General features: G+C 51.7%; 40 protein-coding genes across 40 annotated transcripts; 13 read left to right on the plus strand and 27 right to left on the minus strand.

The window, feature by feature from the left end:
- Nucleotides 1–1,638: 1,638 nt before the first annotated feature.
- On the minus strand, nucleotides 1,639–2,016 carry BGZ61DRAFT_467907 (uncharacterized protein). Its single transcript, XM_046247828.1, has one exon. It carries the CDS (start codon nucleotides 1,989–1,991, stop codon nucleotides 1,788–1,790), a length of 204 nt encoding a protein of 67 aa, XP_046094150.1. The 5' UTR covers nucleotides 1,992–2,016; the 3' UTR covers nucleotides 1,639–1,787.
- Nucleotides 2,017–3,262: 1,246 nt separating this feature from the next.
- On the plus strand, nucleotides 3,263–3,697 carry BGZ61DRAFT_302818 (uncharacterized protein; the record flags this gene model as incomplete). Its single annotated transcript, XM_046238702.1, has 1 exon — nucleotides 3,263–3,697. A coding segment is annotated over one exon (435 nt), but the record flags the coding sequence as incomplete, so codon positions are not given.
- Nucleotides 3,698–6,979: 3,282 nt separating this feature from the next.
- BGZ61DRAFT_204945 (uncharacterized protein) lies at nucleotides 6,980–7,934 on the minus strand. Its single transcript, XM_046237954.1, has one exon. It carries the CDS (start codon nucleotides 7,784–7,786, stop codon nucleotides 7,157–7,159), a length of 630 nt encoding a protein of 209 aa, XP_046094152.1. The 5' UTR covers nucleotides 7,787–7,934; the 3' UTR covers nucleotides 6,980–7,156.
- A 9,013-nt stretch (nucleotides 7,935–16,947) lies between these two features.
- Nucleotides 16,948–18,385, minus strand: BGZ61DRAFT_205015 (uncharacterized protein). Its single transcript, XM_046237955.1, has 2 exons — nucleotides 17,397–18,385; nucleotides 16,948–17,307 (listed from the first exon to the last, which is right to left on the minus strand). The coding sequence occupies exons 1-2, from the start codon at nucleotides 18,223–18,225 to the stop codon at nucleotides 17,231–17,233; spliced, it is 906 nt and encodes a 301-aa protein (XP_046094153.1). The 5' UTR covers nucleotides 18,226–18,385; the 3' UTR covers nucleotides 16,948–17,230.
- A 295-nt stretch (nucleotides 18,386–18,680) lies between these two features.
- BGZ61DRAFT_541543 (uncharacterized protein) lies at nucleotides 18,681–19,202 on the plus strand (the record flags this gene model as incomplete). The annotated part of the gene is made up of 1 exon (XM_046255060.1): nucleotides 18,681–19,202. One exon carries the CDS (start codon nucleotides 18,681–18,683, stop codon nucleotides 19,200–19,202), a length of 522 nt encoding a protein of 173 aa, XP_046094154.1.
- Nucleotides 19,203–19,376: 174 nt separating this feature from the next.
- Nucleotides 19,377–19,712, plus strand: BGZ61DRAFT_373924 (uncharacterized protein; the record flags this gene model as incomplete). Its single annotated transcript, XM_046242291.1, has 1 exon — nucleotides 19,377–19,712. A coding segment is annotated over one exon (336 nt), but the record flags the coding sequence as incomplete, so codon positions are not given.
- Nucleotides 19,713–25,447: 5,735 nt separating this feature from the next.
- On the minus strand, nucleotides 25,448–26,894 carry BGZ61DRAFT_500636 (uncharacterized protein; the record flags this gene model as incomplete). Its single annotated transcript, XM_046251585.1, has 2 exons — nucleotides 25,448–25,549; nucleotides 25,863–26,894. 2 exons carry the CDS (start codon nucleotides 26,892–26,894, stop codon nucleotides 25,448–25,450), a joined length of 1,134 nt encoding a protein of 377 aa, XP_046094156.1.
- Nucleotides 26,895–27,540: 646 nt separating this feature from the next.
- Nucleotides 27,541–30,583, minus strand: BGZ61DRAFT_500637 (uncharacterized protein; the record flags this gene model as incomplete). Its single annotated transcript, XM_046251586.1, has 6 exons — nucleotides 27,541–27,564; nucleotides 27,834–28,088; nucleotides 28,140–28,202; nucleotides 28,302–29,458; nucleotides 30,130–30,334; nucleotides 30,548–30,583. 6 exons carry the CDS (start codon nucleotides 30,581–30,583, stop codon nucleotides 27,541–27,543), a joined length of 1,740 nt encoding a protein of 579 aa, XP_046094157.1.
- A 290-nt stretch (nucleotides 30,584–30,873) lies between these two features.
- Nucleotides 30,874–31,539, minus strand: BGZ61DRAFT_524296 (uncharacterized protein; the record flags this gene model as incomplete). Its single annotated transcript, XM_046252637.1, has 3 exons — nucleotides 30,874–31,054; nucleotides 31,104–31,213; nucleotides 31,276–31,539. 3 exons carry the CDS (start codon nucleotides 31,537–31,539, stop codon nucleotides 30,874–30,876), a joined length of 555 nt encoding a protein of 184 aa, XP_046094158.1.
- Nucleotides 31,540–33,487: 1,948 nt separating this feature from the next.
- Nucleotides 33,488–34,034, plus strand: BGZ61DRAFT_467930 (uncharacterized protein). Its single transcript, XM_046247829.1, has one exon. The coding sequence runs from the start codon at nucleotides 33,641–33,643 to the stop codon at nucleotides 33,809–33,811; it is 171 nt and encodes a 56-aa protein (XP_046094159.1). The 5' UTR covers nucleotides 33,488–33,640; the 3' UTR covers nucleotides 33,812–34,034.
- Nucleotides 34,035–34,427: 393 nt separating this feature from the next.
- Nucleotides 34,428–34,936, minus strand: BGZ61DRAFT_487162 (uncharacterized protein; the record flags this gene model as incomplete). Its single annotated transcript, XM_046249938.1, has 3 exons — nucleotides 34,428–34,573; nucleotides 34,669–34,857; nucleotides 34,891–34,936. The coding sequence occupies 3 exons, from the start codon at nucleotides 34,934–34,936 to the stop codon at nucleotides 34,428–34,430; spliced, it is 381 nt and encodes a 126-aa protein (XP_046094160.1).
- Nucleotides 34,937–37,123: 2,187 nt separating this feature from the next.
- Nucleotides 37,124–39,695, minus strand: BGZ61DRAFT_573289 (uncharacterized protein; the record flags this gene model as incomplete). Its single annotated transcript, XM_046256123.1, has 3 exons — nucleotides 37,124–38,127; nucleotides 38,159–39,292; nucleotides 39,338–39,695. 3 exons carry the CDS (start codon nucleotides 39,693–39,695, stop codon nucleotides 37,124–37,126), a joined length of 2,496 nt encoding a protein of 831 aa, XP_046094161.1.
- Nucleotides 39,696–40,642: 947 nt separating this feature from the next.
- Nucleotides 40,643–41,778, minus strand: BGZ61DRAFT_467933 (uncharacterized protein). The gene is made up of 3 exons (XM_046247830.1): nucleotides 41,507–41,778; nucleotides 41,257–41,444; nucleotides 40,643–41,203 (listed from the first exon to the last, which is right to left on the minus strand). The coding sequence occupies exons 2-3, from the start codon at nucleotides 41,409–41,411 to the stop codon at nucleotides 40,870–40,872; spliced, it is 489 nt and encodes a 162-aa protein (XP_046094162.1). The 5' UTR covers nucleotides 41,412–41,444; nucleotides 41,507–41,778; the 3' UTR covers nucleotides 40,643–40,869.
- A 567-nt stretch (nucleotides 41,779–42,345) lies between these two features.
- Nucleotides 42,346–42,884, minus strand: BGZ61DRAFT_322715 (uncharacterized protein; the record flags this gene model as incomplete). The annotated part of the gene is made up of 2 exons (XM_046238958.1): nucleotides 42,346–42,678; nucleotides 42,732–42,884. Coding segments are annotated over 2 exons (486 nt in total), but the record flags the coding sequence as incomplete, so codon positions are not given.
- A 4,438-nt stretch (nucleotides 42,885–47,322) lies between these two features.
- On the plus strand, nucleotides 47,323–48,539 carry BGZ61DRAFT_373899 (S-adenosyl-L-methionine-dependent methyltransferase; the record flags this gene model as incomplete). Its single annotated transcript, XM_046242287.1, has 4 exons — nucleotides 47,323–47,653; nucleotides 47,709–47,910; nucleotides 47,988–48,233; nucleotides 48,329–48,539. 4 exons carry the CDS (start codon nucleotides 47,323–47,325, stop codon nucleotides 48,537–48,539), a joined length of 990 nt encoding a protein of 329 aa, XP_046094164.1.
- Nucleotides 48,540–50,085: 1,546 nt separating this feature from the next.
- On the minus strand, nucleotides 50,086–50,844 carry BGZ61DRAFT_373917 (uncharacterized protein; the record flags this gene model as incomplete). Its single annotated transcript, XM_046242289.1, has 1 exon — nucleotides 50,086–50,844. The coding sequence occupies one exon, from the start codon at nucleotides 50,842–50,844 to the stop codon at nucleotides 50,086–50,088; it is 759 nt and encodes a 252-aa protein (XP_046094165.1).
- Nucleotides 50,845–53,330: 2,486 nt separating this feature from the next.
- On the plus strand, nucleotides 53,331–54,247 carry BGZ61DRAFT_467944 (uncharacterized protein). The gene has a single exon (XM_046247831.1). It carries the CDS (start codon nucleotides 53,402–53,404, stop codon nucleotides 54,149–54,151), a length of 750 nt encoding a protein of 249 aa, XP_046094166.1. The 5' UTR covers nucleotides 53,331–53,401; the 3' UTR covers nucleotides 54,152–54,247.
- Nucleotides 54,248–55,796: 1,549 nt separating this feature from the next.
- On the minus strand, nucleotides 55,797–56,870 carry BGZ61DRAFT_500641 (maleylacetate reductase; the record flags this gene model as incomplete). Its single annotated transcript, XM_046251587.1, has 2 exons — nucleotides 55,797–56,175; nucleotides 56,212–56,870. 2 exons carry the CDS (start codon nucleotides 56,868–56,870, stop codon nucleotides 55,797–55,799), a joined length of 1,038 nt encoding a protein of 345 aa, XP_046094167.1.
- Nucleotides 56,871–58,362: 1,492 nt separating this feature from the next.
- On the minus strand, nucleotides 58,363–61,523 carry BGZ61DRAFT_373898 (uncharacterized protein; the record flags this gene model as incomplete). Its single annotated transcript, XM_046242286.1, has 6 exons — nucleotides 58,363–60,120; nucleotides 60,178–60,271; nucleotides 60,322–60,603; nucleotides 60,668–60,771; nucleotides 60,829–60,911; nucleotides 60,944–61,523. 6 exons carry the CDS (start codon nucleotides 61,521–61,523, stop codon nucleotides 58,363–58,365), a joined length of 2,901 nt encoding a protein of 966 aa, XP_046094168.1.
- Nucleotides 61,524–64,877: 3,354 nt separating this feature from the next.
- On the plus strand, nucleotides 64,878–65,147 carry BGZ61DRAFT_316501 (uncharacterized protein; the record flags this gene model as incomplete). Its single annotated transcript, XM_046238873.1, has 1 exon — nucleotides 64,878–65,147. A coding segment is annotated over one exon (270 nt), but the record flags the coding sequence as incomplete, so codon positions are not given.
- Nucleotides 65,148–65,372: 225 nt separating this feature from the next.
- BGZ61DRAFT_500643 (pectin lyase fold/virulence factor) lies at nucleotides 65,373–66,670 on the plus strand (the record flags this gene model as incomplete). The annotated part of the gene is made up of 3 exons (XM_046251588.1): nucleotides 65,373–65,390; nucleotides 65,606–66,133; nucleotides 66,164–66,670. 3 exons carry the CDS (start codon nucleotides 65,373–65,375, stop codon nucleotides 66,668–66,670), a joined length of 1,053 nt encoding a protein of 350 aa, XP_046094170.1.
- A 561-nt stretch (nucleotides 66,671–67,231) lies between these two features.
- On the minus strand, nucleotides 67,232–69,267 carry BGZ61DRAFT_511031 (uncharacterized protein; the record flags this gene model as incomplete). Its single annotated transcript, XM_046252094.1, has 5 exons — nucleotides 67,232–68,235; nucleotides 68,295–68,378; nucleotides 68,430–68,555; nucleotides 68,605–68,729; nucleotides 68,782–69,267. The coding sequence occupies 5 exons, from the start codon at nucleotides 69,265–69,267 to the stop codon at nucleotides 67,344–67,346; spliced, it is 1,713 nt and encodes a 570-aa protein (XP_046094171.1). The 3' UTR covers nucleotides 67,232–67,343.
- Nucleotides 69,268–73,896: 4,629 nt separating this feature from the next.
- Nucleotides 73,897–75,129, minus strand: BGZ61DRAFT_467950 (uncharacterized protein). Its single transcript, XM_046247832.1, has 2 exons — nucleotides 74,829–75,129; nucleotides 73,897–74,767 (listed from the first exon to the last, which is right to left on the minus strand). The coding sequence occupies exons 1-2, from the start codon at nucleotides 74,890–74,892 to the stop codon at nucleotides 73,923–73,925; spliced, it is 909 nt and encodes a 302-aa protein (XP_046094172.1). The 5' UTR covers nucleotides 74,893–75,129; the 3' UTR covers nucleotides 73,897–73,922.
- Nucleotides 75,130–75,376: 247 nt separating this feature from the next.
- BGZ61DRAFT_205155 (uncharacterized protein) lies at nucleotides 75,377–76,388 on the minus strand. The gene has a single exon (XM_046237956.1). It carries the CDS (start codon nucleotides 76,101–76,103, stop codon nucleotides 75,477–75,479), a length of 627 nt encoding a protein of 208 aa, XP_046094173.1. The 5' UTR covers nucleotides 76,104–76,388; the 3' UTR covers nucleotides 75,377–75,476.
- A 1,185-nt stretch (nucleotides 76,389–77,573) lies between these two features.
- On the minus strand, nucleotides 77,574–78,143 carry BGZ61DRAFT_303270 (uncharacterized protein; the record flags this gene model as incomplete). The annotated part of the gene is made up of 1 exon (XM_046238708.1): nucleotides 77,574–78,143. A coding segment is annotated over one exon (570 nt), but the record flags the coding sequence as incomplete, so codon positions are not given.
- A 2,270-nt stretch (nucleotides 78,144–80,413) lies between these two features.
- BGZ61DRAFT_541560 (uncharacterized protein) lies at nucleotides 80,414–81,649 on the plus strand (the record flags this gene model as incomplete). The annotated part of the gene is made up of 1 exon (XM_046255061.1): nucleotides 80,414–81,649. One exon carries the CDS (start codon nucleotides 80,414–80,416, stop codon nucleotides 81,647–81,649), a length of 1,236 nt encoding a protein of 411 aa, XP_046094175.1.
- A 32-nt stretch (nucleotides 81,650–81,681) lies between these two features.
- On the minus strand, nucleotides 81,682–84,769 carry BGZ61DRAFT_541561 (uncharacterized protein; the record flags this gene model as incomplete). The annotated part of the gene is made up of 8 exons (XM_046255062.1): nucleotides 81,682–81,837; nucleotides 81,899–82,279; nucleotides 82,339–83,307; nucleotides 83,645–83,725; nucleotides 83,800–83,972; nucleotides 84,047–84,296; nucleotides 84,360–84,415; nucleotides 84,475–84,769. The coding sequence occupies 8 exons, from the start codon at nucleotides 84,767–84,769 to the stop codon at nucleotides 81,682–81,684; spliced, it is 2,361 nt and encodes a 786-aa protein (XP_046094176.1).
- A 1,671-nt stretch (nucleotides 84,770–86,440) lies between these two features.
- Nucleotides 86,441–86,758, plus strand: BGZ61DRAFT_524306 (uncharacterized protein; the record flags this gene model as incomplete). Its single annotated transcript, XM_046252638.1, has 1 exon — nucleotides 86,441–86,758. One exon carries the CDS (start codon nucleotides 86,441–86,443, stop codon nucleotides 86,756–86,758), a length of 318 nt encoding a protein of 105 aa, XP_046094177.1.
- A 600-nt stretch (nucleotides 86,759–87,358) lies between these two features.
- Nucleotides 87,359–87,921, plus strand: BGZ61DRAFT_487177 (uncharacterized protein; the record flags this gene model as incomplete). The annotated part of the gene is made up of 3 exons (XM_046249939.1): nucleotides 87,359–87,491; nucleotides 87,550–87,824; nucleotides 87,913–87,921. The coding sequence occupies 3 exons, from the start codon at nucleotides 87,359–87,361 to the stop codon at nucleotides 87,919–87,921; spliced, it is 417 nt and encodes a 138-aa protein (XP_046094178.1).
- Nucleotides 87,922–89,019: 1,098 nt separating this feature from the next.
- BGZ61DRAFT_467967 (uncharacterized protein) lies at nucleotides 89,020–89,547 on the plus strand. Its single transcript, XM_046247833.1, has one exon. The coding sequence runs from the start codon at nucleotides 89,047–89,049 to the stop codon at nucleotides 89,320–89,322; it is 276 nt and encodes a 91-aa protein (XP_046094179.1). The 5' UTR covers nucleotides 89,020–89,046; the 3' UTR covers nucleotides 89,323–89,547.
- A 983-nt stretch (nucleotides 89,548–90,530) lies between these two features.
- BGZ61DRAFT_573342 (uncharacterized protein) lies at nucleotides 90,531–91,193 on the minus strand (the record flags this gene model as incomplete). The annotated part of the gene is made up of 2 exons (XM_046256124.1): nucleotides 90,531–90,945; nucleotides 90,980–91,193. The coding sequence occupies 2 exons, from the start codon at nucleotides 91,191–91,193 to the stop codon at nucleotides 90,653–90,655; spliced, it is 507 nt and encodes a 168-aa protein (XP_046094180.1). The 3' UTR covers nucleotides 90,531–90,652.
- A 771-nt stretch (nucleotides 91,194–91,964) lies between these two features.
- Nucleotides 91,965–92,421, plus strand: BGZ61DRAFT_296902 (uncharacterized protein; the record flags this gene model as incomplete). Its single annotated transcript, XM_046238639.1, has 2 exons — nucleotides 91,965–92,320; nucleotides 92,379–92,421. Coding segments are annotated over 2 exons (399 nt in total), but the record flags the coding sequence as incomplete, so codon positions are not given.
- Nucleotides 92,422–96,944: 4,523 nt separating this feature from the next.
- BGZ61DRAFT_305561 (uncharacterized protein) lies at nucleotides 96,945–97,715 on the minus strand (the record flags this gene model as incomplete). Its single annotated transcript, XM_046238731.1, has 1 exon — nucleotides 96,945–97,715. A coding segment is annotated over one exon (771 nt), but the record flags the coding sequence as incomplete, so codon positions are not given.
- Nucleotides 97,716–98,487: 772 nt separating this feature from the next.
- BGZ61DRAFT_524309 (uncharacterized protein) lies at nucleotides 98,488–98,975 on the minus strand (the record flags this gene model as incomplete). Its single annotated transcript, XM_046252639.1, has 2 exons — nucleotides 98,488–98,776; nucleotides 98,888–98,975. The coding sequence occupies 2 exons, from the start codon at nucleotides 98,973–98,975 to the stop codon at nucleotides 98,574–98,576; spliced, it is 291 nt and encodes a 96-aa protein (XP_046094183.1). The 3' UTR covers nucleotides 98,488–98,573.
- A 1,538-nt stretch (nucleotides 98,976–100,513) lies between these two features.
- BGZ61DRAFT_541565 (uncharacterized protein) lies at nucleotides 100,514–101,092 on the minus strand (the record flags this gene model as incomplete). Its single annotated transcript, XM_046255063.1, has 1 exon — nucleotides 100,514–101,092. One exon carries the CDS (start codon nucleotides 101,090–101,092, stop codon nucleotides 100,514–100,516), a length of 579 nt encoding a protein of 192 aa, XP_046094184.1.
- A 2,067-nt stretch (nucleotides 101,093–103,159) lies between these two features.
- BGZ61DRAFT_373922 (uncharacterized protein) lies at nucleotides 103,160–103,747 on the minus strand (the record flags this gene model as incomplete). The annotated part of the gene is made up of 1 exon (XM_046242290.1): nucleotides 103,160–103,747. A coding segment is annotated over one exon (588 nt), but the record flags the coding sequence as incomplete, so codon positions are not given.
- A 253-nt stretch (nucleotides 103,748–104,000) lies between these two features.
- On the minus strand, nucleotides 104,001–105,785 carry BGZ61DRAFT_373910 (putative myo-inositol transporter 2; the record flags this gene model as incomplete). Its single annotated transcript, XM_046242288.1, has 3 exons — nucleotides 104,001–104,194; nucleotides 104,249–104,343; nucleotides 104,395–105,785. 3 exons carry the CDS (start codon nucleotides 105,783–105,785, stop codon nucleotides 104,001–104,003), a joined length of 1,680 nt encoding a protein of 559 aa, XP_046094186.1.
- A 1,219-nt stretch (nucleotides 105,786–107,004) lies between these two features.
- Nucleotides 107,005–107,871, minus strand: BGZ61DRAFT_467978 (glyoxalase/bleomycin resistance protein/dioxygenase). Its single transcript, XM_046247834.1, has 2 exons — nucleotides 107,777–107,871; nucleotides 107,005–107,679 (listed from the first exon to the last, which is right to left on the minus strand). The coding sequence occupies exons 1-2, from the start codon at nucleotides 107,783–107,785 to the stop codon at nucleotides 107,194–107,196; spliced, it is 495 nt and encodes a 164-aa protein (XP_046094187.1). The 5' UTR covers nucleotides 107,786–107,871; the 3' UTR covers nucleotides 107,005–107,193.
- Nucleotides 107,872–108,369: 498 nt separating this feature from the next.
- BGZ61DRAFT_467979 (uncharacterized protein) lies at nucleotides 108,370–109,934 on the minus strand. The gene is made up of 3 exons (XM_046247835.1): nucleotides 109,540–109,934; nucleotides 109,126–109,491; nucleotides 108,370–109,073 (listed from the first exon to the last, which is right to left on the minus strand). The coding sequence occupies exons 1-3, from the start codon at nucleotides 109,668–109,670 to the stop codon at nucleotides 108,404–108,406; spliced, it is 1,167 nt and encodes a 388-aa protein (XP_046094188.1). The 5' UTR covers nucleotides 109,671–109,934; the 3' UTR covers nucleotides 108,370–108,403.
- An 8,952-nt stretch (nucleotides 109,935–118,886) lies between these two features.
- On the minus strand, nucleotides 118,887–121,607 carry BGZ61DRAFT_467988 (kinase-like domain-containing protein). Its single transcript, XM_046247836.1, has 7 exons — nucleotides 120,660–121,607; nucleotides 120,527–120,608; nucleotides 120,133–120,405; nucleotides 120,025–120,081; nucleotides 119,626–119,962; nucleotides 119,458–119,545; nucleotides 118,887–119,401 (listed from the first exon to the last, which is right to left on the minus strand). The coding sequence occupies exons 1-7, from the start codon at nucleotides 121,521–121,523 to the stop codon at nucleotides 119,186–119,188; spliced, it is 1,917 nt and encodes a 638-aa protein (XP_046094189.1). The 5' UTR covers nucleotides 121,524–121,607; the 3' UTR covers nucleotides 118,887–119,185.
- Between the last annotated feature and the right edge of the window lie 293 nt (nucleotides 121,608–121,900).

The raw sequence follows: 121,900 nt of genomic DNA on the forward strand, positions 1-121,900 counted from the left end.
CACGATAGCTCGAACTTGCGCGTGAGTTGGTGCGTGGCCGAGCTTTTCCTGTCGCAGAATCCAGCGCTCAAGATCATCTTCTTGATCGGCGGTAAGGCGTAGTTGTTCTTGACGAGCGATCTGACGACTTTGCGCGCCAGTGAGGCGAGCTCGGAGGGTGTTGGGTGGTACACCGGGGTTCCAAAAGTCCTGCAACAGCCCCACTTACACCACCACCCTGACGGGAACGCGTAGAATAAAGACACCAATTCCACAGGCTACAGACTAGCTACAGTAAGAGTAACTACATTTTTGGATTCCTCAGAGGCGTGGCTTTAATATTTTGTATACCAACCCCTAGCCTTGCGGCAGGCCTCGATCCTCCGCGGCATTGACTCTAGCAGGCCCCGAATGAAGTCCTGAGGGATAGCTTCCCACGCCGCTTCCAAGCACGCTTTAAATTTTGCGATATCAGCTGCGTTTTTCTTCAATTTGGAGACCCAAGGGAACATTCTATAGAGATCTCTCTTTAGTCTGGCCCAAACATGCTCAATGGGGTTCAAATCGGGGCTGTGAGGAGGCCAGTCAATAAGAGAGATTCCGTGCTCAAGCAGGAAGCTCATTGAGACCTTTGATGTATGGATTCCGGCATTATCCTGCTGGAAATGCCGGGTGCCATTATAATCAGGAATAAGCCCAGAAGTCAGAGCTTCAATGTAGCTATTAGATGAGTAGCCACCGCGCTTAGAGGCTGTGTCTCGGGTCATAATAACGAGCTTGCTTCGGCTCTCCTTGCAAATTGCACCCCACACCATTATCGTCACATCTCCCTTGCCATGAGCCATTTTATTGACGAATTTTGGGTCATAGATCTCATGAGTGAACCTCCAGACCCAGGTGCCCGGATTGGCGCTGCCATTTGAGCAGAGCACTCATCAGAGAAGATAACCTAGAGTGTGTGAGTAACGCGTACAGTGGCAGACGAGGGCATCTCAAACACTTAGTCATACTTCACCCAATTCTTCTTCTCTTTTCGCCCAGTCGCGCGTAAATTGAAGCCGCTGAGCTGCATCTTCCTTTCGTAAAAAGATCCTCTTTCTAGCTTGCCATTTGCGCAAGTTAACCTCATTTAAAGTCCGGCGGACAGTCGTGGCGCTCAACCCAAGACTCAGGTCATCCACCAAGTCTTTCCTTGAGACGCTTTCATCCTGTCGTACAGCGTGAATAATAGCCCTTTTCGCCCGAGGCGTCAGACCTGGGGGACGCCCGGACCGAGGGCTAGGATCGATTGATGCCGTTGTCTCAAGCCGTTGAAGCAGACGGCTGATTGTGGCCGTCGTAACCCCAAAACGCGTCGCGACCACACTCCTTTTCTCTCCAGCTTGTACGGCCGCAATAATAGCCGCACGAAGCTCAGGGCTGGTTTGTTGTCTTCCTTGGCGATTTCCAGATATTATGGTCCCAAAAGACCGTAAATTGGACGTCATAATAAAAAGTTGTGGATGATTGAAGATGAAGGTGGCAGGAAACGCGGATCCGATCGTCGACGCGAGTCGCGTGTGTGAACGGCCTCTAGTAGCTGGATTCCAGCTATCTAGTCCAGGATGCTATTTACATCAAATGTGAACGGCCTCTAGTAGCTGGATTCCAGCTATCTAGTCCAGGATGCTATTTACATCAAAGATGAAGAAGAAAGAAAGAAGTTCCCAAATGCCCCTGAGCTGTGGAACGATTTCCCGTCCCTGGCGCGCACGAGCCTCTTACGTCTTGCGGCACAGCCGCAAGGATATGGGCCCTGGCCCGTGACATCAAAGATGAAGAAGAAAGAAAGAAGTTCCTAAGTGCCCCTGAGCTGTGGAACGATTTCTCGTCCCTGGCCCGTGACAGCGTGGCGTTGCAGGACTTTTGGAACCCCACTGTACTCCGTTCTTCTTCGCGGCGGCCTTCAAACAGACCCCATTCTTGACGTCTGCAATAGCGTTTTCTAGGTCTTCTGCAGAGGATACCGGCATTATAGCAGTAAAAGAAGAAGATGAAGAAAGAAAAAAGTGAATTGAAGAAGAACTCGATTTATCGTAGATTTAAATACTGGCGTGGACGCGTCTTCGCGCTCCCCTGGACGCGTTTGTGGTGGGGGTCGGTTACCAGGGGGGGTCGGTTACATGGGTGGTTGACTTACCTCAGAAATTTGGGCCGAACTCCGGCCCAAACTCCGCCAGCAGGACATATTGACCTTGTTGTAGAGCTCAGTCCACTCAAAGCTTACCAAAAGAAAGTGGAGCCGAGTGCGTCGTTGGGCTTGTCTATTGCCCGCCGTTCTCATCCCCGAAACTCCGCGGGGATAGTAGAGGCGGGCCCGCGGGTTTCCCGATGCTTCTTGAGCGGGCACTCGGGCCTATTTCCGTTCCCGAGGCTCCGCACTGGGCGTGTTCAGTGACAACGTGAGCTACCTTCTAGTAATATTAGACACAATCTGTGGTGTTGGATCGGGGATCGATAATATTTCAATTGAGACGAAATAAGGGATATAAGACATCCAAAGGCTACCAATGTCAACTAAGTGGCCCTCTGATCATGAGATGATTTGGCGCACACTCCTGGGTCCTTCATGCTGAGGTAGACGAACCACTCAACGGACTTTTTGGACTAAAGATGAGTCATAGCGCTGCGGGGTAGCCTAAAACAGGGGAGGCAACCCATCGGGGGTTGCGCAAAAAGCCTTGAGGAACGAAAGTTTGAGGTTGGGGTGAGATATCGTGGGTGTTGGATAGTTTGGAAGATCAATTGAGGGGGGTTTGTTACTTAAGAGTTTCATGGTGGGTGCAGTTGAGCGGCAGTTTCTACGCGTTGTGTCGCAGGGTAGGCATGATCTTCACGACCTCAGGATACAACCATATTAGTAATCTAGCTGCGGTGCTATAAATAAATCTGCGGGATGGAGACCCCGCACCTTAGACAATCAATCAACACACCCCTTTGAAGAATAGGCTTCAAGATGGCTCGTTAATAATACTAAATCACGGGAATCCGCATAGAGACGGAGAGAAAACTGGTAAGGAAGCATAAGCAACAAGCGGACATGGTATGGGCTGAAGGAGACAAGGGCACAATTTGGGCAATGTATGGGTATATTTGTAATTGGTGCCCTTTTGGTTTAAGCCGCCGGGCGTAATATAAATTGACTGACTGACTGGTGCTGCTCATCATTTCACTTTTGACCCTTCAAGCACGTTCAGTGCGACACGTTGTTACACAGAGCATCTATAGCTCCGGAAACTAAATTATGGCAACCTCCACTGTTGAAGTCGAGTTCATTTGCCAATTTGGCGCCAGGCAATTCACACACAACCACAGCATCGCCCGAAGTCTTGTCATCGAGGCGAATCGTGCCGGACGAGATGCCGAATACAACGAACGGTTCGCGCAGGCCATGATGCCTCTTATGAAGGAGCATGAATCAGCATGTCGCAGTGCCTCGGGGGCTTTCTGTGAATGCTGCGGGCGGTTTGCGACAGACATCCTACAGAGTCCAATATCTATGTTGCACGGGGATAAACCTCGCATTGTGGTTTGGGTCACCTCCTTGTGTGGAAGCGGGCAGTGTGAGATCCAGAAGAGACAGGAAATGCAATTAATGATGCAGGAAATGCGGCAAGAGGACGAGATGCTTGGTGAGGTTTTGGGACGCACTGATTGCATGGAGGTTAAGCTGTGCAAGGTATGCGGCACGACTGTGAGAGTGAAGCGGTGCGATAGTTGTCGTGCAGTGGCATATTGCGGCAAAGACCACCAAAAGGCGGACTGGAAGGTTCATAAGAAGGCGTGTGTGCCTAGAGGATGTCAGCAGACAAGGAGAGTCTGGAAGGAGACGGGGACAACATCAGAGATTGTGGATGGAGTGAGGCAACAGACAAGTTGGGTTCACATTGTGGCTGATGAATAGGACAAGCTGTATTGTTGTGTACTTTCCTGATGAGAATATTGCAGCAGACTACCATTTATGTAGTTATTCCTTTCCCAGTATTTTTTTGGGTGGGTTGACGGCTTCGATGTGGCCGGTTTGGCCAATCTGATGGTCAAGCGACAATTGAATCAAGGGCAGGCGTCGAAAGGTTTACGAGGCAGGACTTTGCCTAGTATTGTTTGACTCGCTAGAGGAAGACGCTGAGGCTGAGGCAGGGAAAGATTGAGTGACAGTGCTACCGGACTGTTCCGTGTTGAGACGGTGAGTGACGTAATGTCTCCCGAGCTACCTGATCTTGACAGCAGCTATGTGATGCGCGAAAAGGCAACGATGTGGCCGTCCTCCTCAAAATCACGGCAGTTGTAACGGCTCCATGGAGGGACGGGGAGGAGAGCGCAGAGTTGGAATAGCGACGAATTGTATGCGTGGACTGGCCGAGACTGTGACAATGGACGCATACAGGCAGGGTTGTACGTGGTTAAGAGGACTATTAGCGGATCACTTGGATACTGCAGGAACCAATGTGACATGTCGTATTAAGGAGCATAATCGTCACCCAGAAGCGAAATCGTGCAACTAAAGAGATTCCGCCGCGGAAGCCTTGTGATCTACCGGCCGCCTGGAGTCATCGATGTCGAGAAGGCAGCAGCAGGATGGATAGTCCAGCGGCGAAGCCACATGAGGCGGTTGCTCCCTTAGGAGGCTGGTCGTTGTCAGCTGGGAACGGACAAGAGGGTAAGATTGCAAGTTTGTGGGAGAGAGAGCCAGGAGATGAGACGACCGGAGGCGGCGTAGATGTGGTAGCAGCTGCCGAAAAGGAGCCCAGCGCACGGGGGAAGAGGCTGGGACGTTTGTCAACATACGATTCACCGGCGAATGCAGCATCGACGTTCCGACAGATTCAGCCTAAGCAGTCTGCGGTTGAAGATACTGCATGGAGGCAGCATGCGGAAGCAATTGTAAGGTCGTTGCCCAAAAGACCTCTGCGAGGCGGTTTGCGGTCGAAAAGAGCACGGAAGTCTCATGATACGGCCAATAGTGGAGGTTCCGCGCAACATCAGCCACCGGGTCAGCCCAGGCGACAGGCAAAGAGAAACTGCAATAACAGCCGAGATGAGCCTCCGAGGAAACAAATTCGAGCTAGAATCCGAAGGCAAAGGAGACGGGAACTGCAGGCCGAAGACTTGGCGAGCGTGTTGCGCTTCTTGGAGGACGAATTTGCCGTGAAGGAGAGTCTGTCCAACGAGCAGACATGGTGTACGCCAGTACCGCACGAGAGAAAGGTGTCGACCGTGCGAGATTTTTACCAGGCGTTCCACGATGCGAGCACTTTGCCGATACGGACCTGCATGCTGTGCTACCGTAAGCGCACGAAAAAAGAGTTGAGCGAGGTGACGTGGGACCGATGGATGTCGAGCTGCGTCGAAAAGGGCGACCGCTCGCCATTTTCATGTCGAAGTTGCTTTCCCGTGGGAGAATCTATCTTAGGCTGTGCGGAGTGTATGCGTTGCCTGAGGCGGGGTGGCCTGTCGCCAGCGGCCCAACTTCACGGCCGCCTTGGCTGTGAGCACATGTTTCCCGACGAGCTCAAGGGCCTCACACTGGTCGAGGAGAAGCTCATCGCGCTGAATTCGTGTTATGGATTTGTCACAAGGTACAGCATTCCGGGTGGTCAGAGGCAGAGTCTGAGGTATCCGAGGCATGTCAAAGGCCACATCACGGTGTTCCCAAACAACGTGCAGGAGCTGGCTACGAAAGTGCTCCCCCATCCGCTTTTGCAAGTCATGGACGAGATCCACGTCTCGTGGCAGGGCGCGGAGAAGCCGGGACCGAGTGATCTTTCAAGCCTCCTATCGGTGAGGCGGCGAGTCGTTGAGAGGGCCCTTGTCTGGCTGAAGAAGAACAATCCACACTATGCTGAGATCGAGATCGACGCGACGGAGATGGAGAGTTGGGGAGCCCCGCCGCATGGGGTGCCGTTGTTGGTGTACGATCGCATGGAGCGGAACGAGCCGTCGGCGTGGGAAAAGACACGAACAGCGCAAGTCGTGCCGCCCATGGAGCGCGCCATGGACGATGAGGATTCGGTGGAGATCGAGGAAATCCTCGATCTGCTCAATCAGGGAGAAGGCGCGCCAACATGCCAGACTGGAGGACCAGTGACGAACGAGGGAAACGAGCCTCGCTGTGAAGCTGGAGCTGAGGCTGACCAGGCCGCGAAACCGATCAATGAGGTCACCTCTTCTGGAATGTTTCCGCTGGACGGGCCGCCGGATGTAGCGGACGTCGAGAAATTGCGGTTTGCTTGCGACGCTGTCGGTGAAGGTGCTGGGACCGGTCATATGGGCCCGAGAACACGGGTTGGATCCTCGGCTAAAAGGCGGCCGAGGCCTGCTGATGACGACTCTGAGCCGTACATTCATGTTTCTCGTGGGGACGAGTTCGCCGACTCGTTTGATGCCTCGTTCTTTGCGAAGACGTTTCCCACGCTATTACCGTTCGGCGTCGGGGGGCCACGGTTAGTCGAAGAAGCCGCCTTAGAGGCGGGAAGAGGTGCCAACATGAGTGGAGCAGATATGGCGGCGCGAGACCTCTTGTCGTCTCGGAACATGAGCCTTCGGACCTGGGCTGACATTGTGCTGCGGCGTCACGGCGGCCGATTTGCGACGCACCACATTTTCGCATTTCTCGTGTTCAACATGGGCGTGCGGTCGAGGAACCGGCGTGTCAGCATGCTGAGCGTGACGAGGAAGAATTTCCGCAAGGTGGAGCGCATCGTGCAGTCGCTGACTGCAGACAGGTTAGCGGCAGCTAGGGCAGAGTTGGAAAGCTCAGGTAAGACTACCGATGATGGCGTGAAAGAGCTTCTCAAGAGCCTTTCACTGTATGGCTACCGCCAGCCTATGTCTAGAGAGTCCCGTCTCAGCATGCGGCACAAGATTCAGGCGCTCATCGTTCGCTATGGCGTGCCTGCCATTTGGTTCACGATCAACCCAAACGACATTACGAACCCGGTGAAGCTCCGACTGGCAGCGTATCGCTCACGCGATCCTGAGGCAGCTGAGGCTTTCCTGCGAAGCCTTGACATGTCGTTTAAACGTGTGCGGTTGTCCATCTCAGACCCCATGAGTTCGGCAATATTCTTCCACCGGGAGATGACGTTGTTTTTCGAGCATTACGTGAAAGTAGGAGAAGAGTCAGTTTTCGGGCGCATCAGCCAGTACTATGGTGCTGTGGAAACCAATGAACGAGGGGCGCTTCACGTTCACGGGCTGCTCTGGTTGCATGGAAACGCGCATCTGAGTTCTGTGCTTGCCGACATCCACGAGGAGGACCGGGCGGCGTATCGTGAGCGCATCGTCCAATACGTCGATAGTGTTTTCTCAGAGGTAATGTAATGCTCAATGCGTGCTGTTGGCCATCCAGGACTTCTGGTGGGCAAACGGGTCTGGGCTGACATACTAGGCAGGATCTTGACCAGGACGGGTTCTGCGTCGTGCAAGCGGAGCGGTCGGTGACGTCCGATATTTCCTCCCTGCTGGACAACACCGAGCAGTTCTCGGCTGCATTTGACGAGGAAGCCAACTTCTGTGCCGGCGCGACACAGATCCATACCCACAGTCCGACCTGCGTCAAGTACTCCCTGGGCAAGAAGAGAGGGAAGGGCGACCTCTGTCGGTTCAAGGCGCCATGGAGATTGGTCGACAAAACTGCATTCACGCCAGACGGCGTGCTGCAGATTCGCAGGACGCACAACATGGTTAATCGGTGGAACAAGGCCATTGCCGTGGGGCTTCGCCACAACCACGACATCTCCTTCATAGCGACGCAGCGGAAGACCATGGCCCTCGTGTATTATGTGACGAATTACGCGACCAAAGTAGAGGACCCGACGTGGAAGCGCGTCGCTGCGGCCGCAGAACTGTTGCCTGTCCTCTCAGCAGGTGGATTGCCGACCGATGGGGCGGATGTTGGCGGCGACGATGGTACCAAAAACAGGACGCGACAGTTTCTGATGAGAGTGGCGAATCGTGTATTCACCGAGCGGCCTCTATCGCAAGTCGAGGTCGTCGCCCATCTTCTAGGATACCCGAGCGAGTTCACGAACAGCAGCGCTTGGGCGTACCTGAATGTATCTCTGCTTTACTGGCACGTCTTCCGACGGTGGCGACATCTCCGGCAAGAGAGCGGCATCGCGGTCGCGGACGGTTTGGTGGACGACTCGATCGTCGTGGAAGAAGCAGGCCAGAGAATTAGCTTCGCTGAGGCGTATCGCCATCGTGGAGATGTCCTGCGAGGTCTGTGCCTATATGACTATGTTTCGCTTGTCGGGCTCAAACGCGTTGGCAAGGACGAAAGCTCAGGTGCCTGGGGAGAGGTACCCTTCGAGAGCGATTGGACGCCTGGAAGACAATGGGTGCAGGAGCTGAGACGGCCGGGAAAGCATGCCGTCGTCTGCTTTGACGGCTACCTTAGCAAAGATTTTGACCAAGACGACGAAGGGTCGTGCCATCGTAGGTATGTCCGGGGACGACTCGGCCGAAAGGGGTTGAAAGAGACTAACTCTCATACTGAAGAGCAGCCGTGCAGCACCTTGCCCTGTTTGTGCCGTGGGAGTCCTTCTTGGGTGAAGAACGAGACGACATCAACGACATATGGGCGCGGGCACGAGAGGCGCTGCATCCTAGAATCTCATGCCTCGTCGATAACGTGCAACTGCTTCGGCGGTCCGCCGAAGACGCAAAACGGGACGCTAAGCAATGGGCATCCTCATCCGGCGATGGCGACCCCACGGGCGCTCATGTTGAGGAGGCGGGAGCAGGCCAGGCGGATGAAGAGGCCGCATCGGCGTACCAGTCCGATAACGTTGGAAACGCAACGCGTCTTATCGACGTCGTCCGAAGCGCGGTCGGTGCGAACCAGATCACGGCGGGATCGCAGGAGCTCACAGCAATGATGCAGCAGCTCTGCCGCTTCCAGCAATCAGCGCTATCCTCGACGGCCGAACTCCAGGCCACCATAACACCCGAACGGGGTGAAAGACGGATAACCACGCCAGGGCGGGTGTTTTCCGGGGCCGCAGTACCGCCACAGGATCAGGTCAAGGCCATAAAGTCACAGCAGATATGTGCCTCCAAAGAGAGGGTGAAAATGATCCAGGGCATACAAAACATGGCCGTGGCCCATGGAACTGATCGCGGTGCAGCGGCGCGGAGCGTGCTCACCGGTTTCGGGGACGGGGACATTCAAATGACGGCGGCAGACTTGGAAGAGGCTGTAGACGATGCAGATCCGAGGGTAGAAGTCCGGTTCGGCCCATCAACCTCTTTCCTCGAGGCTGGCAAGGTTTTGGTGGCACGATTGACATTGAACAAGAGACAGGCGATCGCTTTCCTGATAATATGTCGCCAGCTCGACCTGATAAACCGTGGGGAGAACGGCGACATCGGTCAGCTCTGCCAATTCGTCGGCGGCGAAGGAGGGACTGGCAAGTCGCGAGTCATCGAGGCAGTCGTCGAGCTTTTCGCTAAGAAGGGCCTTTCGAATCGTCTGCTGATCACGGCGACGTCAGGGACGGCCGCAGCACGCATCAATGGCATCACGATCCACTCTGCATGCGGGTTCTCGAAGGACCAAGGGACAGGTGCGGACATCACGAAAGACTTAGACGGCGTCCGGCTGCCGAAACGGGCGGAAAGATTCGTCCACGGCCAGTCGCGAATGGACTGGCAGGACAAGGACCTGCTAGTCATTGATGAGGTGAGCATGCTCGGAGCGCGGACGCTGCACGCGGTGAACGAGCAGCTCTGCCTGCTCCGCGGATCGCAGCAAGATTTCGGGGGGATCCCCATCATTCTCTTTTGCGGAGACTTCCGCCAGTTCCGCCCGGTCCAAGAGAGGTCGATCCTGCTCCCCAGCGTGGCCGTGTCGTGGGACGAAGACAACTCATTCAGGGCCGAGCAACGGCACCAGCATGACAAGGCGCACGCGCTGTGGAAGAAATTCACGACGGTCGTCATGCTGGACGAACAAATGCGCGCCGCCGGGGATTCGGTACTGCAGAGGCTGTTGAAGCGAATCCGATTAGGCGTGCAGGACCGGACGGATCTAGACCTCCTCAACTCGAGGTGCTACCGGGAGGACAGGCGGATCCCGTGGGAGACGGGCATCACCGTGGTGACGCCGTTGAACAGGAATCGGTGGAACCTCAACATGGAGGCGACTTTGTCGTTCCAGATTCAGCAGCGGTCGATGATGCGAGTCTTCATATCCGAGCACAAATGGAAGCACGGTCTGCCGACAGAGGAAGAGGCCATCATGATGCTGAACCAGGGCGACGATAGCGCGATACCGGTGCCGGCCGTCTTCATGTTCGTGCCGGGAATGCCGGTCGTCGTGAACCATAATACCCACCAGGGGCTAAAACTGGTCAACGGCGCCCCTTACACGGGGCTGGAGGTCATCCTCGACAAGGCGTACCCGGGCCATCGAATCTCGGCCGACATAACGGTCCACTTCGGGCCGCCGGCGGGGATAATTCTGGAGTCGGAAACGACACAAGACTTCCACTTCGTTGGGATGCCGCAGGGCACGATCCTGTTGGCGCCCATGAGCGTTAAGATACAATGCCAGCGGAAACGGCCGTGGCAGCAGAATGACGTTACCCGAAAGGGCTTGCCCTGTGCGGCGACTTTTTCGTGTACAGACTACAAGGTGCAGAGCAGGACGTTCGAGCGCATAGCACTGGAGCTGCGAGGGACGAGGACGACAAATGTCGACGGACGCGTCGTCCCCTCGCAGTGCGACCCTTACAGCTTGTACGTGCAGCTGTCGCGGTGCCGGACGCTGGACGGCATCATGCTCGTGTCCAAGGTGCGGGAGAGAGACCTGGTGGGAAACAGGGTCCCCGAGGAAATGACCGCAGCGCAGGCGAGACTGGAGGAACTGAGCGACAGGACCGTCCAGGAGGCGTTGCGCTGGTTTGACGAAGAAGGGGATGAGGAAGCGGTGGGGCGGCGGGGGCGGGCGGCTGGGAAGGCGCTTACTTGGACAACACACACAAAGGCACAGACCAGGCGGGCAAGAAGGGCATAATCCTTTCGTTCCTCAAGGCATTTCCTCAAGGCACAAGAATGGCAGGCAAGAAGGAGAAAAAGGCAGCGACGACCAATCACGACGGACTTTGTGGTTTTGGGGGTGAGGGGCGGGGCGGGGCATAATCCTTTCGTTCCTCAAGGCACCTTTCGTTCCTCAAGGCATTTCGTTCCTCAAGGCATTTGGGGGTGAGGGGCGGGGCGGGGCATAATCCTTTCGTTCCTCAAGGCATTTCGTTCCTCAAGGCATAATCCTTTCGTTCCTCAAGGCATTTCGTTCCTCAAGGCATGTTAGTAACTATAACTTGTAACGATGAGTTCTGCTTATCTCACCATCCCCTCATTTTCTCACCCTTTCAAACTATCGTTAGACTTTATTTTGATGTCGCAGTGCATAGCGTGCCATGCGCCACCAGGATACCCTAGATACATTCACCAAATTCGGCAATATCTAAGCTGCTAAAGACAGTCACACGCAAGCTTTTAAATAACACTTTTGGAAATCTTATTACCAAGCTCTTGGCCATTAATGCTGTGCTGTAAACGGACCCTGAAAACTGCCATAGCCATCTTCGTTCCTCAAGGCTGTTTTGCGCAAACCGCGACCGGTTTGCCTCTCCTGTTCAATCTCTCTACCGTATGCGCTTATTGGGCAAAATCGCGCACACCGTGATAGGATTGTGACCCTGTATTACGAAACCTCTGATAGATCGATATCCTGACCTTAGTCAGAGGGGGCGTGAGATTACATAAAACCCCTCTCGAGAAAAGAGGGGGCCGGAGGCATCCTAGATCAAGACAATCATCTTTGGTCTCCACACCCGATTGAACACTTATCCCTTGATCGAATGTGCCGTACGCTGTCCAACACAACGCGATAAGATACGAAACCCGCCGGGGTACGAAGCTATTCCCTTCTTGAATATTTCTGAGCCAAGACTTTTCGAGCGGGTCCGCACTATTCCACTTTCGATTTTTTCTGAGCCAAGACTTTACTGGTAACGCCCGCTGACGCAGGCAGATGCCCCGGAACTCTGGAATGATTGAACGATGAACGAGGCTGGGAACAAAGTGGAAGGCGGGAATAGCGGGCTCTGACTGGTGTGGGACGCTAAAATCAGAGGCCACTATTAAGGTACATAGTGTCAAGGATATGGCCTTGGGCGTCAGGCGCGAGGGTCACCCTGGATTATCACAGTTAGCTTCATAGCTCCGCCAGGTGCCTTTCTCTAGCACCTCGCGCGTCAACACCTGTGAGGGTACGGCATTGGCCTATGTGTAGTAGGTAGCATGTCAGTTCCTGAGCTGTCATTGTGGCTCCTTTGGTTGACCGATCTACCGTGTTACCTTGCCCAGAAGAGTCCCTGATTGGGTGGTGAAAGCTACCACTCCGTCCTCTTACATCACCTTTTCTTCCCCGCCTGGTTTCTTCTCCCTTGCCCGTGCCTGACAGGTAGTGTATCTATAATCTATCTATAGGCTTCTAATGTACCGATATTATATAACTAGAATGTAGATTGAGAAAGTCAAAACTTACTGTCTTGTCCATGTGCGTATGGTTTCCTCCTCGAGTTTATGAAGCCTTTCCATCTCAGTGAGTAGCGCATCATGCGGACGAAATCGGAGGTCCTTCATCTCAAGTTTCTGTAAGAGATACAGACCATCTAAAGATTGAGGGCGCGAAAGTTGGACCAGCATAGAACAAAACTTCTTATGCATGTCTTGACCCTTGGCAGATGGATTATCTTTTAGGTCAAGGACTGCTGTCTTGAGAGTCGCCCCTTGTACTTTATAGTCCGTCAGGCTAAATGCTGAACATATTGGAACTTGTTTTCTCCGTACGGAATATGTCTTGATGGTGATTGATCTCTCTATAGGGAAAACAGGGAAGTCGTTAGCCTGGAGATGTTCAAAGCCAAGGTGCTTCGGATTCTCTTGGCGGAATAGAACACAGGCTGGCGGTTTAGTACATAAGATGAACAGGTCATCAATCTCGAAAAAGTCCGCTGTCCATTGTTAGTGTAACTGCATGTCGTGTAATCGGTCGTGGGAAGGCACACCTGATGGGTCAATAACGATACCTGAAGGAATACCACGTGTGCCATTGACATGTCCAAGAAGGGTGCAGATGTTAGCAAGAATTACCCCAGGCATCCCCGGTGTGTAGAGGAAAAGACCTTGAAAAGGGATCTTAGTACCTTGATCCCTTTGTTGAAGCAAGTCTTCGAGATAAAGAGGGAAAGAGGATGTAGAAGTGGTTCTGCTGTGCTGGGCTGGGAAGATGTAAATTCGTTGTGATCGACATCGAGCAAAGTATTCCGTTCTGACGAGATTGAGATGATGTCGAAGTGCGTTCAATTTCGCAACGAAAGTTGCACCTTCCAGTTCCGGCATGAAAAGAGAAGTTATCACTCTGGTGTTCAGCAAAGCCAGATCTTCTTCAGTCAAGGCAGAAGCCCTTGCTCGGCGGACCAAATCTCGGAATATGGGGTCCTGTGCTTGTCTTATCTGCTCGTTGAGGATAATTACTTCTTTGAACAGATGCCAGACCATCTGGCCATTGACATCCTCACTATTCCCATGTCTCGGTTCTCTCCACAGTGCTGGCCCTTTTACAGGCGGGAATTGGAAGAAGTCCCCAAAGAAAATGATAACTGGCAGTCCACCAAAGAGGTCAGGTGAGCTGCGATCCAGGGATTTTGCAATCTTGCACTGATTGTTGATCATGCTTAACGAAGTTAAATCCAACATACTAACTTCGTCGATGATTATAATCGTCTTCCTGGACCACAACTTTTTGACGCGAGCGCTTACTGTAGGCTTTTGGGTCTTGGAAATTGAAATACCCAAAGAGGTATGGTAGGTATTTCCACTGATATTGTCAGCAGCAGCTCCTGTAGGCGCCATCAGGATGACCTCATGCTTTCGCATCATAAGGTCCATGCCGGCAACAATGGCTTTGATGACTCGACTCTTGCCAGTTCCGCCTTCTCCTCCAACGTAGAGGAGCATCTGATCCCGCCTGGATGCATCATATGGATTATCTCTCCAAGCTATCGCGGCAGAAAGCACTCTTTCTATAACAAGTCTCTGCTTTGTATTGAGAGGGAGAACTTTGCAGACTAGTGTGGTAAGAGTTGTGCCAGAAGGGCTATCGCCGACTCGAGAGCGAAGGTTTATTAAGTTTGGTATGGCTTGGAGTGAACTCAGAGTAGGGTGGAAAGTGCCATCACCAAGATCAGGACCGAAATCGTCGCCCTCGAGTGCAATATGCTCTTCTGGTTCGATGTTATCAAGCTCATCGCGTGTAGCAAGGCCTTTGATTTGTAGCTTCCAGCTTTCTAGTGTAGGGTTGGGGAAGAATCTAATGCCAGAGGTAGTAAACGTGGGAAGTCGAAAAATATCAAGAGGCACAAGACTTCGTGATTGCAGGCATTGAACAAGGTGCGCTTTTGAAGATAAGAATGGAATACGCTGGCTGGCGGCATGAAGTTCCTTGCGCCAAGATGTAGCGATGGAATGGTATGCCAATATCAAAGCCTCATTGGTGAATTCCTGTTGTGGAGAATCCTGAGATTCTTCGGCATCCAAGTCGGAATTAGCAATTTCCATATCGTCAACGTTATGGTCGAGGTCGTCCTGAGATATCGCCGTTGCGTTACGGAGAGCGGCGTCAACCATTGCATCCTCTCTGGATTTCCGAAGGAGCTCCATGTTCCTAGCGAAGTTGCGATTATGAGGCGAAAGCGTGGGTTCAACAATGTCCCATATTCTCGAACAGGCATCCCGTTTTGTGTCATACTCAGAAGCGTGTTGTTGAAATAGGGCCGGCAGTTGGTCCCATGGTAGGAAAAACCCCAATTGCACTTCGGCGAGGTCATTCTTGATAGCAGTTGTGTTTGGATGACCTCCACGAACACCTTCCTCCTGGATCTGGTACTGAGAGAATTGGCCGTTGAAGGACACGGTCTTCACCTGAGACTCGGTACGTGCCATGCGCTGCACGTGTGTGTTGCTCTTGGGGTGGATCGTATCGAATTCCACGTCGGATGTCGTTGCGTCAGACCTTCTCTTAACATCTACTAACATGCAGTATTCGAAAAAGGTAAGATGAGCTAGATCTGGACCACGCCATCTGTAGTTGTCGAAACGGCTAACAGGAGCCGTATCCTTGGGTTGAAAGGTGCATTCCTCTTCGCCTGTGAACTCGGGAGAGCCATCGAACAGTGATCCGGTAGACTCAATGGCGGTGCGTACATATCGCCTTAGCCACCAGAGATTGACTTGGACAAAGTTGTAATTCCTTGTGTAATATGTCGGTAGCTGAAGCAAGGAGTTGGCGATCTGTACACCGCTAATCTCGCGGTCGTGAGACAGAGTGTTGAAGCAGCGAAGAGCAAATTGGTCCATATCCATTTTCCGAAATCGCATGTCGGCAGCATCTGGTGTCTGAGTGGCCTTTGCCTTATCCATGCTTTGTTTCAGCAATGCAGCCTTTACTAGCATTTGGTGTGGGGAAACGTCATCCTTCGTCGCATAATTTGTAAGGTAGTAGATGAGAGCCAGGCACTTGGTAGTGGTTGGGATCCAGGAGATGTCGTGATTTGATCGGATGCAACTGGCGATTGCTGGATTCCATGGATTGACCCAACCATAGTTTCGAGCGAGATGGACCACACCTAGCTCGTCCACTTCAGAATGCGGCCGAAGGTCCCGTGGCATACCAAATCTGCAAGCATCCTTCCCTCGCCCCCTTTGACGATACTTGAAACAGGTAGCGGTGTGGTTCGAGGAATGGATTTGACTTCTGCCAGCAACTGCATTGCTATCAGCCGTGAGTCTTTGACGGAATTCGTTATCAGAACCCGGATCCTTAGAAGAAGGTGGCGTATTTGCGGGCCCTGATTCCTGAAAGCTATCATTCTCCGAGTTTATGCTGTGAACAATGATAGATTCAAGATACCGTATCACCCGTTGAGCAAAGGCCCCATCTTGTACCAGCCGTTCCCGCAGAGTGCTGAAGGCAAGATTGCCCGTAAGCCATATCAAGACATGAAGATGTAGCATGCCACGACCGTTTGTCTCAACAACGCCGTAGTGATTTGCCACTTGCCCAAGGATTCCAGTACGTCCTGTGCCAGACTGGATGAGGCCATCAAAGATGGCTTTACAAACGTGATTGAAGAATTGGGCAACTGCCACTGGGTTTGACGTTGCTGCTGTATGACGAATAGCCGCGGTCGCTGCAGGGACGGCATCGGCAGGAATTTCGATACCTGCCAAGATTAGAACGAGAGGGTTCCGTAAATCGGAAGGATTGATCGTCGCCCAAATTGCCGGTTCGGCACCCCGTACAATAAGTCCTTTGATTTCAGTCCGCATCATCAGCTTTTGGGAGAATGATTCAGGTACTCGCATGCCGATTGTTGTAAGGCCTTGCTGAAGTCTGCGGACTGCGGGGTCCTTAATGGGTTGTCCATTGGACACTGCTGTTGCGGCAGTCTGCAACTGATCGACAGTCAAAGAGGCGATATCATCCCTAACAGATCTCCAGTTTTGGCGTTTAACAAGCATAGCGTTTCCGAGAGATGATCGGCGCAGCTGTATCACGTCGTAGAGAAGGTACATGAATGTCTTATGGCGAGGAAACCTACGAAGGTTAGTATAACATCATAGTTTCGGAGACTCTAACCTTCTGCTATGGTGGCTTAATGCCCACTGTGCAAAAGTATTAAGTGACACTGGTATTGGCCTCTGATCTTGATGGCCACCGAGGCCGTTGGGAAACAATGTCGGGAAAGCGCCAGTGAAATAATGGGGATCTTCCCAGCTACTCATCAGTGTAGCCTGGCTGTGAATAGCATAAGAGATTGTTGGCAAATCTCTTTGTCTATGCTCGTGCTCGGGCTCATCCGAACTATCTGCAGCTTGATCTGTTTCATCCACCCAACGCGTGTTACCTGTTACCACTCCTAACAAGGCATCAATCAACCGAAGGTTAGAATCCGTCCGTTCTCCATTGACATCCGTGTAGACTGAGCCGGTCACGAACGGATCATTGTCATTGGGAAGAAATGCCTCATCTTGAGCCGCCTGGAAGTCATTTTCATAGTTCCCAGTTTGAAGGCTAACAGTATATCCTTCGCGTTCGTGATGATCTGGATCCTCAAGATGAATGATGCTATCAGCGATTTCAGGCGGGATAAAGTCGGAAGGCCAGGCGTCTGTCATCGTATGGTTGATTGTGATATCGTGATAAAGATGGTTGTGCTGGACAAGATAATGCAACGCCGTCAGAACTTTGTCCTTTCGAACGCGTAAGAACGGTTTTAGATCCTGATTGGTAGGAGGGTGTTTACCTAGCCAGAAGACCTTGAATAGATTGTCTAACCTCAGTTCAGGGCTTGGGAGGATCTGAAGGAGGGGTCCAGGGTCTTGCGGAATGACAATCATGTGGCCTCGCAACGCATTGTAGTTTGTTGGAGAGGCATGGTCACCAGGTCGCAATTTGAGGATCGTACCAACAGGGTGGCATTTCGCGATAAGGCATTCCTCGACGGGCGTAAGGTCTTCCAATGCCGATGGATAATGCTGGCACATTGAGACGTTGACAAAGTTTTCCGCCGAAAATTTGGGAATGCTGCTGCGTCTAATGGCTGTATAGCATTGACTACAGAAATCCCAAGAATCTTCGTGATGGCCACATCGATCCAAGCTCGTTTGGTGGGTTTGGATGAAATGATCGTGATCGTCAATTTGATATACATATCCTGTGAAAAACTTGCCGCACGAACAGCATATTGATCTTTGGGATGCAGCTAACATCTTATCTTCGTATAGGCTGATGGAAGACCGAATATGGGAAGAAGAGATTTCTGGTGGAAATTCTCGCGAAGCCACCTCTCGCAGGTCGAATTCATCTTCTAACAAGCCCACAGCAAGTTTCACACAGTTCGGCGGAGGATTCCCTGATAAAGGACCTCCCGTTAGAGGCGTCAGGTTTATAGAATTGTGAAACGGATCGAAGTTGGGTGGAAGAATTGAAGGGATGGTGTTCTCAGGAACGTCAGGTTGCCGTCGAATCCAGTGGTAGGGTCGTGTTCGAGACCGACATCTATCGCATGTACGATAGCGAGAATCAGTCCAGTCCCGGAGACAACTGGTGCAAACAGTGGCAGGAGTGAACATTTCCCCAAGACGTAGAAGTCAGCAGTGAGTGAGCAATGGCGGCAGGAAGTATATTTGAGGGTGCGAGCATGGGTGTATGTGGACATTGACCAGGTGACCGAATCCAGCGACATAGATGGAAGTCAGAAGCGATTACATCACGATAGCGGCAAGACCTGCCAATTTTGTTTGTTTGCAATGGTAGGAAACCTCGGGGTGACGGGAGGGGAGTGGCGAAAACAAAGCAAGGGTGGCAGGAACAAATTTTATCCGAGTCTAACATGTGCTCGAATTCACCTGAGATCACGTTACAGTAAAAACGAATTGGGAAGGCTTGGCGTCAGATTTGTAGTCGGACAACCCCCTGTCGGTTCCCGGGGTAGTAGTCCCCTTCACTTCTCGCTTCGCTTTCAGTTCCGGGGCACAGTGGGTCGAAGCCTTTCCTATTCGGAATTTTTCTGAGCCAAGACATCCTTATGTCAGCAATCAATTTTGTCGAGCTTCAATCCGACAATTATTCCAAAGACACTCTTTACACTCTTTACACTCTTTACACTCTTTACACTCTTTACACTCTTTACACTCTTTACACTCTTTACACTCTTTACACTCTTTACACTCTTTACACTCTTTACACTCTTTACACTCTTTACACTCTTTACACTCTTTACACTCTTTACACTCTTTACACTCTTTACACTCTTTACACTCTTTACACTCTTTACACTCTTTACACTCTTTACACTCTTTACACTCTTTACACTCTTTACACTCTTTACACTCTTTACACTCTTTACACTCTTTACACTCTTTACACTCTTTACACTCTTTACACTCTTTACACTCTTTACACTCTTTACACTCTTTACACTCTTTACACTCTTTACACTCTTTACACTCTTTACACTCTTTACACTCTTTACACTCTTTACACTCTTTACACTCTTTACACTCTTTACACTCTTTACAGGCGAAAGAAGGGGCTAGCGCTGCCGTGAGCGTTGCATCGCGAGATGGACGCGACCGTCGAGGAGATCGTAGTTGAAGGTGGAGAATCGGCGACCGCGACGCGTCGGTCCTCGAGAGCCGGGAAACCAACCGCGAAATTCCAGGAAAATCTGGAAGCGACCGCAAACAGGACTAAAACGTCAAATAAAGTCGTTGCGGAGCAAATGGCGATCGGAAACGCGGCGAACAGCAATGAATCGCTGACCCAGAGGATGCTTCGGACGGTGCTCCAGGAAACGTCGACCCATCTCATGAGCGAACAGAAGAAGATGCTGCAGACACTCTGGGACGCGTTGATGGAGAACCAGCGAACGGCGACGAAGGTGATGAGCGACCAGCTGGAAATGATTCACGAACTCCGGCAGGAAATGCAGACGAGCAAGGCCGAGGCAGCCGAGGACCGGAAGAAGGCCGAAGAAACTAGACGTATGCATGAACGGACCGCCGAAGAACTAAAGGCGATGCAAAAAACAAACGAGCACCTTAGACAGGCGCAAGAACAGGCCACTGAAGAGTTGAAACAACTGCGAGAGCAGTTGAACATGGTGGCCCAAGGCATTGCGGCCAATAGTACCCAGACGAGCCCTCAGCCATCGTATGCAGACGTAGCGCGTACCCCCCCGACAAGCCAACCAAGCAACATCCGAAGCCTATCGTCTATGCGAACAACGCCGTCAGCGTTCACCGATACTCTCTTCTGTACCATCGACACATCGCTCGTTAACGAGGAGGAAAAGGGCAAAGCACAAGTGGGAGGAATCCGACAGGGCATCGAGGAGGAGATGCGAAAGAAGGAGGGCCGACAGGACTGGAGGTGCGCAGCCGTGGTGAAGGACGCGAGAAACGCAGACCGCATCAAGGTGATCTGCAGAGATGAGGAGGAGATGCAGCTAGTCAGGGAGGCGGCAGAGAAGACCGTGGTCAAGGGTGCGAGGACTCTCAGGGACCAACTGTACCCGGTCAAAGTGGATGGTGCAAACCGCACCGCAGTCCTCGACACACCTGGCAACGTACTACCGGGAGCCGCAGAGGCACTGGGCAAGGAGAACGATGTAACCATTGCCAAGATCCACTGGCTCAGCAATAAGGAGAACGGCAAGACGTACGGGTCAATGGTGATCTACGTGACGAAAGGACACGACGCGAAACGACTCCTCGAGGAGGGATACTTTCACCTGGCCGGGGAGTCGGCCAGCACCAGCGTCTTTGAGCGGCGCCAAGGACCAGTTCAGTGCTACAAGTGCTGGAACATTGGCCACAAAGCATTCGCGTGCAAGAAGGAGCAGGTATGTGGAAGGTGTGCGCAGCAAGGACACCAGCACAGGCAATGCCAGGTAGCAGAGCCGTCATGTGCTACCTGCGGAGGGCCGCACGAAGCGTTCAGCCGAAATTGTCGGGCACGAAATGAACGAGGCGATGCATACTAAGTTGCAGATATTCCAACTCAACGTACGAAAGAGAGACGTGGTCCAACTAAGCATGATGAACGACCAGGACCTTCAGCAGTACGCAGTGCTGGCCGTTGCCGAACCATACGCGCGAACCATTGACGGTGCGGTGATGACAACACCGAACAGCCATAGCAACTGGACCAAGATGATACCGACGCAGACGCATGATGGGCAGTGGCCGATCCGTAGCATGCTATGGATTCGACGAGACATAGAGGCGGAACAGATCCCGATGGCGTCAGCAGACCTAACGGGGGCGGTGCTGCGACTCCCTGACAGGGATGTGCTGGTGATCTCGGTGTACGTGGAGGGGAAGAACGAGGAGAGGCTGCTGGCCACAATGGAGATGCTGCATACCCAAGTGACGACGTTCCGCAACGCGTCAGGGAGAAGAACGGACGTGATCCTAGCGGGCGACTTCAATCGTCACGACCATCTCTGGGGAGGAGATGACGTGACAGGTAGGAGACAAGGTGAGGCAGAGCCGATTATCGGTCTCATGGAGGAGCACAGCTTACTTAGCCTTCTCCCCCGGGGGACGAAGACGTGGGAGGACTCGGAGCACTCAAGCACGATAGACTTGATACTGGCGTCAGCTGAGTTGGCTGAGGAGATGGTAGCATGCGGGATCCACCCGACGGAGCATGGCTCAGATCACAGAGCAATTCGAACTGAGTTCGACCTGGGTGTGCCAGAAAGAGGGACCGGCGACAGACGATTGTTCAAAAACGCGCCATGGATAGCGATCAGAGCAAGAGTGGAGGAGAAGCTTCAATGGCTGCCATGGGACGGGGATGTCCAGACCCAGACGGACGGGCTCATGAGAGTTGTGCTCGAAGCAATCGATAAGCTCGTGCCGTTAGCAAAGCCATCTCCGTACGCGAAGAGGTGGTGGACGACAGATCTAACCCGACTTCGACGGGCGTACACGTACTGGAGAAACCAGGCGAGGTCACAACGCCGAAGAGGTCAAAGGTCGCCGGATCTGGAAAAGAGAGCCAAGGAAGCAGGCAAAGAATACCATGACGTGATTAGGAAGCAGAAGAAGGCACACTGGGACGACTTTCTCACGGACGGAGCCAATATTTGGCAATCGGCAAAATATCTCAAACCGGGAGGCGATACCATGAGCGACAAGATCCCGCTGCTTAAGAGGCCGGATGGAACAAAGACAAAGGACAAAGCAGAACAGGCGGAGGAGTTGCTCAGCGCATTCTTCCCACCACTGCCGGCCGTCATCGAAGAGGAAGGTACCCGTTCCCGCCGGACGGAGGTGGATATGCCGAATATAACCTTAGACGAGGTGGAGCAGAAGGTCATGGCAGCGAAGTCGTGGAAGGCACCCGGGGAAGACGGCTTACCAGCGATGGTGTGGAAACAGCTTTGGCCAGTGGTCCAAGACCGGGTTCTGCATCTATTCCGAACGTCGTTGATAGAGGGAGAACTGCCAAACCAGTGGAGGAGCGCTAAGATCATTCCGCTTAAGAAACCAGACAAGGGCGACTACGCCATCGCCAAGGCATGGAGACCAATCTCACTGCTGTCGACGCTGGGCAAGATCCTCGAGGCGGTCGTGGCGGACAGGATCTCGTACGCCGTCGAGGCGTTCGGGCTCCTACCCACAAACCACTTTGGAGCAAGGAAACGGCGGTCGACAGAGCAGGCACTGCTGCTTCTGCAGGAGCATATCTACAAGGCGTGGAGAAACCGCAAGGTGGTTAGTCTCATCAGTTTCGATGTCAAAGGCGCATATAACGGCGTATTCAAGGATCGACTTCTGCAGAGACTGGAGGCCAGAGGCATACCACAGTGGCTGGTCAAATGGATCGATGCGTTCTGCTCAAATCGCACAGCGAGCATTGTGGTGAACGGCCATACATCAGAGCGTCAGCCGCTACCCCAAGCGGGCCTCCCGCAGGGATCGCCGCTGTCGCCGGTGCTGTTCCTGTTTTTCAACGCGGATCTGGTACAGAGTAGAATCAACTCCACGGGCGGTTCGATGGCATTCGTCGACGACTACTCGGCCTGGGTGACGGGGTCGACGGCGGAGACAAATAGGGCAGGCATCCAGGCCATCATAGACAGAGCACTGGATTGGGAAAGACGGAGCGGTGCAACATTCGAAGGCGACAAAACGACTATCGTACACTTCACGCGCAATGCCGAGCGCACCAGCGACACGCCATTCGTGATCAAGGGAAAGGAGGTTAAACCGACACAAAGCGCCAAGATCCTGGGGGTGGTGATGGATGCGAAGCTGCGGTACAAGGAACACATGGCCAGAGCAGCAGCCAAAGGGCTGTCGGCGGCCATGTGCCTGAGAAGGCTCAAGATGCTATCACCTCGGATAGCAAGGCAACTTTTCACGGCGACGGTGGCACCAGCCATGGACTATGCCTCCACCGTATGGGCGCATGCGTGCGGGATAAGAGAATTGAGCTGGCTGAACAGAGCGCAGAAGGTAGGTGCCCAAGCAATCACAGGCGCCTTCCGAACAACAGCGACTGCGGTGGCGGAAGCAGAGGCAAGCATCCCCACGATAGGGGAACGCCATGCTCGAGCTTGCACTAGGCTCTACATCAACCTGCACACTGTTCCAAAGACGCATCCGCTCGCGGGTCTCAAGACGTCAAACAGCCGGAGATACATGTCACCGATGAAGAAGCTCGCGCTGGCGCACGAAGGAAATACAATTGAGCGAATGGAGACAATCCAGGCATATACACTACCACCATGGCACAGCCGCCTGCCCATCGGGTATGACCTCGACCGAGATATGGCGATGGAAGCCGCCAGCAGGATGGAGGGCATCCTGGTGGCAACCAGTGCTTCTGAGAAGGCAGGAACGGTAGGCATGGGCGGCGTCGTCCATGATACCCTGGGCAACAGGCCTGGCCAAGCGGTGGCCAAGTACTCGATCACGATCGGCTCGAGAGATGATCAGAATGTGTATACGGCAGAACTGGAAGCTATAGCGATGGCGCTAAGATGCATGCCGGACGGACTTCAACATCGAGAGGTGACCGTTATAACGAGCAGCCGATCAGCATTGGAAGTGATTGCACAACCTCGACAGCAGTCGGGACAATGCACCGTCAAAGAGATCCACGAGCATGCCGACCGACTCCAGAAAAGCGGCAACATCGTCAAGATGCTGTGGGTACCGTCCCGAAACGAAGACTTCCCCATGGGTTGTGAGGCAAAGGCGGAAGCTCGAAGAGCCGCACGGGGGAAACACAGACTGAAGAAAGCAGCATATCAAGCTCGCTCTACGCGGATGAGACTGGCGATCGCACAGCAGCAACCCCAGAAGACTCTGCCCGATAGGATCGGAAACTACTCGAAGCGAATTGATAAAGCGTTGCCAGGCACACACACACGCTCCCTTTACGATGGACTGAAAAGACGCGAATCAGACATGCTCTCACAGATGCGCACGGGAATGGCTAGGATTAACAGCTACCTGCACAGGATTGGAGCAGCAGAATCGGACATGTGCGACTGTGGACAAGCAGCAGAGACGATGGAACATTTTCTGTTCCGATGTACGAAGTGGGATGCACAGCGGGAAGGCATGCGAAGGATGGGACAGGCAAAGATGGGAAACCTCTCGTTCTTTTTGGGAGGAAAAGCGGCATCGGATGGCCCAAAATGGGCGCCTAACCTACAGGCGGTGCGGGCGGCGATTAAGTTCGCCATGGACACGAGGAGACTAGATGCGAACCCGACTGGGTGACACACTAACTAACCACATTTAGCGGCCAAACCTGGCGATACTAACACGAAACAGCCTCAAACTAGCAGACCATGCTTCAGCTGCTGTAGATAGGATGCTGAACACTTGGAGAAATCAGCCTTCAAGCAGGCCTGTTACACAGAGTCAAGCGAGGCAAGACCGATAAGTGGATGAGGAAGAATGTTGGGCTTCTGGGAGATGCGAACAATAAACTTAGAACTGTAAATAGCCTAGCGCACCTGGCCCTATGAGGTTAGTCCTCCCGGGCGGAATAAATTTCATTCATTCATTCAATTATTCCAAACTCCAATAACTTGTGTCACCGGGTAGTGAAAAATATGGGACTAGATTCATTCGGCTAGGATTTCCTCGCTCTATGATTCCTATCATTTTTGTTTTGTTCTGATAAAATTTTGGTCTCTGAACATCCCGTCATCCCTGACCCCAAAATCTCGATATGACTGTACTCAGATTCCACCATAAGATACGGCCCTTCAGACCGTCAGTTAGCTAGAAATCAAGATCTTCTACATGCTCAATTGCAATCCCACCTCCTAATAACACCCTTCTCGGGGTCTCAGCGACGAATAACTTGCAGTATGTCGACAGCCTGATCGACTGCATCGGCAGCTGGCTTGCCGTCATCCGTGGCGGCAGTGACTCTATCAACGGCGACGCAGCAATAGAGCACATGACACGGGTGCTAACGAACAATGTCGGAGATCGATTTCCCGCGGTGCCATTTGAGACATAGTCCGCTATATGGCCGTGTTAGTCTCCATGTCTGCATCAGAAAATCCCATGAATTTCGCGGCATTAGCAAACTTGCCGAATGGTTCTCTCAGCCCTCGGCAGGTAGAGCTTCCCGGGCTCATGGCGGGATGCCACCATGCCATTACGCGAATCTACGGCTCAATCTGGCAGGCCATATTTCGGACGGAGGGCGGGTACATGGGGATGGGGCCTTACAGCCTGACGGTTGGCGACATAGTGGTTTTATTCCAAGACTGTGCTGCCGCAGGGGTTATTCGGCCGTCAACTGGTGGGTTCAGGTATGTTGGTCCAGCTTTTGTAGATGGAATAATGGATAAAGAGTTCTGGAACCCAGGGTTGGATTCGGATCTTGAGTGGTTTGCCTTGATCTGAACTTCTAGATATGATTTCAACATCTATTCCATCGTCCATACGCTATAACTTCCTGGCAGTCCATTTACCCTGCTGTATCAAAGACTAGATTTGACTACGGAGATTTACTGCTGACTCTCAAAAGATACATATGACTTCCTGCAGTTGAGAGTACAATACCCTCGAGGCTCGTATTATCAGCCATGGACACCCTCTCGCTTGACCAATTAGGGCCCTGCCACGCTCTGGCTCCCATCAGCAACGTAAGCCTCACGAACTGGGCTTATAGCTTCGCTTGAACTCGCACCGCCCTCCTCTACTTTCTCCGTCTCGTTCACCTTTGTCTTCTCCCTGTAGTCAAATTCGTCGCAATCGCCCCATGTCTCCCTCGTGAGCCAGCCTGCATCTCGAGGGATTCTCCAGCCCCTCTGGAGCTGCCTCTCGTGGCTCACACGCTTCAGCCTGTTGGCCTCGGCCTGCGTCAGGTGCAGATAGCACTCGACGGCAAAGGCGTGCAGCAGCAGGGCCATGGCCCCGGACATGGCAAACGTGACCTGGTACGCGGCGGCGATGCGGTCTAGCCTGGGGATGCCCTGCGGCGTGGGCTCAGGGTAGCGATCGGCCAAGACGGCGACGAAGGCATCCGGGTTCCCCTCGCATTCGGGGTAGAAGAGTGTTGCAAGGCCGGGCTGGACCAGGGAGAGGGCGCCGTCGATCCTGCGGCAGTCCATGGCTGCGTGGAAGGTCTTCATGCGACTGATGATCTCCAAGGCCGCGAGCTGGATGAGCCGCAGGCTGATGATGTTGAAGGCGTAGGCCCAGCATCGCAGCATCCAAGCTCTGTGCTGGTCAATCTGCAGTCGCTTGATGTTGATGTAGGCCATGACCGCCGATCCGACCGTCGAGATGGTCAAGATTCCGATGTGGAGTCGAGTTTCAATGGCGCCCCCCAAGGCGCCGGGACCAACGAGGATCGCCCCCGCGTCGCAGACAAAGAGGAGGAGGATGAGGAGATAGCCGTTGATGCGGTGGAACAGTATGAACCTGTACCGGATGACGGGGAGGAACTGCCACGGCAAGAGAAAGCCAATGGGGATCACTGCGGCGAGATGCAGGAGCATGCCGACGCGGCCGCGGCCGTGGGACTGGTACTCCCAGTCGCCGGTGGGCAGTTTGGCCTCCTTGTAGGTGTTGTCGTAGTCAAGGTACATGGCTCGCGAGGCGCAGAAACCTAGGGCGCCCAGGCCGCAGATGATCCATAGGGGAAAGTTGTATCCGCGATGGAAGCCGAGGGCGTTGTAGATGCGGCGGACGGTGGCCACGAATTGGTTTGGGGGTTCTTTCCCGTGAGACTGGTAGTAGAATGGCATGATGGGACAAGGGGAGGGAAGTGTATTGCGTATTGACTAAAGGGTTGAGCAGTAGAAGAGGTGTCGGCGAGAGTCGCATTCGCCGGGACCAGACTGTATCGTAGCGTTGGGCTGAAGTAGAAAGACCAGCCAGGCTGACTGTAATGGCGCATCCGACAGAAGCTCTTCAGTGTGTGCGTCCGAGACTCTGAGCATATGGAAAGAGCAATAGGATACGCGTTCTCGTCAGGGAGCGGCCGGAATGAGTTTCTGGGGCTGTCTGGCCTCGAGTCTGCAGGTCTCCAGCTATGATCCTACATGAGCCAGGAAGAAATGCTACAAAAGAACTGACTGTGTTGAGCTGTGGGAGAAGAAACTTGCCTGGCATGCCGCACGCTTTTTATGGCTAAGGGGGAGCTATTTTTACATCAAAGGGATAATTGGAAGGGATTGCACTGTGAGTACCGAAAATAGAACAGTCTGCCGGAGAGTGCTGGAAATAGAACAGTCTACCCGGAGAGTGCGCGGAGAGTGCTCGGAGATGTGACGGGGGTCGCCCCACCTAAACACCGGAGGTCAGTACGAAACGAGCATAATGCGAAGGAGGGTGGGTTACTAACTACGTAGTTCACATCTTTGATTGAACCCTCAGCTGCCGTATTTCAAGCTATGAAAGGACAACAGTCTCGCCCTATATCACATCTCTGGTAACGGCCCCTTTCATCTGCCCAGGAGCTGAAAAATATAACACGATCTCTGATTTTCCGAAATCTACAGGGAGGAAGCGCTGAAGTTTTTCGCTGAGGTTGCGGAGGGCTGAAGATTCTTAGTAACTTTGGACGACTCGTCTTCTTGTATCAGGGGGCGCTGAATGGGAATGCGTGGAGGTACGGTATCGGCACATTTGACCGTACCTGAAGACCCCTTAAACAAGGCCTGTAGACCGTAGAAATCGGGCACAGTAGGAGCGCCCCGTGCTATGAGCATTTCCTCTGTCCCTGAATGGCCATTAAAACCGGCGACTTGCAATGCAGTCAACCCGCGGACATCCTCTGCAGCAACGTCGACCTTTCCAGTGTCTAGAACCATCTGGACGACTCCTTCTTGTCCGTTCTCAGATGCCCATGACAGAGGCGTTCGCCCCTCTTTATCTTTCGAGTCGACCTCGACCTTGCCTGTGTCTAGAAGCACCTGGATGACTCCTTCATGTCCGTTCTGAGAGGCATATGATAGAGGTGTTCAACCTATATCGTCTTCTGAGTTTACAGCCTCGCCAACCTCATCAACCAAATCTACCAGCAAGCATGAAAGAATCCTCAAAGTCCGTATCTTGAAACGATATGCACTAGTTTAGCTCCTGGCTGTAGGTCTAGAACTCTGTAGGGCTGCATCATTCCGTATGCTTGCTCCCACCATTCAACCAAGGACTCCCCTGGCCATTCGAGCAAACTGAGAAAGTTCTGGAGATGAATTTGGGGGTTCCCCCAATTTCACGTGAGACACCCACGATTCGACAGCATAGCGAGCAAAAGGAAACTTGGATGTGTCTGCCTCAGAAAATGCCTGCCCTTGAGAGTGTACGTCCATTTTTAGATAATAGAGGCAAGCTTGGGAGAGAAGGCAGTGGGAAGTCGAGACTAGCTCGTGTGCGACTCCTGTCATGCCGTTCAAGGCCCACAACCCTTCCTCTGTGAGGAAATCTTTGACTGACTGATGAATGAACTGAACAATATGGGCACCCTGAGATGGAATAATCTCTACCAGACCGGAGCTTAGACTGTTGATTCTTCTGTCTATCTTGTTGTCTTGGATAAAATCTTTTGAAGCCCGACACTCATCGAGCGATGTCCACGCGCCAACAGGATCGGCTACCATGGCCCATTGCAACTCTTCTGTTGTCAAAGGTCTTGTGGAGAAACAGATCCATCGCATCAGCTTGAAGGTGGTCGAGCGATGCGTAACAGCCTTGACGAGCTCGATGTAGACGCCGTTTAAGTCTTCCCGTATCCGCTCAATTTCAGCTATGATCTCAGCTGTTGGTGCTCCGTCATGGTCCAGTAGTAGCACTTGTCTCAAGACCAGGCGTGCCCACATAAAAACACCCTGAGCGTGTTGAATAATCAATTTTCCAACCTCGGTATCTAGGTGACTGGTGGAGATGTGGGCTTCAACGAATGTGGCGATGTCCTGTTGGTTTTCAGACTCCAGTATTACTGTCAAGCCGCCGTCGAGCTCCAGAATAGGGCAGTGACGACAGGAGAAGCAAATGCCAAACTTGAAATCACTTGGAGGAAGGCATGAAAGTTTCCACCGTAGGTACTGAATCAGTTCTAGAGCGGGTTGTCGGCCACACTCATCGAGGGCGTCGATGAAGAGAATGACTGGAAATCTCTTCAGAATTCTCAGAAGCGCAGACTCGAAGTACTTTTGTAGTGTTTGTAGATGCCATTGCCACTTCTCTCCTGGCTCTCCTACTGACTTCCGCTTGGCGTCGAAATCATCGACCAAGTCGAACAAGGCGCCGGGCATACAGCTGAGCAGCTGATGTAGGAGAGATCGGAAGAGGCCAAGTGGTGTCCGCCAGGCTTCGAAATCGATCGTATAGATCGATTCTGAGCCCTGATCGATCGATTTATATCGATCGTCATCTTCAATCGATCGATATCGATCGAGCGGCCCTCCCAGTGGATCGATATCGATCGATCACTCATTGAAATCGATCGATCGATATCGATCAACGATCGAATCGATCAAAGATAGTCCTCATCATGACTTTGCCCATGAGCCAAAGAACTTGCCTTCATTTGTCTCCTTCGAGGAGACCATGAGGAAGACGGGTGATTAATGCCCGCTTTACTCCGGAACCGCTAGAATAAAGCCATTACCACACTATGGCATCGTATACGTAATCCGAATGGAGTATCATCTATCAAGCTAATGAGTCCCTCTCCATTTCTGGTGACGACGAAGCTACCGTAAGAAAGTCAACAGCTATCACAGAGCCTCACCGGACCGGTCAGCTTCGAACCCGCAGAATCCTGAAGAGGAAGGTGGGGGGTTGCCTTCCTCCTTGGGAAGCATGCAATGTCTCTCCACCAATGGCGTTTGTCGGGATGTTTTGTGGGACACGCTCATGTGTTAGGATCCACTCGGACGCAGTATCCAGGGCCGCCTACCCGGCACCTCTCCGACTTACCACCCGATCGACGATCAAATCGATCGATTTCGAAGCCTGGTGTCCGCTGTAGTTCATGACCGCGGCCATGGAAAAAGAAGTCAAACGCCTGCGTGTCGGGCCCGTAATGAGCAGGAAGTTCTCGAAGCGCGTACTTCATCATGGTTGACTTGCCCGACCCAGGTTTCCCCTTGATCCATAGGAGACCTCGATTCTGATGTGTCCATTGGATCAGAGTTTCGTGCTCGACGAGCCATCGGCAGGTGCCATTAGCAGCTTTGCGAAGCTGCAGACTGTACTATTGATAGTATGTGATAATAAGAGTATCGGAATAATTCTGCTCTCCAATAGAATATAGACAGTAAACAATCTCTTTCGTGGTGGCGCGTTTTGATGGATAGAATCATTGTCACCTGAATAAGAGTTGGGCCCCTACAATATTTTCCTGCTTCCACTTGCAAGTAGAGACTCTGGAAAAGCCAAAACAGGGTCAACACACCTCTATGATCGACCTATTGGACGCTTCATTGCTCATATTCGGGCTTCTTTCGGACACGGGCTCCTCCGATCATAATAGCGATGTATGCCAGCTACTGTCCAGCCACTGTTACGCGAACATAATAAATGGACAGTTGCCTCTCAAAACATCTACGTCGTCACTTCAACAAGCCGCAATGAAAGATCTCCGTCTTATCGTGGCCAACAAGCGATATTTTGAACAGCTAGTATATGTATACATCCCTCTATATTCAGAAGCTCAGTACAGGTGAGAGAGTGGCATACCTTCGATCACTAGAATTTGACACCTCTCTATACCTGATCTTGCTAAGCGTAAACCCCACCGGGAGGGAGCAGCGCCTTGATCGGCTTGCCATCTTTGCGGCCACCAGTAGTGATCGAAAAGATCTCTATCTCAGCGGTGCCAGTTTGGAAGTCGGCCTGCCACTCAGCGATGAACATTTCGTAGTTAATCCAATCCAAGTCATCAATATCCGTGAGAAGGGTGCTTATGACGATCAGTTAGGAGCAAAAAGTCAGATTGATGAGGAACGTACGCATAACCAAATCCATGAAGAGCCATGTTGCCGTAGGTTGTCGTGCCAGTGACTTTGGCTAGAATTCGCTGGCCGCTATCGTTCTCGAAAAGAAGTTGGTTCTCATAAGACTTATCGTTATTAGTCAAATGTGCTCTCTTTGGTCTCGTTTCATGGGTTTTATTGAACGTACAGTATATTCTCCACTTGTTGAAGGCAGGGCCTTCTCATAGGAGGAAGTAATGTTCTCGACAATGTGCCCATTGAACTGGCCTTTGATGTCGCCACCCCAGACAGGAACCATGGCAATGATTCCGCCCGGAGTAGTAGTATTGAGCGGCCATCCGACGCGGTAGTCGATCGTGATAAAAGACTTGCCCTTGGGTCGGTTGAAGATCCTATCCGTCGCCAGGGCACTGGCCAGGAAGCAGGTAAAGATCAAAAGCCGAGATAGCATATTGGAGTGAAGGTGAGACTTGGAGAGCCAGGCGGATTGTTAAGGACAATCTTGAAGATGTTCTGAAGATTGGATAGATGTGATGGCAATAGTTGAGTCTGTAATAAGTCGTCTAGCAAAGAGGTTAATCGTATTGATATCCCGAATCTGCTAGGCACGTGTGATTCATGGAAAGAGACCTCCAGAGATTCCGGTGAGTGATTCAAAAGAAGGAGGGCCATGGACATAGATATATGGGCAAGGCCAGGACTTTGGTAGTCCAGGATATCAATCACTGCGAGTGTGCAAGGCAAGGCTGCCACTGACTCAAAAAGGCAAGCCGAGTGCTACATGACTGTCGAAGAAATGGCCGGTTATTGGAATTGCTTATTTTTTAGGTTGAGTCTATATTTCGTGGCTTGCATTCCAACGAAATACGAGGTGGTACAGGCAATCGTATTACAATTCGAGTCGTATCTATTCTTAGTGCCGTTAGCTCTAATGTAGCACTAGATCTCATGAGTACCTCTGTTCATCATACACTTACCATCCATCGGTTTGGACAATATCTAGAAGGAGCCTCGGGATGTTCTCAAACAATTAGGAAATGCTAGATATGCGTGAGACACATTTGAAGTTCGAGTTCATCAGGATTATAATTTCGCTCAAGACTTGTATCCTTACCTAGGAGCTCGTAAGTAATGATACTAGTTAATCTCGTATTTTAGGCTCAGTCAAATCTCACATTTTGGACTCGGGTCAGCCGCCACCTGCCGTCTCATTCAGCTGGTCCGAATCTGCCGCTTCTGGGCGTCGGTGCGGTAGAGAATTGTGAGACAAAGACCCGAAGTGTCTAGTTGAGTATGGCAGTGGCTTGAATCCAAGAGCAGATGCGGATATTGAATGGTCAAGAGAATCAGTGTGCGACATGCAAGGCAAGAAGCAGCAAATGAGAGTAAGCCAATGACGACAAGAATTGGAATTGCCAGGTCAGCGATCTGCGCAGTTGTTGCTTTGCAGAGAGCGGTCAGCTGGGATCTGAGTCGCCCTGCGTCATTCTGCTTAGCAATGAGTGGATGGGCGGCCTTGTTTAACAAATGCGCAAGGCTGGGATCTGCCACGACGCGACATTATCACTCGCCTTCAACCAATCACTCTCTCCCCAAGCCTTGTATTACACAAGTTCGCCGCATGAAAACGGAGATTGAAATGCCGTCTCACCCGTTGTACCACCAGGTCCCACCGAGCCAGGACATTCTCGTCACTGACCGTATGGACAGGCACCCCGCTTGGATAATGGTCCGAAATTTCATCAAAGACATCCTGCAGACCCGTATACGACCGCATTGGTTACTAGAATCAGTAAGTCCCCTTTTTCCTGGACAATTCGCCTAGCTTGCCAAGCACTACGGACCAAATCAGACCAGAATTGATAACAGCATTGGCTACAGCGATCAGGTTTAACTTTGGTTTTATGTAGTTTTCCCGTTCTTATCGGCCAACAATTCTCGAGCAACAATATCGTGTTCTGTAAGCCAACTTTGAGCAAGAGATGCGATTCACGCAATTACTAGCAGCGCATACTTCACTTTTCTCTGCTTCAACCAGGCGATCTAGGGAATGAGTCTGGCGCGAGACCAAAAATATGCTGGTGGCGACATCACTACATCGCTACGGTAGAACCCCGCCTTCCAGCAGCTAGCACTCACCACTCGTATGTTACACCAGGCTGGCGGCTTTATCCTGTCTAGCCAAGTGATTGGGTGCCTTGCACATTCCGCAGTTTCTTAACTCCACTGGCGTCCCGAGAATCGGCTCATAACTTCAGCTGAGCCAATGCCATGCGACACTAAATCCGGAGGCCCCTCAACCAGCCAGTGGCGCTGTTGCCTGGCGCGGCCAGGAGCTTAGCTGCTGCTCAGCATGTGCCGAGCCAAAAAGAGGCGAAGCTTCAAGGCAGTTGTATTTTGTCCCGGGCCACCACTTCGGCTTGACCCCTCATTTTGCGGCTGCGTAAATAAAGGAAACACGTAGTCTGCCGCGCGGCTTCATGCGCGTGAGATTTGAAGCCTCATGAGCCCTAAAGCCGGCCTTCTTAACCGCCCCATGCTGCACGACCTGGATGACGCGTCATGCGTTGCCCAGAGGCGTGAAACATATGGCTGACTCCAAATCTAGTGCTCACGAAGCCGAGAAGCAATACGAATGCTCATTTTGCGGAAACCGCTTCAAGAATAATAACGAGATGGAGCGGCACCAGAAGTCCATCCACCTCTCCGCGTGGCTCGGTTAGCTTACACCTCCGCCCTAGCATGCGTTCGGTCGGTACCAGCCATGATATGTATGCGACTATCATCCGGCCAATATCATCGGGGACGTTGTGGTCTGTACACTAGCCAAAGGAATTGTTCTTTAGAAGACTTACAAATTGAATGGCGGCATTCTACTGCTTTGCTTGGGTGGCCTCTCCATAGTCAGATATCTTTTTAGCCAGGCTGCCTGGCAGACAAATAAGCAAACACGCCGTAAAGATAGCATTTATCTACTTTGGGCACCTTATCTGCAGCTTCACAATCAATATCTCTAGCCTAATTTTTAGTCACCTTCCCCTGACCGCGGCCGTCGACATCTCTGAGCAGCAAATCTTCTGACGATTAAAGACCACAGAGAAACCGCCAGCGACCATTTACCCCCGCCACTTCTCTGCTTAAGAATCTTGTTCTTAGCGATTTATGGTCTTGGCCTTGGTTAGTACCTTGGAGAAGTCGGCGTGTGAAAGCGGAGGTGGCGTTGTTGACACCTCTTGTATGGGACGGAAAGGCGTTCGGGGCGGGATCCCTGTGATCGTATTCACTTGGTCAGTTTAGTTGTGAGCGGATTCTGCCGATGGCCTGCATTTAATCGACGTCTTACGTGCTCGTTCCTTGGACACCAGTGATCGGAATGGTCTGGTCTGACTTGGTCTTGGTCTGGTCTAGACCGCCAAGACTTGGTCTGGTCTGAGGATTTCTCAAGACCATGGTCGGACCGGTCTTAATGGTCTGGACCGGTCTGGCTATAAATAGGTCAGGGTGGCTGAATCTTAGACTAATGCAGTTAGAACATTCAGTACGGAATGAACCCCTGAGAACAGCTGAGTTTTCCACTCACATAAAACAATTAGGTCCATAACAACCTGCTTGTATGCTATTGTTATGGAGTCTTCAACTCCAACCTTACCGTCCCTATTCAATATAATGATACCAAATTCAACGTCTCTTACACCATCTCCTGTCCCTACATCGCCACCTACCCCTACTCTACCACCTGGCACCTGCCCCTGTTCAATATCACGAACCTCTAGATGAGTTCGTATCGGACCGTATCACATACGTGAAACAAGCGACAATTGCAAAGAAGGGATTTCGTCTAGGTTCATCACACACGTGGAAGTATGGCCTCTAATGCATTCGAGGTAGCGATAAGAAAGAGGTGTATTACCAGGGTGGCGATTAACGTAATGTCAATCAAGAGGTTGTCAACCAGGTTGATGTCAACCAACTCAATCCAACTCAACGGAGCTTATTCTTACTAATCAACAAACTTAATAACATCACGATATTGAGTTGGTTGTGTTGACGAGTTGGTTAGTGATGGCTATGTATGTATGTATGTATGTATATTTTTCGTCCGGGGGGCCGTTAGGCCCGTAGACTCCCCTACTGAGGCACAGGACGTGCTGAGCTAGGGATCCTAATCTACAATCTACATAATGCCATTAGGTGGGGTTAGGCTTAGTCATTTGCGACGCGAAATTAGTCCTCCCCAACGAAAAACATTTTCTGCAAAAGGCGAAATCAGACCACTATCCAGCATATCATCGGCTCAAAGGCGCATCGTGTCGAGCCTGTTACCCGTCAGCGGGATGACCAGGCGCGGCTGAGAAACAGTAGCCGCAGAGCCAGCTTGACAAACTTGTCGAAGTCTCTTCCTATTGCAAGCAGCGCTCCTAATAGTCCAGACCATTTGGACTATTAGTCCAGACTGCAGATCAGGGAAGGGAATACGGACGCCCAGTGTGGACGCTAAGTACGCTAGGTTGTTGGCATGACGTCACAAAACCAGGGTACCCATGATTGTTGCTGTGCCAACCATTTTCTTTTGGATAATTCTGTACGATTTACTGGTGCTATCCAGATCAACACGGCTCGTTTCAAGGGACGCGCCATCCTAGTCGTCAATCCACGAACGCCCGTCGTGGATTGATTATTGATCTTGGATTGCAGTTTGGACTAATAGTCTAAACGGTCTGGACTATTAGGAACGCTGGCTCTACTCCGAAGTGCTTGACAGTGACGGCTGGTATCATGGTCGGGCTGAGACACACAATATCAAGAAGTGCTATTCCCTCGTCTGCCCAATTAAGACCGGCAGTTATGAGTGTTCTGGCAGTCACCCGAGTGGATCATCGCATAGTTATTGGCCCGTGGAGGCGTTTGCTTATTCCTCGGCGCTCACCGTATCACCGCTTGCTAGACCCTGCCTGCGTGTTGTTTTAAGTACGCAGCCGCAAAATGAGGGGTCAAACCAACCGAAGTGGTAGTCCGGGACAAAAATACAACAGCCTATTGCCGCCGGCTTGAAGCTTCGCCTCTTTTTTGGCTCGGCATCCGGTGCCTTAGCATTGGCGGCCTGCTGAGATGACAGTCCTTTGGGCCGCTGCTGCTGGAATGGCTTGCGGAGATGGTGTGTTGTTGAGACATTTATGCAGACTTGCATGTGGGCTTGGGCCGTTTGATGTCGTAGGATTCTGCTCCCCTTGACCTGGAGAGTAGAAGGCATTCCCCTTTTCACTGCCCGGAGTGAGTGCCGAGTGTGTGCCGAGTGTTATCACGGAGGGATCAAGTGGTCCACAGTAGGTGAGTTGGATCGACTGCTCCCGCTGGATGGATCTACCCGTTTCCCATGGATGGCCACAGCATCGTCGCATGCAGCAAGCACAAGGAACCGACTTTTGTTTGTCTACAAGTCGATGGAAAAGTCACGCAAGGCATCCAGTCTGGCGGGTTTCAGCTGAGGGGTTCTAGACACGCGGGATGATGGCATTCATGAGTCTTGATTCGTCATCTAATTCTAGCTATTGGTGTGAGAGGCGATACTGCTCAGTCCGACATGAAAGACAACCGCCAAACCCAATCGCACTGCACCCTCAAAATGGGCTTCCTTTCTTCTTTGGCCCACCCCGACCACTTGTTTGCAAGCCCATGAAAAAGTAGGGCGCCATGGAGAGAATAATGACATCCCTCGGTACCGTAATGACTGTAGAGCGTAGGCAGGCGATGCCCTCCTTGTCACCGACCAAGCAAGCAGCTAGAACAACGGTAGCCAGCCAACGTGCCTTCAGGCAGCTTGCCGCACAGTGCCGCTTTCACACCGTGTACACCTCCCCCGAGGTTGGTCGAGGGGGGCTTGTTGCCTGCTCTGCAAGTCTCACCCAGAATCCGCCTCGTCAAAACACCAAAGAAAAACAGTACCGATCCTAAACGCTAGCAATTTAAAGACATCGCTCACGAGACTCCAAAGACATGTCTCCACCATTCTTGTGGGTATGAATATTTGATAGCGCCTACACAGGCCGCTTGCCGTTTGCCCGATCGAAGTAAGAGTAGACCGAATCCATGTCAGGACCAACTGTAGTTCCTTTAGCATTCGGATCTGCCCAGTCCCACTGCCCACATGGAATAGGGATGGGACCGGCCATGTCGAAGTCCATCATTGTAGGCATCTGAGGGCACCATGAATTCTGGAAATCCACCAAGTCGGCAATGCTCATGTGCTCTCCGGTTGGAGCGCCTAGAGCGTTGGCGTCCAGGACGTCGTGGAAGAGGACATCGAAAGGCTGCCATTCCGGCTTGCTGGCTTCTTCAAAGGGAGTGAATGAGTTGGTGGTCGAGGCCCCAGATGAAGATCTTGTTGACGACGGCATAGACGACGGCATGGTAGAAGTATCGCCGACACAGCCATAGGGCGATGATGAATCAATAGCGATTCTGGGGATTGCGGACAGACGATCAGAATCGGAAGCAGAAAGGCCTCGAGGGCTTCGCCGAGGGGAATCAGATGTAGAGGCCATTCGAGCGTTGTCAGGAGACGACGCCCCAGAGGAGTTAGAGGCTGACGAGGAGCAGAACATTCGCACAGAGCTCTTCAAGTTCCTCCTAACTAGGCGGATTGATGCCCCCTGGTTGAGGAAATCGTTCTGGCTCATGACATAGAGGCGTCGAGTAAGCACCTGGAGCCTACTCTCGTAGGCCTGAATCAAGGATGTGTCGCTAGGATTGAACCTTGCGTGAATGGATTTCAGGGCCCGAGCACAGGTATCGAGGGACATGCAAAAGACGTCAGGGAATGAGCTACGGAGGGATGGTGTGAGACCAAAAAGGTCCTGTGGTTGTTCGGAGATGGATCCAAAAAGCTGAAGGATGTCCTCCGACGAGGAGCAGAATCGTTCAACAACATCGGCCGAGACGGGTTCTTCAAGTTGCATGGGTTGAGGCTCCGGAAATAGGAAGTGTATCGCCATGGCATGATAGACAACAAGAACGAGGCTCCGCGAAGAGGCCTCTGTGACTCTCCATCAAAACCCGGTTAATCTCTCGACAAACGCTTCCAATATCTTTAGAGGGCTTTCCTTGCTGTATTCGCTGCAGAGAAAGGAGCGGGGCTTCTTGCCAGAAGCCTGTTGTGGGCGATTCGGATGTGTCTGAATCTTGGGGGTACAGGGCGAAGATGTAAGCGACGACACTCGCAATGTGCGCCAGGGGCCACATCTCCCTGATGACGCTCTTTTGTTTCTGCAAAGTGCTGAATTTTTCCGAGACCAGATCCAACTGGATCATGACAGATGAAGCCTCTGTCACGGGGAGGAAGATTGAACTTAATGAGGTCGGTAATAATGCTGAAAAGTGCCCATTCCCCATCTGGATGAAGGCCCACAGGCTCAGCGAATATGTTGTCCAGTAGAGGTAGGCGACGATCTCCTTTTCAACATCAAACACATCTATACCGTTGATGCGACTGGAAGTCATGGGTGCCAGTGTATTCGATATTTGGTCCTTGATCTCCGAGGCCATCCTGCCAGCAAGTCCGATGTAGCAGATGGCCCGGCGCAGCTGAAAAGAGCAAAGGGCATTCCACGCGAGCAACATGAGAGCTTGCGCTGTGGAAATCCCACTGAATATTCTTGTCGATATGCCCGAAGACATGCTGCCACCGTTGGAAGAATTTTGGGTTGGTCGAAGAGGCCTCGTGTGGAGTTGGGCGATGGCCCATCGGAGGAGGACATGGCCACGGGCAATGGAGCCCTCGTCTCCAATGCTAAAGTTGGCGTCGGCTAGCATCGTGGCCAGCAAAATCTCGTCATGCGTACCGTCGCGTAGCTCTCGAAGAAGCAGGGTCTTGGAGACAAGGAAGGATAGAGGGTGCACCGAATACCAGACGTCGATCAGTTGCGTTTGCTGTCGTTGGCCATACTCCGATAGGGGGTTGCTGCCGAGCGGAGGGTTGTCGAACATGGTTTGCGTATCATCGCTGGCCAAGCCAGACAAGAAGAAACGAGCACCGCCTTCCTCGACGTGATGGCAGCCCAAGGATCCAAACTGATCTGTGACGAGACCAACAAGGTCGTGTGTTAACAGCGAGAGGATCCCAGTATACCTCACATTCTTGGGGCTGAACTTGGTGGCCACGCTTTCGGGTCGGTCACGGAGACTAGTCTGAAGCGTTCGGTGGTATGCTGCGATGCGTTCTTGCCATGGACTGCTCCGTGGTCCATCGGTACCTTGAGAAAAGTTCTCAAAGAACCTCTGCTCAAGGGCCATGGCAACGCTTTCGCCAGTCTCGCCCTGGGGCGCGACCTCCTCCATGACAGTACTTGGTGGGGTGGAATTGGGAGAGCCAACAGAGATAGACCGTTGGCGAGTGTGTCCCATAGGCGCGTCTCCATTGCGGAAAACCGATAGGGTCGACTTGGTGCTGTCCTGGCTTAGATTCCTTGTCTTTGGGCGCGAGGGCTCGAAGTCGTAGATGCAGTCGGCACCTTGTCTGCGGCACGCCTCGCAGATGGTCTCGTTTGAACATTTGATCTTCCTCGCCCGACAGAAGGCACAGGATCGCCTCAAGAGATGCTTCGACGCCATGATATCAGTCAAGTTTGTGTTGGTAGGCGGTGTGGGAGCATATGGGAGGGAGGTTGTCCTTCGCCAGTGATGCTGAAGGTGGTGGCGAAAACAGGTGGAGCCAGCCCAGTGCAGGAAGAGTCAGGAGCCAAAGTCCCTATAAGTAAAATAAATCCGACTGTCAAAACAAGCCACTAAATGGGCTTCTGTGGTATTTGTAGAATGGGATGGAGCTTGTTGCCTTGATATGTACGGGCGGGAGGCCGGAGTAATGTAGCCATGAGGATGGCTGGCCGTTCCGCCACAAGTACGGCCAGGGGGTAACATGGCGGAAGGTTTTGTCCTGGCTAGACAGTGGCGGTGTTGGGAGGGCGGTACCTGGTACTCCGTGAAATCATGGGGAGGGACTTGTCACTTGCGGGAGGAGTCCAGAGTCCTGGAGAGTCCTGTGGCACTGGGGCTAGGTAGGGCGTGCGTTGGATCCCACAGGCGCGCGTTTGGCTGCTGGCAGGGTGGTAATCTACGTGCCGCGAGGCTGTGCCGCATTATCGGAGATGGGGGGATATTTCGAAGACGGCGCAGGGCCTCTCTCTGCGTTTGTACTGTAGATCTCTTGGTGCTCGTGTGCTTGTTGGGGCCGTTTGGCGATGGAGAATCGGAGATCACTCTGGAGTCTGTCCGGCGCCATGCATGCACCCCCAACATCGTCACTGTGTCAGCCAGCAAGCAAAAGGTCACCGAAATGGCCGCTGCTATTATTGAGACTTATTTTGTCTTTGATAAGATGAGTGATTTATGAGATCGGTTTGTTTGGCAAACACACGTGGTACAGCCCCATGGAATTTCTGGTCGGGTTTTCGTCGGGCCCGTAATTAGGCTCACAGGCTCACCGTCTCAAAAGCTCACCGTCTCACAGGCTAACATGACAGCTTAAGTATAGGTAGAGAAGAAGCGGGTTTAATCAGAACTTTGGGTGCTATCAATTTCATTTCGCACTAATAATACCTAGGAAATTGGAAAACTGTCGCAACTATTTCGGGCATGTCTATCAAAGTCCCCGTCTTCAAGTCTTTCGCGAATGAATTATCACATGTCGCTTTAACCTCCGTGTGTCTGAGAAAAAACGAGAAATACGATGCGCGGCCGCCGCAAAAAGGAAACCAAAAATAAACCAAAGCGAAAGCATCACCACAAATCAGAGCATAGAACCCTTCTCCCCCTTTCGCTTTATAATGGCACCGGCCTCAATGAAGGGCTGGTAGCCAAAAAGCCACTTCAGATAGCTGATCCAGAACCACGTGGGCATCAGCGTGTAGAGCAGCCAGCGCAGGAATGGGCCCAAGCCATAAGGCATTCGGGCATTGTGCAGCATGGCGAAATTGTCACTAAACTTCGACAACCTGTGCACTCTACCTTCCCTCTCCGCAGCGTAGGCGGTGAGGATGCGGGCTGGGCTCTCGAGATTCCGCGAGTTGACGGCGAGCAGGTTCCCCAGCACTGCGGCATCTTCGATGGCTTGACAACCACCCCTTGGAAAATTATGAGCTCCCTATCGGCACGGAGAGGCTATGTTTTCACTTACTGTCCGAAAAAGCTCGCCATACTGTGAGCAGCTAAGAGTCTGCCCGAGTTAGGCCGTTCACCAAGGGAGAAGCGAGAATACGGTACACTTACCATCGCCAAGAAGCGCAACTCGGCCCTGGACCATCGATGGGAATTCCACTTCCTGGAAGACATTGCTAGCGATGACACGCTCTGACTTGTCAATGACTATCCGCCACATGTCAGCTCAACTTCCGCCATTCGTTTGGAACAGTCAGCAGGGGACGCACTCTGTCCCAGTGATCGGAATGGTCTGGTATGAGTTGGTATTGGTGTGGTATGTACCGCCAAGACCTGGTATGGTTTGAGGATATCTTAATACCATGGTATTACCGGTATTCCAGGTCTTACCGGTATGGCTATAAATAGGTGGAGATAGAGAGGTGGGTGGGTGGTAAGTGGCTGAATCTTAGACCAAACTGGTTAGAATAGTTAGTTATGAGGAACCAAGAAACATAGAATTTTCCCCTCATTAAAATAAATGTAGGAGGTGAAAGGTACCAGTCACATCCGGCCTCTTTAGCTTAGGCTGCTGCTCGTTAGCTTATATCTGTAACGGGTCAGGCCCACTTGGCTGGCGGCTCTGCCGCCAAGCCCGAATTCTTCTCCACAGCGCCATCGAGTTGATTCTCGAATCTTCTATATTAAAGAAGATATAACGCGTCTTCACGCACCCAGTTTGTATTTAGATTCTTTCCTTTCTTCATCTTGAAAGTAAACAGCATAGGGACTAGTTAGTTGAATCAACTCGCTAGAGGCCTTTCACAATATCGCATTTAGTGATGGGGATCTGAGATGACAGCTCTTGATTTCTATCTAATTGAGAGCTCATGATAGCTCCTATATACAGAGGCCTGGTCATCCTAGGGGCTATTATGAGGTCATTGAGACAGAAGGTCTGACGGTCTTGAGACCGGATTCCGACCTTTGAGGCCGGATTTGATGGATCCGTTAGTAAGGAAATCCGTCTTAGTCTGCTGATATCCGTAAGTGTAATATGTGACAGCTTAGGCTGCATCTCTTTGCATAGGCTGCAGCTCTCAGTATAGACTGCAGGTCTCAACGCAGCCATTAGCTTCTTCAGGCGGTAGGCAATGGCTCGCTTGCGGGCAGCGGTGGACTGGGTGAAGGCACCAGAGCCACCGAAGGGTCCGGCACCAGCACTGTTGCGGACGCGGACGATGCAGACATTGTCGGCGCCGCCGACACTACCGTCGCAGGTCATTCCCTGGGGCATCTGGACCTGCACGGGGAAGTCGGTGTTGGTGGCAAGGGACAGACCGCCGAAGCCGATTCCGGGGACATCCTGGGCAACCTCGGCCGTCTTGAAGGCAGCTGCGTCTGAGCCGCCAGAGGTGCCGTCGATGTCGGCTGTGAGGGGACCAGCGCCGTCTTGGTTAATCTGAGGATTGTCTGTCAGTCGCTGAAAGCCATTCTCGAGTGAGAGTTACACACCTGTCTGTACATCAAAGTGACGACACCATCGTCTGAGGCAGTGGGCAGACCAGAAGTGGCACCCTCGCCAGCAGCGGCAGCAACAGCAGTCTCTTCAGGTTGCTCAGTCTTCTCTCCCTTGGCGTCGTTGCCACCGCCGCCGCCCAAGAGCCCGCCAAGGAGCTTGCCAAGCTGGCGCTTGTGGGTAGAGTGCTGGCGCTGTGCGGCCCGGCGGGCGGTGCGAGCGGCATGACGACGGCGCTTAGCGGCATCGCCAATGTTGTTGGGGATATCGTCCTCGACACCGCCCGTCTGCGGTAATAGCCTCAATAAATGAGGTCCAGGTACGGGATTGGGAGCCCTTAAGAAATGCCTTCTTCTTAGGCTCTGCACTTCCAACCACCAAACTGTCCAGGCCTAATGGAATAAATCTGATCAGTTACATCCATAAATAAAGGCATGAATACCCACCAAAACCGGACATAATACCTCCCTCGTCCATGTTAACGGTATTCTCCGGTTTGATCCATCCATATTCCTTTTCTCGGATATCAAAGTACCAGTTCACGGCTTTAGGAGTGAATGAGTCAAACCTGTTGGCTTCTTGACGTTTTCCACGCTTGGTCTTGATCTCTGGATAACGATTGATGAATCTGGCTACCCAGTTGGCCCCCAATATCCCCTTGTCATTTTGTTGATTCAGGAGGGCCACGACGCAGGCACGAATCTGACTGTGAGAGGGAGCATAACCCAAAGACTCTTGACGAAGAATCCAGGAGACTAAATGAGCTTCTTGATTCTTGGAGAGACGTGCTTTTGGCTGAATCTGATCGGCTAAGGCACCTTGTCCGTTGAGTCTATCGGAGACGGTCTGCTTTGGCACTCCCCACTTCTGACAAGCCTTGGTGAGGGATAGACGCTTGTTTGTGACGTCTGATATAGTATTAGCAATCGTTTCTTCTGAATAAACGTGTCGAGGCCTTTTACGAGTCATTGTGATGACATTGTTGAAGATTGGGAGAAAGAGAGTCGAGTGAATTCAGGAGGAAATTTGGTGGCTGTCAACCAATATTGCAGGACAGGGTGTGCACGTTCCCCAGAGTCCCAATCAACCAAAAAGATTGCGTATAATGATCTCCAGTCATTTTTATAATCGTTGAAGGCGACGGCTTGCGAATAACTTCAAATTTGAGCCTAATCTCTATAAGTGATGTGGTTGAGTTTTATATGGGCTGGTGGATTTTTTGCTGTCCGAAAGGGTGGGGCGTCCGAAAGGGTGGTGGGGCATGGTACAAAGAAGACAGCACGTCTTGGCTCATCACATGTATGGAAGTACGGTCTTCATTATATTCGAGGCAGCGATGAAAAAGAGGTGTACTACTGCCACGAGTGTGCAGTCGGAAAGTACAAGCAAGAGCTATTTGTTATCAACGGCACGTCTGGAGTGAGAAATCATCTTGAACGCAACATCAGATTGATCCCCAGAGCGGTGTCAAGAGACATAGTTGGACACGAAAGTCTGTACTCGAGCAACAGACCGGCGAGGCTGCTACCAACTTTCAATTAGAAAATCAGTATTTCCGAGAATTACTCTTCTTTTTGAATCTGGCACTTCTCAGTCACCTTCCAAAAGCAGCGAAAACTATTCGAAGCTGGGTGATGAATGCCTTCATATCAAAGGAACAACAGCTGAGGGAGGATCTCCAGCTCTCACGAAGTAGAATCTCTATCTCCTTTGATCTCTGGACTTCGCCAAACCCTTACGCTATTCTAGGCGTCATCGCCATGTGGATTGATGCTACCGGCAAGCGACGAGTTACCGTTTTGGGTATACGACGTGTGTACGGCGAACACACTGGCGAGAATCTTGGATCAGTTGTTCTTGAATTGCTAATAGAATACGATATTAGTGGAGGTCAGATTGGATACTTCATGCTGGATAACGCTTCGTCAAACGATACCGCTGTTGAATTCATACTCAAAGAGCTCTGCCCGTGGATGAAATCAAAACAACGTCGCCATCGCCGGCTGCGCTGCTTGGGTCATATCATCAATCTCTGCTGCCAGGCGTTTCTCATGGGCCGGAACTCTGAGAAGTATCTTGCAAAGCTTGAAAAGCACTATCAGCGCGAAGACTATACGAAGGTAGAAGAGCTCTGGAAGAAATTTGGATGTTTGGGTCGTCTTCACAATCTCGTGCGATACATTAGGCTTACTCCACAACGCCGTGAGGAGTTTGCTGCAATAATTATCGGCGGAGATCTCTCTCAATTCGATGGGCTCGAGCTTATCCAGAACAACTCGACACGCTGGAATTCATGGTTTCATTCAATTACACGTGCATTGAATGTTCGGGAACGTTTAGAGCTCTTCTCCGCTCGTCATGTACCTGGGAAAGGCTCTCAAGGAATTGCGAACTTCAAACTAGATGGACAGCACTGGTTCGAGCTTGAAAAGGTTGAACTTGCTCTAAAAGACTTCTACGCCGCAACTTTGCTTTCTGAAGGGAAAGAAGACGTCTCTCGCTGACTGGTTTTCAACCTTGGACTGCCTTCTTCGAGAAATAAACGAGACGAAGGATCACTACTATGACCAGCACTGCCGCCAAGTCAAGTAAGTCAAGTTGCCCCCCCCCCCCCCCCCCCAACTTGACTTGCTTGACTCCTCACGAGCCCCAACTTACTTGAACTTGACTTACTTGATTCAACTTGACAACTTGACCTAATGTGACAGTAAGAGTAGCTTTCTGACCCGAATTGACCCTATTTGAGCATCATCCGAGCTCGCCGCAGTCCTCGCGGCATTCTTTCCCGATGGGATCCGCGAGGAGGTTGCCTAACCGTATGCCGCGGGTCCGGCTCCAATTCTTGAGGCATTGTAAGAACTCGAGGGTCTCCGGATGCATTGACTGACGCTGTGAGGTCATCGCGAGCTTCGAGAGACTAAAGACCCTCTCACAGTCAGCAGCCATCGCTGGTATAGCTAAGATATCGAGGGCAAGCTGTGACAGTGCCGGATATTCGCTCTTCTTCTTACACCACCACCCAATGGGGTCGTCCGTGACCTCAAGCTTTGCCTTGTATTATCTGTCAAGCTCTTTGAGTAAGGTATCAGGCTGCTGCTGCTGTTGTAGCATCCGGCGCCTCCGGAGCAAACAATGGCTTTGTGGAGGTAAAACTGCTGCCCCTGGCAAGCTAGAGTAAAGTCGCTGTATTTGTGAAAGGCCTCTAGCGAGTTGATTCAACTAACTAGTCCCTATGCTGTTTACTTTCAAGATGAAGAAAGGAAAGAATCTAAATACAAACTGGGTGCGTGAAGACGCGTTATATCTTCTTTAATATAGAAGATTCGAGAATCAACTCGATGGCGCTGTGGAGAAGAATTCGGGCTTGGCGGCAGAGCCGCCAGCCAAGTGGGCCTGACCCGTTACAGTATTCTCCAGAATGTAAAAGCTTGGATAGAACGGAAGAACTTTGAGATGCCATTGGTTCTGGTTCGAGGTTGCTGGGAGTGAATCTCAATTGGGCAACTAATCTTACTCCCCCGCCGCCTTGGGGAAACAAACCCTGCCGCGTCGCCGGTTGGGAGCCACTTGAAACTCAAAATCTCCACTGGCGCAGGTGAAGTTTGGGTAGAAAATGGATCGAATAGGTTACGCCTCTTATCCCTGTTCTTAAACGTTTCTTTTTTGAACGCCACTGATACGACCAAGTATACGTACCATTTTTACTAAATTACTTGTCCAAAATGTCAACGGAGTTGACGTATGGTGGTTTCAATGGAGTTGACCCCATGCTATCACTAGCGCGGTTTTGAAATGAGTGGTGGTTTCAACGGAGTTGACGTCAACTCCGCGGCGCAGCTTTGGGAGGAACAACACGAGATGAGTTTGTGGAGGATAAGCCAACATCACTTCCTGGCGACAGTAATAAAAACCCACGTTCATCAGAGGGGATCACCGGGGAGGGGGGCACCGTTGTGTCGCGCCCTCCCCCGGCGACATCAGGATCGTCCGGACGACTTGTCTAACGCGTATTTATCCCGAGAGACCCAAAGTCAATCGAGGTTCGCGCCACTCAGAAAATGTTCAGACGTGGATATGGGCCATGTTGTGTGAAGACTGGTCAAGTTAAGTCAGAAGCTTTCGTGTTGTCTCCTCGGTGGCGAGTCTCCACCCGACCCACGGAGCGGTTCGCCACTAATCAAAGACTGGCCACGGAGACGATTCCTTGCAAGAGACGGCTTGGATGTGCCTGTGTGGCAGCATGGTGCCAGCCAGGGTTGCTCGACGGGATGTGGAATAGGGTCTGTCTGGGGAAAACGTCAGTTCATTTATTACGACGAGTCCCTCGATGTCTCTTCCGCGGATTCGTGCGTGGTTTTATTCTATCACTGTCTCCCCAGTTGGATCCTATTTAGACGACACTGGTCCCGTCTGGCTTTCCAACACCCCTTCTCTTTCATTTCTCTCCGGTCAAAAAATGAGACCTGTTGCCGCCACGGATCCGTCCATCCCTGATTGCGACAACACGTGAACATGGCAGCAGCAGCAACAACAGCCATGACCAACGGGTGGCAAACTCATGGCGATCCATCGACGATGCTTTCAACGATGGAAGGCCACATCGAAGCCGGCATCAACAACGAAAACGACGAACTCTCAACCAGCGATGCCGACTCGGCGGTGAGCATCTCCAGAAGTAGCACGACCTCCATCACGCCTAGCATCTGGGAGCACGAATATATTAATGGCCGCCGCTACCACAATTTCCGCTCGGGCCGCTACCCATTGCCTAACGACGATAGGGAGCAAGATCGTGAGGATATGATGCATAGAATAATGCTTCAAGCGACGAATGGGAAGTTAATATATGCGCTAATTGACGAGGATCCGCAGAATATTGTGGATTTGGGAACAGGGACGGGAATATGGGCGATTGAAGGTAAGGATTAATGAATATCTATCTGTTGGATTTGACTGACTATTATTGGTATTAGCTGCCGATGATTATCCCAGTGCACAGGTCATCGGCCTCGATCTCAGCCCCATCCAGCCCGACGTGGTGCCGCCCAATGTGACCTTCATTGTTGACGACATTGAAGACGAATGGCTTAACGGCGACAACTTTGACCTTGTCCACCTCCGCCACGTGATGCCGTACCTCGAATCACCCGAAAAAGTCTTGAAGAAGGCTTTCTGGTACGTTTTACGTTGTTTTCTCAAGAGAGCGCTTCGTCGACTCTTGACTGATTGTTGCTTTACTTATAACTAAATAGTCACATGAAGCCTGGCGCCTGGATCGAGCTCCAAGACATCGACCACCAATGCCACTCAGATGATGATACCATACCCGACAACTGGCCTGTTACGCAATTATATGACTTGTTGGTTGATGCCTTTCAGCGCTTCGGTGGTAACGCCCGCGCTGCCGATCTTGGCGGAGAGTATCTCACCAACGCGGGCTTCATCAACATTCAACACAACTACGTCAAGCTGCCCTTCGGCCCGTGGCCCCTCGATAAGTAAACGGCCTGAACCCTCAACCTCTCAACAACATAGGAGGAAAATGAGAGCTGCAGAGCAGGATGCTGAATTGCTGACCCGAATGGCATCATAGAAAGAAGCGCTACGTCGGTCAGTTTTATCGTGAAGCCTGCAAAGAGTTCTTCCCCGCCCTCGCTGCCCGGCATTTTCCCAAAATGGGCTGGACGAGCGCCGAGACGGAGGTCTTCTTGGCAGAGTGTCGAGAGGCAATGAAAGATTGCAGTGTCCATGCCTACAGCAAAATGCATTTTTGGAGTGGACAGAAATCCAAGGATGCAAAGTAGCCTTGATCCAGTTCTGGGCTGCAATAACATCGATGAAAAGTGGTAACATAATGATTCTGGTATTGTCGACACTTGGTGAAGGATTATTAATGCCTGTTTTAATATTTGATCAAAGGCACGGAACTTGATAGATTGCGCGAAGAGTGGCTACTGGTTAGACTTGCCGGGTGCATTGACATGGCCGTCCATATCATAGGGCGGTAGTCACATTTCATATGGTTTCCTTGAAACTCATCATGATGCTTGTGCGGCGGCTTCAACATCGACTTTCCAAGGCCGCGCGCGGCGTCGGAGGATGCGGAAGGACGCCTTTGAAGGAGAGATCAAGGCGAGGCCGGAACACAGGGCGTCGGTCGTTATGGGCACCAGGCGCAAGCCGCCGTCGTTGAGAGCCAGGGCGTCTTGACATGGTATTGTACCATCATCTTGGGGTTGGGAACTGTTTTACAGGAGACCCGCGAGGGCCGAGATTGTGCTGGGGAGAGATCGTGCTGAGGGCTGTTTGCGACTGATTCGTTCTTTACTTGTGCCAAATTCCCTATTAATATTGAGTTTCATCTCTTGAAAGGATATACGCAGATAGATGGATTCGACTTTGTATTCTTTCCTGTGCACAGGCAGCGTGGGACAAGGGGTCAGAGCCAGGGCTGCGGGCTGATGGTGTGTGCCCTCGAGTGCTGATGGGCTTCAACGTCGATGGTAGACTCGCATTTAGAACCCAAATGAGCCCAGCGTCCAACAAGCACAGCGCCAGAAACCAGAGGCAGCGCCACTAGAGCCCACCAGAGCTACCCAGCCCGGAGCTCCGGCCAGAACCTGGGCCCCGCGCGGGTATGTCGGCTCCTGATACCATCGCTGCGCTTGCGCTTGACCCCAGTCGTTCGAGAGTTGAAGGAGCCTGGGAGCCGAGAAGGCCTAATTTTGCACCCCCACCCACCAGCTCGACCTGACGAACCCCGTGGGTCCTACCGTACCTGGCCCGGACCTGGCAGGACTGAGCAAACTCGGGAAGACCAGACCATGCCCCGGGTCGCCTAGACATGTTTTCTCTGCCGTTCATCCCGGTCTCATATGGCAGCAGCGTCATTGCTCCCCAGACATGGGCCAGGGCGACGATGGCTCACCCCACGGCAGCCAGCGGCAGTGCAGCGCAGCGTCTCATCTCGGGCACTTGTGTCTTAAGGGCCCTGATGTCCGCATCCTTCACCACACCACCTCCTCACACCTCACGCCTCACGCGCCGTATTGCACCCCACCCTCCCCTTCCTTCGCATCGTGTTTTTAGGTGCCCGTATGCCCTGATGTAGCCTGCCCATCCTACTTCTTCTCGTCTCTGGTATAAACCCCTCATCTGTCTTCAACTTCCCGCGACGGCTAGTGATGCAATTTATTGTACACGTATGTACGTACGTACTGTATTTTAGCCATAGTACGTACGTACAATGGGGTTGTACATACAAATACGTACCATACAAATTTCCCCCTTCCATTTTAGGCAATACTGGTAGTAGGGTTCTCACGGTCCTGTTCTTCTGCCATTCTAGCCTCAAACCTCTGATTCCACCTCAGATTCCACCTCAGTGCCAACCCTCAATATATCACCCGTCGACTGTAATACACCCTCCCACTCAAAATCTCCATTGGTAGAGGCCATTACGTCATCCATCCAGACCTTCTTGCCCTGCGCATTCACAAATAACTCGAGATATGAATCTTCGAGTTCTAGCCAGTCCTTCTCCTCAAGATCCGCCCAGCGCTTTTTATGGGCGTACTTCTGATCCTTAAGGCGATCTAATACGCGGTCGTTCATAAAAATGAAGGCCTGCATATCAGCGTGCATGGGCGTAAGCCGATTCCGAGCTTTCGTATGTATGAAACTAATAGCAGAGAAACTTCGTTCTGAGGGTACAGAGTTCGCAAGCGTGTTCATTACCTTCACAGCTACTCTAGCCAGCATCGAGCCCTGGTTGAGGAGGCACTGCCACGCCATTGCTGGCTTGAAGCCATCGTCGTATACAGCGCTGTGCTTATTAAATAAGCCGTCTGGGCCACCTGTACGCATTCGGAAGTGTGTGAATTCGGAAATGGCACGGTGATATTCGTTGTCGTTTTTCAGCTGTTTCCGCAAATACTCTTGTACGCGCGCAAAGACGCTAGGTGGCAGTTTCGAATTTGGGCCTGTTGTATCAGGCCGGAGGGCATCGGCGATCCAATGTATATCGTACGTTTGCTTATCAAGCCGGGTTTTGAATATAGCGTCAATATCGTCCCACGGAATATCAGGAAACTGATCAGCCTCTCTCATCTCAGCCCATTTGCTTTTGATTTGCAGCCAGCGATTTACAACGTGTGCGATTCCCGCCCCATCAGCCTCGGAAGCGTGTTGAAATTGGTTCACGGGCTTTAGCACAGCGATCGCAGCCTCGAGTTTTAGCCAGAAGCTGTTGTCTTTGATGATTCGAACCACTTCGGGTAGGAGAACGAGGCAATCTTGAGATTGCAGCTCATCTCGTACATCTTTTCGAATAGACCAGTCTCTGGCAGGGTCTCGGGAACGGAGGAGGGAGAAGAAAGAATTGTACTGAGAACCCCAGCGTGTAATTACACTATTCGGAACGAGCGAATTAGTACAGTGATTTCTCAGTCACAGCTGGCGATTTACCGGTACCTTCTGATCAGCGCGCGAGTTACTCCGTTCCACCTCGTGCGCTGGCACATTCTCAATCTTTGCAATTGTAATTTAGACCGTGAGAAGAACGTGAGAAGGGTGCTGACGTTGTTAAAGAGATCCTCAAAGAATGGAAGAAGAAGGATATCTTTGATTAGAAGCTGAAGGCCGTGAGAATCGCATAGAGAGAAGTTGATATGTGAGAGCTCTGGGAATCTCCCTAGTAAGTCGTGTACAGAGCGCATCGTATTTTCGGTATCTGTACAGATAGAATTGATTCTGGAGAGATCACTGCCGCACAGTTGCTGCATTTCTTCCCATATCAACTTCACCCAATTCTCCGCTGTGTGCTGTTCGTCTCCCGTGTCAAACGTTTTCCAGTAGAAGGCTGGGCCGTCTGGTAGTTGTACCGAGATATTAACGATTCTGTGGCCCGAGACATTATCGGAAGCGTCAAATATGATATTGAACCATTCTGAGCTAATAATGCGTTTGAAAACCTCGTCATAGAGTTCCTGATAGAAGTCGGGAAGGATTCTCGTGATAACGGCGCGGTTAGGGGGCTTCCAGCCAGGCTTAATGCGAGTGAAGAAATAACGCCAACGGCGGCTCTCGAAGAGGCTGAAGGGGCGGCCGCCGGCGATTACGGCAGCGGCAGCATCATAGGCGAAACTGTGACTCTCATCTTGCGAGATATGCTGAATTCCGACCTCGGTTATCTTCTTTTGTATAGCTTCAGAATATGAGGGAAGATAGCCAGCGTTATCTTGAGCTTGACGCTCTTGTCGCTGCTTGGCTTGCCATTTCTCACACGCAGCGAGATGCTCTTTCGGCCTCCCAATAGAGGTCGCTGCAAAATCCTTCTGGCAGTGACGGCACCTGTATCGTTTGCTTTTTTTGGAGTTAGAGCGGCCGAGGTCGATAAACTGTCGCCAAACGAAGGCAGCGTTAGCATTGGTGGGCGCCATCTTTTTGGCGATACCTTCAATTGGGCGAGAATGGCAGAGTGCGTTGAGCTGCGAAGCGAGCAGAGTTTTTGTACAGCCCCGTATTTGTACGATGTGACCCACAAATTCCCTTATTAGGAATATCATGGACCCTCATTGTATGTACGTAGTACGTGTACGTACTTTTTCTTTTTGTACGTATGTATGTACAACCGTGTTGTACGAAAAGTACAACATCACTAATATGCGAAAGCCAGAGAGGCGGGCATGAGGAAGGAGATTATCTTATCCGGCTGGAGGTTTACTGGAAATTGGCCAATAAATCGTCACAAAGCTCTAATACATCCGGAAATTCAACCGGACAAAGAAAAAGTGCCGGAACGATTCAAGACGCCCAGCCCTCCCCTACTGCACTCAGATGATACGCCGAAAACGAGCCGCCAGGTAAGAGATTTGGCCAAACACCGAAGTCCTCCGACCAGGCGGAAGTACAGTAAGATCGCAAAGGGGTTGGAAGCTTTAGAGATGAAGGTGGCCGTTCAGAATTCGCGGATTACTGGCCTGGAGGAGCAAATGGACCGGCTGCGGCGAGGGAAGAAAAGAAAGGCGGTACCGAACCCGAACCGACGATTCATGGCTCTAGCGGAGGCTCTAGCGGCTGGAGAAGCTCTTCCTAACTCAAAGGAGGCAGAAATAGAGGTGGATGTGGAGGAGGAGGTCGAGTCGGTAATTGAGGTGGGTGTCAGGTCAGAGGACGAAAGTGATGACTTTATGGTCGTAACAAAGCACTGCCAGCGCACACGCAGCGGTCGGGAGGTCAAAAACCACGCAGAGAGTAAAAATTGATCAATTTTCTAGAGTCCCTCTCCAAAGCTTCGCTTTTTAATTGATGACCTGGTGTTTTGTGCACGCATCAAAATTTGGATTTTGTGTGGGCGGAGCGAAATTTTGGTTATCCATTAGGTGGGGTTATCCATTAGGTGGTCCTGGATGGTATGCATGAATATGGATAGGTAAGTACATATTATATTCATAAATTATATGGATATGAATATGAATATATTCATGCATATTCATATAAGACCTTATTTGAATATTAATATAGCCATGTCTGTTACTAAGCTCGTAAATTTCCGACTTTCTAGTTGAGACAGTGGCTGGGACTTTCATAAAGACTCGGAAAGGACAGACATTGTATTTAATATTTTTCAGGCCAGTTTTGGCTTGTCAACTAGTACATCGTTCCGATGCCTTCGCATAGCATAAAGGAGTGTGTCAATATTTCCAATCAAAACCATAAACTCGAGGTCTTCATCCACATCAATTCCCTTCTCGATACCTCGTCACCAGTCAGGCTCATATTCACCATTCGTCGCTTTCTCATACCCAATCCTAAATCGTCTGTCACTGAGACTGGTTCGGAGCCAAGATTGGACCTGGAAGCTAGTGGCCTAGTAGCCCTTGCCCCAGCCCTTGTCGTGGCCTTTGCCGTGGCCCTTGCCGTGGCCCTTGCCGTGGTCCTTCCAATGGTCCTTGCCGTGGCCCTTGTCGTCCCCATAATCCTTGCCACGGCGATCTTTGTTGTAGCCTTTGTCTCCGCCCTTGTCGTTCCCATAACCTCCATGGCCCTTGCTCTTGTCGTCCCCATAACCTCCATGGCCCTTGCTCTTGTCGTCCCCATAACCTCCATAATCATTGCCACGGCGATATTTGTTGTAGTAGCCTTTGTCTCCGCCCTTGGAAGGATAGCCGTACTTGTCGTCGTACTTGTCGTCGTCATCGTCGTCATCTCCCTTGCCCTTATGCTTCCCACCCTTGTCACCGTAGCTACCGTATCCGCCCTTGGGAGGATGATGATCGCCGTACTTTGCTGGAGCACCTGGCTCAGCCTCAGGGGCAGGGGCTGCCAGAATGGCCGGGGCAGCAGCGGCGATGAGGGCGATGAGGGAAAGCTTCATTTTGAGGTCAAATGGGTGAGAGGATGTTTGAAGAAGTAGGAATTGCAAAGGGTTCGTTCAAGAGGTATACCAAGAGAAGATCGCGGTTGTCAGGAGAAGTCAAACTTGATTCAATCTGTATGAACTGGGAGATAGAGATGAAGATTCATTCCTGAAGATGAGGGGGAAGGCCTCGGCTTTATTCACAGATGCTCTCCCATTACAAAGCCAGATGACTTGAGCTGCTTCATGTCGCCATGCCTCCCAGATCTGGTCTCAAGATTACATGAATTCCTTGTTAGCCTTCACCAAGTGTAACACCGAAGCCAAGATGCGTGTTGCCAGCTCCGGCAGATGATACATCTCAAAGCCATCTCGGCATCTGCAAAGGATAAATGACATGACGTGGCCATTCCTGTGTGTTGTCTAGGCTGAAACAATTCCGCCTTTTGGCCCAGGCCTCACATCATCATCAATTCGTCATTTTGGATGCATGATGTTGTACGGAATGTTGTTGAGCTTCCTACTGAATGTTGTTGAGCTGAATTCTGACTGGGCCTCGTTGACTTTCGCTGAGACCTTTTCTTAGTCATGCTGCCAGCAGATCATGCAGAAGCACAATCAATTCGATACGAGTTTCTTTTTTTAGACGGCTATGTGGTCGTCAGCTCCGAAACTATGCTTGAGTTCTACGTTGCGGGCTTAGTGGATCTGTTGTTCGGCAAATGGGGATATACCAATCGCCATGACGGCATCTGCTATATCTCAATCCACTTTCGCGATAATTTTAAATTATCAAATCTCATAGGGAATCCGTCTGGAAGCTGCAACCGGGATTCTGCTAGGTGATATCATCGCCGCATAGCTATTGGTCACTATATAAAGCACTCGAGCCTATGAACTAGAATATTTCCGGCCGGGGGCGGCTGTATTAGGAAGTGAGTTTGATTTCCTGATAGTAGCAACCGTGGAGGTTTCGTGCTGGACCCGAGTAGTTTCCGTTCTTGGTAACCGACCTAGCCGAACAGCATCAACACGTCATCAAAACGCCATCAGACGAGAGCCCCCTACTCCAGAAAAGCATAGTGCGGACACTTCAATGCTTCGTGGCTGACATCGCCACATCGAGGGGACGCAATTGGTGCCCGCACTACCTCGTGTCGGCAGCTGGGCTCTCCGGCTGAAACTCTATTACCCAGTCTTACAATTCATGAGCTTGCATGGCAGTGAAGCAATTGAAATTACCCCTCTGTTTACATCCTGCCCAATGGCGACAAACTGATTGTTTCTTGCGTCAGAGGAAGCATCGAAATTGTTGAGACAAATTATGAAGACCTTAAGACAATGGAGATGCATCTCATCCACTCCCCTTTCGCTGATCTCACCATTATTAATACCTCATGTCAGACATATTTTTCAACGCGAACATCAATTTTCATCATGATGCAAGGAATAGACTCATCTAGCTGAGCAAAGGTAACACCGATGAGTGACGTGCGTTGATATCAGAACATCATCATGCCTGAGAGATCCATGCCGCTAAGTACTGATGATTCAGGAGGTATTTGAATGAACTTGTGATTGCATCGTCATAGAATATACGTACCAAGCTGCTCTCTTGCGCTGCTGAAGGCTCCACAGGAGTAGTGAGTTTGTAATGCTTCAGCTATGGACATGAACAGTGGCATACAGGGTGAAAAGTTAGCTACAAATCCGTCCTTGCAGATTCGCCAGCCCAAGCTCGCCTTATCAATTCCCGGATCTTTTCTTGCTCGACTGTTCTAGGATTGGCATACTGGTTTTTCATTGCAATAGCCGCCGCTTTGTCAATGTCATCTTCCTTCATACCATATTCCTTCAACGCCCTCTTCACGCCCAGCCTATCCAAAAGGCTATTCAAACCCTTGATAGCGTCACCACCGGCACTGGGCAAGACATCGGCCAAATCTTTCTTGGCCTCTGGCACCGCTGGGCTATTGTACGCGATTGTATGCGGAAGCAAAATCGTATGAGTCTCCGCATGAGGAAGGTTGAAGGATCCACCGACCGTGTGGCACAACTTGTGATGCAACGACATTGTCGTACTGCCTAAGCATATGCCACAGAGTCAGGCGCCATACAGAGCTTTACTCCTGGCAAAGTTGTCGTTGCCGTCTTTGACTATGACGGGCAATGACTCTGCCAAAGCGCGAATGCCTTCTTTAGCCAGCAGTCTGATGATTGGGTTGGTGTCTGGTGCATAGAGGGCTTCAATGGCGTGAGCGATTCCATTGACACCACTTGTTGCACTAAGGCCCTGAGGTAGAGTCATTGTGAGGTCAACGTCGTAGATGACAGTTCCAGGCAAGATCTTGGGGTCTCTTCTCGTCGTTTTGAGTCCGTTGGCTGTCTCTCCTAGGATTGGAGTCATCTCGCTACCAGCATAAGTGGTAGGAATGCAGATGTGGGGGAGACTAGTGCGAATGCTGATGGCCTTGCCTAGCCCTGTTGTGCTGCGGCCTCCGACGGATACGATGCAGTCGGCTTTTAGGCTCCGTGTTACTTCGAGAGCCTTTTCGGTGACTTCGGTAGGCGTGTGCATTACTGCTTCTGAGAAAACGCCGACCGTGTTCGAGGCTAGCAGATCTCTGATCCTACTGGCCTCTTCAGTCTGGTAAGGTGTGGAGATAATCAGAGCTGCTCTAAGCCCTTGCTGGGAAAGCTCCTCAGGGAGCTTAGAAGAAGCTCCAGGCCCAAGGATGACGCGACTGGGGCTTGCTGTGTATATGAAAGACTCCATTCTGAACAGTCAGTTGAGACTTTTGGGCTTTGTCTTCGTCTTTGTCTATTAGCTAAGGGTGTAGCGATAAGTTGACATAGGATCCTTACGTCGAGAAGGTATTATATTTCCCGGCTGTTAGCGACGAGAGAACTTCCCGCTCCACCTGTGGGGGCTTTCCACTCAGTAAGGTGGTCAATACTTACCCACCCTGTGAGGTTCTTTTACCCACCCGAAAACCACCCTGTACTGAAATCCGACGGTTTCCGAGCCTCCCCTGTCGCTTCAGCTGGTGTCATGAATTTTGACGCTAGCAAATAGTGACCAGCAACTCCGATGTACCTCCTCGGTATGCCATCTTCATTCTTGGGCTGGACCTGGTCACGAATGGGTTGGAAGCCTGATGAATACTGAATTCACAGTCTTTGCTCTGGAATTCTAACCAATGATGACTGTTGTTGGATACACTGGTCGGGGTATTTTTCAAGTAGAATGCTAAACTATGTTGGATGGATATCCTCTCCTTGCTCATCTTTATGTCTTCTATGTATGTCTTTTCAGTAAATGTCAGGGACCGGCAAACCGTCCACAATCTTGACTGACATCTTCAGCTTCTTCAGCGCCTCAACGCTCTTCTGATCTCGTAACTGCGCCGTCTCCTTATCCGTCACAAGCACGAAATCATAGGTTAGTAATCTCATCCCTTCGTAAGTTCCCGGATACTTAGTCATTATGTCCTTATCCACTCGACCCAACTCCACAATCAATGACTCTTTAACACCAAACACGGCATCTGACGTCTCGTAGGGATCACCCCTCAGATATAGAGCCGTTATTAACTTATCCCAACCTTCCTTCTCAAACATGAAATGCATGTGGCTTGGCCTCATAGGATGTCTGTTCAACTTAGACAGCAGCTTGCCAACAGGTCCGTCGTGTGGGGATGGGGTAAGGAACCGGCACAATTCCGTTAAACCAGAACTTGCCCTGAGACCATGTGCTGCGACATCTAGTAGATACCAATTAAATTTAAGTAGGAAACCAAAACGCGCTAGCATAACATAGGGTAACTGTCAATTAACCTATCAAGCAGATAGCAATTAGCCATTTCCTAACCACTAAAGATCCAGTAAGTCTAAAACTCAGTAAGGATACTAACCTTAAGCATATAATTCTAATTATATATTTATTGATACGTGAAGAACCAGTCTTGGGCCTGGTGCTTAAGACTGGCATTATATGTAACATCACGTGAGAAAGGAGACCTTATGCTCCCGTCCTCAATTGTAGTCTTAGCTCGTCATCCATCTTTCTACTTCTACATGACAACCTCACTTTATGTGACCTCCGCGATATATTCGCATCATACAATGTCGCTTTATATAGGCCAGCGTTGTATTAGTGTATTAAGGGTGAATTCATCCCAGTCATCGTTTGCATGTGATTCTTAATCACGGATGATTATAATCTCTACAACAACAAATCAAGCATTTAAACCATCTAATAATCCACCTCAGCTATCCCAAATCGCCCCATATGCAAGAACACCCCGAGTCTCAAGACCATAAACAACCTTCTTAGTAACCTTCTCGTTTGCAATAATAATCACAGCCTCCGCCTTGAAACTTTGCACAAGATTATAACCCATCTTGACTAGATCTGGGCGGCCAAATCTCTTGGTGTCATGGATAACTGCGTTAGGTATCTGGGCCTTGATAACGTTACACAGATCCTTTCCAAACGTTTGCTCTGGTCGAGATGTTGACCAAATTAGCTGTATCGGGCAAGAAGGACTTTGAATGTGGCCTAACATAGGTCCGATGCCAGATCCAGTTGCAATCAGGATAACACGGTTAAAGAGAGTAGTGATACGCATAACGCCGCACGTAGGAACTCCACGAGTCCAAATATGAGTCAGTTCCTCTTTTATCATTGCCTTAGTCCAGTCGCCTGCGTTTGAGATAATGAGGGAATAGCCTTTAGGGCGGCTATTTGCAGGCTCTGGAGCTGGGATGGTAGCAAAGGAATGCCACTCGAGCAGAGGATGCTTAGACAAGCGAGTAAATGACCCATTGACTGGGACTGTATAGTCAAAATGAAGTCGGATGGCGTGATCAGAGAGGACTTCTGCTTGAAAAGGTACCCTTCTTAGAAAAACCCAAGACAAAGCAATGCTGGCAGTGGTAATAGTGAGGAGCCAGAATGAGGCTGACTGTACACAGGTGCTGCCCAAAGATGTGCTTAAGTCCTTAGTATCATTATAGGCAAGAACCACTTGGGCCCAAAAGAGACCAAGCATGCCCCATCCAACAAAGCGATGCGTTTTCTCAAATAAATCATGGTGTGTTTTTCGGACTGATGGATACGCCATCACAAACATGACGAAGAAGAGAGCCAAAAGCATCCAAGAGATGATGTTTACAGCCAGCGACTGATGGCCCCAGTTAGAGCATTTTGAAGTCATGCACACAACATTTCCAATGTTGGAAGCGAGGAGCCAGGCGCCGGCGCTAATTGCAGCGCCAGAGTGAACGCCACCAAGGTGATAAATCTTGGCGCATCGAGATCTGATAGCGAGTGGCCAGGACTTGGGTATACTACACATTATCGTATATAGGGCATTGATAATGAAGTCCTGTCGAATAAGAACGGCAAGGGCGAGGTTGATCGCTGGAACTGTACCTAGCCATTCTCTTTGGACACCAGAGAGAATGACTGCGAGAGCAGCTGCGATATTGAAGATGCCAACCAGAGTGAACAAGCGGCGATACACAATGAGGATGCGATGTCGGAGACCCCGCATACGTTTACTTTGCCTCTTTTCAGGAAGCGCCGCTTCGACGTCGATGCTCTCTTCAACAACAGTCGCTTCTGACTTTTCGGAGGTATAGCTGAATTGTGTGAGGCTTGAAGCCGAGGAGTCGGATCGCGAGTGGCTGATGACCGCAGGCTTAGGAGAAGCAATGACTTCTGTAGAGGTCTTCTCCTCGGTGGGAGAGCTCTTCTCAGCCAAGGACTCTCTAGCTCTGAGGGCTTTCTTGTCAATCTTTCCATTAACAGTCATGGGGAATGTGTCCAGCAAGTGGAAATGAGTTGGGATGGCGTAGTATGGTTGACGGCTCTTGACATGATCTACTACCTTCCCAAGATCGCAGTCTTTTGGAGTCAGTAAACCATGAATTTCTCCCCCAGTGAGCAGAGCTGCGGCTCGGTTGACGGCTGGACAGGAGTTCATGGAAGCGACTACACCATCAAACTCCTCTCTAAGTCCCTGCAATTGAGTCTTAGCGTCTCTGAAGTGTAGTTAATGCATTTCAATTCTTCTTACCTTGACTTTGACTCTATCGTTAACGCGACCTAGGATGTGAACGGACCCATCGACGTTCCAGCTGCAAAGGTCCCCCGTGTTGTATATTTTAGACCTACCCCAGTTAGCACGTGGGAAATCCGCCCGTATATCTCATATACTTACTCATCGTTCATAAAGGGATCGTGAACGTATCTCTCGGCTGTCTCTGGCAAACTGACGTAGCCACGGGTGACCCCTAACCCGCCAGCCCACATGGCACCAATCTCACCAATGTCGGTTGGCTGGCTGTCATCATTGAGTATGGGAACATTATTGTTTGGTGTTGGCGCGCCAATAGACAATGGCAGGTAGGTTTGGTGCTTGTGCATGGTGTTGACAATGAAGGTCTCTGAAGGGCCACAGCAATTGTAATACGTGCAGTGCGAGGCCCATAGATCAGCAAGTCTAGGCAAGGATTAGTATGCAGACGCAGACCTAGACCAGGAAATATGATTCAAGTGAAATATACCGTTGGGATGAAGGCTCGCCAGCTGTAGCCACAACTTTGCTATTGGGATAGTGCACAGGGTTGTATTTGGCCAATATGCTTGGGGCACATACAAGGACGTCGACCTGCATCGTGATTAGACGTCAACTTCTGATGAATTCCTGGTGGTCAATCTGTCTTACCTCTTGTAGGGCTTTTCGCCAGCCTGGGCCACGAGGGATTAGAATGCCTCTATTCACAAGATAACCGAGTATCTCCCATGCGGCTGTAATGGTATGAGTCGACACTGTGAACAACTGACAACAACCTTGGAATACTTACCCATATTAAAGCTGATATTGAGTACCCGACCGACTTGTGTACCAGGTGCGATACCAAGATCACTGAGTGACTGACAGACGAGGTTGGTAACATTTTGGCGAGTAACATCGACATATTCCAAATCGTGAATGGCGACAACGTTGGATTCATCAATAAGAGATAGCCGATGACGGGTAGACCGTAAAGCCAAGACAGTATGCCCTCGGGTCTGCTCTAAAACAAACTTCAGGGTTGCATCGGAAACAACCGTTCCATCAAGAGGCATATATTGAGCACGAGAGCTAAGAATGGACATAATACCTGCGAGCATATCGATACCACTCTTGACGACAAGGGGTACACGATGTCCTGGTACCACGCCCAGACCTTGCAGCTTCCGTGCAAGACTTGCACTTCTCGGGGCAAGCTCACCATACGTGATATGGGATGGAGGCTGGGTTGAGAGGTCCCGAGTAGCGATGGCACCAGCCCTCACGGCTACATGATGCTGGAAGGCTGCGGTAACTGTTGAGAAGCGAGGGGTGTCCAACACCCCGTAGCTGAAGGAGAGAGGCATGGGCCTCATGCCGGGCTCAAGCCGTTCTGAGAAGTTCTGCATATTATGAAGCCTCGTTCTTGTTTAGAGAGGCCAAGGTGAGATGAAATTAAGATTGCAGTTTTAACGGTGATGGTATCAAAATCAAGTGGACTAACAAGATAAGCTTGGGGGAGTGTAGGAGTGTAGCTTGGGCAGATTGGCTAGAACTTTTTTCACTGTCATCGGACCAGGTTTAAGTGGTGTAACTCATGGCTTTCTAGCCTCTCTCTTTTCTCGTTCTCTCATGCGGACTTGTCGTCACTGCCTTTGTCCCATACATGGCGAGCCATTAACTCGATAGTGGAAAACAGGCGCAAGTGACACCGGCCACATGACAATGTTAATGAATGGAACCACCTCTCATCCTAGAGGTTTAGCGTGTACGTGACTGCCAAGTGGCCATACTAACCGCATGGATCATAGTAGCCTCACGAGTCCAGGATCAAGAAGACTTGATAGACATCTTCAACGCCCGGGAACTGCAACATCGTGCATGGATGTACTCTGACAACGTGCAGCCTCTTGAACTAGCGTAATATTGACAATGGCTAGCGTGCCCATGAACTGCACGGCTCGACTAGCGCGGCGATTGTCAGCCGGACCCTCCTGTCAATGCTAGTTCCTCCAGCCCCTGTTCAGGCACGAACCGGACGAAGCGGGATAGCTGGAATACGAAGGGGTTAGTGACGTTTTTAGTTGGACAAAGAGGGGTTGAGATTGCTCGATGTGGCCCATTCGTGACAAGTTCACCCCCCCCCGCCCGTCACCGCCGCGACAGGACGAGCTTCACTAACGGTAATAGCAACCCGCTTTAACCCAATAGAGACAGGTCGCATTTCCTACTCTAGTAATGCGGATACGGCGGACTAACCTCCTCCGCCAAAATCCTTCAATTTAATTAACGGCACGTCGAGCATATAGCCTCGTGGCGTGCCGCCAGCTGTATGCGCCGAGCCGTGTACATGTCGTATGCCGAGTCGGTCAAAGACATGTCTGGCCTTAATACGTGTCAATTGATCGACATTCTGAGGCCGAATTTTGGAGGTCGCACAAGTGTTTGAGCCAACAGACACCGGCCGATAAGAGTTGATCCTTGGTGTATCCTCAAAAAGTCATCTCCAATTGGCAATTTAGCCGTCCCAAGCTCCACGCCTCAGCTGACTCTCCGGGTGCCCCCTCAGCATTCTACACGCTATCTTTCTTCTTTGCTTCTTTCGGGACTTGACCATGAGTCAAGAATTGGTACGAGACTTCACTCCCGCTGAAGGAGTACGAGTCCCCACCCTCAACCGACCCACGAAGCGAAATGGGCTCTCTGGCGAGCTATCTCAGTCTTTCTGGACAAGCTATCGCTAGCTGCAGCGGATAAGGCTGTGCGGGCCATCATTGTCACCGGAAGCAACACGTTTTTTCCCGGTAAATGCCCCACGGAAGCTTGGCGACCCCGGCAGTTGAACTGACAGGCCCTTGTGACAGCAGGTGCGGATATGATATCAAAGAGATCGCAGCGCTAGACGCTGAGGCCGCGGGGATTGCCGCTACCTCGGGAACCTTTGCGCGGGGATGAGTGCCGTGCGCAAGCCTTTAATTGCGGCTATCGAGGGAATGCCGGTGAGTGGTATTGTTCACACCACCTTTTGTTGAAGTTCTCGATTTCTAAACTAGTATCCAATAAACGGAATGACTGATGCATGTTTGCCTGTTCAGCTTGGCGGTGACTTTGAAGTCGCCCTCATGGTAAGACCAATAAAAACTTTGGATTGGTCGCCCAGCGTGGGCATACAATGGGAAATGTTGGGCTGACCGTGGAATCACAAAGTAGTGTGACCTAATGTTTGTTTCTTCCAGCAGCACTTCAGATTGCCGGAGGTCACAACTGGCTTGATCCCCGGTGCTGGTTGCACTTAGCGGCCGACGAGTTCAAGGTATCCACAGCCTCAACTGAAGACCCATGTCAAGCCATTTCCAGCACAGCCCTGCTAGTCCCTGAAACCTTGCAGGGAATAGGCCATGCAAATGAATCTTTTGGGAACACACCAATCACAGCTGACGAGGCACTTTCAGCTGACCTCGTCGCTCAGCTGTTTGGTGCGGGTACAATTCGAGGCCTTGAGAGGAGTTGGAGGGGAGGGGATGGCTCGATCGATGTCGGAGGACTCTCGCTCTTCGCTCTTCAGGACGAAAGCGCAGAGATGGAGATGCAGAGATGAAAAGGCCAGGAGACGATGTTGAAAATAACGCGAGGGATTATTCACTGTGCGGGAGGGAGAGATGGAATGCTTCAGTTGGGAGTCGTAGGCTCCTCCAGTGCCGACAGTTCAGTGAGCTCAGCCACTGCGGGAGGTCCCACTCGGCCCCGCACCCTCCCATTCACAGTTCACACTTTATACTCCCCAAGCCCTAGAATAGCTACCTGGCAAAATTACGGTAAGACAGGAAGGCGTGCGACGAAACGCCAGGAAACCCCATTCGAAAGTGCACTGCAAGGAGAGAAAATGACAGGTAAACAAAAGCAACCGACCTCTGGATCAGCACCAACCGTGCGATCCCCGACGCCAGCAGCGGATGAGGGATGGAAGAGTGAATGGTGGATGGGACGGAGACGATAGGCAAGGCGGCAGAAGAGGGGGAGGGAGCCGCTAAGCCTATCCGGTGTATTGGTGGGTTAACAAGGTGAGCATAACTTTTGTCGCCAACCTTCGTACAGGAAGCCCGGTCAAATGAATGGGACACCGCTTCTGAGTGGAGCAGGCTTCGGGGTGGGTCATTGTTCCGGGTGGAGCAGCGCTTCCGTGTAGAACAACACTTCTGACGCAACCACCTTACAACGAGGGCTCCTAGAGCGGACCAACACGCCTCAGCGTGTCGCGTCCCCGGCTCATGAGCCATATCTCCCTGCGGAGCATCGGCCATGAGTGAGTAGGTGAGAAAAACTGAAAAGGCGGCTTTTAAGATTAAAAAGCACACTCACAGCGTGATACGGCCCCTTTGATCAGTGACAATGCCGTCGGGCTCATTGTGGCCGACTTGGATGCTAGATTATTTTGATGGCGTTCTCTAAACGCCACAGTGCAACAGTATGAGCATCGCGCATTCAACACAGCTTAAGCCACTAATACAACCTCATTCATCTATCTCTTTTGTATATTGCTTTTTCTCATCATTATTGTCATTGGGGGACTTTGCCCCTGATTTTTGGGGGAGTTTTACGTCCCCCGTGTGCGAGTTTCTTGGTTCCCTTCTACCATACAAGTGAGACCCAAGACACAATCCAAGACCTGCAGCAAGGCCCCACTAACGATGCCAAAGACTAAGAACCACAACAATAGCACCCGTACCTCAGCCCTAGTCCTGAAGGGCGAGGGATACACTAGGGACGAGATCTTCAAGATTACAGGCATCTTACCAAGTCGATTGACCTGCCTATTCCGAAAAGCCAGGGAGAAAGGATGGGTAGAAGGGCAGCTAGTGCTTGAGGCGTACGTTATTGACCGTCCCCGATCTGGAAGACCGCTGCTGCTCGTAGGGGACATCGCTGCCCAGACGATAGCTATTATCACTAAGAATAGCACTACGAGGGAATATTCACGTCACGATATTGCTCTTGAGCTAGGCAAGCCGCCTCCGAAGCCAAAGACATCTCGTCTTAAGTCTAATTATTTACCACGTTTGTCTCCCGCCTTCCCCCTCTCAAGAGTTGACAGGCTTGCACGCGACCACGCATCACTCGTCTACTTATAAATTTAGCTACCATAAAGCTGAACTTGGGAGTTGCTGGGAGCGTTTTTCTTGGCCTTGTGACTGCTTCCCCCCTTCAAAACCCTGATAATGCTGCCGGCCTCCAAGGTCTGTCTGCTTTCTCAAAATCAAATGCATAAACTGCTAATATCTTCAGTCAGGGACGATTGCCAATGCAAGTGGGAAAATGGGCATTACCGTCATCTATGGATGAAGGATAATGGGCGTGTTGGGATGGAAAAGGGCGTTGCCAACATCTGGACAAGGACAAGGAACACAAGGGCAAGGACCATGAAGCCAGTAAGGAACGCCATGATGACAAGGACTGCCGCACCATACACGTCCAGCCTGGCCAGCTCATTCAGGACGCGATCAACGCGGCTTCTCGGGGGGATCGAATCCTCGTTGAAGCCGGCACCTACGCCGAGCAGCTGACAATCGAGAAAGACGGCATTGCCCTGGTCGGGTTGGGCGCCATCCTCGTTCCCCCTACCACCGCTGTTACAAATCACTGTTCTAACCTGACCGGTCCCGGTACGGAGGCGGGCATCTGCGTAATGGGGTCTGAGATTGACTTGGCCCCGTTCCTGGTCGAACACCGGAAGGTCCTCTCAGCAGGAGAGCCGGTAAAGGACGTGTTAATTACGGGTTTCCAAGTCAGCAACTTCTCCGGCGCGAACATAGCCGTGGTCGGGGCCCAGAACGCTCGGGTGACGGGAAACAGGCTCACCAACGGCCACCTGTACGGGTTCCTCACGGCTGGCTCGACCAACACCCGAGTCGTCGACAACACCGTGGTCTCATCGACGAAGCTGGGGTTCATCGGCATCTGCATGGACGACATGGCCGGTGTCTAGGCTTCAAACAACCACATTTCGGAGCACAACGTCGCACTCTGTGTCCAGACCCCGGGCGCAAACGTGCAATATAATGATGTCAGCGACAGCTGCATCGGCGTCTTTGTCGATCCTAGCTTCGATGGCGTCATGGTCTCACATAACCATGTCAGCGCGACGAATCCTAGCCGTCGACAGCTGCCGACAGATGTTGCCTTTGGCACCTACGGAATCATCCTCGACGGCGCCATCAATGCTAAGGTCTGGGACAACCTCATCGAGCGACAGACCAATGGCGGCCTCGCTGCAGGCCTGGCTATTATCGACGATTCATGTATTAATCCTGATCTTTCCCTTTCATGCAGTCGTCTTCGCACCAAAACTGTAGCCGCAGCTAACGTGGTTGTCCAAAACATCTTGCGCGATAACGACCTCGACCTGTTTGTTAATACCACAGGCACTAGCAACACGATTGCCTGCAACAAATGCCTGACACCAAAAGAGCTCTGCTTGAAAATGAGGGTAAATGGTGCGTATAAGCCGAGTATGTAGCAATAGTGTGTTGAAGCTGAAAGGGATTTCCGGACTTGGAAGGGGCAATTAGGTTCTAAGTTTTTTTGATTGCTTCCCTTAGCTCTCAGAGAGGGGCTGAGCAGTATGTCCAGCTGTCTCAACACACTGGATAGAGTAAGCAAGTTATCCTGAATTATTGATCTTTGGCCAGTTTTGATGGCATTGTGTCTTGGTCATTTCGCACTTTATTTGTCGTCACAAGCATGCATGGAAACTCACAGAATCCGACAGATACGCGCAAAGCCATGTAGGAATCGTCGCTTCTGCGGGATGACCAGCAAATCACACAGACGGAGCCTTGCTTCGTAGGAAATGTAGGACGAATTTTCTAAGAGAAGAGACTCATAATATACCGTCACGAGTACTTCGCATCACAATCATTGCCACAAGCCAGGCACCGCATTGGCTACAGTTACAGAGATGGCGGCGTCTTGGGAAGCAAAGGTAGGGCTGCGTGCCACGTCAAAGAATAAGACCGTTTAGACAACTCAAGGGCATCATGAGTTACACACTTCACGGAATTACGGAGGGAATCAGAAACGGCGAGAGAAATGCGTATCGATTCATCAGTTTAGCTGCATTCATACATAAAAGCGTCAAGATCCGTCCCAGAAGGCCTAAATGACCCTACCTCCCTAACTCATAACCACGCTCAACGGGTAGCGGGAATGGCATTTCCTGCCTCAAGGTTACCGTTTGAGTTGATCGAGGATTGTCGATCTTTAACAAACTTTGGCCAGGTATTGGTGAAAACAAGATACTTGATGCTTGATTCAGCGTCATGAAAAATGGTGGCATCGAAGCCATCAGGGATGTCACCCCAGTAGAGGGCCTTGTCTCCAATGGCTTCCGTCTCGTTGATCGATCCGGTCATGATGCCGGTCTCGGAGCCGTGACATGACCCAGAAGACGACTTGGCCTTGCTGGTCATTTCAAAGGAGTCGAAGGGCGTAGCGGGATCAATCTCGTGCTTCTCGCCATAGAGAATGCGGGCGGACGGCTCGAAAACAGACGCGAGCCTCTTGAGATCTTGTGAGGAAAGGTTGATTTGGAACTTGGCATGGTGGGAGCTGATGAAGTTGATGTAGATTCTGAGAGCGCTGTTGAATCGTTCGCAGACAAGTTCCTGGGCCACGTCATCCTTGATCTTCTCCGGGTCGAGAACCACAAGAGGAAGCGAAGACTGCCACTCAGCGACGGCTCTCAGGAAGGCAATGTTTTCTCCAGAAAAATCTCGGAGGGCAGAGAACTTCTGAAGAGGCTCGGGATTTCGCTCAAGGACGCACTCGAGAGCTTCCATGGTGAGGATACTCTCGCCAACACTGCTCTCGATAGAGTCACCCTTAGACCATACAGTCAGTGATGAGCCAGCCACCTTCGTGGAGCCTGTGGGAATAGACCCCGAGGTCTTGCCAACACTCTTATTAAGTTGCCATTGATTGATAGAGTCGAGGGTCTCTTGGCGTAGAGTCTGGTGTCTAAAGACTTCCCAGCAAGGAAAGAAGATAGTAAAGATCTCAAGCATCATAATCGAGATGGCAATCCTTAATTAGAGTGAGCTCGGCATATCCTCTATAAACACATAAATATTAGGATAGCTTACCATTGAGGAGGAACCCAGACTTTGTTAACTACCGACATGGCAGGGATATATAAAGCAATAAGCCACATAGGGGTAGCATGAAGACTTCTTGAGAGTGAGCATAGAGTCAGCCATCTTATGTTAAAGGATACTGACCTCAAAAGACAGCAAGCAATAGTTTGTGTCCTCCATCCTAGTGTATCATTGATTCCACGAGCGTGCCAGAGAATGTAGGGAGCGACAATCCATGCCCAGAAGAACTGCCAAAAGACAGATGGCCACCTAGAATAATATTAGTACTCGGATTACTTGGGGAAATAGTCGGTACTACCATTCCCAGCCCCTGCCCATTTGAGACTTCTGAAAGTCTTCGGTTCCCGTAACCTCGGTGCCCGGGATGCCGAAGGAGGGATGGAACTTTCTCGAAATAAGGTACATGAAGACTGTAAGAAAGAACTGGTTTTCGGGTCAGTAATTGTACGGGGACACCACGTGCAAGCTGTGTTACCTGACAGCTCATGCCCACGCCCACAAGGATCAGGATCTTTCTGGTGTAGTTGAGAGATCGAAAGCGGCCGACGAGGGACTTAGCCTCGGCACGCTCGCTATTAATCGAAGCAGCGTCCGAGGCGAAGAGTTCCTTCTGGGCTTTGGCGACATGGAGAAATCGGCTGTTGGAGGCGTGGAATAGAGCGATGCCGCAGGGGAGGTAAATGCTCATGATCCAGTACTCTACCTCGGGTGTAGTGAGACGGAAATAGACATACCCGGTCTGGACGGCGCCCCAGTAGAGATGGAGCAATGTGATGGCAAGGAATGACAGCGGTAGACCTCGAATCCTCAGTATAGGCATGTCGCGACAACGCCATAGAAAGATCATGCCGCCTGCGACGATCAAGGTCCAGGAGAGGGCAAACACGATCCAGAAGATGCCGAGGCCATCGAGGTTGGCATGAGGTTGGGTCTTAGCCTCCGCCGAGCCCGACTCCGCCATATTTGCGATTGAAGAAACGTGGAAGCGGGAGTCAAAAAGGCAACGAGGTTTCTCGGAAAGGGAAGAGGTAGGTAATTAATCTGGTGAAAGTATGTTGCCTCCGCAACAGGCAGCCCCGGAAGCGGAAGGGGAGGTGACGACGTCCATATATATTGCCGATGGGATGGGGTCGAGAGGTCTGAGAAACTTGAACACCACACCACCACGTGGATAAACAAGCTCAAACTGGACAGCTCGAAGAGTGGGATCCCGTAGTCGAGAACCCCTTATCCTGGCACTTGACACATCTGCTAATCTAGTCAGGATCCCAATCAAAAGGGGCATTATCACTCCAGGCTCCCCCAACCGCATTGACCCTGGCTCTTTTCGAAGTAGGGCTGTCTTAAAGGGATCATAATTCCCCGATTTGTCAACCCACCAGTTCCGACAGTTGGCCATACTAGCAAGTTTGTCATCGGCCGCGCCAGCTCCCCTAGACGCTCAGACGGAGGCTTGCGGCCAGCGCCCGTGGCATTGCCTTTCCAGGGCAGTTGCAGCGAGAGGCTTACGCTCGACCACCACGGGGCCAGATAATGTAATGCCGAGAGGAAGTAGCTAAGATCAACACACCTGGTTTTCCTTGAAGACTACTGAGAACGTGTCCTTTGTTTACGGCCGTGTCGACTCAACGCCGATTTGCCCCATTGTGCTCTGTGACCCCCGGGGAGGGTGGGTGCTTGCTGGGCCGTTGCACTGCAGCGTAAAGAGATTGTAAAGACTTCTTCACAGCCTTGACGAGCCCATTGATAACCGCAGAGTGAATGGCTCACGATTGGGGCAAAGCGGGATATTCTCCACAATGGAGACTACGGATGTCCATGTGGCAACGTAGAACCAACTTTCGTCATCATGGCGATGGGGCTTTTAGCTCGCCCTTGCGCAAGCCTCGGCCCATGCCGTGGCTTGACATCTTGGGCTTGGGACGGACGGAACACCCGCGATCACCATGTGGTTACTTTTATAGGTTAGACCAGAACATGATCGACGCGCTAACTCTGGATTGTCCTGTTCAATGCACCGACTTGTTCAGCAGTCACTACCGTAAAAACTCTGTCAACTCTCGCAGCCTAGCGTCTCCATTTTCCCACTGTTAACCGTAAAAACGTCACAAACAGCCTAATGTATTGGTTCTCCTTCTTTTTATGGAGAAGCTAGGCTGCGCGAGTTGACAGAGTTTTTACGGTATTTCTCATCAAGACCACTCTGTCCTCACAGTTACTTGACAAGGCTCAGAACCTCAAGCCTGGAAAGCTGTCGGCATTGGTAAAACGGCGCTGGTCGACCGATGATGTCGTCATGCTCTCGTAGCCTTGATTGTTTCCCAACGTCCCACGCGTGAGCTGCCAGCTCTCTGAAACATAGCGTGGCTTTCATTCTATCGCGCTTTCGTCTACTCCCTTTCCCCTTAAGACCAAGCGTGGACAGACAGGGTCTAAAGGTGGGAACGTCATGTCAGGGTCATTGCTTATGCTTTGAACAGCTTGCATAAACTAAGAGTTTTAGTCAATGTGACGTCTCATTTCCCAACGCTTTATCCTTTACAGCACAGCTACGAGCCGTGTCACAAGCACAAATCTAGCGCCACTGTCTCATTTAGTAAGCCGGTCTACCGCGATGCATTAGTGAAGTGCGCATTACCTCTTGCCTCGGCTGGGAAGTGCAATAGCCACTAAGCCAAGATGCCCGTCGCTATGACCCCCCCCCCATTTCCCTTAAGACCAAGCGTGGACGGCCCCGTGGGAGGGGCTAGAGGCGGGAACATAATGTCAGTGTTATATTGCGTATGCTTTACACAATTTGCATAAACTAGGAGTTTATGGCGTGGAATGTGATATCTCCTTTCTCCATACTTCAAATTCTCATCCATCCTGCAGCCACAGGCCATATCACGCGCACAAATCTAGCGTCACTGAGCCTAGATGCCAGGTAATATGGTCTTCCACACCGACGACCAGCTTCTTGAGCATGTAAGCGAAGAGCACATGGATTCATTCCCAGCAAGTATTCTCGGAACAGTGCGCCTATGGCCTTCCAGTCCCTTCTTTGGACTAATATCCTGTCCTCTATGTTACGAGACGGGGCCTCGAGACGCGCCAAGCTTAATTAATCATGTTTTAGAACATACGCACAGCTTTGCGCTTCGTTCGCTTCCTTGGGCAGACCTCCCAGTTGGCGATTTTCAAAGATCTGCGACCTTTGAAATGTACAATGTTAGCTGCTTGAAGCCCTTGAAGCCAACGGAACCAACAGCATCGTTGCGCCCATGGCTAATGCATGACTGGTTCGAAAAATTGGAAACACCGATTCCTGAAAAAGGGGGTGGGAGAGAGCAGAAACTGCGTTGAGAGATCTAGCAGCTTCCCGAGCTAGGAGAGACGCCGGGAACCAAGTGGGCTATTTTGCTACGAACGACTATTGCGCATCCGACGCCGAGGGCCTGTCACTTGATATACAGGCTTTGAGTCGCGGAAGTTTCGATTCAGAACTCGAGATTGAGCCCGCGGAGACTGATAGAAACAAGCAATGGGGAGATTGGACAGATTGGATCTGGAGTTAAGACTATCAGAGATACTATCGCCAGCGCCAAAATGCCAATGGTTCGTGTCACAGCTGGAAGTTTCATCCCTCCAAATTCCCCCACCGCTATATCTCGTGTTAACTACAGACTCTACAGGCAATTTCGACACCGAATGGCGTATCGCAATCAACGAACAGACAACGTTCAACTCTGAACAGGATGTATCTGGGAATACATCAAAAGTTGCGCACTCAAGCGATTCCAAAGGCAAAGAACCCGGACGCCATAATAATTACGAGGATATAGAACGGCGGGAGGACATATCCGCCGGTTCCTCTCAATATCATACAGCCGCTACTGTTGAAGAAACAGAGCAGCTAGATCCTCGTACGTAATAAGCCTTTGACAAAATTAAATTACCCTACTCATTCTTTTCATAGGTTATCGCATCGAGCGTCCTGATATGTTTGAACCTGGACAGGTATGTCTAGTCTCCTGATGATTCAGTTGACGGCCAACCACCAGCGGCCCCATCCGCCCACGTCCACACGGCATCGGGTGACTGCTAAGGTGGTCGTGACACAGCGCGGAGAGTGCCCCCGGTCCAAGGGCAATGCAACTCCAGGTTCCCCGCAGCCCGTGCCAACCCACTGAAAAACACCCGGGGGTTCTGTCAGTGGATGCCGGGGCCCGGCATTTTGCTTGTTGGGGAACTAGCGGCATCCGCTTCTCGGGCCAAGTTGGCGCGAGCGACCAATTTTGGAGCAGTGACGATGGGCTGCTATAGCCAACTTGGGTATCATGTTAGAGAATCATCCGCAGCTCAGTGACATTCTCCATAGTCGTAATGAAGCCGACAGACCCCTCTTGGACCCTTCGTGGACCCTCCATTTAGAGATGCCGTCCCCCCCTCAACCCCAGGATCCCACTGCCAGCCCCCCTGTGCCTCCATCGAGCATTTTCGTGCCGTGGCCTGATGTCGAGTCCATCTCACTCCACTTGTGCTGCGGAGAAGCGATTTGGGGGCACAATTGCTCATGCTCCCCTGCCAGGCCGGGACGTCAGCCGCGAATTGGCCGCCAAGCCATCAACCTCCGTCTGCCCGAACCACACGTTAATAAGCGAGTTAGGCTGAGTTACTACGTCTATTGCTCTCTGCTTGGGCGTGTGTGGAGGCCGAATGCGCTTGATTTTGGCTTCTCCATGCTGAAAGCTCCCAGTCCGACTACTGTCACGTCATACACACAGATAACTGGGACGCAGACGCTTTGCTAATACTGATGCACATCATGCATGGCTAAACTCGACGTGTTCCCAGATCTGTCAGCCTTGAGTTGCTCGCCAAGATCGCCGTCCTGGCTGACTACTAAGAAGCAGAGGCGGAATGACGACGAGCCTTGCTCGCCGTCAACAGCGACGCCTCTACTTCCAGTAGGCTGATCTTGGATATGGAGAAGATGCGTCTCAGATCCTCTTGCAATTATGCCTTTCATGCCTCATGCGCCGCTGTTGGCTCTGCGAACAACGCCGCCTATGCGAACGAGACTTGCCAGACGTCGTCGACACGATGAACAGTCCCTTGAGATACGCCGACTTGGCCAGTTCGGTGCTGTCCAGCCGGTCCGTCTCCTACGGCACGTTAGCTTCCAAGGCCGCTTCTCTCCTCATGCGACGCTGTTGGATGCTCTCTCGCCGGGCATGGGCGATCGACTTCACCCTCATGCTGGCCGAGCGAGAATGCCCGTGGGTCCGGTGTCCGCGCAGGAAATCTTCGTGCAGGACAGACTGGTCGGAGCCGCTGGTCGGCGGAGGATCCTTGCCAAATCTGGCGTCGCGTCGCCTCATCTCTGCCGAATTGACGCTCGTCGACCGCCCCAGAGCCGTCCGCCGGGAATCCCTGCTCCCGCCGGCAGACAAGGGCGGGCTGAGGAGTTCGCTGTGTTGTGGCTGGCTGGTGCCCGAGCGGAACCGCGGCTCCGGGTGGCTCGTCTCGCTCACGCCGCCACGGCGGATGGACCTGTACCACAGAGGGGTGAGACCGGTCCTTATCCAGCCGCGCGGGTTCCTGCGTTTGCGGGTGCTGAAGCGACGCAGGAGATCAGCAGCAGTGCTGATCAGCAGCAGTGCCTTCCTTCTTCTGAAGTTGCTCGACCTTGGTCTCGGGAGGAGGCAGGGGAGTCTGCTTGGGAGGTTCGGGGATATCGTCCTCTCCATGGGTGCGGGCGTGCGGCCTCGTTCGCCCACCCGTCGGCTTCTCACCGGGCATCTCATAGGCCGCGGAGTTCGTATGGGCCTCCTTGGGGGGAGCGATCTCAGGCAAGACTTCCGGCTCCCTGGCCTTTTCCCGATCACGCACGTCACACTGATCACGTTCCCTCTCTCTTTCTCTCTCCCTCTCCCTCTCCCTCTCCTTTTCCTTCTCACGGGCCCCGGCGGGAGGCTGCGGGAACATTTCAGCGTGGTCTCGACCCTGCTTCTCCTTCACCAGGTAATAGATAGATACGAGGGAGCTGAAGGCATTCATCGGGTCGTTGCCCAACTGTAGGGCCTCAGAGCTAGGACCGGTCAGGGTGTCGCGGCTGTTGCCTGAGCTCCTCCGCTTGTAGAAGTCGAAGCCAAACGGTCTCCTCTTCTCGGCGTCCTTGGCCGGCGGGGGGAGCTTCTTCTCCCGCTGCAACAGCTTCACGGCACGATGATACTCTTCAGATTCGATGAGCCTGGTGAGTTCTGCGTTGATGCTTTCCGGGGAGCCAAAGTTGAACCCTTCCATGGCGTGGATAACCTCTGGGTCCAACGGGGTGGTCAATGGCTTGCGCACGGGGAGATAGTTTTCGGGGGGACCATTGAAGCCCTTAATCATCCAAGGGTGGTTCAAGACCTCCCGCATGGTCGCCCGCTGGTTCGGGTCGGTGACGAACATGCGGGATAGGAGATGCTTGCACTCTGTCGCTGGGTCAGCGCTGACTGCTGGACGAGACGCGGAGGGAAGAGGTGGCCGTCTTACCGCTCGAGAGCCATCCGGGATAATCCACGAGACCCTTCTTGACCTTGGCGTGGAGCGCAGGCATACTCTGGTCGTCGAATGGGATCTTGCCGCAGACGAGGACATAGAGGACGATGCCGAAGCTCCAGACGTCCACCTCGGGGCCTGTGTATGCTCTCGCCTGCAAGATTTCGGGGGCAGCAAAGTAGAGGCTGCCGCAGAAGGTCTTGAGGTGGCCGCGGGGTGCAAACAGATTGCTCAGGCCAAAGTCGATGATCTTGATGTCGCCCGTCTTGCTGATGAGGATGTTTTCAATCTTGAGGTCCCGGTGGACAATGCTATTCCTGTGGCAATAATCGAGGGCGCTCGCGATCTGGCGGCTGAACTTGCGGGCCTGCTTCTCCTTGAGCTTGCCACGGGAGATGATGTAGTCGAGCATCTGGGCGCCGTTGACATATTCGAAGAGCATGTACCAATGGTGGTTGGTGCGGACGACGTCGCGGAGGCCGCAGATGTGGGGGTGGTTTAGGAGGGAGACGATGGCGGCCTCACGAGCGGTGCGAATCTCCTTGGACTGGTCGGCGCGCTCCTTGTCGGCGCGGGACTGTTGGCCATCGTCGGTCGAGCCACGGGGGATGATTTTGCAGGCGACCTGGGAAGAGGGGACGGTTAGCTTTGTGCGCAGGGGGAGGCCGTGTGGAGAGAAGTGAGATGGGAGATGGGAGGCGGAAGGTGAACGACGACAACGAAGCGAAGACGAACCTGTTCGCTGCCATCCTCCTTTCGGGCAAGCTTGACCTTGCCCATGCTGCCGGCGCCAATGGTCTTGCCGAGGATCCACTTTCCAGACTGCGTCGGGATGATGGTGCGCGACCTCGCGTGCTTGGAGGTAGATGCCCGGGGCGGCGCATCGGCGTAGCCATGCTGCTGCCGCTTGGGGGCGGCCGGGCTGCCAGTGCCATTGCCGGCGGCGGCGGCGGCGGTGGCAGAGGGAGCCATGTCGGGATGGGGATTGTGGCGGTGGTGGGATCGAGTGCTGCTGCGTCGATGGGGCCGCGAGGGATAGGGGCCCCTTGCCCGGGGCGCTGGACGGTCTCTGCTGGAGCTTCGCTTGCAGGAGTGGGCGAGGGCGGCGGCTACGTGCGAGGTGTCGTAGTTATTTTGGGGGATGGTCTGCTGCGGCTGGATGGGACGGGCGGAGGACGAGGTGCGGCGGTGGTGATGGGGAGGCGATGGGAGTGAGACGAGTAGGTGGGCGTAAAATATACTGTACGTCATGAATCGAATCCGTGGCATGCCACCAACAGAGACGCAATGTGATGCTGACGGGGGTGAAATAATTTTAGCTGTCCTGGGCCTTTGGCCCTAGCAAGCAAGCGCCAGTGACGCGCCCCTCTTCACTCCAGCGCACTCCAGCGCCTCCGAGCACTGAAGCGTGCCTTCCTTCGTATCTCCGCGGCGTCCATGAGAGGGATTTGCGTAGTAAAATCTGGAAGCAGGGGTGGGGAAGCTCTCGTTGGATGTGTAAATTGTCGATGTCTCCCTTGTCTCCTCCACTTTCGAAACCGAAGGCGTTATCAGCAGTCGTCTCCCCGGCTTGCCTCTTTGGATTTGTTGGCTACGCTAGCATATGACAAGTCGCTTCTCGCGGGGCCACAGAGCTTGGTCTGATGCGCTATGATCTCGGATTACGTGATCTCATGCAGGGACGGGGGGGTTGGGGGGGTTAGCCGCAGCGCGCGTATTGCGGCCGTCTCTCAGCCTCACTGTGCAAGATGTTGTTTTTGGACTTGCATAGGGCCAACGTCTGCTATGTCTAGTCCTTTCAAATATTTTGCAAGGCCTCGACCTTCACTCTCTACACTATATCCGACTTGAACCACAAAAACCACCCACAGCATTAGCGGGCTCGTTCTCACACAACTGACGACTTCGAGAAGCAAGGTACACTTGAAACGCCGCAACCACAGCCCTGGAAGTTAGGACGATCCTTAATCAGGACCAACCTGCAGTTCTGTGGATCCTTGCCCCCCCGACACAACGCCAACATACTTGGCATGCAGCCATCCATCTGGTGGACACACACCCACAGAACGCATCTCGATGAACCGTCACAGGGTAAGCAAATCGCTGAGAAAACAGTCTTGTTCGGCTGACAGCGAAGAACACCATCGGTTACCCCAACATAGCCGAGTGCCCGGGGTGCCTGTCGGCTAGCAACGGTGCAATATCGTACGAGATGCAACCCACCGACCGCTTGGGGGGGAAGAAGTGGACAATAATAGACTTCAGGTATGCAAAAACGGACCAGGACCTTGTGCATTGTAGGGCCCAAACATCAATGATGGTAATCAGGAGTCGGGTTAGGCCAGTGTCTTGGTTTTTTCATGGTGAAGTAGTCGCGGTGTTTTATTCTAAGAAACATCAAAACCAATACCTACCCGTTGGTCCATGTGTGGGGCAAGCCCCAAGGCGGACCAACTAAGCAAGCTTAGTTGGCCACAAAAATCTGGAACAGTCACAAAAAGCTGGAACATCGGCGGAGCCCGATTTTCGCTGTGTTTTGCCTCCCTCTTCATATTCTAGGTTTCTATTGCAGTCCAAGATAATTTTTGAGGCACAAACGAAGGAAGACTGAGGCCATTGGCGATCCGGGAGATATGACATTCTGATATTGCTGCAGACGCCGCTGCTTGTGTACCCAGGTCTCGCTATTGTAAGAGACACCTGCCAGACAAATCAAGCAGTATCAGCGTCTCTTGGCCTTTCCAAGCTTGCTTCTTGCGTAGCCCTTGTCTCTCTGATGATCTGTTGTATCTTCTTGTGCCCTGGAATGTGTTGTTGTGGAGGGCACGGCGTGGAGGCAATTTCCGGGTAGGGCGATGACTCGTATAAGGGCGTAACCGGTGGTGAAGATCGCTGCCATAGCGGTATCTCTTGCGCCTTTCGAACTTGCGTTAAATCGATGAACTCGAGGTCTTCTTCTTCTTCTTCTTCTTCTTCGCTCTCGCTGTCGGTGGGTAGCTGGCCAAGGTTGACATGAATAGAATCATCGCTTCCAGCCAGTGCAGTCCAATCCACTGCGTTCAGTGGCTTCGGTGCGTATCTTGCTTGACGCATTGACTCCTTGACTTCTGGGGGCAGTTGTGTATCTATCATGAAGCCGTCAGTCTTCTCATTGAGGAGTTGAGTCATCTCAGAACGTTGTGTATCCATAGAGAGATATTCTTTATCCTTGCCTGTGTATTCAAGCCACTTCTTGAACCGCAGGTTCTTCTTAATACTATCGACGATGACCTCCTTGCTCTCTCGCCACTGTTCTCTGAGCTTCTCTATCTCCCGAAGGATAATAGACCGGGTGGAGCGAATCTGAGCCTTATACTCCTTCTTACGGGACTTGGCGATGACCTCTTCCTGCTGTTCACGGAGCTCTTGGAGACTCACGTTGTGTGAGAAATCTCCTTGTGGCTTTGCTCTCTTTCCCCTCTTTTTCTCGTGATAACGCTTCTCAATACGCGTTCTCCGGTCGTCAACGTACATCGTCACCGTATCCTCAAGGACGGCGGCCTCCGTAGCTACCTTGCCGAGCTGACGGAGCCCAGAGCGCGTTGGAGAGCTGAGAACATGGTGATACTTCTCGGTGATATGTTTCGCGGTATCAGAGGCGGTTTGGAAGCGTGTTTCTGGAGGCAGGAGCGAGAGAAAGGCAGGATCAACTGCTTTCTTTGTTTTCAGTTGTTTCTTGGCGATATATGTTAAAGCCGGTTTGGCATCGGGGGGGAAGATGCCGGATTTCTTGAAGCCAGATATAATATTCTTCGCAGTGAATCCGGCGTCAATAACCTCCTGTTCCGCTGCATATTTAGCATACAAACTCAGAAGAAACTAGCGTATTAAGTTACCTGAAAGCTACTCATAAAGTCATGCCGAGAGAAAGAGATATTGCCCTTGCGTAATGCCCGGCGGAGGATCTTCTGATGAGCATTCTTTAGAGGCTGGAAGACTCCTACATCCATCGGTTGCAGGATATGTGTTGAATGAGCAGGGAGAGGAGCAACGATGATATTGAACTTGATACAGTATTCTCTAAACGCAAAGGCGCCATGTCCAGTGAAGCCATCTAGTAAAAGGAGCCGCCAAATGCTGTCTTCTTCATCGTGAGATATCGGTGGAGCGTCGTATTCGATATGCTTGAGAAGAGGATCTCGCAGGAACTCGTCACAGCCAAACCACTCTTCCAGAGTGACTCCGCGCCTCTGAGCCGTAGTTGACCTCTCCCAAGAGTGACGGTTGAAGTGTTGTGCCCACTCGAATGTGATCTCGCCATTAGAGAACGCAGTTTCAGACATTGCAAACCGCATCAGCGGATCGGCCTCAATATACGCAAAATCTAGCGTTGGGAACGCCTTGAAGATTACCCAGGGCGGAATCGTATCACCTGCAGCGCTGCCCGTACCGATAACGGTGCAGGATTCGCGATTTGACGGGTCGAGAGTCTCAGCACAGGTCTGTCTCTTGGTGCGGACGACGAGGCATTGTACCCGCTCTCGCAAGCAGCCGACTCTGATGCCGCATTGGTCGGTGTTCCAGCACTCAGAGGCGTTAACCCTGTATTTAGTGACGGCTTCAGTAAGTTGACTGAAGAAGGTTTTGAGGTCATCGATGCCGCCGGCTTCCCAAGACTCACGGGACTTCTCGACGGCCTTAAGGAAGGTCTTACGGAGTTCGGGGTGATCCTGAACGAAGCGAGGATGCCACATCTTGCTGACTGGCTTAGCTAAAGGATCTCTGCGGAGGCGGAGAGTGTTGGCAGCGTCTTCAATCTCAGGTTTGTTGGCTGGAAACCCTGATCTTTCCATCCAGACGACGAAGGCGACGATAGCTTCGTCTTCTTCGACTATCAACAACCGTGGGCGCCCTCTTGGCGGCGATACGTCAGAATCAGGGTTCTCGAGCTTCTTAACGAGTCGCGATACAGAGGTAACAGAGGCGCCTTCGTGTTTGGCGCAGGCGGCGCGGATCGAGATAGGCTTCCTGCTGTAGGAAGCTGCATTGCGACGAGGAGCGCGGGCTTGATTGGCACGTGATGCGGCGACCTCTTTTGCGGCTCTAAGGTTAGCCGACGCGGGCATAATGAATTGATCTGAAAGTCGCTATTTTCTACTGTCTGGTGTCGTGATTTCGGGCGGAATGTATGGGAAATGCGCGTGGAAATGCGCGTGGATTAAGTCATGGGCAGGTAATTGACTGTTCCAGCTTTTTGTGACTGTTCCAGATTTTTGTGGCCAACTAAGCTTGCTTAGTTGGTCCGCCTTGGGGCTTGCCTACGGAAGCCTATATCTAGCACTGGGTCAAAACGCATTTTCCATCCATTTTCGTCAATACAGGGACCCCACCCCACACCACCCTTGCCGCCGACCCCCCCTGAGTATATGGATTAATCAATATCCATGTACACCCTACTACCTAAAGGTATTTGAAAATGTGTGCGAGCGGCCCGTCCGGGCGCGGACGAGCATTTACGTGGCCGTTCGCCCCCAGACGGGCCGCTCGCACATTTATCCCTCTTCATTTAACGCAATGTCCTAGATTTATCATAATTCGTTATGGCCCCAACTCTTCTGTACTGCCCCGGCCGGGCCCGTACTCAACATGCCACGATCTTACGGGATAACCCCTCTTGGGTCTCCTGTCCGTATTGTGGCACCCTCCTAGCCGACAAGCCCTCCAACGCTTCCTCTGACGATGACCTTGAAGAGGTGGACTTCCAGAACCTACCCGACCGAACCCGAAAGGCCTTTAAAGCGACCGAACGCCCCCAACCGGCACTGTACGCCTCAAACGCCGAGTCGCCCGCGGTGTCTACTCATCGAGCCGGCGCAACCGCTTTCTCTTCTGCTCTTCGAGAAGCTGATAAAGCCCGCCAGACTAGCATTCAGAACGACAAGAGTAAGGCCGAACGGAGTAGTACGGAGCTTATGCAGCCGCGTAAGATCGGGATTTCGTTGTACTTGTACGCTGGGAATTACTGTACGGCCGAGTCTGGTGGTATCGAGACTCTTGAGTGGTTCGACGTCATGGCCGTACATAGGTTTCCGATGGCCGTACAGTTCAGTACGGCCCTGGAAACGGATACACACCAGCAGTTGATGTCCGCCATCATCAAACGGTTCTTCTCGAACTCGGGGGAGTGGGCGAAACTAGCTGAACGGGAGTGGACAGCTATTCCTATCGATGGGAAGCCACTAAGCCTGAACTTGAACGTTCGGTTCTGTGAGGCGGCGTACGAGTCCACTCAGCTATGGGCATTCCTGTTGCAGACAGGACTTCTACCTCGGTCGGAAATCCGCCTACACCTACGTACTGGCATCTCGGCCGAACAACCAGAACGGGATGAAAGGGTCAGTACGAAGGGGAAAAGGACCGTACTGGCCCAGCCACAAGGACGTAAGCGCAATACGTCCGAGTCACTGGCTAGTATTACAGTCAAGGTCGAGAAACGGTCTACTTCAACAGCCAAACGAATCAAAACGGAAGCGGATGGGCCAGTACAGAAGGTCAACAAGAAGGTAGCCATACCGGTCAAGGCCGAGGCCAGCGGGTCAACTCAACAGGATTCAGTCAAAGCGGAGATGAACGGCCCCGTCCGGGGGGTAAAGGTCAAGGACGGAACGGACAAGCCTGTTCGGCGGACATCTGAAGGATGTAGTATAGACGACGATTGCGAAGATCCCTTTGGGGATAACCCTTTGCAGTCCGACCCCTTCGAAGTATTCAAGGGTACACGTTCGCACGCGAAAGGTTCTGAACAGGCCTTTCTGGAGACTACAGACCTCGCTTGATAGCTAGTTTCGAGCTGACCCTGTCTCCGAATTTACATCCCATTCGTTATCGGAATCGTCCGTTCCCCCACGAACATGCCCGTCCAGATCAAATCCTCGTGTCCTCGGCTCGTCCTCTGGATGTCGAATACCTCCAGTTGGCGGCTCCTGGAGGTGTAATCGTGGGTCGACTCCGGATTTATGGTGATCTTCAAGTTGTTCACGTAAGTAAATGTACGAGCGATAAAGAGGAATATCGACACCATTTACACGGCGCTGTTCGCTCCCATCCCTGACCGAACGGCTGAGTACGGACTTGCAGAGCGCCAATACCTCGGCAGAGAGATACAACGATAGATCGAATGATCTATGACCAAGAAGCTCCTCCATCTCCTCTAGTACGGCTGGAATGATTGGCTCCCCGTAATCCTCCATACTGGACTGTTCGGGGTGGTGAAAGAGGACGTACGGGACCCCAGGGACAACATGAGGTCGGTTGGGCTGTTTACGGATGTAATGGTTATTCCATACCCGTACGAAGCCGCGCAGGTCCGTATCTAAGGGTTCCATATATATATAGAGAAGGGCAATCTGATCGTAGATATGACTGGGTTCGAAAAGCCCTACTGTATGTAGGGTTCCAAAGACCGTCTAAACATGTCAGTACGGAGGCGTTTAGGGGTACTCGGGGGCGTATAATAGTATCTTACCCGCCAGAACTGCGAACGGCCTTTACAAAGACGATTCCACCAGCTCTCGATCTTGACGTTGTGGATGCTCTTGCCGTATACAAAACAGTCCTTGAACTTGATCGGTACGGCCTCGCCCGTGAGCAGTTGTATCCGTTCGCGCCCGGTGTGACTCGAGTGATACCAATGGAGGCCAGCAACAACCGGAGTTTCCTTCCCACGATCAGCCCGTATAATCCGCGGCGTAAAGCCACGTTCGCGAATGATCGAGAGGTATTGGAGGCCAACGCCGATAGACGTGTGCGTACTAAAGCCAACGAAAAACCAAGGGATATATCTCGAGTAGGCGTCAATCCCAGCGTAGATCTCAAAGCCGTACGGCTTTAATTTATCGTACGCATCGATAGACCAGATAAAGTTAGGCCCAGGGCAGGTCCAGCCCGTACGGCGCCGTCTGAACTCGTCCAGCCGGTCTCGGAAGCTCCTTTGGTGGACTTCTTTGTAGGCAGAGTAAAGGACATCTCGGCTTGTAGAGAATCCTTGCTGGCGCAGCTCCGTTCGGAGGTATTCACGCCCGTAACCTGCCAAACGGCGCGTTGGATCAACCGCTTGGGCGATACGACCGATGGCTTGTTCTCGCAGGGTAATGTTTTCCTCTCGAGTATGCCGCTTTCGGAGGTCCATCTCTTGCCGTAGCCGTACGAGGCCTTTTTGGGTAATAGAAAACCCCTCAGATTGTAGCACTTGGAGCAACCGTTCGTCCGTAAGGTAGTGTTCGAAGAAGTGGAAGCGTAAACGGTCCCGGAGGGCGTCAGTCACTTCCGTACGGCCCTCACGTTGGAAGCCCCAGATTCGAAGAAAGCGCTTCAAGGTAGTATCGGAAACGGGAACGTTCAAATCCGTCCGGAGCCATTCGCATAAGGCCGCGTTCGTCCAGCGTAGTTGCCATTTCCCACGGATTTGTTCTCGGTAGGGCTCGAGATCTATCCTCTGTCGTGGCATTAGATCGGCGTGTTCGGGGACGTTCGGGGGCGTATAGAAGATATTTCAATGAATAAATAATAAAATGTTAAGACAGAATCAAATGCGTAGGGGAAGGAAAAATAAAGAGCATAAGGTCCATTTCTGGGCCGTACGGTGGCGAAACCCCCCGTACGGAGCCGGACTATCTGAAATACCGAAAGACCAAAACGGTTATGAATGAACAGGAGGAGCTCACATTCCCGAACAGGCCTGTTCGTCCATCCCCCCCCCCCAAAAAGAAAAAAAGTGTGCAGACAAGAACGGTATGTCAAAAACCCTTTCCAAAAACGTGATGCCAACCGACCATGCGAAGCCAGACGGGGCCGGTCGCGGGGTATACTGTCCTGAACGCCAACGAAAATGACTTAGTCAGAATCAGACTCATCTGGAAAAAGTTAGCCCTCCGTTCAAAGCTGTACGGGCCTGCACGCTCCCGTACGGGGATGGATGGGGATGTACATACCAGTTCTCGTCCTCAACATCGTCTGCGACCTTATTAAAGACGTCCGCGAGCGTACGGAGGTGCTTGAGGGGGACGGAACGGATGGCGTCAAGAATGTCATCGTCATCATCAAGGGCCTTACGCTTACGGCCGCGCTTCTTACCCCTAGGCTTAGCATCTCCGTCCTTGACTAAAAAAATATGTCAGAACGGGAGCGAACTGGCTAGAACGGGGAAGAACGGGGGCAAACGGGGGCGTACGTACCGTAGAGAGTGCAGCGCTTAGCCGCGGAGTTGTAGCGACAGTTCGCGCAGGCACCATTGATCTGAACGCAGCTGTCGAACGGGCCCAAACCCCTCTGGCACGGGCCGCACGCGTCCGTTCCGGACCGTAAGTTGCCGTACAGATGGTGGAAGGCCGCGTCACAATTGGCACCCCGCTTTAGGTTGAGAGTGTTGTAGTAAGCGGTTCCGTCCGCGCCCGGACGGGTACGGACGCGCATGATGCGCTTGATCTAACGTGAACGTAAGCGTACGTTATCACATAATGCCATACGGCTACGGGAGGAAGCGAAAACCTTAAAGTAGTTCTGGGCGAGCGCACGAACGGCGGCGGAAACATTCTTGGAGACGTCTGGCGGACGGGTTAGAACTGGCGTGAGCGGGTAAAAACGGGCAAGAACGGGAGCGTACGCTTAAGGACCCAGGCGGTTAAATGCTCGCTAACGGTCTCGTCCGGCTGGTCATCCTCTAGCTCCGCGTTCGGGAGCCGATGGCCGTGAACGCGAGTGTCTGGGGGCGTCCAGCTAGGACGGTTGGGGGGAACCCAGGGCTGGAAGTCGGGCAGCTCCAAACAGGCGCGTCCGCTGTCGTTCGAGGCCGAGCCGCCTCCGTTTGGGGCCGGAGCGTCGTTCGGGGCTGGAGCGGTTCCGGACGTGCCCTTTCCACCCTTTCTGCCCTCCTTACCGGAGCGAGATCCGCGAGGCATTGTCGTTCGGGGCTGTTCGGGAGCGGAGGCGTACGGAAAATTGTACGAAAAATGTGAATGAAGTTGAGGTGGAGGCCGGAAGGAGCCGTACGGGACCGTACGATATGTGGATTTCGCGTGGAAGGTGGGGCAAAAACCGGTTTTTGGGTAACTGCGGAAACTGTTGAAAAAGGTCAGAAAGGCAAGAACCAGAACAAAGGCCGGGCAGGCGCCCAGGTACGTGACTGCTAGGCAAGGGAGTAGGCCAGTTGACCGTCGCAATTGAGCGCCTGCACGGACGCGATCGCGATAGCCTATTTCTGGACGGTTCTGAACGCGAAAAAGGTATGCAGCAAGAGGGTATTGTGTGGGCGCGGGGTGGAAAAGCTGGGATACGGTAGGGGATCCACAGTTCCTAAAATTTAAAGAGATTGTATTGGCTATTGCTTAATTTGGACTAGCGGTTTGCATCTAGCCAGTAGTAGTCCGTGCCCACGGCCGCCGTGGATCTATCCAGAAACTCGTTTTGACCCAGTGCTAGATATAGCCGTCCGTACTTGCCCCACACATGGACCAACGGGTATTTGTTGAGTCGCCGGACTTTTGGCTAGTCAACGACCCCCCCGTGAGGGACGAACGGGGGGTTGAGCTGTAGTGAAATGTCGAGACCCCCCTAGTCGTCATCCCGGAGGAGAAGCGGCTCAACGGTTGACGTTGACTCCGCCCTCGTGGATCAGCGACAGGGCTGTTGTAACACCAAAGTGGCCACCACCAATAAAGAAGTGCCATGTGGGGAGACAGTAGAGGTCACTGCGGCGTAGCAAGGCCGCATGCACGGCCCCAGAATGTGCCGCTTTTAGTCCAGCGTCAGTTCGTTTCACCAGCGTAGGATGGGTCGGAACATTCAGATGACGAGAGCTATGGATCACCCAAGTGCAGGTATGAAACTCATATGATAAAACTTGCATTGGCGCTACGTGGGTGGTGGATGGATTTCCTGCAAGGCAATCAGTGGCTTACCAATGAGGATGACCGACGTAGCATCGCGATCATCAAAGCCCTGCCCGCTTTTCAATTACCAATTACATGCTGACGAGCCGATTCCAGCCCAGCCCTGCCCTTTTCGAGGTGTTTTTAGACCGTGAAGGACCAAGCTGCTTCCGACCGACCCTTTCTTGTGGCAGCGATGAGAGGCTCGTAAGACTGGCAGTACCTTCAGCGATCAGTCATTCTATCCAATAGATATGGAATTTTCTGACGTAACAAGAAATATTGACACCTTATATGAAGATGGGCATTGTGAAGATCCTTTCTCAAATTGAAATGGCTCATGGTGTCTTCATGTGCTGTGAACATGCATGACGCAGACTAGCAGCCACTGCTACGCCTCGAGGGGGTAACCGAGCTTCCAGCTCTCAACGCACACCATTTCCTGCTGGAAAGCCCGCCAAGCACCTCATTAGAAGGAGGGCCGGAACATAGCCGCGGCAGCAACGGATGCTACTCCGCTGAATGCGACGTGGAGGGCGGAGCAGGGCCTCCAAAAGGTAAAAGAATGCCAGATTCTCCACCAAAAGGTCCAGATGCCCTCTCCGTGAGAAAGGTACTCACCCACAAACTCCATCTTCTACCCAAACACCAACAACGTTGATCTGGCTTCTAACTTAATCTCTTGTTCCACCCCCCCTCATCATGCCTCCCCATTCGGTCCATTCATTTCAACCCTCCCCTTCGCAACCAACAACTCCCCCCAACAGCCCCCTGCTGCAGAAGCCAACCGGTGCTAAGAATCCAGTCACGTCCAATGGAAGTCTTGGTCTCGATGGGAAGGATGCGGAATCATCCCTTGCAGAACGACTCTTGATGGCACTGGAAAAGTTCGTTGATGAAAGACCTCCATCCGATAGCTTATCCTCGGGGGACAAAGCTCCAACCGAGGCGGAAGAGACACAGGCCGAGCGAGTACCGAAGCTGGAATATGAGCGCGAAGAGGAAGTGCATGATAACTAATATACTACTCGTACTCTTGCTAACAGGTGAAACAGTTAGAGATACAAAAAAATATAAATATACGATCGTTGAGATAGTTGGTACCAGGACCAGACTCTGGCGGGGATGATCTAGCTCGATCATCGACTTGGATGGAACAAAAATCTAGAGGGCAGATGGAGTAAAGAGAATGCAACGGCCTCAATCGAAGATGCCCCGCCCGCCATACTGGTTCCCTATAGGCACCCCAGACTTACCCTTCGCCGCGATAGAATCCACCAGGTTCGCAGTCCGGCCTGCGATGCCAATCAAAATCTTGGTCGCAGGTCCGGTTCTCTTCTACAGAGCCTAGAATGACGGAATGGGTTGGTCAAGGCTGATTTTGCTCGTGGGGCCGAACGAGCTGTAACAAGCAAAGATCGCCGCTCGGGGGCATCTGCCTGTGGCAATCAAAGCCAACCTGTGTATCGCCACCTCTCTCTTGAGCCAAACAGCTGAGTTGACGTGATAGTTCCCGCTGTTATGGGCCATATCGTTCAAACTGGAGCTTCCTAGCCCAAAATCTCAGAGCGCGGCGACCAAATCCCCCACACTACGGTAGCATCTAGGCCGCAAGGATACATGGGCGCACATGCCTGTGCCGCTTACCCCCTAGACCAACGCCTCATAAAATACGCCAGCCCTTCAGTTGCAGGAATGCAGATGCGTGCTGCAGCAGACTGGTGGTGGCTTTTGACGGAGCTTTGCCCCGGGGGTACGTACTTCGTGCTGGGGTTGACGCATGATATCCGTCTGGACGACATCGTGGTCAGCGCTCCTCATCGTCCAAGTCAAGTGCGCGGCCTCCCACCGCCGATCTTCATGCCGAAAACCCTATGGATATGCGGTGATGTCCGTGTTCGTCAAGACCGAGAAGGAGAGACCGAGAAGATGCTTCCTCTGTGTCGGAAAGGCGCTCTCCTTGGCACCGGATGATCCGGAAGCACAAGACCTCATTCATGAATTCTACACGTCCGGGGATTTGAGTAAGCACTTCCGGCGTAAACACTTGTCGAATCTGCGGGACGGCGACGAGATCGAATGTCAGGTTTGTGACATGTCGGTCGACCACAAGATGCACCTTCGGAATCATGCCATGCGGGTCTATGGAACTGTATCTTAACTTGCGTCTTTAGGATCAATAGAAAGCACCATCTTGTATGATCGGTCTAAATTTGTATGGATGTATAAAATGACATAATGGATCATCCTTTACTTTATGTGACTTTCGTATAGTTGAATAGCATTTTCCTTCAGCAACTTAACAATAGCCGAGGTCGGCATGGACTGATCGCCCGCGCGCGTAGTGCAAAGTTCTACCGGACCCACATCCCACGATTAGACTGCTTCGTCCAAAGAGCTACCACTACACTACCACTACCGATCGGTTCAGCAACGCCACCTGTGCCTCAGAGCTTAGCTCCATGCCAGCCGTGCTGACCTCGGCAGGTTACTCTCTAAAACTGGGACCTATCCCATTTTTGGGCCGAACAACATACGAGAAGAGTGTGAATACGGTGTGGGCGAGTGATTGGGCGGAGTTTGTAGAAGAAGTTAAGGTATCTATCTCGCTGTTACGTTTCTAGAATCTTCGGTGGCCTCTGATCTGGCGCATGCATGAGGGGGGGTGCAGGGTGTGTGTGTGTGTATTTTGACGCCGTTCGGCGTCCTAATGACGCCATCCCTTTGGGGATATCGGGCGTGTTACGCTAGGCCTATCTACAAGTCCCATGCAACATATCTCTCATTGGGGTAATCCAATTTTAATGATTTTCGTCAGTCCCTTCTCCGTCAGCGGATACTGGAGCTTCGGTGGCACATCCATCCACCGTGGGGGGTACAGGGTTTTACAAGGATCATTTGAGTCCTAAAATAGCCATTGGATCCTTCTTTACGGACCCTGTCAGGAGCCGAAAACAGCAACTGTCGCGTCGTGGCCGGCCAGAATCAGCACCTCCAGAATCGGCCACCTCAGAAGCTGGAACCAGATTTTTATCGTTTTACAGAGGCCCAGAAGAAAGACTGGTGAGGGCTCATCGTCGCAGACAAAGGGGTTTGGCATGACTCATAGGCCTTCGCTGTATCCAAATTCTCTTCATGTGGGCGGGGTTGACTGAAGAGGCGATTGATGCACATTGCCTCTTGCGTCAGTGGCTGAAGAGAGCAAATTCTGCTCCACAACAGCCTAGAGCTCTGTAATACAAGAATGCGTCAGCCCTGCCGTCGCTGTGTTACTCCCAACATCTGCATGCCTTCAAGCACTTTCCAATATGTCGTCAGGTCTGGAATGGACGTATAATCCATGCCTCAGTTGTGGCACCCAGACAGAGGGAGCAACTTACTGCTCTGATTCCTGTCGGCTGTCAGAATACGAGAAGACGCCAGCGTCGATTCACAGTTCGAGCTCGCCTTCTACGCATATCACACAGTCTCCTTCAACATCGCCAGCCCAAGATGCCGGGGTATCGGCCAAGGCAGAGAAGGAATTGAGAGCGTACAACATGTCATTGGACCAGTCGAAGATGAAGAGGAGAGCATCGCGTTGAAGCCGAAATATCTCCACTCCATTCGCGGGGCGGGAACAGGTGCCCACAATTGAGAAGAGCTACTGCGGGGGCGTTTACTGCGTAATTCAGACGGGTGGGTCAAGCCACTGAAGCAACTTCTACAGCGCACATGCCTCCAGCAGAGGGGCGCTCTTGCTGTGGGCTCTGATTCCGACAGAGATAAATGGAAGTTCGATGAATGGAAATAAAATTGGACAAGCCGCTGAACTCCGCCGATCTAAATAATATCGCGCACGGCCACACTTGACGTTGTGAGGCTGCTCCTGGGAGCTTGGGCGTGGCCCATTTTTCTCTGTCCATCTCTTCACATGTGAGGGCCCACACCATGATGTCACCGTACCAGATTGAGGCAGATGGTCTCGGGCCCTGGGTGGGCTCCGGCACCATTCCAGAGTCAAGACGGCCAAGGAAGAGGACACAGATCGGGAAGTATCTCTACACAGCATCCCAGCAGCGTCTGGGACCGGGCCGGCACCGGTTTGCCCCTCGGAAACAACCAATGAGCGCGCTCAGTTTCTGCAGAGGCTCAAACTGATCACATGGGCTATGAAGGAGGCAACTGTCGGAATCGACTATTCGAGTTGGTACGATCGATTCCGTCCTCGGGAAGCCTCCGATGGGCTGGCGTCCTCCGCTCGCTGTCGTTGCGGAGGGGGCCCAGTATCCTCCAACGTCGCCATTTCCAACGGAACGCCGAGTGTGGGCACCTTCGTCTGCCTGTGGGAAGGGGTGGAGCTGTTGAAAAACAAAGATCCTTGCGCCTGGGACAGAGCTAGCACGGACGCCATTTATTCCCCTCTAGATCTGCAACCGGTGAGTTCTTGGCCCCGGACCGGGTCGGCAAATCTTGAGAGCCCCACAATGCTGATATCATCATATCAGGGCCTAGCCCAAGCCCCAAATCTTTGAATCACACCACCGGCCGGGATCTGGAGGGTGAAAGACGGACCGCCGCTTTCTTAGATGCGCGTTGGAGGATTTTGGCCAGGTAAATCCGAACTGTCCAACGTTGTCGTCTGATGATACCACGGTGTCGAGGGCTGTGCGTCTTGCGCCAGCCAGCATCCGACTTGATACATAGCTCTGATTTGGATCGACGACAAGAGGTACTTGCTAGCTAGATCGGAGCTAAGCTTGCGCAGTTCCGGCCAGTCACAATGCATGGAGCTCATTGCAGGGCAACCTACGTTGCCTCATCCTCCACTCCAGGTCCAAACCGTCCCAACCGCTAAGCTTTCTTGCCGACGACCCAGAGGAGCGCAAAGCTTCGGCCGAGTGATGCTGGCATTAGCAGCTCATGTTCAACTCTCTAACCGTGGCTGGTCAGGACCGCGATCGATCCTTGAACGTTGAAATCCATCTTGCACCCGCAGCAGGAACCGAGCTCAACGGAGTTCACCGTGCTCCGTACCGTGTGCCTGGAGCTTGAGTTCGTGCTACAGCCTCGTCTTGTAGTTTGGGATCCCAAGGCGTCAAGCCCAGGAGCTGTAAATCCTTGTGGTTCCTTAGCCCGCGAAAAACCTGTCCTCACGCTTGTCCTGGAGAGGGCAACACTTGCCATTGCATCTTCCAGGAGGAGGGGACCGCAAACGCCACTGTCCCCTAGCCTTGGATACGGTAATTAGAACGCACACACCTCGTCTCGCAGCTCCCAGTTCCCAGTTCATGGCGTTCCACATGGCAAGGATCCAGGGTCCACCCTGTCGGCCTCCGCACCCGGTTCCCCTCTCCCCACGGCCCCATTGTATGATGTATCTGGAGCTCTTGTGCCCGATAAGGCCCCCCGCAGCGCAAGGAGATACTGCGGCGCTTAGACCCTCGTTTATCTGGTTGTTGCCCTTTGCTGCCATGTACGAGCTGCTCGAAAGTGCAATGCAATCGGAGCAATTCCGCTAGGGTGGCCCAATCGGAATTCCGTGAACTCAGACTTGAGGGCTTGTTGACCCCATCGCCTTGCAGAAAGATGTCTGAATCACGAGCTTTTCATAGGAAAAGTCTATTTCCCCTCCCGGCGTCCTACAGCAGGTAGCATGTGGGCTTGCGGGGTCCCGTCTCCCTCAATCCTCTCGCGATCCCCTCATTCTCTTGGATTCCCCTCCTTCAAAACCCTGCCCGTAAATTTCTGCTTGTCAATTACCAAGCCGGCTCACTCCTTGACCTGTCAAATCCACTTTCAGACCTGCTCCTCTCCCCAACCGCCTCTCAGCCCTGCCTGGTCCAGACACAACTGGCTCACTCAGCCAGCGCTGACCTCAATTCAAGTATCAAGTCAAGTATATCAAGTAAGTCAAGTAAGTTGACCGCCCAATATATTTCAAGTAAGTAAGTCTATGATGCCCCAAACTTGATTTACTTGAAATACTATATTTTATGGGTTTTCCTGTGCGACGGCCCTAGGAGTGCCGAGGCCATTCCGAGCTTGTCGGCCCAAGGTGTAGGGTAATGAATTGGTGTCGCCATTCCCAGCTGATTGCACCAATGATAATCCAGGGACGCGGCAGGGGTGGCGCGGATTTATTGTTTGTTCGCCCGCGTGGTTGAGACGCGTCGCACCTGACTCAGAACCCAAGTAGTCCCTTTGTGAGTAGCATCCACGATCCGCGATCCGCCAATGATCCGCTATGGCAGCACAACAGCAGTCGCTAGAAACGCTCCTGGGGATTAGCAGTCAGCGCAAATCGCTGAAACAGCAGCTTGACGCTGCGTCCATTAAGGCTGAATCTGGGAGAACGACTCTTGCTGATCTCCCAACGGTCCAGATCGGCTGCAAGAGGTATGTACCAGAGGAGTATATTGCCAACAAGAATCGCAAAGGCCGGCGGAGCTGGATTCAAGCCCATGGATTCTTCCTCACGGAAGTCAGCCCTGATTTGCGGACGTTGCAGACCTACTGGGTTTGCTCGAAATGTGATGAACGCGGGAAGAGCTCGTTGTTCGTCGCGACAAACACCACGTCGCCAATTGAGCATCTCCGAAGGTATATGGCATCCGTATGAGTCCGATATGTATTCTTTTCAGCGTCTTACTGGATATAGGTCCCATATGATCACTGAGGCGGACGGCAATGCAGACGAAGATTCGTCTCGCGCTGACATTCACCCCCCTTCGAAACGGCGCTGCCTGGAGCTTCCTACTGCAAGATCCAATGTTAATAAAGCAAAGGAGCTGACGGTCGGCTGGATCGTCACTGCCAATCTTCCTTTCACGGCACCGTCGAATCCGTACTTGCGACGAATGCTTGACTTACACGATGCGTCATTGGCAAAAGAGGTGCCGTGGAGCCGGCAGTCGGTGCGTGATACCATGCGGAAATTATTCGAGGTAAAGAAGGGAGCAATATCGAGTCAATTGGAGAAGGCAGTCACAAGGATTAGCTTTAGCTTTGACATGTGGACTTCTCCAAACCGGTACGCTTTCCTTGGCCTCCACGCTCACTATCTCGACGCCTCCTATCAAGTCCAATCGCGACTTCTTGCCCTGCGCCGTGTGTGGGGAGCTCATTCCGGAGATAACCAAGCAACGACAATATATGACATCTTCGGCGAGTACGGGATACGAGATCGGATTGGCGCGGGTGTCTGCGACAATGTCTCGTCCAATGACACCTGCTTGGCGAGCCTCTATCGTCAACTTTCTCCTGCGATGGCCGAGGAGGATATTAGAAACCATCGAACACGGTGCTTTGGGCATATTGTCAACCTTGCAGCTCGAGCGTTCCTCTGGGGGGAAGACCCTGACTCGTTTGAGCGAGAAGCCTTCACCGAGGCGGCTTTCCAAGTTGAAGAGCGTGAGCTTCGACTTTGGCGGAAACGGGGAGCAGTGGGCAAGCTGCATAACATCGTCCGGTTCGTCAGGGCTTCTCCGCAACGGCGAGAGTTGATGAAATCTCTGGCATGCAGCCAGCGCGATGAAGACGTTTATCAACTCTTTGAGGAGGACCGAGCTGCCATCGATCTCGAACTGATGCAGAACAATGAAACCAGATGGAATTCGACGTTTCTAATGATCCAGCGTGCCATTCGCAAACGAGAGCAGATTGACCATTTCATCACATATCTCGACACGAAGGCAGCAGAGCCCCGACAACGGGTGCCTGTCCAAGATCATCTTTCACCGCAGGACTGGCTTCTCTTGGCGGAGATACAGAGTCTACTAAAACCACTCTACGAGATCACCATGAGGTGCCAGGGTTGGGCCAAAGAAGGCCGTTACGGCGCCTTGTGGGAAGTGATGATCGGAATGGAATATTTGCTCAACTTCTTCGAGGAGCAAAAGCTGATATTCTCGCCCCCGGATGATACTGCTGATGAGCTACGGCTTGCCAGAGCTCGGCAACCACGAGTACAGCTTTCCAGTTCACATTCGCTCTTCTTATGTCTATTTTACTAATACTTTCGCAGGATATAGTACTCCACGAGCTGACCAGGGTCGCGGACGCGAGAAACACTTGCCACAGCACACTCGAGACGAATATACCGGTGCATTCTCGCAAGCTGAGAGTCTTGATGATGACCACCGACGATGCATACAAATCTCTATCAATAACTGTTGGTCAAAGCTTGATGAGTATTACAGTCTACTTGGCCAATCGCCACTTTACCCGGCTGCCGTTATTCTTCACCCGCGCTGGAACGTGTCTTGGCTTGAGGCGAACTGGACTAGCCACGAGCAACTAGTGTGGCTACGGGACGCTAAGAACAGTGTCCGGGAATTCTTTGAACAACAGTATCCACGTAAGGAGCAGTCCGAGACAGCGAGAGCCGTGATAGGAACAGCGATGCGGCAAGACGAGCCCAGTCAATTCGACCAGTGGATGCAGAGCTACGATCGGTACATGATGGAGGAAGAAGATGAGCTTGGAGTTTATATGAGGCAAGGGCCAGTCCGGCGAGAGAACTTGAACCCCATTCTATGGTGGAAGGATCACCAAGAAGAATATCCACGTCTGAGCAAGTTTGCCCTCGACATCCTGGCAATTCCTGCTATGTCTGTCGATCCTGAGCGGACGTTTAGTGTCACCAAGTTGACAGTAAGCTCGCAAAGGCACAACTTAAGCCCCGAGATAATAGAGGAAATACAGTGCCTACGGAATTGGCTAGGCCATCAAGCGATCACTGTAGGCGAGGTCGTCAGCTTTGGTGGGGACCTGATAGGTTGGGATGGAGGAGAGGCGTGAGGGTACCAATAACTTCATCCTGGCCTCAGGTCAGCGCTTTCAATTCAAGTATATCAATTCAAATCAAGTTAAGTAAGTTCACGGACGATTTTATTTCAAGTAATCAAGTTACACCCCCGAACTTGACTTACTTGAATTGAAGTCAGCGCTGGTTCCTCTACCGCTTCCTGAGAGGCCGAATCTAACTATATACCATATATCGAACCTCCCCTTTCTATGTAGCTTATAGGAAGACGTCATCTAGTCAAGGTAGAGTGGTGGATACAGTGGCTCGGTCAGCTGTTGAGCCTGACGGCGTTGTTGGTCAACGAGGCGCATCTTCATCCCTGCCTTATAGTTAGCCGTAAACGCAGCACGTAGGAAACACAGGCACATGAACCTTCCGTGGGCGTGTGGTTATAGAGGCTCTGACGATCGAAAGGCGCCTCAAGGAGTAAGCCCTGCAGCGAGGTTACCCGTGAGACAGCAACATAGCTAATACCAGCCTGGAAGTCGCGTGTGGCGAGGTCAGTAACTATCTGATCCTTCGTTAGGCTCTGGCATTTGTGAACAGTGATAGCAAACGCCACGATCAGGGGAAATTGCGTGCGAGCGCAGGTCTCGTTGCCCACAAGGAAATCACGCGTGACTGGGAGGATGGGTAAGATTTTCCTGCCCTCGTTCGTTGTTAGATACGGCGGCCCGTCGTAGCTATCGAAATCCACCATAATAACCGCCGGGGGTTCTTCCCATGGGTTGGTGCCTGCGTTCCAGGCGATGTCGTATACAGTACCCTGGGCACCGTTAACTAGGCCAGCTGGCTGCCATAGGTTAGTCGTAAGCATCACTCTGGCGCCTTTAGCAACAGGGAACCTGTTAGATAGGTTGCCAGCGTTGTCGCTTGGCGCCTGCCCTGCGCCGTTGCCCCGATTCTTTGCCTCCACCTGTACTGCCGGGCAGGGCTCCTAATAGTGCAGACCATTTACACTATTAGTGCAGACTACAATCCAAGATCAATAATCAATCCACGACGGGCGTTCGTGGATTGACGACTAGGATGATGCGCCCCTTGAAACGAGCCTTGTTGATCCGGATCGCACCAGTGAATTGATCAGAAATATCCAAAACAAAGTGGTTGGCACAGCAACAATCATGGGTACCCTGGTTTTGTAACACCATGCCAACAACCTAGCGTACTTAGCGTCCACACCGGGCGTCCGTATTCCCTGCCCTGATCTGCAGTCTGCACTAATAGTCTAAATGGTCTGCACTATTAGGAGCCCTGCTCCAATTCCTTCCTTTGCTTATACCAATATGGACGGGTGCCCCTGATTACGGCGGCTTGGCGCGTGATCGACTGGATCAGGGCCTGAGCCTCTGGCTCGTCAGGCTTAGCCATCGCTTCCTCTATGTCAGCGCGCGTAAGAGGTTGACGGCGGCCTTCGTGTTGCTTGACTAAGTAGTTGCTTCGCTTTCTGACCTGCGCACGTAACAGCGTGTTGAGGGCGACGAAAGGCCACGTCTTATGGCGGGCAAAACGTCCGTCTTGCCATCTCATCGCATGGGCAAGGTAGTCCTGGTACGTGATGCTCCGTAGGCGAGGCTCCACGAAGTCCGCCTTGCCGTCAGGGTAGAGAGTAGGGAACGCGAGCGTTAACAGCGGCTGGGAACGGTTGAATTCGTTGATAGGAGTCCTGCGAATGGAAGGTAGTGGCATCTGGTGTTGAGCCTGCGCGCTAGGCGGCATATGCTCAAGATCGGCCATACGCTCAGGGTCAGGGGTACTATGAAGGAATCGGGACTGCAGGGCGTTTAATTCGGTATCGGTAACCTGCAAATTCGGGATCGCCGATGCGTCTGCATCGCTAGGATCCTCTTCTACAGCCTCCTCAACCGGGCCTTGGGGGACCTCGCCGTCATGTATGTCAGCCACTTGGCATGCAATGGAAGCAACTATGCTGCCGTCAAGAGGAAGCCGTTGCAAGCGATCCTGCCTCACAACGATATCGCGATAGCCCGGGTGGTGGCGCTGTAGGTAATGCAGCCAAATCAACAGGCATGAGCGGCGTACCCGGAAATCGCGAGCAAACTGCTGCTGGAAGCGAGGGTCGCCCTCCATATTAGGAGGCCGCAGGAGTACGATATCTAGCTCTTCAGGTAGGACTGGGAGCTCTTCAAATAGCCTACCAACGTTGCGAAGAAAGTGGACAACGTGGCCGCGGTATTTATATTGAGCGCCACGTACCTGTAGGACCTTTACGTGTACGTGAATCCTAGCAATAAGCATCTCCTCAACCATCGTTAGATCAGGTAGATTGCTGGGGACTTCCCCAAAGTCAAGGTTATTCGTAGCGCTAAAGAAGTAGGGCTCGTCAGGAGCTCTTTTCTTGTCTCGACTAATGCAGCGGCTGCAGATTTGCAAGCTATTTCGCTTCATATCGAACCAATGCTCCCGGCAGCGAATGCAACTATGCATCTTGTCGTCGTTCAGGGCAGTATAGAACTCCCGCACAAGGGCCTGATCCTCCTCGCTAAGGGCGGGCAAGTTAAGGTCTCCTGTAAATGGTGGATCAACTATCTGATCAAACTGTCGCTCTTGAGGCTCTGGCCGTGGCCGTGGGCTAAAGGTGGCTTGACGTGTATAGCGGCCGCGGCAATGACCCTGTGGCAGTGATGAAGGTGTGGTAGGGAACGATTCCTGTGGTATAGGCGTGCCTAGCACAACAGGAGCCGTTGGAAGAGTGCCTTGAGGAATTGGCGTTTGAGGAATCGGCGTGCCCAGGACTACTGTTGGCAGGCTAAGGGTAGGAGTGATAGGGAAAGGTCCCTCTACCGCGCTTGGGGTAGATGGCCCCAGCAGAGGTCTAGGCAGTCCCTGGAGTGCAGGCGCCAGGCGACGGAATAAAGCAGGTGTGGCAGGAGGTTGTAAGCCATGCACAGACGCAGGCGCTGGCGCAGTCCGCCTTGGAGGCGTCAGGTTAGCTAGAGAATCGGTCCTTTTCGTGGCTCTGCGTGGCGATAGTCTGAAGGCGATATTCCGCATGGCGGCAACGGCGGCTCGGGATCCGGCTTCCCGTTCCCTTCGGCGTGCCCTACAGCTAGCACACTCTCCTGTAAACTTCGTAGGGTCCTTGACGCTTCGAAATTCGACTTCAGGCAGGTCTTGCTTGCAGGTACGGCAGTTTCGAACTGCCTGGGGTATATCGTCCTCCATCTGGCCGTATATATGTCCACCTCTTACCCACCTAGACTGCTGGATATCGCTCGGGCAGGGAGTCTTCGCGACGGCTTACGTCCAGTATCATGATAGAACTCGATAGAGTGGCTGTCTTTGAGGTAGTTAGGTCAGGTCTGAATGATCAGGGAGGAACTGCACTGCTTCCCGGAGGCAGGGTAACCGGGGAAACTTGAGAGGTAGGCCCGATGCGGGAGGTGATATGTGAACCTAGATACCGTTAGCAACTTGATGGGTTTGATAGATTCGACGGAACAGGGAAGCAGCCGTCACGTAGGTTAGTGGAAGGATTGCATTGAAGAAAAGAAGAACCTGAAAGCTCTTGGAGAGCTTGCCAAGCTAGCTAGTTACCTGGCCAACGCTCAAGGGTTTGTACGGCCTTCATTTGGTGGCGTTATCAGCGGACCAATTCGTGCACGAGTTGAGTACAGGCCAGGCCAATGAGCCAATCAGAGGAGGTTTTATGCTCAATTCTTTCTGACTGAGTAAAACGCCCTTCGGGCTGAATAAAACGCCCTTCGGGCTGAATGATCCGGTGTTTTGCGTCGGCCGCACGAGCAGATCACGCGTGCGTCATCGTGGTTGAATCTTTCGTGGTATGCGGCAAAGTCCCCGTGTAGGGAGGGATCTTGCTGCGAGCAGGTGGTGCCGAGGGAGCAGCAGCTCCGCTGGGCAGCAAGTGGCCGCCTTGAGGTTGAATTTCCTATGTCAACGCACCCAACAACGAACCACCCCCACAACGCGCCATCCAAAAATCGCATCTCATTCTTCCTACCGTCTTAGTAAATACAAGAATTGCCAACCCGGTATTAAACTACGTGCTTCCAAAGTCAGGATTTCTCACCTCAATACAATCCTCTGCTTCGCTAGATTTTCCGACCCCGAATCGCTCAATGTTGAACCTTCCAGGTCCGAATGAATATCGATTCCTCCACCACCCTCTGCAGCCAACCTTGCCTTCTCTGTCTGGACCTCATGCAACTCAACGAAGTCCTTGTTCGGATCAGGAATAACTCTACGTCGTTTTTGAGGTCTTGCCTTTTCTAGAGCAGTAATCAGATGGTCAGTTTGAACTTCTGCAGCTGTCAATTTGACGATATTATCGTCAAGTGCCTTTCCAACCTTCCGAAACAACAAACGCGCTGCAGACTGACCAAATGCTGGATCAACAGCCATAAGTGACCGCTTGAGTTTGACAAGGTCTCGGGAACTTTTCGGCGTCTGAACATCTACCGCACTCATTTTTTGAGCAAAATCTGGTGCAGGTGGCGTTGGAAATGCTGATGTAGGTGCAGAAGTTGCGCCTGGATCACCTCTTCGCACGAATCTTAAGTTCAGTGGCTTGGATCGGTTCCGCGGAAAGATTCCACTGGCCTGCCAGCCAGCTAGAATATTGACTGATATCAGCCTCTCTTTTCTAGCCAGCTGGTACGCGTGAAGAAACAGTTGCTTGCCAGGATTGGGGCTGCAATGGAATAGTGCCGAGATTGTGAAGGCACGCCTACCTTTTCAACGCAGAAAAGACGCCCAAATCCAATGGCTGAAGGACATGAGATGAATGAGCTGGTAAAAAGAGAACAAATCTTGTTGATGTAACACTCCAACATGAATTCTTCAGTCGTATGGCTTCCATGACCATCCAAGCAGTAAAGTAAATAGTGTGGCCGTAAATAAAACGACATCATATTCAATATCGTATTGCCTGCACGGTATTTTTATACCGTGCAGTGCAAGCAATACCGTAAACCGTGTAATACAGTGCAAGGTCGTTCAAATATCGTATAAATATGATAGGGACGGTTTGTTCATCCAACAAGGTTCGATATTTGGCCAACAGGGCTGTGGCTGACGCCACAGAAACCCTGAGACATGCGATGTCGGCGGGTATATAATAAATTATGGTGAATCAAGGACGGCATGATGTCTTAGACAACGCGCCGGGAACGAAATTACAGCATACCAATAACATAGAGCCGTACATAGTAATAAACAGCAATGCCCACCTATTCATACCCTTCTGATCACTTCATCTACCCATTTTCTATCCATCATCATTACGGATGCCTTGTTCAACCGCAAATTTGAGTCCCACGAGACCGCCCTTGTTGCTGCCCGCTCGGTGGCCAAGGAGCATGGTTTTGGACTCAATATTCATCAGAAACGACCAAATGCCACCAATCCAACTAGCATTTTAATCCGTTGGCGCCGTTGTGATAGCTTCAAATTCGGGTTGTTGGTTTTTATTCCTAGCTGCCATTACGAGGTCTGAGACCCTGACTTAAGACCTTGGTCATACGCTATTCCATTTCTATTACTCAAAAATGTGTGGCCGGTCTGGAATCCGACCTCGGAGGGCGACAGCCACAGCCCTGTTGGCCAAATATCGAACCTTCTTGGATAAACAAACCGCCCCAAAATATATGGCCGGCCTGGAATCCGACCTCGGAGGGCGTCAGCCACATCCTGCTGGCCACCTATCTATCGTAGCTTGATGCCCAGAACGTCCCTAAATTATAGCAGCAGACACGAAATGTAAACGTCTCGTTCGCAGGCATGAGGCTGAAGACGAAGACAGGTAGTCAAGTTCACCCCCGTTACTGGTCGTCAGGAAGACTTTCTCAGTCCCTGAGTGCACCCGGTCACATCTCACTATAGAAGTGAGCCGTCTTACCGGGATCAGTAATGGGAGGGTCACTAAGCAGAGGGTCCTGGGTGCAGAGCTTGGAGAATTCGATTCATTTTGGGGCTAATTATAGCTGAGAGAAGATCCCTTTGAGGGTTTATCGATGGATTGGTACGACGGATGGAGCCAGTCTGATGTATCTCGGATCTGAGTAATCAACGCCAAACATAACAGTGGAAGCATGAGACTGCCGTAACTTGATGCTGTCCCACGCAAGATGCCCTTCCAATTCGCGCTCCCACCACGGCCCACGTACTGCATGCGCGATTGCCAAGAATCCAGCTGGGAGGTAAGGCAACCCGCGAATCTGGTTTCGGGCAATGTCGAGGATGCTGACCGCAACAGCCAGAGCCAGCATCAGCATAACGGCAATAAGAACACTGGCTCGGACTATGTAGACTTGTTCTGTGACACGAGACAGTGTTGGAATTTCCGACGTGCTAAAGTAGCCTGCTGTGCTGATCGAGACGATCGCATGAGCCATGTTACCGAAGAAGTGGCCAAAATCTTCCGAGGTAGGGATAGAGTACAGGGCGTCCAGTGTATCATCCACGATGGCAATTTGGTTGTTAAAGATATACCATGGGATAGCCGTCATGTATATAACCAAGGCATCTAAGGCTTCAGTGTCGAGTGCTGATGTATTTGATCGAGGTGAAGTTTGGCAAGATGTCATGGCATGACATCTTGTGGCCATGTCGTCCCGTTAAAAGAGCATGAACCAATCATCCACTCCAGGGAAGGAGTACATTTGGTTCGAGATATCCAGTTGCCGTCATCAGCTTTCTACATAAGTAAAGTAAGTAAATTTTTCGGGCTTACTTACCACCAGGCCGTTCATGGATCGCCTTCCTCTCCGCACAATCGCAGGAAGATCCTCCCACTTTCCCGGCACCGACCACCCAGAGCCAGACTGATTCGAGGGTGCCCTGCAGACATCCCAATAATGAATAAATACATAATATTGCCATATTCTTATGTATTCATAGCCGTGCCCTTATATTCTTATCTATTCTTAAGCTTATGAATTATTCCTAATATAACTTGAGGGCCCACTTATATTGTCGTCGTCGCCTGCGACTTCCATGACCTCGTCATCTACTGCCACGTAGACTTTGCGGATCAAATCATTCTTCACCCAGTTGCTCAGGCATTGAAGTTTCTCGATAGTATCAGCCGAGAGCCGCGCCCTGTCCCAAGAAATTGTCCGCCTTGCGCAAGAGAATACCCGTTCCGGGTCGTCGGACATCGCCGGTACACTTAGTATGTCGATGGCCAATTGGTGTAAACGTGGATACTCAATCCTCTGTTCTTCTCGGCACTACCATTCCAGCGGTGTTTTTGTCGTCATAGGTCTTGGCGGAGAATTGACGAATTTTTCGAATTCATCCTCATCTCCGGGTTCATCCAAGACACTCATTGACTGCTTGATACGCTCATACGGTGTTACTTCCCGTCGTTCATCGTTCAGCCGAGCCGCAGACTCCGACGGGAGTGGCCGGTCCTTGTACTTCGCCTAAAGCTGCTGTGCACCAGCAATGGCGGTGTGTCTCCATTCCTCTGCCCAGTGGCGGTCAAGGTACCTCCGGCGCTTTTCTAGATGGAGCAATAATGCCGTGGCATATATTGGGTTTCTGTCACTCTCTTCATAATACTTCGAGAGAACCCACCAGCCCATGTGAATGGAATGAACCATATATATATTGCTGGCGTATTTGACCTGCTTTAATATCAGTATAGGTCTGGTAATAGATTGTACTGGCTGTCTATGACTTATCTTGGCATTCTCAAACTGCATGAAAAGAATATCTATATTCTCTAGCACCTGATCTATTGATGCCCACTCTATTTGCTGCTCCAAGGTCGCTTGGTAAAACGGCTGCAAGAACTCGTGAGTCATTTTGAGTACTTGCCAATCATCATGCGTGAGGATGTCGTCTTCCAGCTCGTTGTGGTATTGGTTGAGGAATATTGACAATGGACCCTCTTGGCTGATAGCCGCATCAAGCAACTTGAACCATGAGTTCCAACAGGTGATATTGTCAATTCCAAGCGCCTTTCCTGCAATGTCATCCCATGCATCGTTGCGCACTGTGGAATTACGGATGAACACCGCAATGTTGTGGAGTTTACCTATTGGGCCGATGCTCCGCCAGCCGGCAGTGTCATGGCGTTTCTTGCGCCTGTCGTGACTCTTGTGGCAAGTGTTCGACTGAATCTGGTTGTGTAATGCGTCTGCAACTGTTACATCATTTGCCTCGTGTTGCGCCTGCGCAATTGCGGCCTGCAGAGCGTCCTCACTAGTTGCAAAGAGAAAGGCTTGAAGGGACAAGTTAATGATGTGGCCGGCATACCGCGTTCGAGAGGACACTGGATCAAGTGTAAGGTCGTACTCTTGCGACAGCTCAACAGCAAGTTGGTGGAGACAGGTGTCATTTTTTGCGTCATTGTCCCCAGTGAAGTAGCCGATTCGGTGCGCTAGGTTGTACTGTCGGATAATCGTCATCAAGTGAGGTGCCATAGCCGCGCCGGCGTGAGAGCGGCGGAGGTTTGGTAGCCCTAGCAATGCTTTTCGAGGTTTGTAGGCCTCGTCAACCCATTGGGCGTGAACAGCGATATAGGCCTTGCGCTGAGGAGAAGACCATACGTCCATGGCAATGTGTACGAGGCTCCGGGCACGTTCTAGCCATTCCTTTACGGATTGCTGATGCGCATCGTAGGCCCTGTCCAAGTCCGCCGCAACTGTGCTACCGGAATCAGTCAGGAACTCTTTAACGGCAGGGTTTATCGCGGCTAGAAGTGCCTGGTATTCCGGCCACGTTACGAAGTTGAGCGGCAAATGTTTATGTGCGGATAGCAGCATCTGTGCCTCCCGAAAGGCATCGACATTGATTACACTCCGTAGAGTGTTCATCTCATTCTCCCTGACTTGCTGCATCTGCTTGCCAGTTGTTCTTGCGAAGGCATTTTCGATGGCTAGTTGGCGCCTGTTTTGAGATTTTGAATCCTCTCGAACAAGTATGTAATGAGCCTTCTCGAGATGATAGCAGGCGTTGCCAGATATGTAGGTTGACCAGAATGGATTGCGACAACGCGTGCAGTAGTGGAGTAATTTCCCGCTTATAGTGCGTGGCTCGTCGCCTTGAGCTTCTCGAAAGTGATCCCATGTTGATGTGGCTCTCAGTTTCCTTCTCTTGACCGTATGCTGAGCTGACGACGCCTCGGGTTCCGACAGTGTGCTGGCAACTTGTGAGGCACTGTCAGAGGGTAACACGGAGGAAGAACTTGACGGGGCATTAGATTGGGGCAGTGAGGATATGTTGACGTCCATTATCGTGTGTAGAGATATGTCGCTGATGTATTTCTAACTGCGTACTTGCAACGTGACGGGTATGGCGAAGCAGCAGTTTCGGTTGCTAGGAGTTACAAATATTGGTGGAGTTCACCTCCTATCTTAGGTGCCTGATAGGCAGCAATATGCGTACAGGACCACAATTTAACCTGAAACACGCTGGGGGAATTGACACTGGAAAATAGCAGGTCCATATTATTAATAGTTAACAATATATATTTATTGGCAGCGTCTATATTCTTATCCTTATGGATAAGCTTAACAATAAATATGCCCTTAACAATAAATATATATTCATTACTGGGATGTCTGCAGGTGAGTTATATTCCTTCTGCATTGCAAGCTTCTCTCGTCGCATCTCTTTAGATTTCTTAACCCCATAATCGTCCTGGAAGAGAGTAAAGGCTTCCTCGATCGACAGGCCCTCTGAAGAGGAAATATTAGCATCAATTCGTTGTTATATTCAGGGCCATTACTCACTGGTCTCAGGGTAGCAGTAGTAGGCAAGCACAAGACCAGTCAAGACGAAGCACAAGTATAGACCGTATGTTCCGCTGGGAGTCATCGTTTCGAGTCTGGATCAAGTCAGCTAAATAATCAATGCTTTAATAAGAAGGGGCACGAACTCGCTGAGGTAGGACACGGAGACGACTAGGTTGGCCGTAAAGCTCGCGGTGGTGCTGATGGCACTACCTGCGGCACGAATCTCCAGAGCAAGGTACTCGGATTGATACCAACACAAGTGAGCATATGTAGAGCCGAAGCCGGTGACGAAGATGACGATTCCGGCAATGACAAGACCGACAAGTTTCCGGGAATACTTGTAGTCTTCATCGAGAAATCCTCCTGTAGGCTTGCACATGAAGTAGAAGGCAATGAGGCACCAAGTAAGACCGACAATCATGATGGGACCGAATTTCATCAGGAGACCACGGCGACCGATGCGATCAACCATGACCATACCGAGAAGAAGGAAGAAAGTGTTAGTAATGGATGGGATCAAACCGCCAACAGAAGGGTTGGAGAGGCCGAGAAGTCTAAACAGAGTGCCAGCGTAGTAGAGAAGGGTGTTGTAACCAGTGAATTGGCCAAAGACCTGGATGAAGCTGACAGTGAAGATGGAACGACGGTACGGCTTGTGAGTCCACAGTTTCTTGGAACGCTCCCAGAAGGTGGTTGTGCGTTGTAGAGCGGTGGTGGCAGTGACATGATCCTTGATGACCTGCAACTTAAGCTCGATTATCTCAGGTGAGGCGAACTTGTAAATCCTCTTGAGAACTTCGCGAGCCTTGTCGTCCTGGTCACGGAGGATGAGAACACGAGGAGACTCTGGGAGTTTGTGCATAAGACAGAGTTGGATGAGTGATGGCACAACGCCAAGGCCGAAAAGGATGCGCCAGTTGTACTTAGTGTGTTGCATACCGGCACCGATAGCGACACTGACGGTCTGGCCAAAAGGAATGCAGAAACCGTTTGTTCCAACACATCGTCCACGGGCCTTGGTCGGAGCCAGCTCAGTAATGTAAAGAGGGCAAATGACAGCAGCTCCGCCAACTCCAACGCCCAGGATGAGACGACCGGCGACGACCTGGCCAAGAGAAAAGCTGAAAGCAATGATGATGGCACCAGCAGTGAAGAACAGATCAGATATCAACAGACAGGGCTTTCGGCCCCACTTGTCGGCAAAGAAGCCCAAGACGGCTGCTCCGAAGATTGATCCGATAGTGGTGGCGGCAGTGGCGATCTCTTGCTGGGGATAGGTGAGGTCTTTGCCGGTCAACTCGCTTCCGATGTAAGGAAGGGCAACACCGACAACACCGGTGTCGTAACCGTACAGGAATCCACCAAGAGCGGCTGTAAGAATCAAGAAGGCCAAGTATGGGGTCATCTTATCTTCGTTCTCAGCTTCGATGACTAGAGCGTCAACATGTTGAGTGTGCTCAACCTTGTCTTGCCATGCTTGAGTGACAGATTGTTGCCTCAACCGAACCGGGTCGACCTCATCGTGAGACACCATTGTTGCTAGAGCTCGAGGAGGCCAGGTCCTGAGGTGATGCAAGACGGCGAAGAAAGTTGGAAGAGGTGAAGAGGCAAAGAGGTGAAGAGTGATGGAGATGTTGATCACTTGGGAAGACATTAATCCAGGTCTTTATACAATGGGCTCTGGGGTAATGTGGGGTACTGTCCGGGGTACTCTCGGGGTAGTTTCTCGCGGGAGATAAAGGGATGTGGATATTGCTACCGCAGCCTGGGGTAATGGGTAATCTCGTGATAGGACACGGAAATCGGGTCCGACGATACGTCATAGTCAGCATCTCCACTAGATACCCCATCTCCTAGTCCTATCAAAACTTGGCTTCTCTTAGTTTCTTGGGGTTGGCCCTCTCAGCTTGCCGTTATCTCTGGGGTAAAGTGGAGTGATGTCCGGGGTAATGCTGAGGTCCCAGCTCTTTTGTGGTGCCAGCTACCGTCTACGTAATGTGCATCATCGGGTTCGAAACCCGACGCGGACGCGATGTCCGGTACTATCGCCCTCTCCGCCCTCACCTAACGGCGGTGCCGGGGGGCAAGGGGGTCAAGAGAACCGAGTGGTGTGTGGTTTGTTAGCTCGACTGACTCATTCGCATTATGGTTGATCATCACCTCCAAGTTACCCCGTTTATCTCCCACCTGTTCGAGTACGCTATCTGGCCTGCTATGCTTGCCTTGTTTTGTTTTGCTTTTGACTACTTGATGCCCCTCAATGTCCCTCTACAGATTCCATCTGAGTCCAAACTCGTAGAATTTGGTAACGGCTAAATGGGGGGTCAATGAGTGATGCTCGACAGAATGGTCCTAGAATTGCACGAGTCAGTACCTCGACATGCCACATTCGACGGGCTCCGGCAAAGGTGGCGAATAGGAGGATGAAGAGGAAATATAAGGCCAGTACTTGGTCCGTTCTTGGCCCGTTCTTGGCCCAGGGTCTGAAACCCCAAGGTCCGGCAAGACTCAAGCTAGATAGGATAAAGGCTTAGGGTAACCTGCCTGTGTTCTGCGCAGCGCTTCAAAGCGTGAGTCGTTCGACGAAGCACTCGTGCATGAACATAGTGTAAGCATCACGCTACCAGCCCCGACCGGTCATTGATTCCCGTTATCGGAGCCTGACCGGGCTGCTGCAATATGAAACGAGAAACGAGATCAGCAACTCTGAAGAGACAGGAAAGCTAAACGTCATGATTGTGAAGGACACTAGTATCGAAGCCGGTATATAGAGCCGTATTGGAATTACCGTATTGAAGGAAAAGGACTGGTGATACTCGAATGGTTTTGTCTGTAGTCCTGAGCAGAAGGCGGAATTAATAGCTTTAGTTGTTGTCACTGCCCTTTGACTGTTTAGTGGCGAGTCACCGTATTTATTTCTGACCAAAGGGCATGAATTTATATCAGGCCGTGTCTATCCCCGCCATACGATCGAAGCTCATATCCAAAACCTCAATAACATTCCCCCAAGGATCCCTAAAGTACAGACACTTCGACCCACTGGGCATATTGACGATAGCATCACCAACTCTGCTCCCGCCCTTGCTGAGAACCTTGGCTAAAAGAGCCTGCGGATCGGGGTCCGTCACACAGAGATGGAAGAAACCACCACGGTTGTACTCAAACTCCTCGACCCTCTGGTAGACAGGATCCAAGAACTCAAAGACCTCAAAGCCAACACCGTTGCCGGTCGCCATGAAGGCCAGCTTGACTTCTTGTAGTGATGAGGGGTAGATCTTGAAGATGCCGTTGTTGGGGTCTTCGGAGCGCCTGATGTGCTTGATCTTGTTGGCGTGAACTTTGAAGCCCATGACTTCGGTGTACCATTTCGTTACGGCTTCGATATCGTTTACGGAGACGCCGACGTGGTTTATCGGGCGCATATGAGTCTGGATGACGCAAGTGAAAGGTTAGCATTGAATGCTCGACTGTTGATTGAAGTTGAATCGCATATTTCAACTCGTCCGGAGTAGGAAGAGTACTTACGGCGGACATCTTGATCTACTGCGTATTCAGGATTTCGCAAGTTGAACAGTTTGAAAACTCTACTTCACCAGCCCATGCCTCACTGTGTACGCATACAACATCTTTATTTGGATTACGTGTCCTGTGTCTGGAAATTTTGCTTTAGCGGGCCGAACAAAAATAGCGGGGACTGAAGCGGGGTCGGAAAACGCTGGTCATCGTCCCGTTAGTACACTTGACTCGGTGGCGTGGCCTGAGCCGTCTGTGTCGGAGACGCAACCTCTTGAGTCCCGATCATCGATTTCCGCTCATCCGGCGGGAAATCAGCCATCAGTCCCCACAGGGACGGACTGAGACCGAGGAGGCTGTTGACGAGTAAGCTGAGCAAAGTCGGACAGACCTTTCTCATCCCCGGATTCTACACAACCCTCGCGTACTAGAGGCCGAGGCTCCGTAGTCTTGTTTTCGTTGGTCGGAGAAGTGCCCCATTGCCCGAATCACTAGAAGTCGGCCGCGGGAAACGGAAAGGATCCCTATGACAGGAATGTTGTTCTCGAACATGCCACGGCTTTACACTTGGCAGGTTGAAGCGCCCTGGATATGCTGTACATCTCTTTAGGTGATGACTTGTACTTCGTAGTACCAAAATTATTGGCCTAGCGAACTATTCGATAGCATGCCCCCTGATGTGACGGAAAAGAAGCTCCCCCAGTCAGGAGACATTCCTTGCAGATCCGCCGTAAGTATCCAATCAAGATCAAAGTCCACGCTCATAGAGTTGTTGAAACTAGTCCACTGGCTCCCTTCCCCGGGAACTTCTACGGTGCTTCCTCCATCATCATTCGACACAATTGAAGCCTGTGAACCTTCTCCCAAAGCTGTTGATCTACTTTGACTCTTTCCTGAGCGACCGGGCCAGTTGCTCGACCTGTACTGGGTATCCCAATGACGTTGTAACCTGGCTATAAAGTCACGCGCTCGTTTAGCGCTCTCCCATGTTGATCCCAACTCATCTAGCGCTCGAAAGCAAGTCCCCAAATGACCAAACACCTCGTTTTCTCGTGAAAGTTGATGTGATATTGTTGTAAACAGGAGCGGTGGAGCCGCGGAGAAAGTGATGGCTACGGCTTGGATATTCATGCGTCGTAGAGAATACCGTGCTTCGTAAGAGCATAGAAGTTGAGCGATAGAGCTGGCGGACTCTATGCACATTTGTCGGGCGTGACGAGCTCCAGGTCCTTGGGGTGGCTGAGGCTGAAGGTAGGATTTGGACATGTATGGTCTATGGGCGTAGATCATGGCTTGATGGTATTGCATGCTGGAAAAGTTAGCCCTTGAGGTACCCGAATAGGCCGAATTGGTCGGCTTACTGCATCATAAGCATATGTGGAAGGCAAGGCGTGCTGTGATCAGTGTTCTTGACCTGGAGCTCAAAGGGCAGAGTAGCCTTCCATTTGAGCAGCTCAGCGACAGTCCGTGCATTGATCTCCTGAAGCGTTGGCTTTGGAATGGACACATCCCCATATACTGTCGTTGACAGGGGTCCCATTGTTTCAATGAGCGAGGCCTGATATCGACAGACCAGATCGGTGTAGTCGGTGAGAGCAGTTGCAGGTAATGCCGGCGCCACGTAGGCAATCCATTGCTCAGCTCTCTCTTGACGAGACGTGGGTTTTGCGGCGGTGGCGTCTTTGGGAGAGAACCGAAACGGCTGTCCAATTTGGAAACTCCATGCACTGCAAACTGTCAGAATAACTCAATTTCTGCGTTGATTGATAACCTACTGGTCGACTACGCAAGCCCCCCAGAATACTACTTTACGTAGCTCTGCTTCCGCTGGCGTAAGAAGACCTTTTGCGATGTACTGCGCCAGATTTTGATCGAGCGCGAGAAGATGGGCGAGTCTCATCGCCATGCCTGAACTGGTTACTGTCAAGTCAGTTATCCAAGGAAGGATCTAAGCGTACCGCTGTACAGCCACGCCCTCGCATCTCTGCCAATGCCATTCTCGTGTGCACTGAGAACCACCAAGGTCTGAACTGTGGCCACAGTCGGCGGCGAATCCAGCTCAATTTCAAGAAGAGCCTTTGCTCGGTCGGCAAAGAACTCAGAAAGCGATCGCGGGAACGTGACAAACGCTGGATGATAGCGAGCATCAAACGCAGCTCCAACTGCACAACTGTAGGCAGAAACATCAGAAATGGGTGGAACTGAGTCTTGAACTCAACGTACATGGCGCTTGTCAGGGCCTCCGAATAATATGGCGTATCCTGTCCACTATGCCACTGCACTTTGGCGTCTCCGAAAATAGTCCTATCAACCACATGAGAACATGGATCCTGCCAAGCAAAGTAGAGGCTGGTCAGATGCTCCTCAATCTCTGTGGGAACACGTTTGCCAAGGCCAACAAGGTCGAGGTATTTCATGCCATCATTCCGTACTGTTCGATGAGAAGCACTCGTTGTCCCATCAGTCCCGGGCATCTCGAGCAAGTGGAAATTCGACGTCGAGCCAAAAAAGCGAATATACCCACCTAGTCGAATTTGCAGTGTGCCGATGCGGTCGGAGAGTTGCTCGACCAGCTCGTCCTCGCTGTCTTGTGAATTTTCGGGCCCGTATTCGTCTAATGTAGAAGAGTCCGGGGGAAGTTGAGATTCGACATCTAGCATGGATTGAAGCCTGTAAATATCGTCGTTAGAGGCAGAACCTCTACTCCAGGAGGTGGTATGCAAGTCGACAGATGCTGCTGGTTGATCCATCGACTCTGGCACCATGCCCTCGTCCAGGGATGGACATCTTACGAATCTATCGAATCGAACGCCAAGCCTTGGCGTTCGAATCGAATGTGACCCCGTAGATTCGAATCGAATCGGACGCATCTCCCACAGATTCGTATCGAATCGAACGTGCCACAATTCTTGTCCTGTAGATTCGACTCGAATCGAACACATCTCCCGCAGATTCGTATCGAATCGAACGCGCCACAATTCTTGTGCCGTAGATTCGACTCGAATCGAACATGTCTTCCGTAGATTCGATATCTATCGAATGCCAAGATTCGATCGAATTCGATTCGAACTCGATCGAACGTAGAACTAATCCCGGCGGAGACCGAAACACCAATAGGACCTAGAACCAAATGGACCGTCGTCATCATCACCAGGCCGTCATGCCGTCATACCCCGACAGAAGAGTGGTGAGAGGTGCAGAGCGGGTTTAGAAGGTATCACGGCTTCAGATAAGACATCGCAGAACATCGTCAATTGTGCAAAGGCAGGTACTAGGCAGATTAAATGTCACTCGTCCCCCTCAGCGACGCAAGTGCGTCAACCCATTGATCATCACTGAGGCTAACCAGCGGCAGTGAAGGCGTGTAGATCCCAGCTTTACTCCATGATCGAATGCACTGAGCCATCGCCACTATCTCCCTCCTCAGCCGACTTCTCAACGGTGCCGTCATACGTCCTGCACTGCTAAATGTCCTCTCGCTCTCCGCAGACGACGATGGGATGGTGAGCATATCAACCGCCATCAGAGACAGTCGCGGGTACCGATTCCTGTTGATTTTCCACCAGTCAATCGGCCTGCTTCTGTAGTGGTGACTGTTGACAACATCCTCAGCACAGTACCGAGCATATTCGTCATCAGCAGTCGCTCCTGCTGTCGTGTGTTTCGTCTTTCGGGTGCTCTTGCGGGCACTGGACACTGCCAAGGACGAACCCTGGGCGCATGGCGACCCAGCTACACTCCTGGCAAGTCTCCGCTCAATGTAATCCATTGAGGCCTCGTCAGATGTAGCGAAGACTTCGTAGTCAACTTCGCGTTCCCTGTAACTCTCCCAGATCTCCAAGAGCTGGGATTCGTACTCTAATCGCCAACCCTTGGCCTTACGAGAAGGCACTCGAGACCACAGTTGATCGAGAAGGCGCCACTTCTTCGCCGGGTTGAAGACAACAGCGCCGACATAAGCTGCGCTAGTCAGACAGTTGTAGTACTTGTGCAGCTTCTTCCATCCGAGCTTGATAAAGACCTTGAGCAATCTACGGGTTCTGCTATCGAGCCCGTCGTAGATGGCGACTTCGACGTCCTTCTTCTCCTTGCTCACTGGATCCTCAACTTCTTCAAAGATTGTGCCTTCGATAGCTCCTTCGAGGTGGTCAAGTAGGATCTCGAAGACAGGGAAGTATTCATCGAAACTACCGCAAGTCGACCTCGCGTCGGGAATACCGTCGCCCTGAAGTTGCTTGGTGGCGATTTCAAAAGGCTTCAGAAGCTTGACAAGCACCTCGATAACCTTCCAGTCGTACGCACTTAAGCGGTATTGCAGAACTGCCGGTTTCGGTTTGTCACAAAGACCCTCAGTTTCCCAACGGTTCTGAACGTCATTGAAGAACGTATTGAGAGCCGGGCGGAGACGAAGGGCCCTCTCCATCATCCGCATATCCGAGTTCCATCTGGTGGCATTGTTGAAGACCCAGTGAAGTGTTGATTCATGGCCGGATTCCTTGCGCTGAGACTGAAGAAACTGCTCGTACAGCTGTGTAGTCGCTCGCAGCTGAATCCCGATGTTGTGAAGCATTCCTGGGGCGCCGTTCTGGCTGTACTCCCTGAAAGTGGCTCCATTGATCTCCTCCGGGGCTGGGTGGGATGATAGGAAGTCCTCTTCTGGGATACCAACGGCAGTGTTCGCTTCAAAGTCTTCATCCGTGCCGTCTTCCATTTCTACATCCAGGGCCTCGTCGATAGCTTGATCAACTAGCTCCTCATCGTCATCTTGATCGTCACCATCGGCAGCGATGATTGCCGCGAAGTTCTCTCGCTTCGAACCGTATAGCATTGCCCGCACGCAAAGGTTGAAGATATGCGCAGCGCAGCGGATCCGTCGCTCTTCAGCTGAGAAGCCGTGTTCAAAGGCAAGATCGTCCATGCAGGTGTCATTGTTGGCAGCATTGTCCAGCGTGAAGTAGCCAACCTTGTCCGGGTCGTTGATTTGCCAGAATGCGAGCGTATCAGCGACCTCATCGGCAAGTGAAGCACCGTTGTGTCTGCCCGAGAGAGGTCGAAGCCCAAGGAGGATTCGGTGTTGGACAAAGTGGTTATCAATGAATTGAGCGTTGATCCCAAGAAACGAAGTGTACGACTTGGATGTCCAACCGTCGAAGGAGAAATGAATCTGGGATCGAGCGCTGCGCAATACTTCGGTTACCGGCCCAACGGCACCCCTATACTCGGATTCGAGCATGCGAAGCAGCGTCTTCGCAGAGGGAATGTGGGTCACATCAAGGAGGGGATTGCCGTAGAGAAGGATCCGCTGGAACCGCTCGGTATTGACAATGTTGAACGGCAGGTTATGGTAGGTAATCCAGTCGAGGAGGAGTACTCGGAGGCCTTTGCTGCTGAATCTTCCACGCAGCTTGCTGAGAAGAAACTGGTCGTGGGATTATTGAAGTCGGCATCGATGAAGTCGGTGATGGTCCTGTCATTTAGAAATGAGCCCCCACGGGGCTGGCAACTTTGTTCGGGGCCTGCCAAATCAGCACGTTATCAAACCGTAGATGAGAGGCACACACTTACAAGAATCCGTGGGCTTTGAGTAGGTGTTTCCTGATGGCGACTCCTGTCGAGCAGACGAAACAGAAGTCCGACTTCTTCTTGAAACCTCGGGCAAAGCAGTCGGCGCAGATCCACTTCAGCTTATTTCCCTGCCGCGAGGTGGAACGGTCCTTAACGCGATACCCATATTGTTGCCACCATGCCCTCGTGTCTTGGCCGCCAGTATAACGCTCGAATCCGGGCCATTTGGCCCACTCTTGGCGGCCCAGAGTGTCCAATCGACCTGAATAAAATCGGCGGCAGTCCCGCGAGGACGGAGCGATGGCGTCGTTGGTAACGAGGTTCCTGGAGACGGGGCGGCTGGCGAAGAAGAGAATTCATCGCGCTCCATCACACCTGGTTGATTCCAGGACGAAGGGCTCAAAGAGAATGGTTCGGAGGACATCATGATGCAGTTAGTTTAGCTAGTCGGACAGATGGGTCGCGTGGGTCGAGGTTGTTGGAAGCCATTGAGACTGCACTGAGGCTCAACTTAAATCCATCCATCCATCACTGACTGGACAGGCATTGAGGCCAATAACACGCGTATATCACGCCCATTTGTCGTCAACGCGAAATTCGCGACATCTCCACTGCCGCTAAACATGCAAAGTCTTGTGCGATTAATGATGCATTCGCGAGCAGCGCGAACGACGACCTGGCGCGCCCAAGGCGAGAGAGTCGCGCGTGAAGCCGCCATTGTATGTAAGAAGCCAAACTTTGTTCCGACCATTGGTTACGGAGATTCTCCCAAGTGCCGCTCCACCAAGCTCTCAGTACTTGGCAACCAGCCAAATCGGGGTCTCGTTGATTAGGTCCACAGACGGCGGGGTAAGATTCCATATATTCCCTGTTCCACTTGCGTCAGAGGCTCCTATTGGCTCATGCCACAAGCACAGACGCATCACTACGGGCCAACCTTGAAAAAAAGCCATCCCGTTCCTCAGCCGAGTCCCCATACCGGCTTTGCATTTGTGCTCATTCCAATCTGGCGTCAACTCAGAATGGATTCTTGAGATTTTCGTAAACCGTTCACGTGAGGGGGCGGAACGGTGGGGACTTGAAGTTGAGGCTCTAAGTGGATGCACCTGTGAAGTCGCTGGTACATCGGTTCACAGGCAAAGCTGGCTTTAGGCGCAGGTCCCCGAGACAACCAAAAAGTTAAAGAGGGGGGCAGGAAGATCATGAATCCCATACTCGCCAATGCGTGAAAACTTCGAGCCGGACATATTCATCTGATCATGCCAAAGCTGGCATCAGTAAAAACTTTTTAGTAGAGAGAAATACGGAGACAGTTTTTTTTTGGTTTCCTTTTCTTTTCTTTTTGCTTCCTTCCTATTATTCTGCAGAAAAAGCGGCGTGTTTTTGGTGATCCCCCTCTCTGTATAGCGGCCTGTTACTGGGACAAACATACCCTATACTCCTGCGTTAAAAACTACTGTAAGCCCCACCTACTTTATATGACGACCTTGGTACCTCCTAACTTGGGAGGTTGTATTTTACAGCAACAATAACTCATACTTCAACCCCCCACGCGACAAATATATATTCCTCATAGAAACCGACTCAGTGTTTTATTACAAGATTAAATTGGGTTGTCCGTTACATTCCTGTAAAGCACCTGCTGGTGGGTTGTTTGTCGGGATTGTGACCATGGGAGTCATTCCCAACTGGTAAACCTGTTGGCAATTCGCGGTGGCCGGCGCGTTAATCCGTTCCGGGCTGGGGGGCGGTTAGACAGGGTCGTGACAGGGATGATTGCTGTAGTTGCAGGGTACCTAGTATGCTATGGGCTTTTAGGGTCATGTTATGTACTTGCTAACACATCTTAGCATTAAGATGAATTGTTGTCAGTGTTGATCGCGTTGCACTTCTCGCGTCGAGGAGAGTGCCAGGGGCCTCTTAACGCGTCTGCGAATCGCGCTGAATCCACCCCTTGGTCATGATTCGCACATCGCGTCTCTCTGTTCGACCGAATCGATCGATTTTCGATCGAACGGGTGGGGGCGATCGATTCGATGTCGAATCATATGGTGACCTGTACGGTTCGAATGTCGAATAGGATGCCCCACATTCGAATCGATGTATTCGAACATCGAACAGGACATGTCACATTCGATTCGATGCGAATCGAATGGGCACGCCGCAGATTCGACATCGAATCGAATGCCAAGAAATTCGATTCGACATTCGTAAGACTTGGCATCGAATGAATCTATCGATTCGATTCCCGTTCGTTCGATGTCCATCCCTGGGAGTAGCTGTGGTGGCAGACATTGGCACCTTTCCAAAAATAATTGTTGATGGTGGAAGCCTCAGTTACTTTCCATCGGACGTTCTCATTCCTTGTATCCACCACGTTGGGATCATGCATAATGGTGGGTGGTCCTCAACGGCCTTGGTCAGTTCCCAGTCTTGCCTCATCCAGTAACTACTAGATAGCCGTACTCATAACTTAAAAAATCAATAAGTAATGGACACTAATGATCTTACAAACTCGACCAGGCGGCCAAACTCGGCGATACCATACTTAAGCGATGGCTCCACTCTCCGCTGCAGTGGGGAGCTGATGCCACCAAGGATAACATGGAGTGCAACTGGGCGACGAATCTTGGACTGCCGATAAAGCCAGCGGGGCGTGGATCAAAAGGTGTGTGCGATTAGACGTTCTATTTGGTATCTTAAAGACTGCCGTTTGTCTATCTACCCACATGGCTCCGTACATCCTCGATTCCCAATCTCCAGATATGATTCCGTTTGTCATGTAATTCTCGCAAAATCATCTACAGCTGTTTCTCAGCAGTCTAAGGTTTCAGGGAAAATCCTAGGTGTCTTGCAGAGTTGAATGCGTGATTGGAGAGGGAGAGAGTCCAGACCGTCTTCGCCTTTAAAGACCGCATAGCTCCCTAGTATTTGAAAATCCAACTACATTGCATTGTCTGTTGGTTGGAGTCTGCAATTGCTTCCTCTAGGCATACAAATTTCCAAGTTGTTAGGTTCAATTGAATCGTGCGTTTGGCCCCTGTGCCAGCTGACGCCTCAATTAGGGGTGCCCATACACTCTTGTTTGTGGCCATGATGTTAGCCCCCTTCTCAAGAAATACGTCAACAAAATCCACCGACCCGTTGGCGCAGGTAATGTGACAGGCTCATCTCCCCAAACTACTAGTCTCATTCAGATTTCGTTTAATGATGAGTGAAATTGCCGCACCTGTCAAGTGCAATTTTATTGCGTAGTATAGAGGGCAGGGTGGGTGGTCTCGGCCTCTTCCCTTCTCGTTCTGCATCTCCTCGGTCGATCAATGTCCTGAAAGCATCCCAGGTAGGGCTATCGGTCGAGAAATTTGATATAGAGCCTGGCTATTCCGACATTGTAGCCGTTCAACACACGAGTGCTAGGTCCAACAAGAGAAGGCCTGAACGAACCGCATTGGGGAATTAACACCCCGACAAGATAGGGGAATGTCGAAACCTCAACATCACGGGCACTTAGGAAACGCTGTACTCGGGTTCAGTCTGTGACCCTCGAGTACTAACCATCATTGGGCGCCCGCGGACCCAGTTGAACTTCCAGTCAGTTGAAAGGCGTTCTTGAGGCTGACGCATTTGCCGCCCAAACTTCTCTCGTCTATTACCTACCATTCTACATCGCCATCGCACTGTCGTAGCCATATCGAATCCTTCTTTCTTCCAAAATATCTTTTTGAGAAAGCCTCTGAGTCATGCTAGTACTGACTTCGCCCGAATCTCTATTTGACCCTCACCAGCCTCTTCCTTGAACTAACCCTCACGAAACGGCCTTCTATAACCAATTTTGAAGTCAGAAGAGAGATTATTCGCTCCTAGCGGAAATATTTCCTTTGGGGCCCAAGCACTTGACACGTCATGGGCTGGGATCAACGTCGCCTTATATCGGTTACTATTGAGGACGAGGAGATCGAATCAGCAGAACCGGCGATTGGATATCCCTGGAAGCACGTAGACGATCTTGCACCAGACTTTTTCAAGATCCGGTTTCAAAACAGGGTCATTGATTTCAACGTCGACTGACCCAGAGGATGATAATACCTTCTGTCCCTTTCATTATTCAGACCTTCACTCGACCTGGCTCAGCGTCCGGACGGAATCCATGCTATCTTAAGGTTAAACTAAGAGGAACTTGATAGACTTGAACTACTGGTAGACCTCGCCAGATACCGAAGCCTCCGGAGTCAAGGAAGAAGGCAAGTCTTACCCAGAGACTCCTACTGTTGCTTAGGACCTTACTAGAGCACAGCTTGTATTCAACTGCTACTTTATATATTAACGCTTGGGTTATATATGGCACGAGATGGACTTATAGATATGTTTACCGAAATATCCGCATATAGTGCTCTTTGACAGGCTCGTCGTGGATGAGATCGAGGTGTGGTGTGTTGGGTTCACCACTGCATTATCCCGGTGAGACCCTTGAGGAGAATAAGACTTGCGTTTTCAAGCTGAAATAGCTCCACCAGCTAATTGCAGTTATTTATGAGCCTATCTTGAGTCTCGGTATTTCTCATCAAAATGTGGCCCCTCGCAATCTCCTCATCAGCGACACCACGGATTCCTTGACGATCTTCGACTCCAACTTTTCGGTTCGAATCGGTGAGATAGGATACAGTGAGGCCCGGATTGATATCAAAGGGGTCATGTTCACTATGTACCAGATCATTACTCGTGATCTTACGCGCGAGGAAGCTCGAGCATGAAGAACAAAACGTCTTGAATGTCGAGAAAAAGAATGGATACCACATCCAGATGTCTTGCTGGACCCCCCAGTCTCCGAGTTTCGCGAGACTCTTGCGCAAGGCAAGCACACCACTTCCTACAAAGATGCCCCAGGCTTCATCAACTAGCCAAACACGCCAGAACCATCGCCATCAGAAGTTGTACTCAACTACTCAAGCAGACTGGTGACGCACCTAAAAGTGCTGTGGAGCGTGGAGAGAAGGAGGACTCTGGAACAAGGCAAGACTGTCTTGAACTGGCAACGGCCTGCCCAAGCCAGCTATTTCCAGCTCTACCAACCTAGGTAGCCTGTATTCTCATCGCCCTCGGGCCGAAGATTTTCAAGATGGTCACTATCCGATGAGGTTTAACGTAGAACTCCACCCGAGCCCAATTCAGTCGTATAATTCCCCAGATACAGCTGCCACTTAATTAACTCGAGTGCCAGAGGTAATAGACTACATTTGGTGGTGACTGCAGCCTTGGCAGTTTGGCAAGGCCGAAAACTGCTCGGCAGCTGAGCACATGTTCCTCCAAGTAGAAGCTCACGGATATGCGCATACGACGTCTGGGGGACTTGGCACAGTTGTAACCAAGGCCAACTTTCAAACTTGATCTGGTCACCTTGTGCCATGCACATCTGAGCATATCAGCGCATAATGTGCCATCGTTGCATCTACGGTAATTCACAACTCAAGGGTGAGGTGATGACAGACTAACCTCCATTATAGAGTCGGCAGTCATATTTGCATAACAAAGGTTCACGCTAGCTTCAATGTTATACAAGTGAGAGATGTAGTTCAATTTGTTCATTCAACTGGTCTAGGGCGGATTGTATCCATACCAAGACTCCATAACGTGACACGAGCACGCGACAAGTTGTATTCATCCTCTGTACTGGGTATCATCATATAAACCTACTCCTGTCTCCTTTGTTTAGACCCGTCATTCCATCTTTGAGCGTACGCCCGTCTTTATTGAGAAACTCAACCAAAGCGCCGTCATAAAGTAAATGTCCCCGCAATGATCATGCCGTAGATGTACCCAAATCAAAATCCTCGACACCCACGTTCTTTGAACCGACGACTACAGCCGTGTCTGAGAGCTGTGTGGAAACATTTGTGCTCTTTCCAGGCGGATTCGCGCTGCTTCTGTCCCATCATCGCGTACTGGTTCCTGGAACCATGGATGATTTAATGCTTCCTTTGCCGTAATGCGACGAGCGGGGTCATATACGAATATTTTTTGGAGCAGATCGAGAAAGTGTTTCAGAAAAGTGTTGCTTTTGGTGGGAATAATCTCCTGTGTTTGTATGAGCGTCATGTCCAAAATAGTTAGATCTCGGTGTTGGGGCGTACATCTAGCCGCTTCATGGTTCTGACGAATCTTCTTGAAGCTCGGTTTGTCTCAGGAGTCGGGTAGTTCAGTCGAAAGCGCTTGAAGTAACTGCTGACATCATTAGTTGTCTGAAAAGAACTACCATCCGTCACGGGTTTGCAAGGCCTGTGGTTCAGAGAAACACTTACCTGGCTGCACTGTTGCTTCTAGAGGACATTCGGTTAACTTTCCGCACCAACTCGGTGTCGATTTTCATGTCAAACACGGCTTCCATCAAAGCCAAATGCTCAACGTTATCATGTGTTTGGAACAACGCGTCGCCTGTGAAAAATTCAACGAGGATGCAACCTATACTCCAAATGTCGCAGGGGAAGGACCATCCAAGCCCGAGGATGATTTCAGGGGCTCTGTAATGGCGCGTTGACACGACAGAGGAGTGGTACTCATCTTGGAAAGTCGCTGATCCAAAGTCGATGAGTCTGATTTCGGGGTTTAAGAGAACCTTCCGATGTTCGGCTTGGCGACCTGGGGACGTCCGGGATGAGGGATGGTGCGATTGTAGGTGAATGTTTGGTAGGAGGCGTCACAGAGGAGAATGTTTTCCGGTTTTAGATCGGTATGGATCAGTCCCAGGTCGTGGACAACTGGAGATATTATTAGAATCGAGAAACCAAGTATGACTACTGAGAACTTACAAGCGACACTTGTCAAGAGCTGTTTGGCAAAGCTCTGGATATGACTGTTTGGGAAGGGCACGAAGCCATTACCCTTGAGATAATCGAAAATGCTAGAGTCAAGCAGATTCATGACGAGACAGGTATGACCGCGGAAATCGAAGCAGTCGCGAAGATGAATGCACCTGTACTTGTTTTCGGCATCGTTTTGTCGGAGTGTCTGCAAAACGCGCAGTTCGATTTTGGCTGCATCACGGTATTTTTGCACGGATCGGATCACCTTCACGGCAACCACTTCGTTGTTTTGCTGTCGAGGGCTTGCACGACCTTGCCAAAAGTTCCTTGACCGAGGAGTTTGCGGATTTTGTCTGAAGAATGGTAAGTACACCGCCAGAAAACACCGCGAAAAACTGACATTGACTGGTGAGATCTTCATCAGGAACAACAATATAGTGTCCGTCGTCGTCATCAATTTTCTTGTTATCGGCCCTCGAACCCTAATGATTGTGAGCAATTGGGCAAATAATTGTGAGACATCAATCACTGACCGTGTGTCCGACTCTGACGGCCACATCTTTCGCTCTGAGCACTGGTTTGGTGAGACCTTTGTATTCGATGTTGGTCCCCAGCAGTGACCTGGCATCAATGTCCGTACTGGCTCCATTCGCAAGTTGATACCGGGTTCTCTTCCTCTTCTGGTTTACTCGCGGATCAGGCGAGCCCAACTGCGGCGTGGAATTTGGCTGTGGTAACCGGATTTCCGCGCGTTGTGGCTGTACGGTCCTCGCACCCGACTTCTCCACGTATGGCTCATCGGCGGGTCTCTGGGGCTGTGCAACTGGTTCTTCGTCGAATTTTCGTTTCCTAGTTGAGGCGGGTTTTATCGAGGGAGCGGTGGTGTGATAGCTCGTGGGCTCGTCTGTCGGGCGGTCCGGGCAAGGCTCCGGCGTATCTTCGATGACAATGATCTCTTGGGGAAGGCCATTCTTGTAGAATTCGTTCCAATCTGGCAATCTCGTTTTATTCTGAGAAGACCGAAGCTGTCTGTCGCTGCCGTGGTACGGATGAGGCGACTGTATCGCAGTGCGGAGAGACGTGCTCGATTCCGACGTTGAATCAGGATGTGTTTGGTGGTGGAGGGAGGGGTTCGGCGGATCCGACAAGAGTAGAGGTGGTCGGAAATCTTCGTGATCGAACGGTCTCTGGCCGAGACCATGCGTCTGAGTCTGGCGGGCTGCTGTAAGCGTAGACATTGTATCGTCGTCGAGGGACGAAGAGCAACTGGTTCCTCGCGCGACGACGTTTGAGAGTTCGAGCCCTTGATCTCGCGCCGTGTCGGTCGAGCGTCGGATAAACGTAAGGCCGAGAAGGGTTGTGTGCAGCTCAAACTGTCCATGGAAGAACAATACCATACGGAGTCCTTATTGCAGGAGCTCAATACACATGAAACTGAATGCAAAATTCACCATTTGAGCCCAAATCTTTCGACGTCATTTTTGCTGGCTGCTCCACGGCACTGGGTAAGGGCATGTACACGTCGGATATTCCATCACTTGCAGCAGAGACCATGCATCAGTGGTTGGGATGGTTGCTGACTAAATCATCCTAAAACAGACTAGCGCCTTCATCAACTTCTTTATAATGCGGCACACTCGCCACAATTTCTACTCTTCTTTTTTTCTTTCTTCTTTATCAAAAAGCATCCGGGCTGCCACGACCTTCATCTAGTCCCTTCGGGGTTTTCCCACGGTGTCGCGTTGCCTTTCCCCTCGCGGGAAGTGCCCAGGAA

The sequence above is a fragment of the Ilyonectria robusta genome (genome assembly GCF_021365365.1).
Source record: "Ilyonectria robusta strain PMI_751 chromosome Unknown BGZ61scaffold_65, whole genome shotgun sequence".
Taxonomy (NCBI): Eukaryota; Fungi; Ascomycota; class Sordariomycetes; order Hypocreales; family Nectriaceae; genus Ilyonectria; species Ilyonectria robusta.

Coding starts and splice junctions, on each gene's coding strand:
- BGZ61DRAFT_467907 (XM_046247828.1), bottom strand. CDS start 1,991: ATGCCGGTATCCTCTGCAGAAGACCTAGAAAACGCTATTGCAGACGTC.
- BGZ61DRAFT_204945 (XM_046237954.1), bottom strand. CDS start 7,786: ATGGTCTTCCGCTGCGTCGCTATGAAGGAGATGTCGTGGTTGTGGCGA.
- BGZ61DRAFT_205015 (XM_046237955.1), bottom strand. CDS start 18,225: ATGTTCACTCCTGCCACTGTTTGCACCAGTTGTCTCCGGGACTGGACT. Junction 17,308..17,396: donor ATTCAAGGTCTTCTGGCTAG/GTAAACACCCTC, acceptor TATCTTGTCCAG/CACAACCATCTTTATCACGA.
- BGZ61DRAFT_467930 (XM_046247829.1), top strand. CDS start 33,641: ATGACGCGTCATGCGTTGCCCAGAGGCGTGAAACATATGGCTGACTCC.
- BGZ61DRAFT_467933 (XM_046247830.1), bottom strand. CDS start 41,411: ATGTCTTCCAGGAAGTGGAATTCCCATCGATGGTCCAGGGCCGAGTTG. Junction 41,204..41,256: donor ATGGCGAGCTTTTTCGGACA/GTAAGTGAAAAC, acceptor TAATTTTCCAAG/GGGTGGTTGTCAAGCCATCG.
- BGZ61DRAFT_467944 (XM_046247831.1), top strand. CDS start 53,402: ATGCCTTCGCATAGCATAAAGGAGTGTGTCAATATTTCCAATCAAAAC.
- BGZ61DRAFT_467950 (XM_046247832.1), bottom strand. CDS start 74,892: ATGCCTGCGCTCCACGCCAAGGTCAAGAAGGGTCTCGTGGATTATCCC. Junction 74,768..74,828: donor TCCCGGATGGCTCTCGAGCG/GTAAGACGGCCA, acceptor ACCCAGCGACAG/AGTGCAAGCATCTCCTATCC.
- BGZ61DRAFT_205155 (XM_046237956.1), bottom strand. CDS start 76,103: ATGCCACGGATTCGATTCATGACGTACAGTATATTTTACGCCCACCTA.
- BGZ61DRAFT_467967 (XM_046247833.1), top strand. CDS start 89,047: ATGTCGTCAGGTCTGGAATGGACGTATAATCCATGCCTCAGTTGTGGC.
- BGZ61DRAFT_467979 (XM_046247835.1), bottom strand. CDS start 109,670: ATGGCGATGAGACTCGCCCATCTTCTCGCGCTCGATCAAAATCTGGCG. Junction 109,492..109,539: donor GGGGCTTGCGTAGTCGACCA/GTAGGTTATCAA, acceptor GACAGTTTGCAG/TGCATGGAGTTTCCAAATTG. Junction 109,074..109,125: donor CCACATATGCTTATGATGCA/GTAAGCCGACCA, acceptor TAACTTTTCCAG/CATGCAATACCATCAAGCCA.
- BGZ61DRAFT_467988 (XM_046247836.1), bottom strand. CDS start 121,523: ATGGTATTGTTCTTCCATGGACAGTTTGAGCTGCACACAACCCTTCTC. Junction 120,609..120,659: donor CCGTCAGAGTCGGACACACG/GTCAGTGATTGA, acceptor CACAATCATTAG/GGTTCGAGGGCCGATAACAA. Junction 119,402..119,457: donor GAACCATGAAGCGGCTAGAT/GTACGCCCCAAC, acceptor ATACAAACACAG/GAGATTATTCCCACCAAAAG.